The following is a 125,926-nucleotide window of genomic DNA, read 5'->3' on the forward strand; positions in this document are numbered from 1 at the left end:
TAAACTCCTTTATGGATTTTGCCATCACCACTTCCTCCGGTAGAGAGTTCCATAATCTAACTGCTCTTACAGTAAAGAACCCTTTTCTGTGTTGGTGATGAAACCTGCTTTCCTCTAGACGTAGCAGATGCCCTCTCATTACCGTCGCAGTCCTGGGTATAAACAGATCATGGGAGAGATCCTTGTATCGTCCCCTCATGTATTTATACATAGTTATTTGATCACCCCTTAGCTATCTTTTTTCCAGGGTAAATAATCCCAATTGTGTTAGCCTCTCTGGGTATTCCAGTCCCTTCATTCCATGTATTAGTTTAGTTGCTCTTCTTTGAACCCCCTCCAGTACTGTAACATCTTTCCTGAGCACCGGTGACCAGAACTGTGCGCAGTATTCCATGTGAGGCCTGACGGCAGGAGACAGGATAGTAGCAGGCAATCCCAGTATAGAAGTCAAATCTATGTGAGAGATTTTACCTTATTTTACACGTCTGCATAATTCCAGTAATTAGAATACTGAATACATGTCACAGAACACGCATTGTTCAAGCTACAGAAGTGGAGATCTACAAAGGATTCCGAACATGTTCTAGGAATCATTCAAGAGAATATTTATACTCAAGTCTGGATTTTGGAGGGTTAATTAACCACTGCAAAATGATAGAGAACAAAGATCTGAAACTACATAGGGCTCATTCAGTCCTAGCTGTTACCAAAGGCCTTGCAGTAGTCATAATATATCCAGTGGGAAGGATCAGCCATAATAAAGTTCCTAACGAAGACAAACAGCATCTAACTCATAGGTGATGTTCATTTATTCAGGTTTCTCTTAGAACAGCTATTTCAGTGATAATGAAAATATAAGTACCCTAAAATGGAGAAAAAGTAAAAAAAACTTCTAAAAAGGAAAATGACACCATAGAGCTACAACAAGAAAAAAATAATACAGCCAGTAGAGTACAAAGAGGCAAAAACAAGATTTTGTTCTTAAAGGGAACTTGTCACATTCTATAAGCAATATAAACTAAGCTATGGTGCGTATGAGACATATAATTCGGGGGTGTACTTTTTATACTTACCAGCAGGGGTGCTATAAATCTTCATGCTTCCTGAGGTGAAATGTGAAATAGCTTCCCACGCAAAATTTACAGGCATTGAAAGCACCAATACACAAGATACCCAACACATATTTGAACCATTGAAACTTGTCTGAAGTTACAGGGTAATAGTGCCCCCAGTAGTAGCCTCAATAGTAATATTAACACCCTTAATGGCCCCTATAGTAATAGTGGCCCCCTTAATGGCCCCAGTAGTAAACGTGGCCCCTGTTAGTGGCCCCAGTAGTAATAGTGATCCCCATTAGTGTCTATAGTAATAATAGTGTGACCCATAGTTGCTCCATTAGTAATAGTGGAAATCCAGCAGGCAGTAACTCAACACAAGCATTTAACTCCGTTCTTAGCTCCGGTCCAGAGGTGGCCACTGCGGATATAGTCAGTCTGTGACCTCTGGTCTTTCTCCACCCCGTGTCTGCATGCAGGAATGCAGATGTTGGGGGGAGAAGTCAGGGGTCACCGACTGCCTATAGCAGTAACAGCCACCTCTGGACATGAGCATAGACCAAGTGAGTGAAATGCCTTTTGGGTTGCTGCCCGGACAGCTCACAGCTTGCAATTATTTTACCTGCCAATGTGACCACTAAGGAATAAATACCCAGCCTTAATTACTGCCTGGGTGGCAATCCGCCATGCTCCTCTAAAGTCGTACAGACTGAGCCTGATGGCTCAGGTTGCCTCATGTAAGGGGAACCCCTGCTTCCCGGCTCCATATTCCTGTACTGTCATGTCTGTAAATTAGCACTTGGTTTATGAGTGTGACTCTTTTCTCTAGTCAATGTGTGTCCACACACACTGTTCTCTGTGGGAATACGCGCTCTGACTGTACAAAAAAGTCACACTCATAGACCCATTACTGATTAACAGGAATGACAGCATGGGGATGGGGAGCCTGAAAAGTATAGGAAATCCACCCTGGACTACATGTTCCCTGACTAATAAGCACCATAAGCTGAGTATAGGACATGACAAGTTCCCTTTAAATGGGTTTTCCATTTTACAACAAGCCTCTGTAAGCTAGAATGGAAAGAACCTGAGGTAGCCATACAGTTTAGATAACTGTCAACCAATAGCTATTCCTAAACCTCTGTCAGACATTGCTGACGATGGCTTATCTCCCATGAGACACAGGACTGGGCATGTTGAAATACAATATGCCTGAGCCTTCTTTTCTCCAAGAGCCAGCATTGGGGAAGAGTCAGGATACGGTGATGCACTTTTGATCGACAGGTTCATCCTATTCTCATTTTATGTGTATGGACACCTTAAAGGGGTTGTCTCGCGAAAGCAAGTGTTGTTCAGCACTTCTGTATGGCCATATTAATGCACTTTGTAATATACATCGTGCATTAAATATGAGCCATACAGAAGTTATTCACTTACCTTCCCTGCGCTGGCGTCCCCGTCTCCATGGCTCCGTCTAACTTCAGCGTCTAATCGCCCGATTAGACGCGCTTGCGCAGAAGGGTCTTCTGCCTTCGGCTCAGTCCGGCAGCAGCGGCGTTCTGGCTCCGCCCCCTTCTACGCGTCATCACGTAGCTCTGCCCCATGACGTGTGCCGATTCCAGATTCCTGATTGGCTGGAATCGGCACACGTGACGGGGCGGAGCTACGCGATGACACGTAGAAGGGGGCGGAGCCAGAACGCCGCTGCTGCCGAACCGAGCCGAAGGCAGAAGACCCTTCTGCGCAAGCGCGTCTAATCGGGCGATTAGACGCTAAAGTTAGACGGAGCCATGGAGACGGGGACGCCAGCGCAGGGAAGGTAAGTGAATAACTTCTGTATGGCTCATATTTAATGCACGATGTATATTACAAAGTGCATTAATATGGCCATACAGAAGTGTATAACCCCACTTGCTGCCGCGAGACAACCCCTTTAACAAACAGTGGTATTCAACATGGCTGACTTGGGCTATCCATGCAGTAGTGGACTCTACAAGGGAAATGATTAAAGGGGTTGTCCCGCGGCAGCAAGTGGGTCTATACACTTCTGTTTGGCCATATTAATGCACTTTGTAATGTACATTGTGCATTAATTATGAGCCATACAGAAGTTATCAAAAGTTTTATACTTACCTGCTCCGTTGCTGGCGTCCTCATCTCCATGGTGCCGACTAATTTTCGGCCTCCGATGGCCAAATTAGCCGCGCTTGCGCAGTCCGGGTCTTCTGCTGTCTTCAATGGGGCCGCTCGTGCAGAATGCCGGCTCCGTGTAGCTCCGCCCCGTCACGTGCCGATTCCAGCCAATCAGGAGGCTGGAATCGGCAATGGACCGCACAGAAGAGCTGCGGTCCACGGAGGGAGCAGACCCCGGCGGCCATCTTCAGCAGGTGAGTATGAAGACGCCGGACCGCCGGGATTCAGGTAAGCACTCTCCGGTTTGTTTTTTTAACCCCTGCATCGGGGTTGTCTCGCGCCGAACGGGGGGGGGGGGGGGGGGTGTGAAAAAACAAAAAAAAAACCGTTTCGGCGCGGGACAACCCCTTTAAGTGATGGCAAGTTGCTTCAGCAAAATAATTACTACCCTGTTTCCCAGAAAATAAAACATACCCTAAAAATAAGACCTAGCATGATTTTTAAATGGGGTCTAGGCAGATATACATGTAAAAAATAAATATTTTGAAGCAAAAATTAATATAAGACCCTGTCTTATTTTGGGGGAAACACGGTACCTGGTAATTGAAGCTCGGTATGGTGGTGGTAAACTCAGGCTAAACTTTACATCATAGAAATTTCTCTCAATACTTTTCTTCTATCTTTTGTGTTTGAACACATCCATCATGTTAATTTATATCCGCATATTTAGAAAACTATAACCGTCTTGTTACTACAATATTATACATTTTAACAACACAAAAAGCTTGAAAAATGAAATACATCTACATAAGTCATCATATCTTCTTCCCCCCCCCCCTCACACGTATGTGGGTGCTCTGCAAACGGCCTCCCCCACATTACAGAATAAGTTTAGGTTTCCATAGTAACAATACTACTACTAGCTGGGGAGTTTAGTCTCTCTTTCTTAAAATATCAAGAACATAATTTCATCAGAATGTATATATTCAAGTTACATTAGACGTATAGTAAAATAAAACCCTGTCTTATATTAATTTTTGCTCCAAAAGAGGTGCTAGGTCTTATTTTTAGGGGATGTCTTATTATACTTACGTAGCAGGTCCCTCCCGCTGCACTCTGAATGCTCCGACGCGCTTCTTTCAGTCCTCGGCTGCCCGCAGAAGATCACTTCCTGGTTATGGATTTCATAAATCCTGCCTTCAAAACGCAATGGCTCTGATTGGTTCTTGGGCGCTGCTCAGCCAGCAATGCAGCGCTCGATGAACCAATCACAGCCATCGCATTGGTTCATCGAGCGCTGCGCTGCTTGGCTGAGCAGGGCTCGAGAACCAATCACAGCTATCGCTTCCTGGAGGTGGGATTTATGAATCCTGTAACCAGGAAGTGATCTTCTGTGGGCGGCAGGGGACTGCAAGAAGCGTGTCGGAGCTCTTGAGAGCAGCAAAAGGAACCTAGATTGAGTCTGCTAGGTAATGTATTCTTTTTTTTATGTGATGCAGCTAGGGCTTATCTTGGGGGTAGGGCTTATATTTCAAGCCTCCCCAAAAATTCCAAAAAATCAGGGTAGGGCTAATTTTAAGGTTAGGTATTATTTTAAAATCCCCGCCTGCTGAATGGCCGAGCGCTGCCTGTGATTGGCCGAGCGCTGCCTGTGATTGGCTGAGCGCTGTGACGAATCACAGGCAGAGCTCAACTGTCATTCAATGCCGGCAGCAGCATCCCTGACAGCTGTGGCAGGGGATTCTTTACTCCCCTGAGGGAAGTCCCCCTGTCACTGAACACTGTGACAGTGCTGTCACAGTGTTCAGTGACAAGGGGACAACCGCAGGGAATATTCCCGCATATGCAGTACCAGTAACTGCTGCATTTCCCACCCTAGGATTATAGTCGAGTCACTAAGTTTTCCCATTTTTTTGTGCCTCGGCTTATATTCGGGTCGAGTATATACGGGTAATTTAAAACAGTTTGGGGCAAACCGGCATGCAAAAACTGCACCAAAATGCACTGAGAACACAGTTGTAAGTCCATACCACCCAGTGCCCAGAAAGCACAAATGGCAAACTTTTCTTATAATAAAAGCACAAGATGTACTAAGGTGAACTACCTTATGACTATCATGATTTTAGATTTTGTGATTGCAGATTGTTACAAGCATATATTCTACTTACTACCTTCTTTTGAGTAAGTATGATACGAAATAAGGCATACTTGCCATTCAACCTGAGGTCATCAGGAGAGTTCCGAAAAAAGAGGACATCGCCAAAGCTCCAAGCAAAATATGTAATTCTCTGGCAAAGCCAGGAGCCTGTTGGGCTACAGTGATTAGATTCCAGCTCCTTCACCAAATGAATCAGATCAGCGCCAGGTAAGTGGCTACTTATCTACTGCTCACCCGTCATTTCCAAGGCAGTTTGCAGGGGCAGTGGTGCACCGAGGGGTGTAACTATATATATTTTTTTAAATTGAAAATCGGGCTGAAATAGACCCCATTCAATCGACTGGCTGTATGCACATGGGCTGTTATTCCGACACATAGAGTAAAAAAAATTGCAGCATGCCCTATTCTGGTACGATTTGGTGTCCCGCGCATCAGACAGCACACGGGTGGGCTGTCCATGTGCAGTCCCATGCAAGATGCGTCAGAGATTTGGTGCAACTTTTAAATTGTTTGTGTGCGTGTAACTTTATGCAACTGTGTTTTAATACTGTCACTTAACCGGCTTCATATACAGTGGTTATACCTATTATACATGTGTGGGTGGCCTATCCAGTAGTGGGTGCAAGTAGCTGCTGACAGTCTACTAGCAAGTGTAGGTACCCCTCTCACCACGGACCCCACATCTATTGCACTTACCGCACAGAAACACCAGAACAAAGCGAACAGTTTTCAGAAATGTCTTATTTTTGGGGAAACACAGTAAATGTGGTGATTTTTTTCATTTTCAAGTGTTTTAAGTCTGAAACAGGTCAAGATATAGCTGAATATTGGCCATACAACCAGCGGCACAACTACAAGCTGTTGGGCGCCAATGGCGAAATCTGTAACAGGGCCCGCTATCGCGTACCATTTATAAAACTTGTGCCTTCCATTGGACCCTGTAGCAAGTGCTACCTCAGTATGTAGTCCCCTCAGCCTCTGTCCTGGTCAGGTTTACAGTAAGTCCCTGGCACTGGGATGCTAACAACAGCCATAAAACCTGTCTACTACAAGTCTAGCCCTGAAGCTGGATACACACAAGAAGCCTGGCCTCCCTCCCACACATTACAAGTCCCAGGTTGAGAAGGAGGAAGTGAGTGTACAGTAGTGTGTAGCCGCCGCCGCACCGCACTGCTCTCCCTCACATCTATGACAATCACACTTCTCTGTAGCACGCTGTCCTCGATCCCCCCTCCACCCCCGCAAAGCAACGTTTTGGATGATTCCCACAGAAGTAACGAGCGGCACCGGAATGAACCATAATGGGGGTCCAGGGGAGCCCCCTATCTCTCCAAGTCTAGGCAGCGGTCGGAAGCGATTTAGCGTAGGGGAGCTGCGACTGTACTTTGAAGCTCGCTGCGCGGCGGAGCGGGACGGCCACAGGGAGCCCCGGCGCAGGAGAAGGATGGGCAGCGGGAGCTGGCATCGGAGCAACGGGGAGGTATCCGAGGAGCCGAGGAGAGGGAGCTGGGAGGCTGCGCGGAAGAAGCACGTTATCATCCCGCAGCTGCTGGTGACCAGTAGCGAGGAGCCGCAGCCTCCCCCCAGCCCGGCGGCGGTGCTCCTAGATGTGCCGGGCTGGGACGGCATGAGGACCGACGGCTTGTTAAAGCTCCACAACCGGCGGCTGTCGGTGTCCAGCACGTCCCTGTCCTCCACCGGCTCGTCGTCCGCGCTAGAGGACTCGGAGGATGATCTGCTCAGCGACTCCGAGAGCAAGAGCCAAGGGAACGTGGACCTGGAGCACAGCGAGGAGCAGAGCCTGGTAAGGGCACAGGTGCCACCTGCCCACCCCACGGGGTGCCAGCACTTACTGCACAGAAGTGACAAGGAGTTTCAGGCAGTGCCAGAAAAAAGCTTGGCACGGAGGTGCATGGCAGTTTTCATTGGCATAGTGATACGGGATGCCCATGAAACATGAATAGGTGCCACAGATTGTTGCTGGCACAGGGTGCAAGGGATTCTCTGACTGGCTTAATTAGTAGTTGAATAAAACCTGGAGCCCAACAGGTGGTACAGAAGGTGCCCAGTGGTGTGTGATTGGCGCAGGGTGCAGCATAGTAGCTAAATGGCAGGGCAGTGTGAAGGTGGCATAAGGGAGAATATGCTGCAGGGTGTCAAACAGTGGCAGAATGACACATGTATAGTTGGCACAGGTGGTAGATCATGTCTGACTAGGAAACAGGGCTGACTTGTTGCTGAAAAGTATAGGGTGAGTGGCAGCATGGAGTTTTACCAATGGCCTGCATGCAAAGGCTGGTTGGTATAGGGCGCAAAACATTGCCTACTACCATAGTAAAAAAGTATGCCCAACAACGGTTAAATGGAGGCCCATAGCTGTAGAAGGGGCACACAGTGTTAGAGCATGTTTGACTGGCATAGGGTGCTGAACTATGGAATCTGGCATAACGCTACAGGTTGCTCATCAGTCAGAAGGTGTTTAAGGAGCACACTGCTAGATAAAGGATAAATGACAGGACAGTGTTTGTTGGCATAGTGGCATAGGATGCCCGTCAGTTAGAAGGTGTTTAAGGAGCACACCAGAAGATAAAGGATAAATAGCACAGTGCAGGACAGCGTCTGCTGGCATTGTGGTATAGGATGCCCATCAGTCAGAAGGTTTTTAGCACAATGAAGGATAATGATTGAGTGAAAGAGGGCACAGGGAAGTGTCTGCTGGCATAATGGGACAGGATGTCCATGAGTCAAAAGGTATCTGATTAGCCCAAGTGGCATAGGGTGCCGGACAGTAGTCAGACTGGCACAGGGCTCTGATATAGGTTGCACCCATGGGTTTGAGTTGAGGTAACTGCATGGCATATTCAAACTGGTACACTTTGGATTGCATAGGGTGTATTGTTGTGACCTGCATGGTAATTGTAATATAGAGTTGTAAGGAAGCAAAGTGGTTTATAGTAACGATATGGGGTCATTGATGGTGGTTGTAGATGTCAGATGTGAGTGGCATGTAATAAATAACTCCCATTGCAGAGACTAGTGATGAGAAAAGTACTGTTTGTGCTGGATACCTGTTCCTATTGGAATTCTTTGTGCAGCCATGTGTATGTGTGGTCTAGTGCCAGTGGGTGATTGCTGTGGGATTATTTACATGGCTCAAGTGTCCCCTTGACTAGTTTTGTATCTGTAAGTCCATATCTGCTCACTCATATCCTCAGTTCTTTGCTTAGGTATGTTGCAGGATAAGTTGGCGATAGGCCAGGTACATCCCCAGAAATGCTTTGTATTGCTAAGTTGTGAGGTGTTGTTTTCCCCTATGTGATAGGATACATAGGCATATTTGAGCTAACTAACACAGATCCTGCATTATATGATATTATTGCGCACTTGCCGATTCATTTGTTTCCAGGTTATAACTTCTCATCCCAAAATGCTGATATGAACCCTACGCCTTACAGCAGCTGTATAGTGCAGGAACATCTTCGCTAAAGCTAATGGGAACTTACATCCTACTGTATATTAGAAGATTACATATTCAACAAGTCAAATCAACCTCTCTCTGCTTTCCCTGTAAACCTCCTACAGACTCCGACTCCCACATTGGCCACTAGAGGCCAGCACAACAAGCTGCACCCCAGATTGGTTTAATAAAGTATGTCATTTTACAGCCTACAGTGAAGTAGAACACTGTCACCTTACTGCAAGTAAGAAGTGTTAAAGGGGTTTTCTTTTTTTCGAACACTGTTTATGACCTTAAGGATATTGTATATCTTCAATAGCAGATTGTTGGGAATCTGCAACCCTATTGATCAGCTGAGGAGAAGCTTGTTTCAGTTGGCCAGAAAACTCATACCGCTGTTCTTTCAGCAGTGGCCCAGTTTGGTATTGCAGCTCTATTCCATTCACTACCATGAATGGGAATGTCCTGCAAATTGATGACTTTATCCTAAGGATTAGATAAGTTTTAGATAAATGAAGTTTGTTCAGTGTAGTTTTGTAATTTATTAATATACTTTTTAACCTTTTTTATTATTTTTATGTGAAACCTGTATTATTTATTTATTGTACTGCTCTCTGCTGAGAAATGGATACAATTGTATCCAGTATAGAACGATATGTGCTTCCTGGACCAATATATCTTTTACATGAGATCTGAGTTTAGGGCAAAGCAAAATTGAAGGTTATAAAGGAACCGTTTATGCCTCTGCTCTTAATGGGAGTTTAAAGGGATCAACTAGCTTAAAAAGTGCATTTTCATAACCCTATTATTGAATTCTGAGTTGCGGGACTGTAATACCAGGACGGCAAAAGGTTCGCCAGCGGAGGAGCCACTGCCACTGACTAGCTCTCCATTCTGGGGTATAGAGGGGGTCCTGAGCGTGAGACCCCACCTTAAGACATTCATATGTCCTAATAGGGCAAATCAACAGGGCTTGTACTACTTTCACAACAGGGGTTGTCCCGCGAAACAAAGTGGGGTTATACACTTCTGTATGGCCATATTAATGCACTTTGTAATATACATCGTGCATTAAATATGAGCCATACAGAAGTTATTCACTTACCTGCTCCGTTGCTAGCGTCCTCGTCTCCATGGTGCTGTCTAATCTTCAGCGTCTAATCGCCCGATTAGACGCGCTTGCGCAGTCCGGTCTTCTCCCTTCTGAATGGGGCCGCTCGTGCCAGAGAGCGGCTCCTCGTAGCTCTGCCCCGTCACGTGTGCCGATTCCAGCCAATCAGGAGGCTGGAATCGGCAATGGACCGCACAGAAGACCTGCGGTCCACCGAGGGTGAAGATCCCGGCGGCCATCTTCACAAGGTAAGTAAGAAGTCACCGGAGCGCGGGGATTCGGGTAAGTACTACCCGGTTTTTTTTTTTATCCCTGCATCGGGTTTGTCTCGCGCCGAACGGGGGGGCTATTGAAAAAAAAAACAACCCGTTTTGGCGCGGGACAACCCCTAATGATGGAAGAAAAGTTACTGAAGTGTATAACCATGGTGAAAACCAAATAAAATAGTGCCAAGTTGCATGCTTGCAAATGTCTACTTTGTAACATTAGATATTGTTACTATTTGTCATATAGAATCTTCCTGCAATATGATACTTTATTAGAGTATTTTATAAAGGGGTTCCCCATCTTGGCCTGACACGGTCAAATGGAAAGACCACTCTGTGCAAGGTGGCCGACAGCACAGAAACAGCGGACCTTGGCAGAGCTACAGTGTCCATTAATTCCCGTAGAAGTGAATGTAGGAGCTTTGGAAACAGCGTAGTTCACTGTGCTGTGTTGTTTCTGTAAATCCCATTCACTTCTACGGTAGATACACTAAACAGCGTACTGCAGCACACTTGGCTGTTTCTGTAATTCCTGACCACATACTGCCAGGCCAGGGGCAGCAGGGGGCAACAACTGGAAATAGGTATGGGTCCTAGAAGTGATACTTGCTACCTATTAAACTTTTAAGGCATATCCTGTGGATATGCCATAACAGTCAGTTTGGGAATACCCATTTAAGTGTATTTTAAATGGTGCTACCCTGAACAATGGTTTCTTATAGCTGTGATGCCATAAACCACTGATATGCCTTATTCTGTTATTTATAATCTGAAAGGAGAATTACCAGAAATGTTATTTAAAAGTTCCTTTAATGTTCAGGAATAAGCTTTCTAAATAGTGTACTACTTATCCGTGTCCAAATGTACTGACCTGTAGCCTGCAGCTTCTCTTTTGTTATGTACCAAGAACAGTACTTCCTTTATACAATCTGGTGGTTTAGCCTTAGGGGGGGTTTCCCACTTATGGCTATTGAGGACCTATCCTAAGGATAGGTCATTAGTAGAAGATCAACAGGGGTCCACCGCCCTGGACACAAGACGATTAGCTTCTCCCTGGGCTGGTGCCTGTGTGTATGGAGCTGTTTTTGTGGAAATTAGACAGCTCTGTACATTGTGTAGTGGCCCCACCTGGTATTACATGTTGAGTCACATTGAAGTGAAGCCGATCTGCTATTTATTAGTTAGTCTGACGATGGGTCATCAATAGCTAGGAGTGGGAGAAACCCTTTAACATAGTGGGATTGTGTGAAATTGTGCACACTCCACTGCTACCATACACATTAGAAAACGGACACTGATGTGGATTTAGAGCCACGTAGCATCCCGATGACAGGGCTGAATAAAGCCACAGGTTCTTAATGTGTGCCTCCAGTTATAAATTAATTTTTCATAAATCAATCGAACAAATGAAGAAACTTTGTGTTATATTTGAGTACAGAAAAATGCCTAGTTCTCTGCTTATCAAACTTATCTCCTTCTCTCTGTTAACTGATACAATCTGTCTTCAGTGAGCCAAACATAATATGGATTATCGGCTCCACTGAGGGATCAGGTTACATCTATTGCCCATAGATGTCTATGGAGAGGGAGAACAAAGCAGGAGACATTGCTATAAAAAAATAACCGCGGCATGCTAAATATTGCTGCGATTTGCAATGTTTTGTAGTCCATGTTTCCCTATGGAGCCTTTCTTGGTGTTGTATCGCATGAAAACGTGGTTTTCGTGCGGTTCAATGCAACTTTTACAGTAGGAAGTCCTACTGTTTGTCCATAAACTAAGCCCTATCACCATTAAAAAAAAATAAACAAACACAGTACATCACCTAACAGGCGCTGTCACCTCTGCCGCACTTCTCTTCCGCAGATCCCTGGTACTTGTTTGAAGTCTTCAGGCAATGCTACCTGGATTGGAGGTTCAAAAACCCTGCCCCCAGGAAGCGCTGGCTCTGATTGGTTCTCGAGCGCCATGGCTCAGCCAATCACTACAACGCTCGATGAACCAATTACAGCCATCATATTGAATGGCTGTGATTGGTTCATCGAACGCCAGCTCTGATTGGCTGAGCCGTGGCGCTAAAGATCCAATTAGAGCCAGCACTACCTGGGGCCGGGTTTTTGAACCTCCAATCCAGTGGAAAAAAAACAAAATAGTGATGGAAAATTGAGAAACGGAGTGAAAGTGAAGGTCTTGAGTTTCAGTGCATTTCTATGGACAGAAACTCATATTCTGGCACCTCGGCTTGTGGGGTGCTCCAGGCTCCCGGTATTAGTGTATCTTGACGCCACCAGAAGTGTGGGTGGTGACAAGATACTAGGTGCTTGACAGGGGGGTGATGCCCCCTGTTCCTGATAGGCTCCTATTTCTCACCCTCACAGCAGGTCCTGCAACTCAGCAATCCACAGCAGTCTTGTCAAGTGAGTATAGCGCCGCTGCAGCAGCAGCCTCCTGGCAGCAGCTTTCCCCCCGGCGTGGGCTTCTACCTATCACTGTTACTGCAGTTACTGTCCCCGCCGGCATCTGCGGTGGCAGCCTCCCGGCAGAAGCGCTTCACTGACCGTGCCCTTCTCTTACCGGAGCCCCTATGACTGTCCCTGCCGGCTGCAGTGTAGAAATTTTCGGCTCCGCTCCCTTGTAGTGGAGGCGGAGGAGGTAGCGGAGAGCCATTGGTGCAAACATTTCAAGAGCGCCAGTAAGGGCGACTGAAATGTGCTTGCGTCCCGCACTCTAAGTCCCCCCACAGCAATAAGCAGCGTGTTCTCCCTCATAGCAGTGCCGTGATTTTTGCCTTGGCAGGAGGCTTAGGGATGTTATGGGGTAGGCTTTCAGCAAATAATGTAAGCCTAACAGCTACACTAATACTTAGCCGTCCAGCCACGGCAAAAAGCACTACACACTCTTTAGCTAGGACCTTTGAAAAGTCACCAATCAGAAGCTAGGGGTGTGACAGGGGTGTGCCTGCATCCAAGGCCTGTCAAACCCCTAGCTTCCTGGTGGTGTCAAGGTACACTAATACCCAGGCTCCCCTTTGTTCCTTCGCAGCCCTGACAAGATTGAAAGCTAAAGAGCACAAGAAGATTAAAAGAACCAGTTATTCCCAAATCTGCTCTTTAGGCAGCAACATTTGTAGCTTTTGTTTGTCCAGTTCTTGTGCTAAGTGCACTCTGATACGGGCTGCTCCCGCACAGCTCTAATACTGTGCTACAGGCGCTACTGTTCAAATATTTGTCACCTGACAGCGCTGAATGTCAGGGAACTCCTCGCTGAGACGCGGATTTCCATCTTATTTGTATACAGTGAGTCTTTAAGTGTGCATTTAAGAATCTGTTGCCTTCATACCGGTGCCAATTCTCGAGGGATTAGAACACCTCATATTAGCGTAGGGAAATTCGATGAGCAGTCTAATAGAGCCAGGCAGCTGCCTTCAGGGCACATTGAGAAGTGCTGTGATCTACGGTAACCTATATATTACCATGCATACTAGTTTTCTTACTAAACGCATTATAGCAGACTGCCCATCCCCTTGTAATGTTTGCATGTACTTGTTTAGTTTATGCGTGTTGCGTGTCTGTGATTCAATGCTAATTAAGTATCACACACTTGGATTTGAATTGCGGATTCCGCAATTGGCGTCCGTGCGGACGAGCCATGGTAAAACGCGGGATATTGAAAGGCATGCCATTTTAAATTTTCCTATAGATACGAATTGCGTATTCTGCAAGCGGGGAAAAAAATCGCAGCAAGCTCTATCTTACTGCGTAATCCGCAACCATTAAGTCCATTGTGATCTAAGGTCGCGGATATGCCCACAGCCCATATGCAATCACATTGCATATGGGCTGCGGGTGCAGAAAATCCAAAAAAAAAAGCTGTACTGCGCATGGCCGCCTGAGAGCAGTCATACACAATACAATTACTTGCTGTATGCAGGGTCACTGGCTTGTTTCACCTTACCCGGTCGTATGAGTTCGGCCTTAGGCCGTTCTCACACGTGCAGTCATGCATTTTTGAATGCATGTTACTGCGTTTGACAGTGTTTTTTAACGCACCCCATCATTGTGATGAGGGGCATTAAAAAGCGCTAAAACGTGCAAAAATAGAGCAGCCAGCGCTCTAATGGCGGTGTTCGAAACTCCAAGTTTGAGTGTAGGTTTGCAAAGCCCCATTGAAATCGTTGTATCACAATTAGCACAATGGTTTAAACACCGCGCTAATCGCGGTAAAAAGCGGTCTTTGTGAGAGCAGCATTAGAAGTATATAGATGTCGGCTACAGGGACTGTTCCAAGCGTGCATACATATGTGTCTGCCATGATGGAAGTGCAGGTCTTCTTATGACTAGGTCACTGCTATGTTGCGTTCCCCTCAGCAACAAACTGGGTCGGCACAGCAGGACTAAGAATCCACATCAGGCATTTCAGACAGTGTATTGTGAGAGCAGCTATTACGGCATATAACAAGGGGTTGTAAATTGCAGGAAACCCTTAATGTGAAAGTTCATCTTAAAGGGGTTGTCCCGCGGCAGCAAGTGGGTCTATACACTTCTGTATGGCCATATTAATGCACTTTGTAATGTACATTGTGCATTAATTATGAGCCATACAGAAGTTATAAAAAGTTTTATACTTACCTGCTCCGTTGCTGGCGTCCTCGTCTCCATGGTGCCGACTAATTTTCGCCCTCCGATGGCCAAATTAGCCGCGCTTGCGCAGTCCGGGTCTTCTCCTGTCTTCTATGGAGCCGCTCGTGCAGAATGCAGGCTCCGTGTAGCTCCGCCCCGTCACGTGCCGATTCCAGCCAATCAGGAGGCTGGAATCGGCAATGGACCGCACAGAAGAGCTGCGGTCCACGGAGACAGAGGATCCCGGCGGCCATCTTCAGCGGTAAGTATTGAAGTCACCGGAGCGCGGGGATTAAGGTAAGCGCTCCGGTAAGCTTTCTTTACCTCCCTGCATCGGGGTTGTCTCGCGCCGACCGGGGGGGGGGTTGAAAAAAAAAAAAACCCGTTTCGGCGCGGGACAACCCCTTTAAAGCGACCCTCCAAATTGGATTGGAGGGGGAGTGTTATGTGACCTGCCATTCGTCTTCTGTGCCATGAAACCTCTGATCTGCTCTAATCACAATTTTCTAACTACCTAATGCACACTTTGTGCTGTTCTCAGGTTGGCCAGTGCTGATCTCATGATCAGCACTGGCCAATCAGAGAGTAGGTATAGTGCATCGGTAGTCTAACACTACAAAAGGATTGTGTAGATTAGGTAGATGGAAGATTGTGTCTGCCATCTTGGACGACTAAAAATGAAGCCCATAACCAGCAGATCGGAGAAACCATAGTACAGAAGAGCGAGAGAATTTGCTATGGAACTGCTTAAAGGGGTTTTCCAGGCAGTGCCCACTTGCAGTACCAGATATATCGGGGTCGGAGCAGATGCCCCTTTAATTCTTATAATGATCTGTGAATATATAGTATACCATATTAATCTGTAATAAGCAAATACTTGCAAAATAATTGGTTTCGGGTGCATTCACACAGAATGGTTTGGATGTAGTGTAAATTACGTGCGCTTTTTTGCCTTGATTTTCCCACATTTACAGTAAAAAGTCGCAAAATGTGGCAAAAATGTGCTTAGTTTTTCCAATCTGCCTCTTTTTTACTGTATCAAATTGACCTTCCTTATGTGAATGCACCCTTCATAAGTCAGTCGGGGGACTTGTGTAGTATGTAGGATATGATTTTAAATTGTGGTTGGAAACGTACAGTATTTTTAACTAGTTTTATGTAAAATGATATACAGTGCATATTGCCTACATATATTAAAGGAAATCGGTCGTGACTACAAACCCATTTATGTTAGAGCAAGTAGAAAAGTAGGCAGGTGCAAAATGGGCGAAGATAGAGCAGGACCTATCTTTTCGCGGGCGTAGAAAATAAAGGTCCAAGAAAATTAGGGTAGGTCCTATCTTTTCACGTATATAGGATTTTCTTATGAGAAATTCGCTTGTTAAAACGAAGCCATTGAAATCAATGGCTTTGCTTTGTCGCGCTATATTGGCGGGATTTTCACGTCCGCAAATGCTTCCGAAAATACGTTTGTCTGTTTAAGCCCGTAGTACTGTAGCTCGGGGATAAACTGGCTGTTGCATTTACCACCGTTGATTTACAGCTATTTGTAAGGCTGCTGCGTGCTAACCTCTGTGTCTTTGGTATGAAGATGGGCATAGAGGATAATAGCTTTGCAACCACGTAATGCAGGTGTCTAGACGGCTTAATGTAAATGCACCCACACATTACGTAATAAACGCTCCTGCCGCTTGCTGATTGGGTGCATCTTGCTATGGATATATCTCCCTGGGTTACATCCTCTGTACAGTACTGTGCAAAAGTGTGGAAAAAAGCTGCAAAGTAAGGCCACTCTCACATACGCACTTTTTACCACAATTACCGCAGAGCTTTGAATGTTGCGCTAATTGTGGTAGAACGCTCTCATTGATTTCAATGGGGCCTCGCAGAACTGCGCTAAATTGCAGCGATTTTCGAGCGCTGTCTGTCCTGTTTTGTTGCATTTTTGCGCTTATTAACGCACCTCATCACCCCTCATAATGATGGGATGAATTAAAAAACGCGATTGGACGCATTAACCTGCGTCCAAAACGGCTGTAAAATTGCGGTAGAATGCTGCAATCAAAATTGCACTTTGCCGACCCTGTCTGTGAGAGTGGACGGAAAATTATTTCAAAAGTAGAAGTGTTAATAGTCTTTCTGTGGATGTAGGCTTGCCAAAATCCTTCTGTCTCTTTATGTAATCCAGACAGATTGGATGATGTTGAGATCAGGGCTCTGTGGGGCCATATCTTCACTTCCAGGACTCCTTGTTCTTCTTTACACTGAAGGTAGTTCTTAGTGACATTGGCTGGATGTTTGGGGTTGCCCTGCTGCAGAAAAAATTTGGAGCTAATCAGACTCCTCCCTGATTATTGCATAATGGATAAGTATCTGCTTGTATTTCTCAGCATTGAGGACACCATTAATGCTGACCAAATCCCCAACTAGTACATTTGCTTAAATGCAGCCCCAAACTTGCAAGGATCCTCCATCATGCTTCAGTGCTGCCTGTAGACACTCATTATTGTACCGCTCTCCACCATGCTTCACTGCTGACTGCAGACATTCATTACTGTACCGCTCTCCCCATGCTTCACTGCAGACACTCATTACTGTACCACTCTCCAGCTCTTCGGTGAACAAACTGCTTTCTGTTACAGCCAAATATTTATTTTTGATATAGTAGTTCAGAGCACCCGCTGCTATTTTTCTGCACCCCAGTTCCTATATTTTTGTGCATAGTTGAGTCACTTGGTCTTGTTTTTTCGTTGAAGGTATGTCTTGCATTTTGACCACAATTCTTCCATGAAGACCTCTTCAGTACTGTTGTACCTTGATGCCACCGAAGCATAGGGGCTGACCGGGCTTTGGTGGAGTGAAGACCCCCTGTCTGACCCTTAGCTTATAATTGGCTAGTACTACGGCAGAGAGGAAACTGACAGGCGAGGTGTTCTGCCTACAGCAGGGAACATTGACAGCAGGGCCAGCTTGTGTCCCCCTCTGGCTCCGCTCCCGTGCAGCCCTGCAGGCGCTGCTGCCGTAACTGGTGTCACTTACCACCCCGCTGCTCTTTCCAGCAGCCTGACAGGAGGGGATGTGGGGCCAGCTCGTGTCCCCCTCTGGCTCCGCTCCCGTGCAGCCCTGTGGGCGCTGCAGCCGTGACCGCTGTCACTCACCTCCCCGCTGCTCTCCCCAGTGGCCTGACAGGAGGGGAAATGGGAAGAGTGAAGTTTCACCGCACCTACATTGTGAGCCGCGGAACCGGCAGCCGACCCAGAACACTGGGATGTGTGAGAGAAGGCCGGAGGAGTCGGTGACTACCACTGCTTCTTCCAGCTTCCATAGTGGCCACAGAATATGCAGTGCTGGACAAGGAGCCGCCGGGATTGGCGAGTGGCAAGGTCCTAGCAGTGTGCAATGACTTTTGGCTGAGATGGATAGTTAGGGTTAGGGTTAGTTTAACTGTTTAACTGGCTTACATTAATAGGAGTAAATGCTTCCATGTTAATGCTGGCCGGCACTCACATGCAAGCATTTACAGCTAATAATGTAAGCCTAACTGTTAAACTAACCCTAACCCTCCATCCCAGCACAAACTCCTTCCACGCTGCTCTAAACTTCTGAACTGTGTTGGGTCGCCAGCCAATCGGGAGCTAGAGGCGTGGCAGGGGCGTTCCTCCATCTAAACTCTGTCAAACGACTAGCTTCCAGTGGCGTCAAGGTGCAATAGTACAGACTTTCCTGAATATTTATTGTTCATTCATTTAGCATTTTGCTAATTGACAAAAATAAACTATTAACACTTTTCTTTTTTTGAAAGCATTCTTACTTTGCAGCATTTTTTCCACACCTGCCTAATACTTTTGCACAGTACTGTGGGTACGGTATAACTGCTTTTACATCTGAAATACTGCTGTTATCCTGCACTGTTGCTTAATATTATATACCTGCTTGTAAGAAAAGGGTTAACTGCATACATTTTGTAAACTTATACAAGTCCATAGAGCACAGCTACATGCTACTAAGGATCATGCAATGGCAGTCGCATTGTACCATGAGCTTTAGAGAATGTTTGCAGACAGGAGTAGTGGCCCTTTTACACGGGCCGAGAATCTCTCGTATCTTGTTTGCCCAAGCGAACGAGCTGATGACGTCATCACCAGCTCGTTCGCGATCATGCAGCCTGCAGCACTTTTCGTGCACTAGTTGTTTAGTGTCTTACATTTCTATGTGGAAGATTGAATGATCCGTGTTTAAACTGCACAATAAGTGAAGTTCTGACTGCTGACCGCCCCCCCGATCTTGAGATTTCAGCTCTGAAGAGTGAACCGCTTTTAACCGTGCATGTGCACCTCCGCTCCATTTAGCTTAGTGGGACTGTAGACATAGCCGAACGCTTGAACTCTGCTATCCCCAGTGGTCTCACTGAAGTAAATGTTGCGCAAGTGGGCATGCCCACACTTTGGGACCTGCTGAAATCTTAGGATCCGTGGGGATCCTAGCAGTCAGCAAGTTATCCTTTATTGCTGCGATGGAATAACCCTTTAAAGTCAGTGGATGTGCTGAAGAGTACGTTTAAATACCTTTTTTGATATTCAATTGTATCCTCTGGGTGGAGAGGATTAATGTGGTATGAACACAGCCTACAACAAAACAGTTAAAGCTCCCACATTTCCTTTTATGGATTTACAGTTTCTGGAAAACTCAATCTGACTCATTGTGTCCTTGAGCGTTTGTATCTTCAGACCTGTGAATTGTTTCATTATCCTACCATAAACCCATTGAGAACGCAAATCCCTGGTCTGTTTAAATGGGACAGGAGTCAGGACTTGGTGACTCATATTTAATTTGTGTAATTCATTATCTACCTGTTGTTCTTGCGAATGTGAGCAATTACTTTTTACTACTTTTCTGCACAAGTTTTCATTTTTTTCAAAACCAGCTTTAATTTATCACCAATACACTTACGGATGTAGCGGCTGAGTAGGCGGATTATTTACAGAGCCTTCATGATCATAAGTTCCGTGATAAACCATCAGAGCTTGATAAGGTATCGAAAACCGCTCCCCACTTCCCTGCAATTGTCACATACAATATATATTTATATGGACAACCCCTAATGTCCTATTAGAGCCCATGGATGTGAGAGAAGTTTTATTATTGTCAGTCGCATCTATTAAGAAAGCATTGTTAAACATGAAAATGGATCATTTTCATGTTTAACAATGCTTTATGAGGCCGGGCAGACCGGATTCTGCATTTGGATTCCGTCTGTGAGCAGTTCAGTTTTTTTTTTTAATTGTATTTCTCGCATTTTCACTTAGGGATGATGCATGTAACCGCGGCCCATGTTAATTGCGTATGGGCTGCGGGTCGGATGGCTTCCATTGACTTCACTGAAGGCCGTCTGTGCGGAATCCACGACAAAATAGAGCATGTTACAATTTTTCCTCTGCTCGCGGAATACACAGTTTGTATCTGAGTGTAAGCAGAAATGCGAATTAGATTCTTTTCAGTGGCCACATTTACAACAGATGCTCCGTGTGGACGCCGATCGCAGATTCTGCATTAGGAATCCACCCATGTGAGCCTAGTTTAAATAGGAGTGACTCATGAAAGAACCTTCTATCACAATCCATGTGCTCTAATAGGACATTTGGACAGGGGCTGTCCATGTGAAACCTTTTAAATTTAAAGGGGTTTTCTAGGACTAAGATATTGATGACCTATCACTGATAGGTTATCAGTAAAAGATAGGTGGGCATCAGTCGCTCAGGATCCCGGCCAATACGCAGCACTTAGGTGAGCACCACAGCCACTTTACTGCATTCCAAGGCACAGCGCCGTACATATAGCAACTCAATCAATTCATTTGAATGGGACCGAGTTGTCAAGAGCAGCTCGGCGGGGGCCTACCGTATCCAATGTGTTAGCCTGCAGCGCCGCTCTGCAATGGGAACACACAGCTCTGTACATTGTGCAGCAGCTAGAAATGCTACTAAAGGCACAGTTCCCATTCACATACCTTTCCAGGTCGCTACACAATCAGAGAAAGGAGATGTCTGCATACAGCGGACGGGGAGAGACCAGCACATCCCGCCCCCGTGACTAGGACCTCACCTCCGAGTCAAACTCTCTTCATACATACCCCGCTGCTCTATGATGTACTGGTACGTCATGGAGCAGGAAGGGGTTTTAAGCTTACCATACATATTAGATAAATGTAGGCTGAACTCACTGGTTTTCGGAGACAGAACGATCAGGTTTATAGGATTCCTAAATGGTTAATCCTTTGCTCCTGCCGTAGACCTATTGGGCAGAAGTTTATTCTCCAACCACCATTGAAAGTAAATGCATTTACACCAGTATCGGGAGAGAGACTGCTACTTTATGTGTATGGCCAATTTTAATCCTTATATACTCTTACGGAATGGCAAACATAGTTAAATTCTGACGTGTAGTCAATGTCGATTTAAATACAAGGCGAACGCCGCATCTCATCTCCTGGCAGCAGCATCAATTTCAACTGTATCTGCATCTTCAGGACATGGATACAGTTGAAGACTATTGTAGAGCTTAAAAAGAAATAAAAGTAGATAAACTCCCCTCTTTAAGAGCATTGCCACTCCAATCTTGTGGTCTCCACTCACTTCCGGGTCCAGCGGTCATGTGTCCTTTTAAGCACATAACTGCTGTGGCCAATCACCGCGCTCAGTAACATTAAGGGCAGTTAATTGGCTACAATGGTCACATGACAGGCATATGACCCCTGGAACAGTATGTAAGTGGAGACCATGGGGAAGCTGCATGGGGGAATGCTGTTTGCTGGATTAGTTGAGTATAACTTTTTAGCACTTTGTTTATCTATAAAGCTATTTGGCGATGGAGTGGGGAAGGGCAATGGCGGTGGGGGCCTTTTTTATACCCATGCACTAGGGGTATTAAAGTGTGCAATACTAATATGTAATGATCCAATGTGTAAGGATCCCTTTTAGTAATCACTAGTATTGCTGTTTGTATATTTCCATAAGTGATGCAGTGATTGGAAATACGATGTTCGGGTATCCCGTACTGCTGCCCCCTGTGATGAAATCGCAGGGTGCTGTGCTATTGTCATGGCAGCCAGGGGCCGTCTGAAAGATTGCCAGTGGCATGGCTTGATAGATACCTGTCAGATTGCGTGATAATATAATGCCATGGTATAACATCACACTGCAGGAGCGATCAAACCATCGTAAATTCTTGCCCCCTGTGGAGACTAAAAAAAAGTTTCAATATTAGTTTTAAAAAGTATTATTAATTATTATAAAAAATAAAAGGTAATCAAAGTTAAAAAAAACTATTTTTTGCCATATTTATAATAAAAGAATCTGTTAAAACCCGATCTATCAAAGTAACACATTATTTACCCCACACATTGAACTTCGTCAGAAAAATAAATAATGCCAGAGAGAAGCGGAGAGCCGCTGAGTGGGAGGGACAGCTTATATCAGCCAGGTGTGAAAACCCAGCCAATATATGCAGGTCTGAATAAGCCCTCAGATGGCGGAATTTAGTTTTTTTCCATTTCACTCCACTTAGAATTTTTTAAAAGTTTTTCAGTACATTATATGGTACATTAAATAGTACCACTGAAAAATACAACTCGTCCCGCAAAAAAACAAGCACTCATACAGCTATGTGGATGGATAAATAAAACAGTTAAGATTTTTTAAAAAGGGTGGAAGAAAAACTAAAAATGGGAAAAAAAGGGCCATGTCCTTAAGGGGTTAAAGAGTTTATCTCATCACATACAATCCCTTTTAACATGGGAATGCAGTCACCGTGACCCAGTTAAGACCCTCAAGGAACAGCTAATTCTCCTGCATGCATCATTAGAATAATACCTGAACATTCTGGCCTTTTGCGTATAGAGGGATGCCTTGGGGATGCCCAACTATAGATGTATGTAGTTTTTACTTCTTTTAGCCCAAATGTGAACCATTATGGTGCTGTCGGACCTCACATGTTGTGAGCAGCAGTTGGAAAACATGAAGAAACGTTGCAGACATGCAAGCTTCCCAGTGCTGCTGCCGTCATCCTCTTGACAATGTCTTGCACAGATGTTGCTGCCATAACGACTCACTTTTATTATCTGGGACCTTGCTGGAACTCGTGTCATTTCCCATTTATTGTCTTTTTCATTTACATAATTGTTCACATCCTGCAATGTAAAGTAACATTTATTTTGGTTCAGCTTGTATATCCCAAAGTAGACGCTCCTCACATTGCGGCCTTGTAATGTACAATTATTCAGCTTTTGTGGAAGGATGTTCTTTATCTTTTTTGGATCAGCAGTACCGCAAATAAAAAAATGACTTACTTATACATTTTAACAATGCCTTTTTCCAAGAAGTGCTCCTGACAATAAACTGCCACCAGCTGTAAACTGCAAGGCCGGCTGCACATGAACGGATTTCTGCTGCGAAGTCCGCGGTCGACGGAGGAACTGCAGCAAATACCGTTCAAAGCGTGCTATGTGAAATTACTTTCTCCTTCACACTCGCAGAAACAAATTGCGATTTCTGCGAGTGGAGGAAAAATCACAGCATGCGCAATTTTGCTGCGGACTGCTATCATTGAGACGTAAAAATCTCATTTGCATGGTAAATGCTGCAGGTTTTTCTATGCGGACAGTTCGCACAAAAAACTGCCGTGTGGACATAACCTAAAGGGGTTGGCCCCTATTTTTAATTTTCTAAATATGGTGGAAATGATACTACATGCTACTTACCAATGTGTTATTAGCAGTTCCATGCAGATGTTGTCTTCTGTAAAGCACCCCCCCTTCCTAGTTTGTACCGTCTCCACTGTCTGCCTAGCACATTCATCAGAAACATGGCTGCTGATGAAGGGTCATGTGACCCAACGTGTCAATCAGCCTTCTCACACTACACAGGTGTTAGTTTCCCATGAGCACTTTTTTTTTAGTGGAGGCTTATTATGGACATGCCGCTGCCAGATACTTATGGCAGTGGTTTATCTCCTGGGAGAGCAAAAGATCGATCAGTTGAAATTGGATGTTCCTGATCGTTCTTTCCCCAAACATCTGCTGTCGGGGTAAGGTCAGAATGCTACCATATATATTCGTTCAAGCACTTGGCTATCTCCAGTGGTCCCACTGAAGTGAATGTATGCACGCTGTCCTCACTTTTGGACATGCCAAAGCCCCATTCTCAGGATCGGCGGTGCACATGTATGACCACCACTGTATGCACTTCAGGACACACTGGAGTCCCTTTGTTGGGATCAGTGAGGGACCTGGTGGTCAGACTCCCACCAATCTAAAAGTTATTTCCTACCCTATGAATAGGGGGTAACTTTCAATCATGGCATGACCCCTTTAAAAAGCAGTGCAGACATGAGTTAGTACAATCACCAAGGGGGACATTTATTAACAAGCGCCAGCCTTAAAGGGGTTGTCCCGCGAAAGCAAGTGGGGTTATACACATCTGTATGGCCATATTAATGCACTTTGTAATGTACATCGTGCATTAAATATGAGCCATACAGAAGTTATTCACTTACCTGTTCCGTTGCTAGCGTCCTCGTCTCCATGGTGCCGTCTAATTTTCAGCGTCTAATCGCCGGATTAGACGCGCTTGTGCAGTCCGGTCTTCTTCTTTTCTGAATGGGGCCGCTCGTGCCGGAGAGCGGCTCCGTGTAGCTCCGCCCCGTCACGTGCCGATTCCAGCCAATCAGGAGGCTGGAATCGGCAATGGACCGCACAGAAGCCCTGCGGTCCACCGAGGGAGAAGATCTCGGCGGCCATCTTCACCAGGTAAGTAAGAAGTCACCGGAGCGCGGGGATTCAGGTAAGCACTATCCGGTTTTCTTTTTTAACCAGTGCATCGGGTTTGTCTCGCGCCGAACGGGGGGGGGGGGGGGGGCTGTTGAAAAAAACCAAAACCCGTTTCGGCGCGGGACAACCCCTTTAATAAGATTCCTGCTGGTGCATCTACAGGGCATCTCTGCACCTAAAAAGAAATCTACCCCAGCTGGAGATCTCTCAAATGTATGCCAGTTTCTGGTGTGAATTATACATAACTTGGTTGGCACTTGGCCACGCCCCCTTTCATCAAGCCACACCCCTTTTAAAACACCAAAATAAGTGTACATTTGAAAAAGGTGTAATTTTTTGTGCAAGCTAGCCCAGCTAGCATCAGAATTTGCAATTTCTTCCTGCCAGTTTGCACATGATAAATGTCCCCCTGTGTTTAAAGTGAGATTTAAGCTTTTGCAGTGTGGTGAAGCTTTCCTGTCTAGTTTGGCTTCATGCACTGGTGCACTTATATGATCTATTGTGGGTGACTGGTGGCATTTGGGTAATGAGTATGGAGAGTTGAGCAGCAAAGGTTGTGTTTTCAGTTGTCTGCACATCACTACAGGCATTTTCCTGGATCCAAGCTTGTTACTGTGCGCTGATCCATGACACATCATGTTTGATGATATTTTTTTCCATACTTGAACAGTTTGTGTACATTGAAAATAGGCCATTTGCTACATGTCTGCAAATAAATGCCGAGCTCCAACGCTTGAAACAGCTGAAAACTTTAAAAACAGTATCTTCAGTCACTGGCAAAATGACATTTTCTGCATTCAATTAAAAATAATACTTAAGGCCTTAGTCACACGGGCGTAAATACGCGCGTATATACGCGCGTAAAAAAAACGCGTGACCATGTCCATTGCCACCAATATGTTCTATCTTTTGTAGGTGCGTTTTTACGCGCGTATTTACGCCCGTGGGTTTTTACGCGCGTATATACGCGCGTATTTACGCCCGTGTGACTAAGGCCTAAATGGGTGATCTGGTTTAGAAAGTCCATTTTCAGAGAACCTGTTTCGGGAATTACAAGTAATTCAAAGTACAGTTACAAAGAACGCCGCTCTTTTTGGAGGACCCGGCTCATCTCTGTGTTATACTCCTATTGATTTGAATAGGCACCATGCAATACTTAATTTCCCCTGTGGAGGCACTGCAGGGGAATTGATGAATTCTGCCAGTTTCCTTCAAGTTTATAGCAGATTATACCTGTGATCAGTTTATTTTCAGTGAGTACTTCTAACAAAAAGGGATCATCAGATCTGTCACTAAGTCATGCTAGCCTCTTTGGTGATCCTACAGTTACATTTTAGGAAACTACAGTACACTAATGGTAAGCATCTCCTTAAAATCAGGAGAAATGGTATTAAGTTTGCAGGGTTGTAAGGTGTAAGATACTTCTCTCTTGTGTAGGTGATAAATGTATGATCTTTGGGTGCCCCTTTAAATCGAGCGGTAGCCACGCATGCACGCTATCTCTCCATTTACTAGTCAAGTCTAACTGACCAAGATAGCTGAGCGCTATGAATAAGGAGGACAACCTTGTTAGTGGATCTCTAGAACAGAACCACCATGCCAGGGATGAGGGAGGTTGAAAGGACTTATCTCCTCTTATCAGCTTGGTCAGCTACATAGATTTCTAGCTGCACTCCCACTGACTCTATTACACCTCTTCTTCAGGCCTCTTTCACATAGGAAATGTGTTCCTTTTTTCAGCCGGCCACATCAGGTCCAAATAAAACGCATGAACGAGAATAAGCCGCGACCAAGTTGTGGCTAAAACTCGCGTTTTTTCGTCCATTCACAAGGCCAAGAGCTACATATAGACGCCGAAGCCAGGAATTCATTCGGCCGGCATAAATCATCTAAAATACATTCAATAGAGCCAGCTCCCCCTCTGTTTGCCGGCAGCTCCCATAGAGATCTATACAAGACACCAGCTGATCGCGGGCGAAAGATAGGGCAAGAATTGTCTTTTCCTGCCGTGTCAAAACATTGACTGACGTATTCGGCTGTTGATGTCCTATTATCGTGGCTGCGATGTTTTAACGCAGCTAAAAAGCGACCTTCTGAATTGGAATCCACTGCTTCAGATGGTGTCAAATTTCGGACGACGTTTTATAGCAGCAAAATAGCTGCGATAAAATGTTTGTGTGAATGAGGCCTTACATTGTATACAGTCCATTCCCCCGTACAAACCTCTGTTGGTTACAGCTCCCAGCACTTGTAGTTATTCAGAGGGGTGGTCTCCTCTCCTCACTTTTCAGTGGGGGACATCACTGGGCGGAGGAAACCTGGCATCATCATTTGACAGTGAATGGAGAAGACCGCCCATTTGACTAATTAGAAGCAATAGAGCCACTGGAACTATGACTATAAAGTCATGCAGTCATCCCACTGAAGAGAGAACATCCGCTTAAAGGCAATCCCTGTAACATCACAGTCAACTGATCTGCATAGGTCTGGTAACCAAACAACCAATTTTGCTAGAAAGGTTCACACAAAAGTGGCAAACTTGGTCAGCAGTACAGTCAGTCTCCCCAGCAGGAGGATTCTCTTATCTAAAGTCCCTGTGATCCAGTGACAGCATTTTAGGTGCAAAAATATAAAATTACCTTTATTCCTCCATTACATGGAATGTTTTGACTCAATAGGTCTTTGTCAAGCTGGGAAGGTTGTCATCAGCTGCTCATTTTGACCACTGCAGTGGAAATATAGTATTACATGGCCATCGTATAAATACTCTGTCTTGAAGAACAAGTTCATAACTCTCCTGTGTGGTAGTGTTTCCACCAAGTACTTTGTTACATCCACGCTCAGGGGTCGCTTTGTCCTGCTCCATTTGGGGAGCATGACAACGGCATCCTCCTGGATGAACATTTCCGTCTTATGATGGAATCGAACGGTGCAGAACTGACCCCCTTGACTATAATTGGGTCCATTCAGTTTCGGGATGCAGCTGTGCTATTTTGTCCTGTTTGTAAACGGAATTCAGCGATGGAGGCTCTAAATGGAGCTTCCAGTGCTCATGTGAATGAGCCTTAGGCTGGGCTCACATGAGCGGATTTGAATTGCAGATCCCGCTATCGGCGTCCGCACGGACGATCCGCGGCAAAAGGCATGCATTTTAAAAATTTTCCTTCACACTCGTGGATATGAATTGCGTATTCCACGAGCAGAAGAAAAATTGCAGTATGCTCTATTTTACTGTGGAATCTGCGCAGTCGGCCTCCATCATTGATATCAATGGAGGAGTCCAACCTGCAGCCCATACGCAATCAACATTATGTATGGGCTGCGGGTACCCGTGTCATTGCTAAGCGATGGCGCAGGGAAATACAAACAAACAACAAAACTGTACTGCGCATGACCGCCTGTGAGCCTCCACGGTCATCAGTAATACAGGTTAGTGTCGTATGCAGCGTCAGCGGCTGGGCTCACAGCCAGAATCCGCTGCAGGCCTCCCTCATGCAGAATATGACTGGCCTTAGGCCTCCTTCCCACGAGCGTGACGGGCTCCGCAGCGTAATATTACGCTGTGAAGCCCGTCACGGCGCCCCCCAGAGCCCCTATACTTACCTGCGGGAGATAGCGTGAAATCGCTTCCCCGCCCACCGCCGCGCGTCACCGCCCGTCACCGCCCACCACCGCCGCGTCACCGAGCGTGTCACGTGCACGGCCGGCCGTGTCACGTGACGCGGCCGGACCGCGTCATTTGGCGTCATATGACGCTCGGCGGTGGGCGGGAAAGCGTTTTTTCACGCTATCTCCCGCTGGTTACAGCGGGAGATAGCGTGAATGGACGGCTTCCATTGACTGCAATGGAAGCCGTCAGTGTGTACAGCCCGTCCTCACCCGCAGAAAATAGAGCATGCTGCGGGTGAGGACGGGAGAAATCGCGGTGCGTAATTCCGCGGTGGAATTACGCATCGTGAGCATTGTGCTATTAGGTTCAATAGAACCTAATAGCTGCGGGCAACGCAGCGGATTTTCGCCGCGAATTACGCGGCGGAAATCCGTTCGTGGGAAGGAGGCCTTAAGCTTTCCTGCACCTGATGAGTCATATCTGCACTACTTGTCTTCTTCTTCACAATTCTCACAGTAAGTTGATTTACATGAGTTTGAATATTTGCAAATCAACATTTATCATAAGTGGTGTAATAACATTTCACAATTTACATTACTGATCGTCAGTATTTCCCCATTGTACTTCTGTTTACTAGTGTTCTAACTCTGAGACACAATGAGTAGGGTGGTGGGGTATTCTACGGCCCCAGAATACATTACTAAACAGGTTTTATTCAGTAGACATCCTCTTATGTCTTGGGTACTAACCACAAGTCAGTCATGGACACATATCTTACAGACATTGTCTACGGTTTTGACAAGCTGAATATCTGGATTGCATGCACCTTGTAACATAATCTCACAATCTACGGGCTTTTCCTGGTGTTATATGCCATTTTATTTTGCCCATATTGCTTAGGTTTGTGTATTACTACAATAGCAATACCAGTTATGTGCTGATACTTAGGCAACTCTCACACGTATAGTTGGCAAATTGCTGCAATTTTACCCCCCTTTGCAACAACGGTTTTTAACACACCCCATCATTGTGATGGGTTATGAGGTGCGTTGAAAAGCGCGAAAACACGGCACAATAGAGCAGACAGCGCTCGAAAATCACAGCGTTAGAGCGCATTTCTGTGAGGCCCCATTGAAATAAGTGGGAGCGTTCTACCTCGATTACAGTAATTGTGGTAAAAAGCACATGTGTGAGAGTGGTCATACTGCCCGAGTTAGGGTTTATGGAAATTCTATCAACCAGAAAAGAAAGCTGTTTTGGTGGATGACGCCCATCTGTGCATTTTATCGTCAGCCCTGATCTAAATAACAAGCAGGTGATACGACATTTTTTCTGTATGGCCAAATACTTTTTTCCACAGTAGACAATAGCAGAACACCATTATTAACCCTTTCCAATCCAATTTGTATCCTGTTTTTTCTAGGGGGCTTACTCTTTTTCTGTCGTTATACAATGGCGCTATATGCTGGTTAAAGCCAGTACTGCATGAGGTGACAAGTTGGATAGGCTCCGACAGCAGAGAGGCTGGCAGTATTCAGTAAGAGAACCCCGACGGACGTCTTCCAACATTGGAGCTGTACAGCCTTAAATCATAATGTCTTCAGAGGCCAGACAGTGGATTAGAAAGGGTTAAAGGGGTTGTCCCGCGAAAGCAAGTGGGGGTATACACTTCTGTATGGCCATATTAATGCACTTTGTAATATACATCGTGCATTAAATATGAGCCAAGCAGAAGTTATTCACTTACCTGTTCCGTTGCTGGCGTCCTCGTCTCCATGGAGCCGTCTAATTTTAGCGTCTAATCTCCCGATTAGACATGCTTGCGCAGTCCGGTCTTCTCCCTTCTGAATGGGGCCGCTCGTGCTGGAGAGCTGCTCCTCGTAGCTCCGCCCCGTCACGTGTGCCGATTCCAGCCAATCAGGAGGCTGGAATCGGCAATGGAACGCACAGAGCCCACGGTGCACCATGGGAGAAGACCTGCGGTCCACCGTGGGTGAAGATCCCGGCGGCCATCTTCGCAAGGTAAGTAAGAAGTCACCGGAGCGCGGGGATTCGGGTAAGTACTATCCGTTTTTTTTTAAACCCCTGCATCGGGTTTGTCTCGCGCCGAACGGGGGGGCTATTGAAAAAAAAAACAACCCGTTTCGGTGCGGGACAACCCCTTTAAAGCATCCAGACCCACAGCAATGATTGCCTACTGGTTTTTATTCTAAGAAAGGGTTGTCTTCATGAGATTACCCCTATGCATATATATACAGTATATGTATTTTTGTCAATGCAAATGGGAGGATGGAACAATACTTCCACAGTAATAATAATAATAATAATAATCTTTATTTGTATAGCGCCAACTTATTCCGCAGCGCTTTCAGGCATGGATAAATGCAAAACAATACAACAATTACAATATAAGGTACATTGGGTTAGACACAAATGGGTTGAGGGTGGTACAGGAGGTGCAGGGGGTGGGGAACACAGGCAATAGGAAATTTTATGTACAGATCATTTATCAGAAGGCAAACAGGGTGGAGCACCATAGGGAGGGGCGAGGGACTAGGTCAGGAGATTTGGTATGCTTCCCTGAAGAGGTGCGTTTTTAAGGCACGTCTGAAATTTCGTGCATCGGGAATTGTCCGGATGCCTTGAGGTAGAGTGTTCCAGAGGATGGGTGCTGCTCTGGTGAAGTCCTGTAGGCGAGCATGAGAGGTTCGTATTACAGGGGTGTTTAGTCTGAGTGTGTTAGCCGATCGGAGTGAGCACCCATCTATTGAAAGGCAGTATTCCTACAAGTCAATGTCAGACTTTTTAACAAGCCTATAGTTAAACAAATCACCGGCAGCACAGAAAAAAATCCCTTTAAGGGCAGAATTCAGTCAGTAATGCATCAGCCACTGGGATCAAGACCAAATCCCTCACAGCAGATAAAATAAAGATTGGGGTGTTCTCCGGGGTTTGTGCAGTCAGGATGGGCTCAGGATAGATGGGGTTTCCACGGAGATCGGACTTCATGCGTCCGCTTAGCATGGCTGCAGGACACGCCCCCGTCTGTTCCGGCTTTTTAAGACTCTCCATTGTCCTCTATGAAAAGTGGAAAATACTCAAGAGGGAAAACATGCAGCAAAGCAATTACTGTGCTTGATGCAATCCTTTGTAGAGCGACTGGATTGGATTGTACGGACAATGTAGCTCTAGAGAGGTTCTCCACTGAAATGTATTCAGTCTCACTAATAATGCAGCTTTAGATGGGAAATGATTGTAGTAAAAGCATTGCAGAGTAATTCTATATAATGGCCATTGTAGAGCAGCTCATTATTTATCACAGATAAAGGCCAGGACAGATTCACAATGTTCTCTATTGAGAAGTCTGATTGATACTGATGCTCAGATGCAAAGTCAAGGCAAAGTTGCAGTGCTGCCAAACAAAATGTGCATACTTCTAAGAGTCCAGTCATTTACATCTGCAGATGCATGCTACACTCAATATGTACAAGTAGATAAAATATTCATGTGTTCCAATTAAAGAAATCCTAATAGATGGTCTAATGGCACATCCTTCATTACCCCAGTGGTGCAAGTCAGCGATAGTTTAACTGTATGTGAAATCCCAGGACTCTTGTGCAGGAAGCCCTTGTAAATTTGGCTTAGAAGGCTTATAGTAGTCCTTTACTGTTTTCCGATTTTAATGAAGAAACATGATTGTATTTCTCTACATTCTGTACTTATCTTTGAATCCATTGAATAGGTCTAGAATTTTCAGGGCAAAGACGGGTGTAAAAACTGAACAATTGGATTTTTGAATACATTATCGTAAATTTTGAGGTGCATATTCAGACAGCATAAGCAGCACTCACATAAGCCATAGAAAAATTGTGAGTTTATTGCAACCTGATTGTTACCCTGTAGGAAAACTAATGGTGTGTATAAGCTTGCAAACTTTCCAAAAAGTCAGAGATAAGGCACTAGCTTTTCACACTTGAGTCATCAATCAGGAGTCACGGAGAGGGGTTGTGGATCACCTAATGATGAAATCTCAAGACCACTCATCAGACATTTCTAACCTAATTTACATACGGCATGTGGCAGAATCAAGCACCGATTTTTGATGTTACTGTCTGAGTGATTGTGAGGTATGTTTAGCGTGTCCTCCATGTCAGCGTTCTTGCCGAACTGCTGGTTTGGTAGCCTCAGATACACTTACAGATCTCCTTTAAAAGGGCTTTTCCACTAAATATCATTGATAGGCGATAAATATGTGATCACTGAGTCCCTCCTGTGAATGGACAGGTAGTGAGCATGCTTGAACATTGCTTCATTTACTATCTATAGAGATGGTTGATGGTCACACATGCACACCACCGCCACTCCATTCACTAGGGGGACTCAGGCACGGTCCCAGTGGTTGGACCCCCAGCAATCATACAGTTATTACTTATCCTGTCTTAGAAAGATGTGGAGTTAGATAGAAGGGGGAAGAACTCTGAATTGTTCTGTAAAGTTATGGCTGAGTTGAAGAAATCGGAGGAAGAGCAGTATGTGGATTTTAAAGTCTGTCTACAAAAACTGAGAAGTCCCTTCTGGGAAACCATTACTACCAAGCATTGTGTATCAGATATTTAATTTACAGCGTATTCTGCTACTTCTTAATCTGTTCTTGGGAAAGCCATGAGACAAGCAATAGGACTTCTATTAGACCACTCTAAGGGTTTTGTCTCCCATCTTGCTCGGACTCCTATTGGAGCTGTGATAGCATTCATGGTAGTTGTTGGCTAGGTTTCCATTAAAAATATTTGTGGCTAGGATAAGGCTGAAATAACTTTTAACATCTTGACCATGAAAAATGTTTACTACTAATTTGGTAATGGTTTCTGGAAATGGGCTCTATATGGTCATGCACGGTCTATGGTGCTATACATTTACTGCTTGTGTAAAGTAAAGACAAATGGAGCGTCATATGAGACGCCGTGAAAGTGTGATAGATACTGGGTTTTCTTATACACGTCTTTAGCTGAATATAGTTTTATCCTTAAGATGGCTTTAGTTACTCAAGAGGGTGATTACAGAAGGATGTGGCATTTTCCTAAGGTAAATAGAACGCCCCATGCAGATAACAATGTCATAAGCTCTATTGACATTACCTACCTCCCGAAAAGGCTGGGTCTACACAGAACTTGGCAGGAAACCTTGTAACTGCCTTAAAAACCTTGATATGGTGTTGTAGGAATCAGAGGTGGGGGTGGACTTTGTACTGTATGAATGAATTAACAAGAACTATTCTGCTTTTCCTTTGTATCTATAACCAGATGTAAAAGGCAATATAGTACTTGTTATCTGATTCTGTACAACCTAAAATTTCTATACTATGTGCCATAAGTAATTTTGTAGTCACTGGAAATTCCCCTTCGCTTGCTCTAAAATTGTTTGGCAGGGTTCAGTATTAATTGGTTAATTAGATTTTAATAATGTCCCTCAAGTGGCCCCTGCAATATAAGCTGTCTATTATCACTCATGTAGTGGGCTAAAGTATCCTTGTCATAAGAACCAGCTGCATTAATTTCATGCTAAGTTAAATTTAACTGCTAAGCTTGCTATAAACATACACTATCCTACCAAAGGTTATTGGATACCTGAGCAAGAATCAAAAGCTGTATTTAGTTGCTTATGTTAATACTTAGTGGGGCCTACTTTAAACCTAATGACATTGGATACTCTCCATGGCATACTTTCGACTAACATCTGATACACTTCAGCTGGTATTTCCCTCCATCCATCCTGCAAACATCTGGCGAGTTTTCCCAAAGAACACGGATGCTGTTCATATTTCCTGACCCAATGTTCCAGTTCATGCCAGAGATGTTCAGTAGGGTTGAGGTCAGGACTTTGTGTAGGCCAATCCAATCGTGGAACATACCTAGCCTCAAACCAACATAAAATAACCTTAGATATGGGACAAGGCGCGCTGCCTTGTTGGAAGTATGGCTGACCATTCCCAGTGTATTGCCACATTGTCAGCAGCACATTACTGTCTAGAATGGTTTTCATATCACCCATTGTTTTCAAGAGATAGAGTAGCTGCAAAAAAACCCCCAATATGTACAACAGTCCTGGTTCATTTATCGTTCTACATCCGTGATACTGTTTATCTGCTGAGAATGTAATGCCTAGGCTTTGGGTCTTGGCATTTAGAGAGTCCTCGGCTTGGAGAGTAAACACAAGCCAGGACACAATTATCTGGCTTACCTCTGTTACTTTATAACACCAGCTGCAATTGTGGTACAAACAGGATGTAAAGAAAGGATACACCTGTTTTTCTTAAATTTTTTCTTCTCTGTGAAGAAGAGTAGTACACACCCCAGGCTGTCTCCGTGAGCTGCCATGTGATATAAAGGTCACAAGTCAATAAATCCTTTATTGCTTAGAGCCACCTTTCCAGTGAAACACTATGATAAAATACATTATCCTGTTTCTTATTCCATACCCCATACTTGCAGGTTACAAGCCTTGACTTAGCTCAGGGAAAGGTGAGGAGGGACATTTTAATGTATTTTATTCAACCAGTATGAAATCTTCGTTTTCTTACACTCCCAAAAGAAAAGCTGTCTGGTTATACACTGAATGATCAGCATTAAGAACACCTACTTGAAGGGGATCCTTTAATAATGGGTTGGTCTAGCTTTTTGGGGCAATCACAACTTTCTAACATCAGGGAACAGATTCCACAAGGCAGTGAACATCCTCTATACTCAACTCGACCCATGCCCGCTCCTGCAGCTTCAACAGTTGGGGCACATTTTGTGGATAAGTGGGAGCAGATCTCACAGCCCTTTTCGGCATATCCCAAACATGTTCAATCAGGTTCCAGTCCGGTGAGTGTAGGGGCCAAGGCAAGGTGGAAAATTCATTGCTGTGTTGTATCAGCGAATCCCTAATGATTCGAGCTTGTGGCCAGGAGCATTGCCCTGTTGAAAGATAGCACTATAGTTGGGAAAGACTTCCTGAAGATATGGGTGCAGATGGTCCGCTATCAGGTCCATGTAGTGTCCATCATTCAAGGATTGTGGTCTGATGACCAACGGACCTATGCCGTGACAGGAAACTACTCCCAAGACCATGACACCACCACTGGCCTGGTAAACCCCAACAGTACACCCATGAGATCTGGCTTCATACTGTTTACACCAGATGTAGACCTGGCCATCCATATGGTTAAGCAGGAAATGGGATTCATCACTCCAGATGGCCTTCTCCCATGTGTCCAATGTCTTTCCTGGGTCCACGTGATGATGTAGGATTATTGAGTGTACCCATATCAGTCTTTAGCTATTGAACCCCAGTCAGTGCAAGGCACCCTGCATGGTCATTGTGGAAATTTGTCCAACTTCCCCACTGTTGTACTGCTGGGTCAGTTGGTCCAGTGTAGCATGTCCTTGAGATATCAGATGTACCACCCGACGCTCGCCTCCAGGATTAACCACATGTGGCCTGCCACTGTGTAACCTTCTGTCATATCTCTGTCCATGGTTCAACCAGTCTTGGTATGCTCTTGGTACCATGGTTCAGGAACAGCAAACAAGTCAGACTGTTTCAGACATACTGGCACCAACAATCTGTCAGTGGTCAAAATCTCTCAAGCCACCACGTTTACCCATGACTGTCGAATGTTGCTTTCTGCTGCACAGAGGAGAGGTCAGCACATTATCTGAGAGCTGATCATGACACGGCCATCACATAGCACCGCATTACTGATTACAAGATGTCACATGCCAGCTCTTGCTAATACAGCGATTATTCAGTGTTTATCCCCGAATAGAGTATAAAGAAAATCTGAAAACAGAACACAGATGCTTATTAAAGGGGTTATGCAGGCAGCGTCCGCCGGGATTGGAGCAGAAACACTGCTCCAAACCCCTGTGTAGTGTCCAGCGTTCGTAATTGCAAGTGCAGCTCTCATTGAAATCAGTGTGAGCTGGACCTGAAATTACAAGCGTAGCTCCCATTGATTTCAATGAAAGTTGTGCTTACAATTTTGAACGCCGGCCACTACAAAGGGGTCGAAGCAGTGCTTCTGCTCCGACTCTACTGTATCCCAGCAGCCCCTGCCTGGATAACCCCTTTAATGCTGTTGGAATTTAAAAAAAAATTTCAATCTGTCTCAATTCACCTTTAGCAGAAGAGTAGTATGACAGCATGCAAAATCTGTGTGAATTAAATTATTCTTTTATTCCGCCATCATGAAAGACATGCAACGTTTCAGATTCTGCCACAACGTTTTAGTACCATGATAGCGAATGGCAGTTAAAACCTCATTCGCACATAGTACATTTTTTGCTACAGATTTGAGGCATGCTGTAGAAGTCCGTAGAATGCCAGTTAGGTTTGCTGCAGATTTTTGCAGCGAAATCCATGCAAATTTGCATCAAAATCCGCATGTTAAACAAGTTTGGTAGTTAAACCTTGCAAGGTTTGGTAGTATGACCATAATGGGGAAGCTAAAATGCACTTGATTTTGTGTGCAGTTTAATTCCAACCATATACAATATTTGCTGTGGTAATGCACTATTACACCGGGATCAGCGCAGATAGCAGCACTGCTGAGTGAATGCCGGCAGGGGAGCCGCAGCCCCTGCTGGTATTCACTAACGTGGTGAGCGGCCGACAGCGGTGCGTGCCAGCAGGGAGGACTCTGCGTGCCACCTATGGCACTCGTGCCATCGGTTTGCCACCACTGCACTATGGTGATTACCAGACATAAAAAGCTGTTTAACCCATTCCCGCTGCAGGGCGTAAGTTTACGTCCTGGGAGCGGGGTACTTCCCGCAACAGGGCGTAAACTTACGTCCTGGAGATAGCGCGGGATCACATATGATCCAGCGCTATCCCGCAGCGGGAGCCGGCTGTCAGTCACAGCCGGCGTCTCGCTGCAGCAGCGGGGGGACATCGGAGATGCGCCCGCCACTTTTAACCCCTTCCCTGCCGCGATCTAAGTAGATTGCGGCAGGGGAAGAGTTCACAGCGGGAGCGCGGCTCCCTCTGTGTCTCCGGCCGGAACTCGCGATGTCATCGCGAGAGCCCGGCCTGTCACCATGGCAACAGGACGCCAGACACTGGCGTCCTGTATTGCCTATGCCTGAGATCGCTGTATGAGTGATAAGGCATGGGAGAGCAGTAGCTCTGCCATGCCTTATGACAGCGATCATCAGGGCAGTGATTAAAGTCCCTCAGAGGGACACAAATAGTGTAAAAAAAAGAAAGATTTAAAAAATGAATTAAAAAAAATGTTAAAAAAAGAGTAAAAAAAACATTTTTTAGGCTTTTTCTCAGATTAGCATAAAAAAAGGTAAAAAAAAAATAAAACCCCACATATTTGGTATTGTCGCGTCCGTAACGATGCGTACAATAAGTTGCACATGCTTTTGACTGTGCACCGAAAAAAACGCTAAAAAAAAAAGCTAAAAAACTGAGGCAAAATGCTCATTTTTAGCATTTTGCCTCACTAAAAACGCAATAAAAAGTGATCAAAAAAGTCGTAGGTACGCCAAAATGGTACCAATAAAATCTACAGCTCGTCTCGCAAAAAACAAGCCCTCATAGAGCTCTGTACATCAAAAAATAAAAAAGTTACGTGACTTTGAATGCAGCAATTTAGAATAGAAAAAAGATTTCCAAAAAAAAGGGTTTTTATTGCAGAAAAGTGGGAAAAACCTAAAAAAAATGTTAGAATTTTGGTATCGTTGTAACCGTACCGGTCTGCAGAAAAAATGGAAAGTCTCATTTATGCTGCATGATTAACGGTGTAAAAAAAAAATAAAAAAATCTATGGCAGAATTGATGCGTTTTCTCTCTCTGCTATCATTAAAAAAAAATAAAAAAATTTACAATATAGTCTATGTACCCAAAATTGGCATCGATAAAAACTACAGTTCGCCACGCAAAAAACAAGCCCTCATACGGCCGCGTCCACGGAAAAATAAAAAAGTTATGGCTTTTGAAAAATGGAGATGGAAAAATACCAAAAAATCGCTTGGTCCTCAACGCCAAAATAGGCCATGTCATGAAGGGGTTAATCCCTTATCTTAGTAATGACTGGCCTCCCTGTATAAAGGCCCATATACACGCAAAGACAATCTTTCAAATGATTGAAAGTTTGACAGTTTTACCAATTGTTTTGCATAAACTGCTAATGGACACTAATGCCCATAGCAATTTATTACCTTCATTTGCATGTTAATGAGCCACCAGCAGCTGTTTCCAAATCCCAGCATGTGGTCTGGACTTTGCACTCAGCTACATTGTCTTCACAAGGGCTGCTGCAATCTGTCAGCTGAATACAATGTAATCAGCTGTTCTTGTGGAGAACACGGTTAAACGAAGGATTTATGCTCACCTAAAAATCATTGTTCAGCCTAAGGGTGCGTTCACACGAACGTATATCGGCTCGGTTTTCACGCCGAGCCGATATACGTTGTCCTCATGTGCAGGGGGGGGGGGGAGGCTGGAAGAGCCCAGGAGCAGAAACTCAGCTCCCACCCCCTCTCTGCCTCCTCTCCGCCCCTCTGCACTATTTGCAATGAGAGGAGGTGAAACGGGGGCGGGGCTAAGTTCCGGTAATTAGCCCCGCCCCCGTTCCGCCTCTCCCCATTGCAAATAGTGCAGAGGGGAGGAGAGGAGGCAGAGAGGGGGCGGGAGCTCAGTTTCTGCTCCTGGGCTCTTCCAGCCTCCCCCCCCTGCACATGAGGACAACGTATATCGGCTCGGCGTGAAAACCGAGCCGATATACGTTTGTGTGAACGCACCCTAAGAGTGAAAGACGGAAGTGTTTACATGCAACAATTATCGCTCAAAAGCCATCGTTTGAACAAATTTTGAGTAATAATCGTTGCGTGTAAGTGGTGCTTTAGACTGTGGTCAATGTTATAAAGGAATATGTCACTTCCAGTCCAAACATTGCTGCATACAATCGCTTGTACAATTCTTTTCATTCATCATTCATAATCAGATCACAAAATTGTTCTGTGTAAAAACAGCCAGAATGGCAAACACTATGGCCGCCTGCAGACGGCCGGGTTGGATCCGGCAGCGAGAATTCTCGCCGCGGGACCCAACCCGAGCGCCTGCAGAGAGCAGAGCGTACTCACCCACGCCCCCCCAGCTCCGGATCTTTCATGTGTCAGCTGCCAGGCAACCGTCGCATGCGCAGAGCGGAGCCGGCGGCCGGTGAGTGACGTTTCTGTGCGGGGCTCTGCAAGCCCCGCACAGAAATAGAACGTGCTGCGGTTTGTTTGCCGCGTGAGATTTTGCGCTGACAAACCTCAGCCGTCTGCATAGGATTGCATTTGCTAACGCAATACAAGGCAGCTTCATATTCCGCCGCGGGGGAGCAGGTGTTAGAAATGACAGGTCTCTGCGGTGGGCCTATCTGATAGCATGCCGCGATTTGAATCCCGTGAGTGGAGAATGGTTATGATTCTCTGCTCGTGGACATCGGGCTGCGCTTTCCATAGTTAAGTCTATGGAAAACGTTCACTGCGTTATAATCCGGCCGTGGATAATGCTGTGACAAATCGCCTGTGGAAAGGAGGCCTAAAGCTGGGTTTCCACAGGACGGAAATCTCGCAGCTTGGCCGCACTGAAAAGCCGCGGGAGAGCCACAGCTTCAAAACCCGTGGCATTTCGCCGCGGGTTTTGGAGCGGTTCGGCCACTGGCATTTCGTTGCGGCTTTCTCTCCCCATTGAGAGAATTTAGGCCTCAACGCAAAAAAAAAAAAGGATTGACATGCTGAGGCTGTCAGTTACGCGCTGGCTAATCCCGGGATTAGGAGCCGCGGGCGAATTTACCGCACAAAAATGCAGCGGCAAATCCGTCCTGTGTGAACCCAGCCTAAACACCCCTCAAGCCCTGAGCAACCCTATATTTTGGGTTGACGTTGTTTGTATTGAAGGATATTCACTGAATGGCCATTTTACTATAGACATCTGAACTTTCCCAACTGTAGCTTCCTGGCATGGAAATTAGACAATTAGACCCCTGAGTGAAGCATAAAGCCAAGTGAGAGATTTTTCTGTGGATCAGTTTCAATGAGAATCAACATTAGAACTGGAAAATCCAGCCATCTGAGCATTTTCATCAGTGCTAGTGTAGGCCAGGTCCAGGTTTTCACTGCTGGGTTTCTCGTGCAATGGTGTTGAGTATGTAGAGAATGGGGTTATTGAGGAAAAACATCCAGCGAAAGTGGATCCTATGGATGTAAACAACTTGTTGACGAAATAGATCAGAGGAAGATATCAAGAATCATTCTGACCAAGTAGTCAAGCCAACCGTAGCCAAATACAACACCAGTGCTCCAAGTGTCAGAACGCCACTCTTTTGGGCGATAACTGGACTATAACGGCAGACAACCAGTGCCATTGCGGTCTACGGGCTGGTTGCTCCAACTCCAACTATGCTGTTGATCCAGGTTTTGTTAAACTGTTACCAACAGTTTTTTATCTTAAGATTTGCAAAACCAAGTTCACTTGATCCGCAATCGAAGGTTTAACCTAGAAGAAATGTAGTCAGGTCATCTTCCCAGCATTCTTAGCAATAGTAGAAACATGGCCGCTACCAGCATCAAACGTTGGTGTCATTTCACCACCCAAGAAAAGCCTTATCAGGCTATCAGCAGAGTCACACTAGTTTCATCCACCAAAATTAGGGGATCAAATTGAACCTAGACCGTGCTGGTGCAATGTTAGTCTACTTAATCTTAGATCAACTCTCAAAACTTTGGCCGGCATCACAGGAGTGCGTGCATATTTGTGCATTCATGAGTGTGGCGTTTTATGCAGAATGAACTATGCTTTTTTGCGCACGCATCGGCATTTTTTACCGCTTTCCTGCATAGTCACGCATTGTTTCAAGCATTTCCTTACATATTTTGCATGCACTTGCACATCCACACCGACTACTATGGGGACTTTTGCGCATGAAAATGCAGCAAATCTGTTGCCTTTTTTGCACAATCGAAATGCGCAGAATACACGCATGTGAACAAACCCATTGAAATCAATGGGTTCCACTCTGTGCGTATTGTACATGCAAATTTTGCGTTTGCAATTATTCTCATGTGAATCTGACCTAAGAGAAGCAGAAAGACTCCAGTGCGCAAAAGAGCACATAAAATTTGATCACTGAGCAGCGGAAAAGCATCTCCTTGTCAGATGAATCCAGATTTCTGTTGCAGCGTGCTGATGGGAGGGTAAGAATTTAGCGTAAGAGTCAATGACCCCTTCCTGTCTGCTGTTCTGAGCATGACAGTCCCTCTGTCTAGTTTGCAACAACTACAAGAAGCTTCCTGACCACATGGGCCAATATTCCTGCAGAACGATTTTAGCACAGTGACCTTCTGCCGTTCTGAAGGCCAAAGGAGGTCTAACGTGCTACTAGATGAACGTTGATTGGACAAAATGCTTAGTGCGGGTATGAAACACATAATCCATAATTTGTGTCCTATCCAAATGAACGTGGCCTTATACTTCCCTCCTGTGACATCCTTTCTGGGGTCAGCACCTTTCAGTGTTCTCTCCTCCAACGGACCCGATCTCCAGCATTGTCCCCAGGACCCTCCCGCCGTACAAGCGAGCATTGTACCTTGCCGAGCGCAAAACTGTAAAAACCTTTTTTTCAGTCTACCATTGGTAATACACACGTAGAGCTTCCTTTTTCATGTCTCTAGTAAAGTGGATATTCAGAGAATACGATGTCTGAAGAGTACAACGGGGTCTTTTCCAGGTTTTTATATTATGGCCGTTATGAAAAACACACTCATTTTATGAAAATTTCTCATGTACGTGAATTACACAAGTCCTGCTATGGAGCTAGAACAGTGAATTCCAAGGACAGCGCTCAGATTACGAAAGGTCGTATCTGTCGTCTTACTGCATTTGCATCATCAGATTTCGAGGAGTACTTGTCCTTTCTTTAGCATCCGATGATGATTAACCATTCAGTCATTGGCAACTCTGGGTCACCCTATGGATCAACTCTCTCCACTTTCGTCTATCAAGTACAACTTCTTTTAACTGGCAAATAGCCATGCTAATGTCTGCCATGACTGTGTCTAACCAGTAAGTTCTTAGACCACCTCGTCTTCGTGAACCACTGACAGATCCCGGCATAATATCATTCTCAAGTCCATTTGCTCACATGATGTGTCCAAAATAGGATGGCTTTTGTTTTGAAATCTTCGCCTCTAGGGACGTTTTTGCGTCTACTCATCGCTAAATATCCACAGCATAAGCTGTTTTTTCTAATAGAGCACCAAAGTACATTTTTGTGCCCCCTTAGCTTATAAAAGTTAAGTTTTTACATAATTCTGTATGTTCCTCGAAATAGAGATATGTCAGATAAGATAATTTTGGAGAGCAGATATGGTTCTGGGCTGCTTGTAAATAATGCAATTAAGGGCTCACTCAAGACAGGCATATATGCCCCGTATATTATACACGTATTTTTCATGTTTGTAGTGTGCTAAAAGCCCTTTGATTTCTTCTGGACCACTTAACGAGCGGAAACAAATGCTAATTTGCTGTGTATTGTGTATTTTACATATGGGAAAATATGTGCTTAATATGCTTGCCACACACGCCCATATGAGTGAGCCCTTAGAAAGAACTCTGGCCTCTGACCTCTCCCAGTAGTGCATGTACTCATCAAGATATTGTTGCTGTAGCTCTTGGATGGTAGAAGATTTTACTTTGTAAGAACTCCTAGAGCATGAAGATCTTCCTGTCACCCCCAGGTGAACTACATTGCTACGCAACAGTCCAAACATACACTCCTTGAAATTGCAACACCAAAAAGGACAAGCCATCATGTTATGCAAATCGAGGAAGTAGAAGGTATCAATAAGGCTGGTATCACATCTGCATCGGAACCCCCGGCCGGAGGTTCCGTCACAGATCCAGCTCAAAATTACAGAAGATAAAGCGCTGCATGCAGTGCTTTTTCTTTCTCCAAAAGTTAGTCAGCTAGGCGGAAAGCGGGTGGACCCCATTATAGTCAATAGGGTCCGTCTGGCACTGTCCGGTTCCATCCATAGACAGAGCTGTTCGGCCACGGGAGGATTCCCCTTGGAATCCCCAACGCAGGTGTGAAACCATCCCAAGATTTGCAGATGTTCACGTTTTCAAGCACGTAGCTTCAATTTTTAGGATGTAGGAGGGGCTCCAATAGTATCAAAGCCAGATCGAAAAAAAATTTTCAGCCACGTGAAAACCCAAAAACTGGATAAAGTCTTGTGGTATGACTGTTCGTCAGCGTGCCAGTTATCTCCACTTGTTGCAAACTGAGAGGGATAGAATCCTTGAACTTAAGAGACCTTGGTTTACCACTCCAGCAGATCAATGCACTCATAGGCAAGATGTCATCACTGGTCAATTCTGTGTGTCCCATTGGTTGGGAGAGCAGTGATGTACTGGAATGACAGCAAGAGGTGGACAGAGGTGAACCTCTGCATGGACGGATCGTCAGATTAGAAGGATGACACATAGTGATCAATTCTGTACTCTGAGTGAAATTGGACGTCACATCCCAAGCTTAGGGCATCAAGTAGGGTCTACACGAACCATCAAATGTTGCATGCTTGACACTGGATGGTGAGCCAGACGTCTAGCAACAGGTGTTCTATTAACCTCACTCCACTGCTTTCGAAGACTATTATGGTGTAGAACAAAATGGCAATGGAAGGTGGAATAGAGGTCTACCCTCTTCAGCAGTGAACCAGTGTGACGGCCATTTCTACGAAGTGTCCCAGGAATCGTTTCTCAACACGACATTCCAGGCCGTTTGTGGCTCTTGCAACTGTGAGCAGCCTGCATGGGCTAAATGTGCTAACATGGCCTGCAGTGTCTCTGGACCTGTCTCCTATAAAATATATCTGGGATATCTTTGGTCAGCAGTTGCAAAGGAAGTGGCCAGCAGCCAGTGGCCAGCTCTTGATGATCTACATGCCCAATTTGTCAAGGGACTGGGGTCCAGGTAGGGAAAGTCCCTAGGAGAACTGCCCGCAACCCCTGTCCCTACCTACTTGCCCCCTGGGCTAACCCCCAGGGCGACGGTCCCTACACTCCTCTAGGGATGCGGGGCAGGAGTCAGGTTACAAACAAACACAGAGACAAACAATACAAAAGCTGGTCAAAAAATCTGGGTCGGCAAAAGCAGGGTATGCAGTACAAGGGGTCAGGCAAAGGCAAGGTCAGGGTACATGCAGTAGTCAATCATGAAGTCAGTCAAAAACAAGAACCGCGAGTGCTGCAGAAGAACAAACCAACACTGGCAAAAACAGGAGGTAACAGAAGCGTTTAAATGCTGCAAGAACTCCCGCCTCAGCAGCTGATTGGGGCGGAGAGTCCTGACAGCCACAGGAACAAATCCTGGGGCGCCAAGTAATTATTCTGACAGTGTACTCTTGAACATGCTTGTTATGTCACTAGTGAGTGCATTGTCACAATCTTTAGCGATGTTTGCACTGATTTCACAATTCTAGTATTATTTCTGTACTATTAGGCTTTTTTATTCACATGATCGTGTCCAATTTCCTTGTGTAAATAACGGAACATTTCTAATGTGTATGTCTATATAATATCAGTATGCATTGCATGTCCATTTTTTACGTCCATGTCTGATCTTTGTGTCATCCGTTTTTTTTCTTGTGCGCAAAGAAAACTGAAAAAAAGACATTTTTTTCTAGAATTGCTTATCAATTCAGTGAAAAGCGGAGCACTCATGGATGTCCACCTTTTTTGCTATTTTTTTTGCACATCCATTACCATGTATGGGTGTCTGCCTTTCAAAAAGTTTGACCAGAGTAGGACGTTACAATTTTTCTTACAGTTTGTGTAAGAAGGTATGTCTACATAACCCTATTGCTTGTGGTGGGTCAGTGTGCAGTCTGTTGCAAATATAGACTCGTGTGATTGTCTTCTGTTCAGTGATGGTTGGGTGTTTCTGTGCCACAAACCAGGGATTACCTTTCTTTAAAATCAGAGAGTTGCCTAACCACATCCTGTTTGTTTTCGGTAGGCTTTATGGTTGTCTTTCTTCGGCTTGTTATCAGAAATATCATATAGTCAGTTAAACACATAATAATCTATGAGAAATCTAGTCCATCTCCAGCCCACGACTTTACTCCCACAGAAAGTCATGCTGTGACACCCCATCATGCTTCGGCAGATATCCCATGCACAGGAAAGACCCGTTCACACTTTTTGATGTTTTTGGGCGAGGTTTACTGAGGGGGTTCCTCCTCCACAGAAAGACAGATATACAATAAATTGTGCCAAAAACTGTTGTAAACCATACCACAAATCTATGCCTGCTGATAGTAGGTGTAGATCTCGTTTTATATATATTAAAAAGAACGCACCTCTTAATAAATTCTCCACGTCTTATTTTAGCACACATGGTTTTAAAGGGGTATTCTGGGCTTTTTTAAGGCCTCTTTCACGTGAACGGCATTTTGATGCAAAGTAGGCGCATCAGCATATCGCACCTATTGAAACCAAAGGTTTCCTATGGGTTCCTTCAGACAAACGATTTTTTGACGCAACTAAAAAAATTGCACGTCGAAGGATAGAACATAGGCGTGTTAATTTAATGCTGATATTTCTATTGCGTCAAAAGATAGGTCTTGTCCTATCTTTTGACGGCAAAACGCTGGAGGCTCCATTGACTCCTATGGGAGTCTATGGGAGCTGTCCGGCAAATGAAGAGGAAGGGAGTTTAGCAGTGGCTAGCGCCGTTAAACAATGACAGGTGCCTCTAGTGAGGCATTTAAAGTCATTTTAGTAGGTCAGCCTGCCGAGGCAATTCGGGGCTGTGGCTTCAGTTCACTGCAAGACGCCGCAGCCAGCCGTGAAGAATCGCGACTAATAGCCACAACTCGATCGCAGCTGTTCTTCACTCATGCGATTTTATAGCGCGGCTATCGGAGTGTTAAAATGAAGTCTGTGTTAAAAAAGCCTAACTGATGACCTATCTCCTTATTCACATGAGCGCTGCGCTACTTTTACACTTCCTGCTCAGGAAAGGACATGATGGAAGAGAAGCTGACCCGCCAACTTCCTCCTCTGACCACTGATAACAACGTCCTGCCAGGCTGCACTGGCAGTGGACCAAATAATCAGCTGATGGATAGGGATCCTGAGTGTTGACTGATAGGTCATCAGTAATTGATGGACGAGAGTCTGCCACTCGGGATACCCATCCATCAGCTGATCGATTGGCCCACTGCCAGTACACGGTTAGAGGAGGAAATATATAAATGTATAAATGCAGAGCCAGAGCAAACCTCAGTACATAAATGCCGTAACAGAACAGCTTTGTACATATGTACAGCACCAGAACCAAGCTCCTAACATAAATGCCTGCATCCAAAGCCCCACAAATACTTATAGATATTCTATAAGACAACCTTTATAATGTGGCAGGCTTAGATACAGCAAATCTGCTTTAATATACCTATAAATAATACAGCTGCCATATCATGTACTCAAATACGTCTCTGAACAGTGATAGTGATTACAGTGCAGTTACCTTCCAAAGATCACAGGCGAATTTGTCTCTTTTTGCAGTTGTACATACTCAGTTTCTTTACTCTGCGTCCAGACTGTCATTGTGACATCTTCCAACCGTGACTCACCTCTACATTCCTCCCATCCTTCTGCTGCAACCCTTAATCAACTTTCCAGTGCTCCCCATAGTAATAATGTGCCTGCTGTGGTCCTACTTATTAATAGTGACTCCCTAGGCAAACAAAACACAGAATCTCAAGAGGCAAGGAAATAGACTAGTATTTCCCAACTCAAGGCACCCCAGCAGGTCATGTTTTCTGGATTTCCTCAGTATTGCATAGGTGATGTAATCATTGTCAGTGCCTCAGGTGTTGTTACTATAGGATATCCTGAAAACATGACCCTTTGGGGTGCCTTGAGGACTGGAGTTGGGAAACCCTGAACTACACAATAGGTTCAGCAGAAGAGCTGTCCGGCATCACAAGTAGCTCAGTGAGAAGAGCTACTGCCTGGGACAAAGCAGTCTCTGGGGGTGAATGCTGAGACTTGTGAACGTCTTATTATCTAACGTTCAGAATCGACAAGAAAAGCTGCAACAAAATCTGGATGGTTTGGCTTTGCTGCTGTAGAATTCACAGCAAATACGTCCTAGGTGCATTTATCATAATGCATGAACGAGGCCTTTTCTCCAAGATAGGGTAAAACACTGAATTGTTTGCCAGCGGAGATAGCTCTGAACAATTAGTACAAGTAGACTTTGATGTCTTGCAGTGTCTTCTCTTTGGCCCAGTGTGTTTGAGATAAAAGGCTGATAAGTGCTGGTTTGCTGTCACCCACCTGACCTTTCTACTAGATTGCATTTCTTTAGGTTACTCATGAATGCCCACCCAATAGCTCTATGGACAAATACACCTTACATAGGAGGGCGCCAATATCTTAGGATTCCAAAAACGGATAGTACTGAAAATTATATAATTTGTCCTTTCAGTCTTTAACAGGTTGTCCAGTTGTAAACCATTAATGGCCTATTCTCAGGATAGGTCATTTTTAATAGATTGGTTGGAGTTCATCACCCAGGATTCCTGGTGATCAGGTGTTCTCTGGGCTGATACACTCATGCCCTGAAGTGATTTCTGCAGGAAGCAGACAGCTCCATTCTCTCTGCAGTGGCCAGGCTTGGTATTGCATGTAAAATTCCCATTAAAATAGAAACGCTGTCCACATGTGTACATCCACATGGAAAACTGCTTGCATACGCGACCATATGCGATTTGTTTCCGCGATCAGTCTTCCGCTGTGGATATTCACATGCGGAATCCGACCTGCTCATGTAAGCCCGGCTTTATAGAGAGTCTGCAGTCATATTACTCCTGAAAACAATGACAATTTGTCAAAACATAGGGTAACAATCTAGCATGTTACTTTATAGTATGATGGCACAATAATGGTAATAATGTTTCTCTTTGTACAAAGGTTGGTCCTCTTACATTTTGCACCATGTATATAGTGAGTGTCATGCATACATACATAGGCCGGGCTCACACAACCGTGTTGGTACAGCATATTCCGCGCACGGGTCTTGTGCGCGTAATACTCTGTTCCTGTCTGCCATATGCGGTCATGTTGCCGCTCACACGACTTGCGCAAGAAAAATCATTTTCAGGCACAAACTGCATTGCACATGATAGGGGTCAATCATTATTAATCAATAATCTAACATAAGAAAGATAAGGAAACAGTGTAATAAATGTGACATTAGTTATTTGGTTATATAATGTTATGTATTATATGTAAAACATTCCGGAAGTTGCTAGTAGAATTTGGATATAGAATCATATGTAAAAAGGTATATTCAAGCGTTTATTTGAATATTGATTTTAGAATACTAAATGTATGATTAATTAGATTTTATTCAGCTATCTTACTGAATACCAACTTATCAACTTTATGCTGACTCCCAGTAGGTGGCTGGACCAGTTTTGTCTATGTGAAAAGTAGAAACAATGTCCCCTCTTTTGATGTGCAAATTGTTGATGGATCTTTAAGATTACATTCTGACTAAGTAGGTACTCAGACAGCCAGGAGACAATCTTTATTATCACATGTAATTGTTTTATGTATAGTTCAAACAGCTTTGTTGATACCTTTTGTTTAAAAGGCTTTTGATTTACAGCCCTATTGTAATCTGTTGGAATGAGGGTTTGGTCAGCAAAAGTAGAATGAAACTAGGTATTGGAAACGCCTTCTTTACAACTTGCATATAAACTAGCAATGTACAACAATAAACAGAATTCATACTGATATCACTAGACGGTCTGTGTAGTGGCTTATTATGGTTCTCTATGAGTACTCTATATAATATTTCCTCTTAATTTGGATACAGGCAACATTCGCATTACGGTCTGCGTTCCAGACCCCCCACAGTTTATTTGGCGCCCGACAAGTGGGGCAGAAGCTAACTCCTTACCTGCAGCCGATACCTGACTACACTACCTGCCGACCAGCCGGACGAGAGGCCACGGGACCCCAGATCTACAAAACACCGGTATACGGTAAGCTCTTGACTTGCCACTCAAGCTCTGGGCTCTCCTGACTTCATTCAGTCCTCGTGTCGACAGGGGGTGAGTTGCTGTATGTTATATAGGACGCTTCTGCCTGTTATTTACGGTGTTCTTAGTGACCGTGCTAGACGGAAGAACCCTTGTGTGTATATTGCCATGTTGCCTGTAGTAATTGTTGAAATCTGTACGTTGATAGTCTGTGTCGTGTTAGCCATAATTTGCTTTTACTGAGTCTGTTATAATATCACCAGAAGTTCCCTTAGAAGAGAGGTCTGGTCTCCCCTAAACCCCCCCCTTAAGGAGTCCGTAAAATTATTCCAGGACCAGGGGTCCTTAGTGTACTGTGTGAAATAGAAGCCTGTGTGACCTATAGAAGCCTGTGTGACCTATAGAAGCCTGTGTGACCTATAGAAGCCTGTGTGACCTATAGAAACCTGTGTGACCTATAGAAACCTGTGTGACAAATAGAAACCTGTGTGACAAATAGAAACCTGTGTGACAAATAGAAACCTGTGTGACAAATAAGGTTCTGTGTGCCATAAGCTGTGTGAGAAAGGGAAGGGGGAGACGATTGCAGACAAGTGTATAAAATATAGAAAGATAGGACTTAGAAAAACGGGAACCTTTAACTATGAGTTCTGGTAACAGTACGGGAAAAAGCATGAAAGATATCAGAAACGCCGGTTTAGATAAAGGAACAGACAATATGAGAAACGTACAGGGCAAGCAGTATGCCTATATGGAAATCAGCCAGAGAAATAGTAAAAGACAAAGAAGGCACGTTAGCTGTGGGAAGAAGAATGTAGTAAGGTGTTTAGAATTTTGGGAGTCTTAGACCAGCAAGTTTGGGGAAAAGATTCAGAGATAGTCAAAAGGTTGTATAAAAATATGTTAGACAGATGGATTAAGGCAAGTATAGATACGGCAGTAAGGGGTTATCAGAGAAAGGGAATCCTCTTATAGTTTGTGTCCCTCTGGGACATAAAGTAAGTTCATGCAAAATCTGTGGACAATTATGTGACAAATAACCACTATTGTTTGTCTTGTAAGTCTTGTTGTTATGTAAACTAATCTTTGTTGTACGTCTTAGTGTTCTTGTAATGTCTAATTTCTAAGTGTAAGAAAGTTATACCCCACTCACATCTGTGGGGGTTCAAAAGAACAATGAAGTATATATAGACTGGGTGGTTTTTTTGTTTTTTTCCTGAGTGTAAAGTTGATGTAAGCAATTTTAGCTGAAGGTTATAGAAAAAAGAAAAAAAAAAAAAAGCAAGTCAATGAGTTAAGGAAAGGTAGAAGGTTTAACAATGCACGGTAATAATAGTTGCTATCTGGAGTGGTGAATATAAGTATGTGGGTAGAAATGGGCATAAGTTGTATTGTGTTTGTCATTGGGTAGCCTATTCTGAGCGAATCGTGTAAAAACCGCGGTACTAAGAGTTTTTCTTATCTATACATAATTCGCTCATTATTGGAAGTCTGGTGTACAGTAAATACAATCCCAATTTCTACTTCACATATTATCAGTCCGTATAGGAATGAATAAAACCCCCCTTACTGAGTGTGAATTTGCAGTTTTTGTAAGGTGGGGGCAAGTGTATTACATTCTGGGTTAATCTTAAATAGACAGCCCAGGAAGATAGTCACAGGCAGTGGAACCAGTTATACAGCTTTGCTATCTGTCTGGACAAGTTTCTGTGTTCTATAGAAGATAAGATAAATTTCAAAGGGTGGGGAGTACTGGGCTTTAGAAGACCTACTTGTCTTTGCAAAGAAATCTGAATTAAGAATTGGTTATATTTGGCTGCACAAGAAAAAGCCCCTATGTTGTATTATATTAAATATATATATATATATACTTTGTTCAATATGGGAAGTTCTATGAACAGTAAATACAATCCCAGTTTCTACTTCACATGAGATACTTGTGTTATATGGTATATACTGTCCGGTGGCTAGAAACTAAATGAGGCAAGAAAGACCAAACGCTGAGCCAGACCACAGGGGGTGGAGCTAGGTGATGTAAGGAGATGGGAGGGAAGAACAATAGGAAGAGGTGTTCCTCCACCCTCAACACAGACCAGCCTAGGAGAGAAGTATACGTCTAGTAATTACTAATAATTAATGCTGTTTAAAGTCTGAATGTTTTAGTTGCTTATTAATATCTTAGCTATTGTTCTGTTTCATAGAGATAAAATTCAGTGTCATAGAAAGGAAGACAGACGCTGATGAAATAAGAAATTTGTAATGAATTATGTGAATTACACGGTCTTAAAAATAGAGAACATATAGGGATTTTTAAGATATATTTTAGTTTTTTTTTTGCTTTTTGTGTAAATGTCAGTTCTGTAATTGGTTGGACGTCTATATCACTGCTAAATGCTGTTAGTACTGCACTGTCTCTGAAAGAATGTTCTGTAGGAGAGACATGCAAACGACCAGCATCGAAGGGGTGGAGCTAGATAATGTAAAAGTAGGTAATGTTTCATCCTTCTTTTGTCTACAAAAGGAGGGGGTGAGGAGCTTGGGCAGTTAGGAAATTTTTTTTTTTCCCTTCTCAAATTTGATGAGACATTGCAGGCAGGATCAGATTAATAATGAATTTGCTTAAAGAATATCATATTCCAATATGAATACATGTTTGTGGATTATTCTGCCTTGTTGTAATTCATGTCTGTTATTTGTACTAATATCTTACAAGCCTTATCTGCATCCATCAAATTTTCACCGGATGGATCGGTACGGGTTGAGACCTCAAATGACAGTTCAGAAGAGGTTTTGTAAACTAACTGCTCTCTTGGTAGATCCGGCTCATGTATTTGTCTTGATAGCTACTGCAGAAACTCAGCTTTCCGCAGGTCCTGACAAATAGTAAGCCACCTCCAAGACAAACTCCAATTCCTGAGTCATTGCTTAGCCCAAGGAACTGGATATCTGACATAGGTGATCCAGGTATTGCAGGTCAGCAATTTCTAAATTTTTAATTTTTAATTTTGCTACAAGGTTCTGATCTATTTTAAATAGAATACCAGCCTGATTGTCTAGCAGTAATTGGTGCAAGGGGTTTCAGGAGTGCCGATTCAGCTGGCAGAAACTGAACCACTAGAGGTAATGTTTAAAGGGTCACGATGCCTCATGCGCTTCCTTGTGCTGGAAAGTCCTGAAAGCATATTGGGAACCGAAATGATGGGATCCTTGGGATCTTGTATCGAATTTCACCCGTCCGGTGAGGCTCGTATACACCCCAGGTCTGAAAGTCACCCGACCTTCGGTCGGATGGCAGCAGACCTAGCGACACCTCTCCCTGTCTTCACTCTTACGCACGCAGAGAAACAAGTTCTTAGTGTCGTTCCTTTGAGCCTTTGGGCTACCAGTCAGACGGACCTCGACAGACTGTCTGTATTTGTTTGTATTTAATTTCAGAGGAAAGCAGTACTGTTGGATAGTGCTGCCACAAGGGGCACAGTATAGCCCAATACCAGTTCACCAGATTCATGAAACTGGTATTAGACGCCTGGCCAATTCGCGAGGGCACCGCCCTCTTGTAATATGTTGATGATTTGTTTTTATTTTCTTTTATGTACTGCTGACACAAATAGTTACCTCAATGCATCACTAAGCCTTTTGTGTTTCCTCCATCAGAGTAGAATGGCTGCAAAGCCAGCAAAGAGAAACTTCTTAGATCACACCATGGTGATCTACACCCCACATGACATACATGGTATCCTGACACAGGTAAGCCATAGACATCTGTCCCGTGCTAGACAGATCAAAAATGGAACTTGCAGTACACTCTTCATCCAATGTCTCATTTCAACGTTGCACCACTTTGAATCCGGCCACCTTATTGCCATTAGGTGACACTGATTCAAATGGGGGAGTAAGTACAGAGGACCAGCTTTTTGCAAATTCTCTGACTAATGATGAAGAGGAGGCCTTTGACGCAGAACACCAGCATGATTGTGACAGCTGGGTTCGCACATGTCACTGACAAACCCCTCCTAAACCCCCACCTTGAAATGTTTGTGGATGGATCTAGATACCTGAATGACAAAGGAAGGCTTGTAACAGGTTTTGAAGTAGTCACACTGAATGAGATACTTGTACAAAAGCCACTGCCGCCATACATGTCAGCGCAGGAACTGAGGCCTGTACGATTGCGAAAAGTACCACTGCCAGCATCTACACTGATTCCAGGTACGCCTTTGGTACTGCACACGATTATGGACCCATCTGGCGGTCCAGGAGCTTTCTCACGGCACAAGGCAAGCCCATTAAGCTATCATGTTGCCAGGACAGGTGGCCATAATAAAGGTTAAAGCACACATGCAGGGGCAGTCACCAGAGAACAAGGGGATAGGGCAGCCAAGGCTGCAGCTCTCCTAGGACAGGACGCAAGACCCCTTGTGCTGTAAGTTGGATCTTGGTCCCACCGCTCTTGTTGATTTGGGATTTGGCGTCCTACGGGACGTAGATGATGTACCAGCGGCTGCCTACACCCACCTCGCCGTCCTAGCTCACGGGAAAGTGCATGCCTCTCGGAATGCCATGGTTTCTGTTATGGACAAGGTATGGTATGCTCCAGGGTTGGACAGGTTGGCGAAGGCATATGTGAAGGCATGTGAAGTGACCACTGTATCCTATTCAGAGATTACAAATCGATTACATCCAGTTTCCCAAATCAGGCAGGTATGAGTACGTCCTTGTGTGCGTGGACCTGTTCAAAGCCACCGCACAATGTACAGTGACTAAACTTGTGTCAGAACTTGTATGTAGATTTGGGGTACTAGAGACAATTGAGAGTGACAGAGGTACACAATTTACAGGTTAAGTGATGCGAAAGGTGATGTCAGCCTTGGGGTGGAACAAGCGTTTTACACTCCATACCACCCGCAGAGTTTAACAGAGTTGAAAGAACTGAAATGATATGCTTAAGTTAAAAGAAGTGTTTGGCTCTATGCCAAGATTAGGCCTGTACCATCCACAGGCCCTGCAGCAGGGGTGTGATAAGGTTATTGAATATGTACAAGAATTATGTCGTAAACTGAAAATAACACCCGATCTAGTGTTTTCCCCAATTCCAGACCCTGACAATCTAGAGGGGACTCATTTCTTGCAGCCTGGAGACTGGGTGGTCGCAAAAAAAAGACACGTAATAAAGGCCTTGGACCCAAGGTTTGACGACCATACCAAGTTCTGTTGTCAACGCCTACTTCTGTAAAAGTGGATACATGCCTCCCACTGCAAGAAAGTTCCCGAGCCAGAGGAAAAGTGATGGGTGGGATCCCGGCGTTGTTTGGGTGGGGGAGGTAATGGACATTTTGATTTTGACTTTTGCATTTGTCTTATTGGACTATCTTCTTATTGGGAAACACCACTACGAACGATCCACATGGAGAAGCGATGGACTGGATGTGCAAATATTTCCCACACGTGTATGCCCAACCTCAGGAGTGGAGAGGACATTTTGCGGACTTGTCTATTATCTGTCCCCACTCCTGTAGAGACTCTTCGAGACATACCCAAAAATACACCCCTTTAAGTGTCTAATATGACAATGACGATATTGATGTTGATAAATCTAAGATTACTGTATTGTAAACTTGATTGACTTGCAATATTTGATATTATGTCTTCATATCTTGATGGACATAGAGTGCACCATTCCTACCTGGGAACCCGACACCTATGGGTGACAGAACCAGGAGATAATGGTGGCTCTGATGTCCAAATGAGGGAATGATAGGGGTCAATCATTATTAATCAATAATCTAACATAAGAAAGATAAGGAAACAGTGTAATAAATGTGACATTAGTTATTTGGTTATATAATGTTATGTATTATATGTAAAACATTCCGGAAGTTGCTAGTAGAATTTGGATATAGAATCATATGTAAAAAGGTATATTCAAGCGTTTATTTGAATATTGATTTTAGAATACTAAATGTATGATTAATTAGATTTTATTCAGCTATCTTACTGAATACCAACTTATCAACTTTATGCTGACTCCCAGTAGGTGGCTGGACCAGTTTTGTCTATGTGAAAAGTAGAAACAATGTCCCCTCTTTTGATGTGCAAATTGTTGATGGATCTTTAAGATTACATTCTGACTAAGTAGGTACTCAGACAGCCAGGAGACAATCTTTATTATCACATGTAATTGTTTTATGTATAGTTCAAACAGCTTTGTTGATACCTTTTGTTTAAAAGGCTTTTGATTTACAGCCCTATTGTAATCTGTTGGAATGAGGGTTTGGTCAGCAAAAGTAGAATGAAACTAGGTATTGGAAACGCCTTCTTTACAACTTGCATATAAACTAGCAATGTACAACAATAAACAGAATTCATACTGATATCACTAGACGGTCTGTGTAGTGGCTTATTATGGTTCTCTATGAGTACTCTATATAATATTTCCTCTTAATTTGGATACAGGCAACATTCGCATTACGGTCTGCGTTCCAGACCCCCCACACACAGAACACGGAAACCGCTCCCGTGTTGTGTGTGATTTGTGAGACACCGCACGCACATTTACATGTACTATTACCGTGTGAGATTTGCATGAAGACAGGACCTGCTACGATTTTTCTGACCAGGTAAAGAGGTCCATTGCAAATAATGGGTTTTATTTTCGTGCGAGTTTTGTGTGTTTCGCAATGTGCAAAACTCTTGCGATAAAATCAGACGTGTAAATACAGCCTAATGCTGATGTAAAACAGTGTTTTGTCCCGTGGAAAGCAATCAGATTTAACGTGATCTCATTTTTTAGTATTAACATACTGGATGATCTGGTTGCACTGGTGTTCATACGATATTCCCGATAATCATATTATGTTATTGGAATAACTTGTTTTATGAGTGAGAAGAATATCGATAATAGAGTAGTGCAGAGAGGGAGAATTAAAATCACCTAAGGATATCCAAATGTTTTGTAAGGAAGGACCTATTAGCTTTTAGGAACCGGGCCTCTACATGCATTTTATGGTCCACCATTCATTTACAGGGCAAATTAATGTCCAGATGTACAACCCACGTTGATCAGCGGGCTGCCTACTGTCCTTGTAGACAACACATTCCATTTTTTTCAGAAGAATAAATGATAGATGCTAAATTTTGGGAAAAACACATGAAATAAAAAGTTATAAAATAATAGGATTTCACTGTGACCTAGGCCCCTAGACTGCCGAAATCCTATTACAGCATAGATATATATCACATGGAATAAAACTGTGAACAACGGTCAGAAGCAAGAAGCTCTGGCTTATTCAGCTTAGAGAAAAGACACCTTAGAGGGGATCTTATTAACCCCTTCCCGCTCCTGGACGTACCTGGTACGTCATGGCAGCCTGGTACTTCCCGCAACATGACGTACCTGGTACGTCCTGGAGATAGCGCGGGATCACATAAGATCCCGCGCTATCCCGCAGCGGGAGCCGGCTGTCAGTCACAGCCGGCGTCCCGCTCCAACAGCGGGGGGGCATCGGAGATGCGCCCGCCGCTGTTAACCCCTTCCCTGCCGCGATCTAAGTAGATCGCGGCAGGGAAAGAGTTCACAGAGGGATCGCGATCCCTGTGTGTCTCCGGCCGGAACTCGCGATGTTATCGCGAGAGCCCGGCCTGTCACCATGGCAACAGGACGCCAGACACCGGCGTCCTGTATTGCCTGTGCCTATAATCGCTGTACAAGCGATAAGGCATGGCAGAGCAGTAGCTTTGCCATGCCTTATGACAGCGATCATAGGCATAGTGCTGCAAGTCCCTCAGAGGGACTCAAATAGTGTAAAAAAAAGAAAAGAAAAGTGTAAAAAAAAGAAAAATGTAAAAAAAAAATGTAAAAAACCCCTTTTTTTATGCTTTTTCTAATATTAGCATAAAAAAAGGGAAAAAAAAACTAAAACCCCACATATTTGGTATTGACGCGTCCGTAACGACGTGTACAAAAAGTTGAACACGCTTTCTATTTTGTACGACAAAAAGCGTAAAAAAAAACGCTAAAAAACAGAGGCAAAATGCTAATTTTTAGCATTTTGCCTCACAAAAAATGCAATAAAAGTGATCAAAAAAGCCGTACATTTCCCAAAATGGTACCAATAAAAACTACAGCTCGTCTCGCAAAAAATAAGCCCTCATAGAGCTCCGTACATAGAAAAATAAAAAAGTTACATGACTTTGAATGCAGCTATAGAGAAAAAAAAAAGATTTCCAAAAAAAGGGGGTTTTATTGCAAAAAAGTGTAAAAACCTAAAAAAAATATAACAATTTTGGTATCGTTGTTACCGTACCGACCCGCAGAAAAAATTTAGTGTGTCATTTATGCTGCATGATTAACGCTGTAAAAAAAAAAAAAAAAAATCTATGGCAGAATTGATGCGTTTTCTCTCCCTGTTATCATTAAAAAAAAAAATAAAAAATTTACGATATTGTCTATATACCCAAAAGTGGCACCGATAAAAACTACAGATCGCCACGCAAAAAACGAGCCCTTATACGGCCGCGTCGACGGAAAAATAAAAAAGTTATGGCTTTTGAAAAATGGAGATGGAAAAATACCAAAAAATCGCTTGGTCCTCAACGCCAAAATAGGCCATGTCATTAAGGGGTTAAAGGAATTTCTAGGTGTGAGCATTTTTTTAAAACTTGGGTACAAATGTATTAAAACAATAAAAGCTCACCCATTCGTACCCATGATGATCCAGCGCTGCAGCTTCCTTGGTCTTCCCGGTCTCTGTTTATGAATGGTTACCACCTGATTGCTGCTGCCAATCAGAGGTCACAGTGGTCACGTACCGCTCACCTGGTATCACAGCGGAGATCATGGGAGCCAGGAGAACGGCTCGGGAGCGCTCTGGTGGTCAGGTCGTAGCTGTCCGTAAACAAAGACCAAGCGAACCACTGGAGCTGCTGCGCTCGATCACTGTGGGAACAAACGTGTCAGTGACTGCTTTTATTGCTTTAGCACATTTGCACCCGAGTTTCTAAAACCTGGACAACTGCTTTAACCTGTCTAGATTTATTTGTGGTTTTTACAAAGTATTGGCACATGATTTGTTCATTCCAAGAAGTTTGCAAAGAACAAAGAAGAATCTGTAGAGGAAAGGCGATTCAAACATCATTGTAGGAAAGAGTTCTTTACAGTTAAAATAGTCAAACTATGGAATGCCCAACCCCAAGAGGTATGACATATACAGATGCAGCAAATGTTGCCTTGATAGCATGGCACAGAAAGTTATCATATCTTAACCTATTAAAAAGCCTGTTCTCTTATCTTAACACAACAAAACCCATTGTAAAGTCATTCAAAGTGTAAATAAACTACCCTGATAGCACAACACATCGTGATATCACATTAAAGGCTGGTTTAGACACAATTATCGCTCAAAAAATCTTTTGAGCGATTTTCAAGCGATAATCGTGTTCTTTTTGCCTTGCGCTCCGAGCGGAGGATGCAAAAGACAAGTGGGGTGTCCCCACTTGTCTTCTGCATCCAGCTGTTCTCTGCTTGGAGCGCCCAGCTGTTATACAGCCGAGCACTCCAAGTGGGGTATGAAGGACAGAGCTGGACTGCTCTGTTCCTCATACCCAGCCTGTCATCAGGGAGCAGGATACAGCTGAATCAATAGTATCAGCTGTATCCCGCTGTGAATTCCTGATAACTGATCACTGATCTCTCAGCATGCTGAAAGACCAGTGACAGCTTAACGAAAACTGCACGATGTCAGTGCAGTTAGACACAATGATTATCACTCAAAAGATGGCTTTCAGCGATTTTTGAGCAAACATCGTTGTGTCTAAAAGGGCCATAAGAGTCAAGATAAAGAGAAATCTATCTTCAAAAGAGAGCCAGATGCTTTTCTAATAAAAAATGTCATTGAAGGTAATAAGAACTTTTATCCCTTTTATACTGAACAATTATTGTTCAGATTCTCGCTGAATCATTGGAATTAGAATTGTTCAGTGTAAATGCCTGCAAGATACGAACCACGAGCAATAATGTGTTCATCGATCAGATCATGCAGGCATAAGAATCAAATTACGATTGGCCCTTGAAAACCAGCAGTTATTCATCTATGAGTGATTGCCTGTTTACTTTGAACAGGCGCCGTCCGGAGCGCTCCACCTCCATTCACTGAGTTGTAAAAGGATCCTTAGAAAGTTGAAATTGATGGACGTTTGTCTTTTTTTAACCTATAGAACTATGTAATTTACTTTAAGATCATCAGCTGCATATTAATATATTTTAAAAGTGAACCTATACTTTTTATGCAAATCAAGATCGTTTCCTATATGTTTGGTCTAAAATTCCTTGTCAGTACCAGAAATATTCCATCTTATTTCATGTTGCCTGGCACAGATTTTATAACGTTCCAGTTTCCTGCACTTTGGGGAACTGCACTAATTTAAGTGATTTCTATTACTATATTAAAGCTGGCATTGGAGACATATAATTAGAAAGCTTGATTAACAGATATTGGCTTGGCAGTAGCTCATTTAGGCTAAAAACTCTGGGGAAAAGTTATATATTGAAGGATCGCAGCTCCTTCTCCTGGAAACTGACAGGAGATGGTGTGAAGAGAGCAATGCGGTTTGCATACTTTGTCTTTAGTTGCTGAAGGTTTAATAATGGAGACTGATCATGAAGTGGAATCGGTAGATCCCGATGTAATGAATATCAATGTAATACAAAGTCTGGACAGTAAGGTAAGTTGTACTTTGTTCTGCTTCAAAAGGTTGGCTGGTTTGGAAAACCCATCTTCAACTACCCATTAGGGAACTCTTGCTTTAAAGCAGTGTTTCTCAACCCCAATAGTCAAGTACCCTCGGCAGGTCATATATATTTAGGATTTCCTTAGTGATGTAGTTATTGTCCGTGCCTCGGAACTTGCCAGAGGTGTTCCCCCTCTAAGGATATCTTCACATCATAACCTGTTAAAGGGAACTTGAAAGACTGGACTTCAAAAACTGTGTCCTAGAAGACCCATCACTTGTGTACATTAGTCAGCTGATATCAGTAAGGAACATCTAATGCTTCACTTCCTCTTTGGTGGCGCTCTGGAGAAAATTAATACTTTATGCTAGTTCTCTTAATGATCACAGCTGATCCTTCGAGGTCTAAGCAATAGAGCACCCCAGTATTAGAAAAAATTTACCTTTTGCAAAGTATGTTGTAAAGGTGATTTATTTTTTACTTTTTTTTTAGTCTTGTGACTCTTAGGTTTTTGAATTCATGTTGCTTTCTTGTTATTTCAAATTGGAGTGGATATAAGTTAATTTTGTAGTTTTTTTTTTTTTAGAGAAAATGGTCAGAAATAAGAAAAAAAAAAATTCCAAATTTTTCCTTGCTGGCCTGGCGATTGATCTGAAGCTGGATCCATGGTAATTGACTAATCGTCACTCCAGCATCTACTTTAAATGGCGTTATCTTGATCACCCAAACTAATTAGTTTGGGCTTAACCTAAAACGTTTTTGTAGAATTGGATATTGTGAAATGAAATTGACCTATTTAGAGGTGGTTGGTTGAGAAATTGCTTTAAAGAAGACCAATGGTGGGTTGGGGGGGGGGGGTTCTTGCACCGACACAACGTATCACCTATGTGCAGGGTAGGTGATAAGTGTCTCTGATTGGTGAGCTCCAATTGCTGGGCCTCTCACTATCACACGGTCCCCCCTCATGAATAGAGCATAATCTGAGCATGCACACTGCCGCTTTATTCGGCATCATCCGCCACAACAATCAGTGGGATCACAGCAAGTTGCAGCACTAAATCCCAGCAGACGCGGAAGGGTAAGTATATGTCAATTTGTTATTTTAATGAAGGCAACGCTGTAACCAGACAACCCTTTTAACAAAATATTCTTTAAGGGAAAGTCAAACTGCCCTCATACTTAGGGCTCCTTCACACTACCATGTTTGTACAGCGTATTCCATGCACGGGTTTTGCGCATAAAAATAGGCTGTACCAATCTGCCATAGACTCCCATGCTGCTTGACTACACATTTTGCGCGAAATACGCACACAATAAAGATTACAGCATGTCGGTACATATTACGCGTGCATGCATGGTAAGATAGTGTATGGCAATCAGTGCCCGCAGCAAGTACCATTGCGTTCCTGCTGAGTTCCTGCACGACTGTCACATACGGTCGGCATGCAGCAAATTACTTTCATTTGCAGCCAGCTTGATCAGATTATCATTCAATCCTTTTGCAATTCACCAATAAATGTATCATGTTTATGACGGGCTATGTGTAACACAATGCATCTGCAGACTTGCTTATACAAACTGAATATTGGTGCTTGAAGATGGCCATTTATTTCTTAGGACACTGGTCACTATACATGCCTTACAAGATACCGGCAAAGATGGATAATATTTCCTCAGGGGATGTCGGTCATGTAAGACTGTGATTATTCCATTCTCAGGGTCATGACTAGGCTGCACCACATGGCATCAAAGAGGAAGACATGTGAGAAATCTTACATAAAATTAGGTTGCACTTACAAGAATACCAGGGCTTCAGCCACTACAAATACCCGAATGCAGAAGTACACTGTGTACATTCACATGCTTCATGTGTTAAGGGGTTAAGAGATGGGAAGAGGAATTACTGGTATCAGTATTAGCGGAGTTCCTACTTTATATAATAGCGGGGATGTTGCAAACAACTCTAACCTTGCCGAAGAACGTGACTCACAGCTGGGAGCGCACATTACGTGCGCCTTCTAATGTGTAATGACTATTTCATGTTTGTGCTACAGTATCATGCCTGTTTATTCAGGACCTGCAGGACGTGGCTCTATTAGGTTATGCAGACGTCTAGTCTATTCGACAGCAGAATTACAGCGAACCTAGTCCGTTTGTGTTGCAGCAGGCTGAAGGGTGCGGCTGGGTGTATGGCAGACGTGTTTTTATTCAGTTTTATACGGTTCTACAAAAAGTAGTCGGACACCTGAGCAAGAATCAAAACTAGTATTTACTTAATAACACTGGATACATCTTCTGTATGCAAGCTTGTGCACAGAAAGCTGTCCTGGCTCACATTAAAGGGGTGGTCTCGCGAAACCAAGTGGGGTTATACACTTCCGTATGGCCATATTAATGCACTTTGTAATGTACATTGTGCATTAAATATGAGCCATACAGAAGTTATTCCACTTACCTGCTCCGTTGCTAGCGTCCTCGTCTCCATGGTTCCGTCTAAATTCGCTGGCAGCTTGCTTTTTTAGACGCGCTTGCGCAGTCCGGTCTTCTCCATTCAGCACGAGCCGCTTCAGTGTGCTCCCCGCTACAGCTCTTCTGCGCATGCGCAGACGAGCTGTCACTGCTCGGGAGCGCGCTGCAGCGGCCATTCTGTACCTTCCTCTGTTAGAGGAAGGTGCAGAAACTGGAGCTGCCCAGCGGAGAAGCCCAGCCCAGCCCAGCCCAGCCCAGCCTCCCAGGTAAGTGATTTGTGGGGGGGCTGCCGCTGCGCCGGGCTGCGCCGGGGGGGGGGGGGGGCTGTCGCTGCGCCGGGGGGGGCTGCCGCTGCGCCGGGCTGCCGCTGCGCCGGGGGGGCTGTCGCTGCCGCTGTGATGGGGGAACTAGCGCTAGGCCGGGGGGGCTGTCTCTGCGATGGGGGGGCTGTCGCTAGGCCGGGGGGGGGCTGCCGCTGCGATGGGGGGGCTGTCGCTAGGCCGGGGGGGGGCTGTCGCTGCGATGGGGGGGCTGTCGCTAGGCCGGGGGGGGGCTGTCGCTGCGATGGGGGGGCTGTCGCTAGGCCGGGGGGGGCTGCCGCTAGGCCGGGGGAACTAGCGCTGGGCTCCGGAACCTAGCGCTGGGCTCCGGGGCCTTCACCTGGGCTGAGGGTCTAGCGCTGGGGAGCCGGGGGCTGTCGTCTGGTCGGCGGCTGCGGGGCGTCTGGTCGGCGGCTGCGATGCGTCCGGTTGCCATGGAGACACAGCTGGCGGCGTCTCGGGAGCGCGCACGTCGGGCTGCAGCGAGCGACGGGGAAAGAGCCGGCGGCCATCTTGAGGAAACTTTTATAAGTTGCTGAAACGCTGGAACGGTAAGTACGAACCAGCTAGAAATGTCATTTACAGGGGGGCTTAGTAATGTGTACTTAATGGGGGGGACTGGGCAAAAAAAAAATTTAACTGCTTCCTCGAGACATCTCCTTTAAGTAAAAAAAAAAAGCTAAAAAAGTTTATTTTCAAAATTAGTATATTTACGTAATGGGGTTCCTCATTTTGTTTTGGACATATTGATATATGATTTGTATAGTCTTGGATTACAGGGCGCATATGGAAATTGTTTTGGTTGTCGTTGGCGGTGAGTCATTTTCTTTTTCATGTATATATATATATTTTTTACTTATTTCTGTAACTATTTTTTTAACATCTATGACCTTCATCGTGTCATATAGGACCTCTGGGGGACATTCGCATGGTCTTTTATTTTTTTATTCATACTTTTCCACTGTTGCAAGGGGCATCCATTTAAAAAAACAGAATAAACACAAACCCCCTTTGCCCAACTCAACCCTCTTCGCCCAAGTCTCCCCCATGCATCAGTCTCATATAAAGTCCATACGGGTTACTACTTCTCTTGCAGCTTGCATGTCACCCAGAACGCCAGTAGTTTTTGCGTTACAGAAGTTGTATATGAAAACAACTTCCTGTTCATCTCCTACTTATACATATGTACCAATTCTATACTACAATATAGCATGTTGTGACTAAGGTACTGGCAACAATCATGTATCAGACCAAAAAGATTGAAACAATTTGTAATTAATGCTTAGTACTTATATCGCTGTCACATTTATTCCAACAAGCAAGGCCTCTCTTTTGTATCAGTCCATCCACAGTTACATCCGATTGACCCAATTTTAATGATTAGCCCATTGGGATATTACTGATCAGGTTCAATGACACTAGCCCCGGAGTACTCAGCCATATCGAGCACGTGCTATACCAGTAGTACTTGTAGCTGTTTTATGTTTAGAATATATCCTTTTTCCCAGGGTAGTAACTTGTTGACGTTGTTTCTGAATTCTCCCAGTGTAGGGGGCTCATCTAGCCAGCGTTGTGCTATTAGTTTCCTTGCGATATTTAAGAGTCTCACCACTACAATCTGCTCTTGCTTCTCTAATGGCAGATCACTTACAAATCTGAGGACACATACTAGTGCTGTAAAATCCAGATTAACTTTGTGAATGTCCCCCAGAGGTTTTATATGACATCATGGAGGTCATAGATGTTAAAAAAATAGTTACAGAAATATGTTAAAAAATGTATACACTACCAATCAGAGAATACACCTCAGACCAATATCTGTTTAGCTTTGGACACATCATGTGTATCAGACCTGCGACTTGGGTTTTACAACATATACATACACGGTTATCCTTATCCTTATTTCGTGCAGGAAAGCAGGGATGTGATACACCCTATGTAACAGGTATATCTGTGATCTATGAGATTCAATCACATCATTTAGGGATCATCTGTAAAATTTCAACCCATTGCGAATCTTCTATAGGTCCAATATCTGCCTCCTACTTGCCCTTGCACGTATCGGGGGTCTGTAAATTTAAATGGCCCTGCAAATGAGAATATATCAGCAATATTTTTTCAGCTGATGATGACTATGTGCCTATAATATTAGCCAATGCAAAATTAGTTATCTTCACATCTGCGGAGACGAGACCTATTCTGTTTGATAGGCATGCCATAGCTGTAGGTATCTATAAAACTGTGCATGTGGCAGAGCATGATTAATTTACATCTGATCAAATGACTTCATTATTTCGCCAGACAACATTTGTGAGACATGTCTTATGCCTCTTTGTTTTCCACTGGTCAAAATCTTTTAAACTCATTTGCTCCCATTAATCAGGGAGCGCGGGCCCGTTTCAGACACAAGGGGAGGGGCACACAGTGTTGGCTGGCCACGATGAGACCACCGACTCTCATCCTCACCTCCATACTGGATAGAGGCAGTCAGGACTGGGGAGGAGAATAGCCGCTGCAGACCGCCTGCTGGATCGGGAATGACTAGTGAGTCAGACAGTCACAGAGCTACAAGTTCCACCCATTCCTGCCTCATCATCTGTATGAGCCTGTCTGTAAGCGGAAGCTCCCAATCTGCTGCTTCCAGGTACTGCCTGTGACCTCGCCTCCTCCATTCAGTCTACACATGCCCCCCTCCAGGCCTGGTTGTGGTTGCACACGCTGTGACCGCGATCGTTATGCTCCTGCCCTTATTAATCAAATAAGAATGCTTACCTGCCTGACCGGGTCACCACAAGCACATGCAATGTCTGAAGGTATAAAAAAATCTTATAATGTTTAGGCAAGATTACAATTTTGCGTTGGGTCGTATTCATAGCCATCCTTGGCCGGAGGTTGCACACCCCTGACTTAAACAGACTGTATGGAACCAAAATAACCACAAGCATAATTCTGTCTCTAGCATTGGCTCTCCCTACATCCCCCCTTAATCTCAACTACCCTAAGCTGTCCCTGTGATTGACTCTTTGTAATACTATTTCTGAGAACTTGATGGCACTAGAACTCAGACAAGAGGCTAAAAAAGCAAATGCTGGAATAACCTATCGCAGACAGAAACAAATAAGGAAAGAGTAGACAAGCCACAAACAGACTGGACCAGAAAACAAAGGCTTGATCTAGGTAATTAGAACAGAATGAGGAATGCTGGATAGAACACATGTTGCCACAGCTATCAACTGCACCACACTGCAGAAACCAGAACTATTTAAAGAGAGACTAACCAATCAGACACTCCTTTCTGTAAACAAGTGGGTCAGCTGATCCCTTCCAAAAGTTGAGCTGTGGGAAAAGTTGCATTTACCGCCGAGCCAACAGCAGCTTAAAAAGCAGGAGATAACAATGCAGCAGGAGACCTTCTGCTGATTGGAACAAGAACATGACCACCGAGGCTAATGATTGGCAGCCGCAGTCACGTGAGGGTTGAATGGCACGTGGCCGCTGATAATTACATTTCTTTTTGTAGATGAGTGTACTTTTCTCTAACTATTGTATCACATTATTTCTTTGTCTTCTATTATATAACATACATTCTCCCTCTTGCTTGCAGAACAAATCTTGGCAGAAGATCAGAACTATTGTGAACATTCCTGTTATTAGCCCTTTCAAGAGACGCTGGGTGCAGCTTGCTGGCCATACAGGTGAGTGTGCTGGAGATATAGTTCAACTTAGTAACACTATATTTCAGATTTACATCATGGATGAGAAGACGTTAGTGCGAAATGCTGTACATTTAGAGCACAGTGAACACTTGAACTCTGCTATTTCCGACGGTCCCATTGAAGCAGTCAGACCCCCATGTGCCACTTCAGGAAGTTCCATGAGGGTTGTGCTCCTCTCTGAAGCGCCTTACCGGTACACAGCTACATCTCTCATCATGGCAGCAAACCACAGCTCACTCTGATGCGTTTGGTATTGGAAATGCATCAGTAGAGTATCTGTGCCGTCATTTGCTGCCATAATAATTGTACCAGTATCTAATAAAGTTCTACGTTTTTAATTCTTCACAAATACTGGATGAGCTGGACCTTTTTTAGTGGTGCATATTCTACATTTGGTCGAATGTGGCTCGTGGTTTGTTCTTCTTGTGGCTGTGAGCTGTTTTTTTCCTCCCTTTTTTTCTACCTTATGATTTTAAGACATCAAGTCGTCAAGTTTATCCTGTTTCAGACCTTCCTGTTTAATTTACAGGAAGGCCCAGAGGAAGGTGAAACAAAGCCTCTTTTAGGCAGATGTCAAAAGGCAAGTTAACAATGCCTCACAGGGGACCAATTTCTTTCTCGCCCCAAAAAGATAGTCTGATAATTTCCCTGAATTAATTTAACATTATTCCCACTTTTCGTACCATTTTTGCGATTGCAATGCTTTCTGAGGGGGTTTTGACCATTCTTACTGTTAAAAATCCTTGTCAATGTTGATGACTTACCCCCGACATAAATGGATGTGAAGCCAAAAGTATACCACGAATTTCAGTTGAAACCTTACAAGTGATTTGGTTTGTGGAATTTTCTATTCAGGTCACAGTTTTTTACCTCTTGTTATGTACTCTAAACACGTTTGTTTTTGCAGCTGCTGCTTGGCATTGAGTGCTGTTTTGCTGCATTCTTTCACACTTATCAAAGTTCAATCTCCTCTACCATTTACCTTTCCTGGCTGTCACTGTGTCAGTTTCTTTCTGTAAAATATAGACATTTCATTTTTTTTTTTTTTACCAGGAGATGCACGTTTTGTCACTTAGTAAAACTAGATTAAACAGTATCTGAAACACTGTTTTTACTCCGGGGATTTCCTTCCATAAACAGCACTGTGTACAGTATATGTGGCTGCAGATGATAAGAGAGGTAGCGCGGTACGAGCTGGAGTATTCTGTCTGCTGAGATGTCACCCGCACCATTCTGTTACATTTCTCAGGTGAAAAAGTGTAATATGTCATTGCACTGATAAGATTAGCAAAAAGCCGTGTTAGGCTGGGTTCCCACAGGGCGGAATCCTGCTGGAAATCTCGCGTTTTGACTGCAGTGAAAAAATGCAACATTTCCGTCGGGAAAGCGTTGCTTCAAAACCCGCGGCACTTAGCCGCGTGGTTTTCCGTTTCGGCCGGCGCTCCCATAGAGGACAGTGAGGCTGCAACGGAAAAAAAAATGGACATGCTGTGGCCGGGGAGTCCACGCCGCAGCGCCAGCTTTGCCACGATGGATTGGCTGTCCCATGTGGACCAGATTCTTTACAAAAATTAGCGGCCGCAGGCAGATTTGCTGCAGCGAAATTTCGGACGGAATTTCCGCTGCAGACCCGCTCTGTGTGAACCCAGCCTAAGGGTAGTTTCACATTAGCGGTGGGGATTCCATTTTCCTGCTGCGGTTAGGGAGCAATAAAGGGGGAATCCCCTGGCCAAACTGGTCCGTGTTATGACAGAACCAAACAACGCAGAAAGGACCCCATTGACTATAACGGGGCTTGTCGTTTTCCGCCCTGCTGCTGAACATTTTACTGGAAAAAAGCGCTCCATGCAGCGTTTTTTTTCCAATATTTTGTACCAGATCTGCAACGGAACCTCCAACCCGAGGTTCAACACAAGTGTGAATCCACCCTTAGGGCTTAGTCACAAGGGGCGTTTTTACGCACGTAAAAACGTTTGCACTGCGTGCGTTAAAAGAAACCCGTGACCACGACCATTAGCACCCATATGTTCTATATTTGGTGCTCACGCGTTTTTTTAACGCACACGGTGCAAACGTTTTTACGTGCGAATAAACACATGTAATTGTTCTCAGCAAGAGAAACGACGTAATCTTGTAGATATGATACCGGAACTGAAACATCTTCTGAAGAAGTTGGCACAACTGGACAGCGACATTTTCTTTCTAACCAGATGCAAGAAGGAACATCTAATTCCCAAAGGACTCTGCCTAAAGAACCCAACTCTGCATGCTCTACTGGCTAACACGGTACCAGATCTTTGTTTTCATTAAACACATGTAAAAACGCCCGTGTGACTGAGCTCTTAAAGGGACCGTCACCTATATTTTTTGTACCTATTAGAACAGATACTGATAAATTTTCTTTATCTATTCTGTGTTTTATTTTCCGATGGTAGATTTTGAAATTGTATTTTCTGTACATGAGTATGGGGACAACTATCTTGCCTGGGCTACTGTTATTGGCATTTACAGATATGCTTTATAGCATTCAAATGGATGTAGGAACTTATAGCCTGGAGATGGTCATTGACTTCTATGCGAGAATGTTGTGGCCACGCTCCGTGAGAGGTCATTGTACAGGAAGGGGGGTACCATTCACTTCTGCGCCTAGCCTCCAATGTAATTTCTGTTGTTTGGCTCTATCCTTGAAACTGATCAAGGGAAATATCAAAACTGATGGGTCTGGCACATGGAAAGAAGCAGAGTAGATAAAGCGCTATTAACTTCTGTACCTAGCATTCTGGGTCATTCTGCAACCAGCATCCGGTGTTCATCGACTTCTATAGGAGAATATTGTAGGCATGCTATGTGATTGGTGCAGAGGTCATTGTGCAGGAAGGGGAAATATATAAAGCATCATTCACTTTTGGGCCTAGCCTCCAGTGTCATTTCTGTTGTTTGGCTCTATGCTTGGAGCCAATTAAGGATAATATCAGAACTGCCGGATGTGGCACATGCATGGGCAGCCCTAAGTGGACCCCATTGACTACAATGGGGTCTGTCCAGGTTTTGGCATGCCAGATGAAATTTTTACCAAACAAAATGTTATGTTTCCTAGGATTTCCTGCCAGATCTGTGCATTATGACTGCCTTCCAGCTTCGATGTTTGCAGAGTGTAGCCCATAAAGGAAGTGACATGTTATATGCTTACTTGGTGGGTATATAAGGTGTGCAATAGACTGTCTGCTCACATATCAGTCGTTGTTGTCTTGGGTAAAAGGGACGATTTATCAGAGCTGATTATTGGCTTTCAGGCCAAGTGTGGCAGTGTTCCTCAAACAGTGCAGTATGTGAACTGTTCACAAGCTGTTGTGGTGAAGGTGCATTGTGGGTGGACAATAACCAATGTGGAAACTGCAGAGCACTATGTGCCAATGATGTGAGAGGTGAACATCGGCTACAAAGGTGCATAAGGGGTGATCAATATGCTGCAGTGGAGCAGCTCACCATGAAAATAAACCAAGGGGCTACCAGACGGGTGTCTAAAACAACAGTTCAGCGACTCCGACTGCGTATGGGGTTCCAAAACATTGTTACTGCACCTATGCTAACAAAGGTACATTGAAGGAAAAGCCTTCAGTTTGCAAGTCAGTATCAGAATTGGACTACCACTGATTGGCAAAGGATTGCCTTCTCCGATGAGTCACGTTTTCTGCTTCATCCAACGGATGAATGATGGTGTGTCAGGTGAGAAACATCAGAGAACAAACACTCTGAAACCATTGCAGGAAGAACACAAGCTGGTGGCAGTAGTGTTATGGTCTGGGGTGTATTTGTGGGCATTCTCTGGGGTCATACATCCACGTGGAAGGCACTCTGAGCCCATTTGGTTATGAATCCATCCTTGCAGCTCACGTACACCCATATATACCGCTTGTCTTCCCTGGGGCAAATGGGATCTTCCAGCAAGATTATGTGATATGTCACTTGGCTAGGAATATCTGACAGAGGTTGGAAGAACATGACTGAGACTTCCAAGTACCTCCTTAGCTCCCTAATTCCCCAGACTTGAACCCAAGTGAGTCTCTGTGTAATCCCCTTGATCGTTGTGTTCGCTCTGTGGATCCTCCCCCCTGTCCCCTGCAACAACTATGGAACACACTGCAGTCTGCATGGCTCTAGATACCTGAGAAGATCTGATAGCACCTTATGGAGTCACTCCCAGGCTGTCTAGCTGCTGTCTGTGTGGCCCATGGCGGTTACTCTGGGGGATATTACCCGGTGGTCATAATAATGTGACTTGACTCAGTAGATGTCAGCTTTCATTGTTATCCTCCCTGTGATGATCATGAGATGACTGCTGAAAAGTTTTCTCTATTGATCAGGAAGTGTCAGACTGTTATTAGTCTGAGGGTGCATTCACACAAACATATATCGGCTCGGTTTTCACGCCGAGCCGATATACATCGTCCTCATCTGCAGGGGGGTGGGTGGAAGAGCCAGGAGCATTAACTGAGCTCCCGCCCCCTCTCTGCCTTCTCTCCACCCCTTTGCCCTATTTGCAATGAGGAGAGGCGGGACAGGGGTGGGGCTAATTTGCAGGAACTTAGCCCCACCAAGGTCCCACCTCCTTTCATTGCAAATAGTGCAGAGGGGCGGAGAGGAGGCAGAGAGGGCGGGAGCTCAGTTCCTGCTTCTGGCTCTTCCACCTCCCCCCCCCCTGCAGATGAGGACAACGAATATCGGCTAGGCGTGAAAACCGAGCCAATATACGTTCGTGTGAATCCAGCCTTAGTGGTCAATGTGAAAATTGCAGGATTTTAGGAATTTTTCAAAATATATAGACATTTGAAAAATGTATAAAGCAACAAAAAAACCTTGAAAAGCTGTTTTTAACAACATGTCTTTTTCTGATGTCACTTTCCTGCTTGACTATGTAGCAACCTTACAGCCTTCAATAACACTTCTCACCTGAGACATCCACCTGTGTTGTCGCTACCATTGTGTTAATCCTTTTTATGCTGAGCTCTTACTGTTTCTTACAGATTAAGATTAAAAGCATTGGGGAGCACCTGCAATTTCATGGCTCTAACCTTGGCAGCTGGTTAATGATTTACTCTCATACAAGTCGTACTTAGGAAACCAAGGCAGTTAATCTACAATAAAGAATAAAAACATCAGAAGCCAATCATTAGATTAAAAAGTGCGACATTAAAAATAACTATATCCTTGACCCTGCTCAAGGATGGAACAGGCTTTTTCATAGCCTTATTCTACCCCAAACTTGAAAATTCAAGTGTCACTGCAGTCGACCCCAATATCCCACTGTATACCATGTCACACTCGGAGGGGCCGGGAAGGTCAGATACGGGGAGCTGTTTAATGGGGTCTGCTGTACCTATCCCTGTGACTATCACATGGAGCGACAGTGTGGTCACCAGCCTGTTTGCTTCTTTAGTAAGAAAGCATTGACACTGCACTTAGGAATGAAAAGTGGATTTTGTTTGCCCCTCCAGTCTTAGTCCAGGCCCACAACAGCGGGTCAGATTCCGCATGCGGAGATTTCGGCTGTGAGCTTGGCGGGTGACCCTGCGTATCTCCTACCGCGGCGGCTCGCAGGCGGTCATGCGCAGTACAATTTTGTTTGTTCAGTTGTATTTCCTGCACCATCGCTTAGCGATGACACAGGTACCTGCAGCTCATACGAAATGTTAATTGTGCGTTGGCTGCGGGTCGGATATCTTCATTGACATCAATGGGGGGCATCCGCGTGGATTCCTTGGCAAAATAGAGCATGCGGCGATTTTTCTTCCGCTCGTGGAATACACAATGTGTACATAAAATGTACATGTCTACCTTAAAGACAGACTGTTAACACTGCAAGTTCTTTAAAGGGGTTGTCTTGTTACCATATGATTTTTTAATGACAGGTATACAAGTGTTAAAATAACAAAACCAACAGTACTTAATGGTCCTCAGCTCCGGCAATCCAGTGCTGAAGCCCCATGGTCTTCTTGGTCTTTGTGTTCGAACGGCTACCATCTGACCTCTGTAGCCAATCATAAGCCACAGAGCCCAAGTGCAGTTCTCCTGGCATATCTGCTCAGATGCTGTGAGCGGATAGGCCAGGATAATGGCTTCTGACTGCTACGGTCTCTGATTGGCTGCAGTCGTCAGGTGGCAGCCGTTCCAAAACAAAGACTGGGAGGACAGTGGGGATGCAATGTTGGATCTCCAAGGCTAAGGTCCAGGAAATATTGCTGGTTTTGTTCTAACACTTGTGTACCTGTCCTTAAAAAATCATTAATAACAGCTGCATGCAGTGTGAAACTGATACGTACAAGCTCCAAGCTCCACTACTTAAAGGGGACTAAAAGAAAATTATAGGCAGGGAGTGGACTAAAATAATAACAAGCACTACTCACCCATTAAATGCTTCTCCTCGGGTCCAGAACAGCCTTACCCTGGTCCTGGAAGCTCCTGCCATTCATTGCTCATGTGATTACAGCAGCTAATCTATCTCTTTTACCTATGTACTTTATTGGGACTCAGCATGCAGTACCATTTAGGGCCACTGCACAATGTATGGAGCTGTCTGCTTCTGGGAAAAAAGAAACTCCATACATATAGACACTGGCCTAGGGGAAAAGCTGAGCACGGGAGTCCTGCCGATCCGCTATTGGTGACCTATCCTGAAGATAGGTCATTAATAGCCAGAAGTGGGAGAATCCTTTTAATAGAGAAAGATACTAAAGAATCAGGCACTAGAGGTGAACTAGAACTGTTATTTTTTGCTTTTAGATATAAAGCTGTGAGCTAAGCTCAATTAAGCAGTCATGCAATGTGCCACCAGCCAGAATAAGCTTCATATCAGATGTGCTTTATCTCGTATCAAGGCCACCTGCGCGATGTAGACGTGTGTTTGAGAATAGCTGAAGTGTCTGCCTAATAGATTTTAATGTTAAATCATTTCACCCATATCAACCAATTATACACTTCAGTTAAAAAAAAGAATTTTAGCTGTTAGTACGCTGAAGCAGAAAAACTACATCAACAATCACAGATTACAGGAACACTGAAGATGGAAAATTCACAAAATAGATAAAAAATTCCCAGCAATGCCTTCCTTAACTTCTCCTTTTTGTTGATCTTATTTTGTCATACATTACAATTAAATATCAGCCATCTCTCCCCTCCCTTTTCTTCAAAATCCTGTGTTTATTTGTGAAACAACTGGCTGCAGCAGGAGCCTCTCCCCTCTTAGTACTAAACCTCATTCCATTGTTAAGCCATGCCCCTTGGTTGTTACACAGGAGGGTAACCCCCCCTCTGTTCTCTGCACTGATTGTTTCAGGGACATTGAGGAAACGCTGCAGATTTGCAAATACTTCAGTAATTTCCTGTTTACATTTATCTTTTCTAGGGTTAATGTGCTCTTAAAGGGGTATTCTGGCCTTTTTTTTAACTGATTACTAGAGATGAGCGAACGTACTCGGTAAAGCACTACTCGTCCGAGTAATGTGCTTTATCCGAGTACCTCCCCGCTCGTCCTGAAAGATTCGGGGAGCGCCGCGGAGCGGCGAGCTGCAGGGGAGAGCGGGGAAGGAACGGAGGGGAGATCTCTCTCTCCTTCTCTCCCGCCCGCTCTCCCCTGCTCCCCGCCGTAACTCACCTGTCAGCAGCGGCGCTCCCCGAATCTTTCAGGACGAGCGGGGAGGTACTCGGATAAAGCACATTACTCGGACGAGTAGTGCTTTACCGAGTACGTTCGCTCATCTCTACTGATTACCTATCCTCTGCATAGGTTATCAGTAGTTGTTGGAGGGAGATCTGACATACAGAATCCCTGGGTTCATCAGGTGATTGCCTGTCCCACTGTCAGTGCAGTGGGGCCGGACGTCGTGGACTGGGAAGGAACTGAGTTCTGGCGTCACTCCCCTTGAAATCAGTGGGAGCGCCGCGCTTCTAGTACATTTCCGCTCCTGTTACGGACAGGTATAGGGGTTTGTGAGACAGTAATATTTCTTTTCATGCAGCCCTTCAGCAGATGCATGATATTTTACTCTAGTTTGTTGTGTGGAGCTCAGTGGGTGGGTAATGAGGAAATGAGATTCAGTCACTCAGCAGCATATTATTGGCAGCGTATTTTTTTGCCGATACGCAGCAGCCACCCGTGTGGATGGCAGGAATTAATGTGACTGCGAATTATGATCGGGACTTGGCAAATCTTCATTCATGCAGTTATATGGGTGAACATACAAACGCATACAGTCGTGTGACTGAAGCCTAAGGGCGCCTACCCACTGGCGTTGCCGATTTTCGTGCGTGAAAAACGCAGCGTTTTTCGCGGCGTTTTTCGTTAATTTCCATTGACAATCATGGGTGCATTAAGAGAAAAATAAGGAGACATATGCAACTGACAGTTCCTATGTGAAAAATTGCAACGAAACGAAAAAAAACCCCAAATGGACAAGAACACATTCTATGCTAATTGCTTTTCAGAAAAAACGCAAAACGCAATTTAGCATCGCAGGAAAAAAAATCGCCAGTGGGTAGGCACCCTAAGGGCAGTGTTTTTTAATAATAATGTTATATAAGGAAATTGCTAATTACATAATTCCCTAATTCAGGATCATTACAAAGAGGCTTGTACAAGTCACACACCTGTATTCGGCGGGCAAAAATCACAAACTCTATACAAAAAAAGTTATTAAAAAGTGGTGCATTTTCGGTTACACTTTTAGCGCCAACCCCCACTAATCTTTTGTTGATTGTTGCATTAGTGAACAGAGCTGCTCTGTGCCGGAAGTACACAACTCTGTACTCTATGAACTGACCCTAAATTGTACTGCAGGCTCTCTCGCTTTCACTTAAATTAATGGATCATCAGAAAAACAAATTCCAGAAAACCCTTTAATGTTTAATCAGTGAGGGTTCAAGCACTCAGGACCACTGACGATCAGCACAATGAAGGGGTCGCAGCGCATGTTATGCACACAGTGTAGTAATGCAGTACCTGAGATAGCCATTAGGGGGTTTATGGGCAGATTGCATGCAGAAATATCTGGTAGAGAAAGGGTTGGTTCTGCCAGTTAACCAGCAGACACCTGTGTGGGTGTGCGCGCGCAGGTCAGAAGAACTCTAGACTTGCTGTCTATTAGGGGCTATTTACTGGACCTCTGTGGTGAGAGAGAGCGCCATGAGTCTGACAGGGTAACAGGCCCCCTATTCTGACACCCTGGATGGGTATGAGTTATATGTGTTTGATATTGTTGTGTTCCAGTGGTTGTATCAGAATTTGAAGCTATTCCTTATCCACAGCATATGGGATAACTTGCAGATCGGTGGGGGTCTCACCACTGAAATCCCTACTGATCTCAAAAATGGAGTTCCTGTGCCCCCTGCCGTCCTCACTGTGTGGTTACTGCACCCCTTGCAGTGAGGAGGAGACTGACTAGAGTGCTGGTCATGCTAGCTCACTAGCGCTGGGCGGCAGCCGGCACATCGCAGTGCAGGGGGAGAAGACTCCAGATGGGTGGGTATAAAGTCAATACTGGGGCACGGGTCGCATCCCGCTGTGAGAATTCTCACAGCGGGATCCGACATGGCCGTGTGCAGGTGACCAGAGCCTTGTAAAAGGGTGCAGCATGGCCTTAGAAGTTCCGAAGAACGTGATGTTGCAAATGTTTTGCAGGGTGTGTCTTTTGCAAAGGCATGTGCTGGAAATGACCCAGTATACAGAAATGCTATAATGGTCATGCAAGGTCATGTGATGTGCATAGTATGTCTCTTTTGCAGGAATATGCAGGACATTCTGCTTAGTTTTTGGAGCTAGATTACCTGTTGGGAGTAGATCAAATGGGGGCCTAGAGGCCATGTTAACTAGCAACAATGACATTATGCTGTGTGATGCACTGGATGTTACTTGGGGCCCTTTTACACAGACCCATAAATCATTGAGATTCCAGCAAGAATCTGATATATCGTTCGGTGTAAATACACGTCCCGACTGAACGATGAGCAAAAATTTGTTCTTTTCTTGTTTGTTGTTCATTTTTTTAATACATAAAACTGAACAATGTATCAACCTGTGTAAGCAATCAGGTATTCATCAATGAACGGCTGCCTGTTTATGGTGAATGGAGGTGGGCGGAACATCCTCCGCCTCCATTCCCTGAGCGCTGCTTGTTCCTGTATAAAAGCACAGGAATGATCATCGCTGGAACGGCCTGTCAGCCATCTGCACCTGACAGCTCGTCCCGTGTCATAGGGCCCTTTCTTTAACCCAACAGACGTTCCTGCAGTGAATGTCTTGGATAGAAGTGTTGGGGTTACTAATAGCCACCAGTAGGTCCTTCACCTAGAAGAGATAGAGGTGTCTGCTGTAACTACCTTAGTAAATGTGCGTTTAGACGGAAGGATTATTGTTCCAAAAATCGTTCAAACAAAAGTAAACAATAATTGTTCAGTTTAAATGCAAGCCACTGAGAGTCGTGCGCTTTACGTTTTGTCGTTCAGTTTCAGCCGGCATAAACGTTATCATTGGCTCCTTGGCTCCTCGATGCGTTTTAAAAACTTGGAATGTGGAAAGACTGAATGATAAGTTCACGATTCCCAACAATGATTTGACTGTCTAAACAGACTGCCCAAGTGCAAACGAGCTGGTGATGACGTTACAAGCTTGTTCGATCGGGCAATCGAGAATCCTGAGGTTCCCAGTAAGGAGCATTACTGAACCCTGCGAGCTGGTGATTGAACAGGACGTCGAGTCTGCTGCGGTACACACTGAGGGCTTATTCAGACGACGATATATCGGCCGCGTATTCACGACGGCTGATATACGTCGTCTCTCTCTCTGCAGGGGGAGGAGGCTGGAAGAGCCAGGAGCAGTGCTCTGAGCTCTGTCCCCCTCTCTGCCTCCTCTCCACCCCCTCTCCACTCCTCTGCACTATTTACAATGAAGATAGGCGGGGTGGAGGCGGAGCTAATTCATCAAAACTTAGCCCCAGCACTGCTCCTGGCTCTTCCAGCCTCCTCCCCCTGCAGAGAGAGACGCCGTATATCGGCTGGGAGTGAATACCCGGCCGATATACGGTCGTCTGAATAAGCCCTGAGGTTGTCAATTGAGGTTGTTTTCATCTCGCATGCAAAGTGAACTCTGACGTAGCTGAAGTCTATTATGAGATATTGTTGCTAGCTGACCAGACTAGGCATACAGCTGCTGAGATTTGTGCAGCTGAGCTAAACTGCCACATTGAAACGAGTTTAGGTTTTGAAAACACCTGTGTGGGTAAGTCTGCAGGGCACAAAAACTTTAGACCTGCTGTCCACCAAGGGCCATTTGCTGGTCTACTGTGGTGAGAGAGAGCCACAAGTCTGATAGGGGAAGATGCCCCCTAGATTGACACCCTAGATGGGTTTTAGTTATGGATGCTTGATATTGCTGTGTTAAGTCACTGGGCCTTGTTAGCTAAGGTACAGGATCCAGTATAGTTAATGGCCAGACGGCCAGGTATTGTTTTCATGCCATGTACACTGATGCCAATAACAACAGTGTGAAGATTCTTGTGTTGTGATGCAAATAAACACTGAAAGTCATTTCTTACTAAAATTCTGGTCTTGATGTGATTTCCTCATGTGCTGTCAGCTATCTGGTTGAGGAAAGATAGCGGTCCCATGAGCTAATAACCCCAAGTTATCACAACACGTGCAGTGGATCATCCTTGCTGCCAACATCGACTGGTACTGCAGCTCATTCATTGGTTATTTCAACAAACCTGGCATTCCTCTGATTGACATGGATCCTTATTAATCAAGTATTGACACCCTATCCTAAGAATAGACCGTGGACATTTGACTCCTGGAAAACCATTTTAAAGTCATGGTGTCCATCAGTTAAAGGAGAATCTACACTATTATTTCATTAGATTTACATAAATGGCAATTTGCTAATGTATTATTATAGTTACTTTCCCCCCTACCATGTAAGAGAGAAAAGCAGATAGTGGTTAGGGGGTAGCTTGGACGCAACTGTATAGATGTGGCCCCTTCCAATAGATTAGACAGTGAATTGATGTCCATGTCAATTGTATAAGATGTTAATGAATTGATTGAATTAACCCCTTCAGTGGCAGGTTTATAATTACCATGTCAGCGCAACAAGCCCCAGAGATTTTCCTGAGGTAATTCGAAGTGGCAAACGTGTACAGTGGCACAATAACTGTGTGTCCTGGCCAGCATTTCAGCACTAGAGCTGTCCACGGAAATCTTTCGTGGTTTAACTGCATGGTCAGTGCAGCAAGCCACGGAGATTTTCCGAGCGTGCCACTAAAGGGGTTAAAACATTCCTCATATTTCTTTAACTAGAAGCATCTGCTAATACTTTTTTTTTTCTTGTATGCACTCACACGGCACTTTTTAATGGTAACGCCTGAAATCTGTGCTTTGCAGGAAGTTTCAAAGCAGCCGCTGGGGGGACGATTCTAAAACGTTACTCTGAAAATGAGAAGAATTGCTTTGAGCTGCTGATGAGAGACCCTCTTGCCTCCTGCGTTCCCACTTTCCATGGGGTGACAGAAAGAGACGGGGAAAGTTATATCCAACTGGACGACCTTCTCAACAACTTTGATGAGCCTTGTGTAATGGACTGTAAGATGGGTGTCAGGTGGGTGTCATTAAATATAGATTTTTTTGTAGTGTATATTTTATTAACTCGTAAATGTCAAGTTCTTCTTTTCGGTATCCTTTTCCTGCCCACACAATGACATTTTAAAGACTTGCAACAGTTATTGAATAATGTGAATCAAGGCCATATATTATCTGCTATAGACAGGATCACCATAGTAACTGGATTAAGGGTAGAAGGGCAAGTAATGGTTCAGTTTTACTTCTTTTTTTGGCTGCTGTAGATATTTAGCATTTTTCTTGTCAAAAGCATAAAAAACAATATCTTGAGCTTTTTCTATTGACTGTAGAGATGAGCAAACGTACTCGTTTCGAGTAATTACTCGATCGAGCACCGCGATTTTCGAGTAGCTGGCTATTCGGGTGCAAAGATTCCGGGGCCGCCGGGGAGCGGGGGATGGCGGGGGGTAGCAGTGGGGAACAGGGGGGAGCTCTCTCTCTCTAACACGGCGCCCCCCCTCGAATCTTTTCACCCGAGTAGAGAAGTACTCGAAAATCGCGGTGCTCGAGTGAAAAAGGGGCGTGGCCGAGTACGTTCTCTCATCTCTAATTGACTGCGCACATTATAATACTTGTGGATTTTTGGTGCTACACTCCATTAGCCCGGACTAATCCCACCAAACCATTTTAATATGTTGTAACATGCTTGATCTTTGAAGGGTTGTCTGCTTTGAAATTCAATTCTGTTACAAGGGTTCCCAATCCATAGGATGATCCCAGGGTGACCTATGGCAGAGATCTCCAGGATTCCACTGTAATCCATTGAGGCAGGGTGTAATAAGATGACAGGCAAGGCACAATACCCTGAAATACATAAATATTGTAGAAGAGACCCCATGTTCAAGTCCAACTAGGAACTATAAAGAAATAAACATTAGAAGTTGAAAAAACAATCCTTTCCCAATTTTTTCCATTAAAAACTGAAGAAAAAATAAATGGAATTGCAATTCTTGTAGGTGAAAAGGTCTGAATGAATAAAATATATTGTTAGGTATCCCACATGGTAAACACCATGAAAAGAAAATGCACAATGCCAAATTTTCGTATTTTTGGTTATCTCTGATCCACAGAATAATAGAATAATCGAGGCCTAAAAAAGAACGGTCATGTAGACTCAAACAGCTGTTCCGGGACCTAGAATCCCGCGAAACAGCCAATAAAGCACAGAGGTCAGAAGCCCTACTAACAGGCATCATAAATATCAGGCACGAGATCTTGGCCATACTCGATCAGAACACCCTGAACGCAAGGGACAGATTTCGGGCGGGGCAATACGAGTATGGCAACAAGAATGGGAGGTGGTTGGCTAGGGCATTGCGTCCCCAGACCCCCCAAACAAACATCATGTCCATCCGTAGCCCCTCAGGGACCGAGGTTTGCGCTCCTAGTGAGATCCTAGAAACCTTCAGGGTTTACTACTCCAAGCTTTACAACATATCCCACCAGGGGGAGACGGATGGACATACTCAAAATGAGCCTACAGCGCAGTACCTGAATCTTCATGCACACACCACTATCTCAAGTGCTGACTCTGAAGCACTTGAGAGTAACTTATTGCCCTCAGAACTCTCTCAGGTTCTGCGCGACCTGAAATTGGGGAAGAGTCCAGGCCCGGACGGGTTCACACCAAGGTTCTATAAACTACTGGGAGGACAGCTATCGGAACTTATGTTGTCCGCCTTTAACGCTGTCACTTAGGGTTGCCCATTTCCTCCTCAGGCCCTGCAAGCCAACATAGCTGTGATCCTGAAGCCTGGAGGGGACCCTCTCTCATGTAAGAGCTATAGACCCATCTCCCTCATCAACAGTGACCTTAAAATATTCTCAAAAATGCTGGCCAATAGGTTAAATCCTCTTATCCCATCCCTTATTCAAATTGATCAAGTTGGATTTGTCCTGGGAAGGGAGGCCAGAGAGAACACGATAAAAACACTATCACTGATCAATAAAGCTCGGAGCTCCCATACCCCACTGTGCCTTCTCGCAGTAGATGCCGAGAAGGCCTTCGACAGGGTGAGATGGTCTTTCCTGGAGCAGGTGTTGAGGGAGGTGGGTCTGGGCTCGAGGGTCCTTTCCTGGATCATGGCCCTATACAGCAACCCCTCTGCGCGTATCAAAGTGAATGGTCTTCTGTCTGAGCCCTTCCAGATCCGGAATGGGACCAGACAGGGTTGCCCCCTTTCCCCACTCCTATACATCCTAGCAATGGAACCGCTGGCAGCAGCCCTAAGGAGTAACCCTGATATCCGGGGGATGCCAGGCGGAGGCGGAGAACAAAAAACTCCATTCTTGCAGACGACCTGCTTCTTTACGTTAGGAGCCCAATACGTCCCTGCACGCAATTTTAGAGGAATTAACAAGTTATGGGAAAATTAGTAATTTTAAGATAAACCCTCAAAAATCCGAAATACTCAACATATCTATACCATCAACGGAGGCCAACCTGTTAAGCGAGACATTTCCATTTATATGGAGAAAGGACTCCTTAAAATACTTAGGCATAAACATCCCAGCAAATCCGTCGGACACCTTTGAGCTTAACTACAAACCCCTACTCTCCATATTTGAATCAGAAACGACGGGTTGGTCCAAATTACACCTTTCTTGGTTCGGCAGGATTAACTCACTTAAAATGAATACCCTGCCCAGAATCCTTTACGTCTTCCAGACTATGCCATACGACATACCCAGGAGCTTCTTCACACTGTTACAGAAGGCAACAACAAGATATGTGTGGGGAAACCTTCCACCGCGAATTAGTTACAAGATTCTCACCCGACCACGGGCAGCAGGGGGGGCAGGCCTGCCAGACCTAGAACTCTACCACAAGGCAGCAATAGGGAAATGTATCCTAGACATACTCCATTACCCAGACATAAAAACATGGGTGACTTTAGAGACGGAAGAGAACAACCTAAACCTAGAGGGCGCATTCTGGATCCCGGGAAGAGTAGACTGGAGAGGACAGGGGGCCTCCCCCCTTGCCGTAACTCTCCTGGGGGCTTGGAACCGAATAATCAGGAGCAGGAAGATAATGAACATACCGGGTCCACTAACCCCCCTTTCTGGCAATCCCCAAATCTCCGCCACCCTAACAGTAACCGAATTGTCAATCATACCAGGCGCACCGAAGCCACTAGACAGAGAGGTCTGGGGACCAGGCGGTATGCGCCCACTGGGTGAATTAGTCGGGACACATAGACAAAAACCAGGTGCCTGGATGCAATACTTCCAGGTGAGGGACTACTTAGAATCGCTTGGGAATCCTGGGTCACTGAGCTCGGAGCTCACCCCATTCGAAAAGCTATGTGTGGGTCCTGACGCACCCCCTCACGCAATATCTCTGCTGTACGGGTTGTTGGTCGACGCGAAAATGGGAGAGACACGACCGCCATGGGATACGAGATGGGAGGAGGCATTGAACAGACGGTTCTCCGGAGAGCTCTGGAGCAAGACATATCAGATGACCCACAAGATGTCCATCTCTACCAAGGCACAGGAGCTCAATTACAAAATTGTCACACAATGGTATAGAATCCCGGAAAGGCTCCACAGAATTTTCCCAGAAGTTTCAAACACATGCTGGAGATGCTGCTCCGAAGTAGGAGACATGCTACACATCTGGTGGGCCTGCCCGTTGATTGCGCCCCTTTGGGGAGACGTTGCCAGGGTCTATGAGAAGGTCAGCAGATCCCCTATGGCTCTGACCCCCGAGATCGCTCTCCTCTCCATGCTTCCCGGCCCTGTTTCTAGGACCAAAAAAAGTCTTCTAGGCCACTTCATCATGGCCATGCGCCACATTATCTCCCAACACTGGAGACGTGGAGGAGCGATCCCGAGGACCACATGGGTGGAGGAGGTGGAACATATTAAATATATGGAGGACCTCCGGAACACCGAAACTGTGCAAAACCAATCAGCAGCTGGGTCTCGAGCTGTCTGGGTGGCCTGGATAGATTTCAAAGGCTCCCCATCATTCCTCAAATGGCTGGCTGACGGATCTCTACTCACCCTCCTGTTTCCTCTAATTTCTCTCTTCCCAGCATCAACATACGCTCAGCGAATTTATGAGACAGCCAAACCCTCTACCTTCTTCCCCCTCTCTCCCCCTCCCCTCCCCCCCTTTCTTCTTTCTTTTTCTCTTTTCTTCCCCCAACACTGTTTGGGGTATATCAATGTATCTGTTCGTCTGGTTCTGTTTCGTACATAATGTTACTTAAAATCTGCTTGCAATGTACATTGCTAAATTTAGAAGCGACGGTCCCTGAGTGGCGGGCATTGCGGGTGACTTCCTCAGAAGCTCATCAGTTGATACCGATAACTAAAAGTAAAGGTCATTAAGAGGAAATTGGGAAGCTCGGACCCCGAGGCCCACATAACGACACTATGGCCTAGGCGGGTACACCCTTACCCAATAAATACCTTGAATATTAAGCTCCCGATATATAAAAGGAAAAAAGTGGAGAGGCACGAACCCGCATTGGCCTGCGATCCAAACCGCACCACAAGAAAAGAGAACAACACCCTGTATGTTCAATTAGTATCCATTTTATTGAAATGTTGTATTGTTGGCATAGAAAATCAATAAACACATTTTGAAAGAATAATAGAATAAAACTAATCAAAAAGGTGAATATACTCCATAATAATACCAATAAAAACTACAGCTCGGCACTCAAAAAACAGGCCCTCACACAACTTTCCATCAACGGAAAAATGAAAAAGTTACGGGTGTCGGAATGCAGCGACAAAAAACTTTTTTTTTTCAGCGTTTTACTTTTTAAAAGGCAGTAAATTATAATAAACACCATACAAAAGGGTATTGCTGTTAGGCCCCCTGCCCACGGGCGAGGCAGAAAATCGCTAGCGATATTCCACCGCTGGGGAGCAGGGGAAAGAACTGTCAGTTCTCTGCAGTGAGCCCATCTGACAGATAGGCTTACCGTGGCAAATCACAGCATGCCGCAATTTGTGTCCCGCGAGTGGAGAATTGCTATGATTCTCCGCTTGTGGACAGCAACACTATGGAAAGCGTGCACTGCATTACTCGCGGGCGGATTATTATCCGTGGACAGGAGCCCATATTGTAGTGACCCACAGAATAAACTGAGCATCTTATTTTTGCATCAAAGTGAATGCCTAAAAAGCAATACCCAAAAAAGTCATAACTGCATATTTTCCCCCCATTTGTATAGTGCATTAAAAGAATATTCCTGTAAAATGAACAGGATAGGAGATAACCAGCTGACTGGGGCGTGTCCAACCACGGGGAATCCTCTGTGATCACTTGAAAAGGGGGGCTCGTGTTCCCCTGAGGCATTGCCATTAACTTCAGTCGGATTGCCAAAAACAATCGAGTTCAAGTGCTCGTCAATCTCCAATGCTTTCATTGAAAAGAATGTGAAAGGTGAAAATAGCTTGAATTCAGATGTTTCGACACTCCCATTGACGCAAATGGAGCAGTGACTAAAAGTGCATAGTGCAGCTCCATTAATTTTGACAGTTTTTCAGGGAAATACAGGACCCCCTGTCGCATATTATTATATTCCACAACACTTCTGCTTGATTCGCAACCTGATTGGTTGTTTGGGTTGGCTGATTCACAGTGATTAGTTGTTTAAGTTGGCTGATTCACAGTGATTGGTTGTTTGGGTTGGCTGATTCACAGTGATTGGTTGTTTAGGTTGGGTCGAGCAGAATTTTGGAATATAAAAATATGCCCCCTGGAGATCGTAGAGTTCCAGCAGTCAGAGCCCCACTAATCAGCTAGTCATATCCTATTCTGTGGGTAGGGGGTAACTTTATCTTACAGAAATATCCCTTTAGGGCTTTTACCCACTAGCGTTTTTTTTTTTTTTTTTTTTTAACGCTGCGTTTTTTTTCCCAATTGGACATTCTAATGCTAAAATCGCATCACACAAAAATCACAAAAGCACAAACTTGCAATCTTAACATTAGAAAGTCCCATTGCAAAAAAACGCAGCGAGAACACAGTGAGATGGAGATCGCAACGTTAAATAAAAACGCTAGTGGATAAAAGTCCTTAAATGGTTTTGTTTAAAAAAAAACAAACCAGTAACTCCTCCTGAAAAAAACAAGCTGTCATATACTAATGTGAACAGAAAAAAAAAAATGTATGGTCTTTCTAAGACAAGGATAAAAGAACTGAGAAATGGCTATGTGCTAAAGGAGTTAAAAATGCAGGCCCTTTAGGACTGTTTGCTTTCTGCTGTCTTCAGGGAATTTGTACTTCAGCAACAGGTGATATGGTACAATACCTATGAGAAGGTACCTGGTCATAGGCTGGTTTGGGGAGTATCCTTGTGCCTACTGCTATAGAACCATGGGTTAGCTGGGGATGACAGATTCATGCCAGTAAAATAAGCATATTACCTTTTAACCTCAAATTTCCAAGCATGAAATAGTTAAAGAACAAGTCTAATATCATATGAAAAACATCCCAGAGACATTACTTATATACATGAGCCAAAATATTTATGGTGAGATCTGAGAAAAAACAACCACACTCTTCAAGGTTCACTTCTGTATGATACCTTTGCCTTCTCTTTCCACTGTCAGAAATGGGAGGTATGATGGTATTTGGTGAGAAAACTTCAATTTCAGTTTAGTTTTCGACTGGGCCGTGTTCTTTTACTAGTGTAATAAAAAAAAATATTTCCCCCAAATCTTTGTCCAGATGGGTGTAAGACCTCATGCACATAGAATGGAGCTGCAGGGACTCTGTGTACTGCCACATGGTGCTCACTTGGTTACAGTATGTAAGGAGATATTCCCCCTTAAAAACACTGCTGCTCGGGGAGAATAGCTCTGCAACATGATGTCTGATGGGTCCTGTCATAGTTATATTTTCACTGGCTCGCTATGGAATTCTGCAAGAACAAAAAAAATCTGGAAAATCTTTTAAATAAAGGGGTGCTTTGCTTCAGGCAATCCTTACTAGGTTAGTAGGGTCCCTAGACAAGAAGTAGATAAAAAAGTGTCTGTCTGCTGGGAGCCACAGAAAACAGCTATTATCTGTGGGAGAACTGTGCATTTAATTTTCCTACAGCACCACAATAGGTGAAATAAGGTATTACACAATGTCCATTCACATTAATGGGTTGTCTGTGTAACTTGAGACAGGACAGGTTCTGCAGAAAATGATGCTTTTTGTAACCATCTTCACACTGGCCAAGAGATGAGGGTCCTGAACAGTGGACCACCCTCTGTTAACCCAGAATTCCCTTACATGCTTCTTAGTAACTCTGAAAATTGATACCTGTTTTATGGCATAACTATGGTTTTTAATCTACAGCATTAAATTGTTCAAACCTCTGTATAGGTGATGGTAATGAAGTGCTAGGATTAAGCTTTGTATAGGTTTCATTAGTGGAAGGTTTCTCTTCTACCCAGAAACCTAGCTAAAAGGCTCTATGGCCTGAGAGCAAAAGTTCAGGTTGGGGTCCCCACCTCCCCTTACCCCACTTGTTGATTGCTGACCATGGTCTGCTCAGAGCTTTTTGCAGCATCACTGGGTCTCTTAGGAGGCCCACCCATGAGACACTAGCAACCAGGGATGTTGCTTAAAGGGGTTGTCCCGCGCCGAAACGGGGTTTTTTTTTTTTTTAAACCCCCCCCCCCCCCCCCCGTTCGGCGCGAGACAACCCCGCTGCAGGGGTTAAAAAAACAACCCCCACAGCGCTTACCTGAATCCCGGCGGTCCGGCGTCTTCATACTCACCTGCTGAAGATGGCCGCCGGGATCCTCTGTCTTCATGGACCGCAGGGCTTCTGTGCGGTCCATTGCCGATTCCAGCCTCCTGATTGGCTGGAATCGGCACGTGACGGGGCGGAGCTACACGGAGCTACACGGAGCCCCATAGAGAAGAGGAGAAGACCCGGACTGCGCAAGCGCGGCTAATTTGGCCATCGGAGGGCGAAAATTAGTCGGCACCATGGAGACGAGGACGCCAGCAACGGAGCAGGTAAGTATAAAACTTTTTATAACTTCTGTATGGCTCATAATTAATGCACAATGTACATTACAAAGTGCATTATTATGGCCATACAGAAGTGTATAGACCCACTTGCTGCCTCGGGACAACCCCTTTAAGTCTGAAAAGATTAGGGGCATGAGCTCCAAAATTCCTCCTAGGATAGCTCAAATATGAATAACTGCATGTTTACACTAGTCACCTGCAGCGGTACGCAAAGCGTACAGCCTGCGGTCACCTGCACTGGTACCGCTACCTAAAACATGCAGTGTACAGAACAAGTTTACATACGTGATCTAACTCATTGGCACAAGCTTTCAAAACAACTCAATTCCTGGACTGCATGAAAATGTGTTTATAGCCCATAGTAGTAAGGTTTTTTTTTTCAAAAACTACATGCGTTTTTAAGAAACTGCAAAATCTATTTAAAAATGCATGGGGATTTAAACAATGCTTGCTGCTTTTTGGAAAACTAATTTTTGATGCTTTTTTTAAATTGCGTGTCAAGTGTACAGTCATATACAGAAGATACCTAGGTTATACCAACCTGGTCTATATCACTATACACAGGAAGATGTATAACGTATACCAGCTGTACGTATATAATTATGTGGGTGCTGTGCTACAGTGGCAGGGGGGGGGGCTTCTGGGCCCCCTGGCTTAGGGACCTGGTTACAACTATGACCACTATAGCTATGCCACTACTGCTACTTGTATTTGGCTTTTAGTTTTTCGATGAATATGGAACAGTATGAAATAATAGATTAGGTAAAGGTTCACTGCAGATAGAATCATGAGCTAAACTAAGTACACTGTTTTTGAATTAGATTGTTTTACATATCAGTACATAATCAATGATATCTGGTCTTTAGAAAGTGTTTTACATGTGGTATTATTCATCTGATGTGTATTCACCTAATTTAATTACTGTGGCGTTATTTAACATAAACTAAGCCAAAATGCAGAATCAGTGTTTGAAAAATTAAAGGGGTTCTGACATGAATAATTTTTTTATGCTTTAGCAGCCATTGTTCCCTGGTCTGCCTAATGGACCCAGGGAACCCATGGGTTAATGGCTGCTAAAGCATAAAAATCTTATACTTACCTGTTCTCCTGTTGTTGTTGACATCGGGGGGTCATCTCCTGGCAGCATATTAGCACTTTCTGCTTAGGTTAAGCAGCCTGACTAGAGCCACCTGATTGGTGCACGCTGTGCAGTCACGTGGTGCCGAAGAGCCAATCAGGTGGCTCTAATCAGCAGCGCTGCTTATCCTAAGCAGAAAGTGCTAGTATGCCTCCCGGCAGGCAGTCTTCTTCCTCCAGCAGCCGCGCCGCTCCGGGATCGCGCGCATGCGCAGTGGAGAGGTGCCCTCTGACAGGAGTCAGGACGGGCTGCGTCTCCATTGCGCATGCGCAGCACTCCGGAGTTCAGCCGGACGGACGGGCCGCCCACAGCAAGCACTGCTTGTGACGTGCTTGCTGTGGCGGTCCGTCCGTTGACCTCGGAAGTGCCTGACGGACGGACCAGAGCAGGAAGCGGTCTTTTTGACCGCTCCTGCTCTGCTTTAAAGGCACAGAAGAAGATGCCGGCTGGAGGGGACATGCCTGGCAAGGTGAGTACAAATTTTTTTTTTTTCATGTCAGAACCCCTTTAAGTACACCGTTATTGTTTCCATAGGTATTATTAGGGTAAGTAGCAGCTACACGCTACTCATCAAATGCCCCTGAATCATTGATCATCAGCACCTCTATAAAAACAGAAGTTTTGGCAGTATCCTGGTCTGAAGCATTCAGGCGAATGTTAATAGAGTGCTAAGGAGGAAAGACCTCAGCAATAATCCTAGAGAAGCACTTGTTGCTGCCCATCAATATGGGAAGGATTATTCGAAACAACTTGGATTTTATCATTCTACAGCGAGAAAGACTGTTCACAATTGTCAACAGTCTTAAATGTTTTCCAATCTTCCCAGGAGTGGAAGTCCCAGCAAAGTCACCCCAAGGACAGACTGTGAAATGCTGAGACATTACTAAAACTAAAAGCTACATCTCAGATTCTAAAGGCCACAGTCAGCATGTTACATGTTCAATTTCATGACAGTACAGTTTGAAAAGACTGAACAAGTATGACTTGTTTGGAAGGGTTGCCAGGAGAAAGCTGCTTCTCTAGAAAAAGAACATGGCAGCGTGGCTAGAGTTTGTAAAGTTGCATTTGAACTAAGCACAAGACTTCTGGAACATTGTCCGTTGAACAGATGAAACCAAAGTGGAGATGTTTAGCCATAATGCCTACTTCACATTTGGTGAAAACCAAGCACAGCATATCGGCATAAATGCCTCATACCAACAGTCAAGCACAGTTGTGGAGGGGGAATGATTTGGGCGTGTTATGCATCCACAGGACCTAGGCCTTGCAGGCATTTAGTCGACCATGGAGTCCTCCGTTTCTCTGTATACCAAAATATTCTAGAGTCAAATGTAAGGCCATCTATGCAAAAGCTAAAGCTTTGCCAAAACTGGGTCATGCAAGAGGACAATGATTCTGAGCATATCACCAAATCTACATCAGAACGGCTGAAAGAGAGTAGAATCAAGGTATTCCAATGGCCAAAAGTCCAGACCTCAGCCCAATTGAAATGCTGCGATGGGACCTTAAGAAAGCTGTGCATAAATGAATATCCACAAACCTCAATGACCTGAAGAAACTTTGTAAAGAAGAGTCAGCAAAAATTCCTCCAGAACAACGTGAATAACTTAAAGTCACACAGAAAAATATTACTTCAAGCTGTTGCTGCCAAAGGTGGATCTACAAGCTACTGATTCATGGGGATACCTAATTTTTCACACACTGCTTCTGCATTTTGGCCTAGTTATTAAATAAATAGTAATACGGTACAATTTGTCATGTGCCATTGTTCATCTGAGGTTGCATTTACCTAATTTTAAGACCTTCCAAGGATCAGATGTTTTTTCTTATGTCCATAAAACCACAGTATTCATAGAGGGTGTACTTAGTTGTTCTCATGACTGTAACTATTGAACCAGTGCCAGATCTGTTTGTTCGAGGACCTTTGATTTCAAAGAAATAATTGCAGGTGGTCCATCGTGCATAGAGACCCAGTATTTATGGCTTCTACATAGTTCCAAGTGATAAGCGGGCTCCCTTCTGGGAGTGCCAGTTGGTAGATAGTCGCCTGACCATATTTGACCACTGATTAATCAGCTGAGCCAATAGGAACATGATTAATTAGGGAGTCTGGTGACTAGCTGTTGATAGACTGGGTGTAGAAGGATCACACCTAGAATTGATCGGTAATAATTTATTTTATGGCTTTGAAATAAGAAGATAAAAATAAATTACTTTCTTTTGTTAGGACTTGCAATAACACATTAGCTTTAATTGCTGCAGTGAAGCATATAAGCGGATTGTTGACATGGCCTTTATTAGCTGGCATATGGCAGATTACTTAATTTGACCTATATTATTTCATAAGGGCCTATTAAAATTATCTTCTGCTGAGAAAAGTATGGGTTCTATGTTACATGAATGAAAGACATCTATTTAAATTAGTAATTTTGTGCTGCCAGAGTGTTGGGTATAGCAAGATTTTTCCTTCTGTTTTGCACCAGTGCTCATCATGTATAAAACCTAGTTTAGGCAACATCTATAGTGACCAGTCAGATCACATCTCATTGACTAGGTCAGTAGTCTTAAACCTGTGGCTCGGAAACCATATGGCTCGCGACCCCATGGTGTGAGGCTCTCCATGTGAATCCTGGGTTATAACCATAAACATTGGCAAATCACATTATTACAGACATAGCCTAGCCATCAAACAATTTGGGTAGCCTAATACATGGGACATATTTTGAGAAACAGATGTGTGCAGTAAGGCAGAAGAGCCACTGTAGTGGCGTGATTTCAAGAAAGTGGCCAGCAGGTGAAGGGTTTTTCCTGGGTCCTGGGCTGTTAAAAGGAATCTGTCACTAGGTTCATGCTGCCCAAGTACACTGCGTCCATATATGTTGTATTCTGAAACACTGTGGCATTTCAGAATAAACATACGGTCACTCCCTTAAAGGGGTTGTCCGAGTTAAGGAAACCCCTGTCAATAGCTTCCCCATGGATTAAAATAACAAATCACCAATTACTCACCTCTCTGCTACTCCGGTCTTCCAGTACCGGTGGCTTTGGTCTTTCTGTGATGCCACTTTGCACACTGAGCCCATCTACAAACAAGCTGCCCCAGCCAATGACATCGCCTAGCAATCATGGCTGAGAGCTGTCATTGGCTGCTACAACAGGTTTACGAGACGTCACAGCTGCCTGTAAGTGAGGGAGATGAAAGAGGTATTGTTCCATCTTCCATATTTGCATATATTTCCCAGAGGAGCATGGATGGCCTTATAAGTCTCCTCACTCATCTGCTTTCCTTAGGCCGTTTTGTAAACTGCCGAGAAAATCGTGCAAGATTTGTGTGTTGCAAGACACACACATCTTGCATGAATATGAACCCCATTCTTCTGAATGGGGTCAATATACATGAGCATTTTGTTCTTCTCCAGCATCGCATCGCAGTGTGGGGAGAAAAAAAAATCACAGCATCTACTTTGGAACGCCTCACCTATTGTTTTCAATTGGGCTGGGAAACGCATCGCAGAGCGAAAGCCCCCTTCTGCCATAACAGCCAAACAGTACCTCACAATCTAAGCGGCATTTAAATGGCTTATACCGTATTTCCCCCAAAATAAGACCTTCCCTGATAAGCCCTACCCTGATTTTCGACAGGCACTTGAAATACAAGTCCTACTTCAAAATAGCTACACTACATGAAAAAAAAACAAAAAAACTCACCTAGCAGGCGCCATCTAAGTCCCTCCCGCTGGGCTGCGGTGCTCCGACAGGCTTCCGTGTAGCCCTGAATGCCAATGGAGCAGCTCTTGCTGGTGCTGGGGCTTAAATATCCCGCCTCCAGCAAGCGATTGCTCTGACTGTCTGAGGCAGTGCTCCTGAACCAATCATAGCCATTTATTGAATGACATCATTGAATGGCTGTGATTAGTTAATTGAGTTCTGGCTTTGATTGGCCGAAGCAGCACTCCTAAACCAAACAGAGCAATCGATTGCTTGAGGCGGGGTATTCAAGTCCCGTTGCCAGCAAGAGATGCTCTGTTGGCATTGAGGACTACACGGAAGTCTACCGAAGTGCCGCAGCCCAGCGGGAGGGACCCAAGCCGCAACTGCTATGGGAGTATAAGGCACTCCCCCAAAAAATAAGACCCTTGTGCCTCTTTTGCGGCAAAAATTAATATAAGACAGTGTCTTATTTTGGGGAAACACTGTAGCTGTGATCATTGTGAGTGCTGAATGCAGCTGTGGTGGGCGGTTCTCAGCTGTCAAAGACAGCTGGCACCCGCTGTGTGTGGAGCAGGATCGACTAACAATGCCGCTCCATACAAACCGTGCACTCAGAGAGTGTACATGTATACTGTTTTAGGCTTAGCATGTTAAGTTTGATTTGGAATGCCGCTGTGAGTCACGGCGGTGGTCCATGCAAGCCTTTCCAGCTACAGCGTTTGATTTAGAATGGCGCTCTGAGTCAAGAGAGTGGGCCACACTACAGTGTTTCAGAATAAGACATACACGGGTGCGGGGTACATAACTCTCCCCAATTCATGCTGCCTGTGGTTTGGCCAGCATGAACCTAGTGACCGGTTCCCTTTTAATGAGATGATTAAGAACCAGGTGAGTGGGCTGAATAAGAGATGGCCACATTCTTCCCAAAATGACGCTCATTCTAGAGTCTCAAAGTTGTGTCTCACAGGGTACAAAATGTTGGGGACAACTAGAAGCAGATCCATGTTTATAAACCTCTCATTTTATTTGATCGTTTACTAGTTTTCCCTGTAATTGAATTAGCATATTAAAATTGCCGGAGGCAGCTCAGTAGTTAAATGTAAGTATATAGTTCTATTTATGAACCCATAAAAGCGGAGGCTAACTGCTTGTGACCTAGGGTTTCAGTCATTCCACTGGCTGCTGTCAGATGGAGCCAGAAAGGACAAGTTATAAAAGTTGGCTATATAAAAGTCTTTCAAATATAATTCGCAGCTACATTTGGAAGCTTTCACTGGTTTTCAATATAAAAAATATTACCGAATGTGCATATTTTATGATGGAGATCGCTGTTGGGAGAATGAATTGCTTAGTCCGCAGCAATCTTATGTGTACGACTGCACTCTTATCTGCCATCGCAGGCTGGGGGTGAGGTAACCGAAGCCCCAGAAATGTCATGTACTGCATATTAACGGTCAACTAGCACACAACAAGTTTTCAAAAAGTACCAAAAAAGCGATAGATGGGAAGAACCTCATTGTTTTATCTGGTGATTGTACATGTCGTCAATTAAAACTGACATTGTCAATAAAGATTTTTGTAGCAGCAAATTTCATGCATTGACGCTGGCCATTTATCATTATAGAAACGGGTAAATCATGACCATAATTGACAGTATAGCAGGGAAGTTAACGGTAAAGAATAGAAAAACGATGTTTCCCTAATAGAAGTGTATTAGACAGAAGCTCATGATGCTAACACGCAGGTGCTGCTGCACAGCCTCTTTAAATTTTATAGGTTTTGTACTCCGTTTATTATTCTTAAATTGGCAGGTAAATTGAAATTCAGCATTTTTTTTTTTTGCTTTAGAAATATAAAAGTGGAGTTAGGACACAAATGCAGCATATGTTATCTGTATTACTTTAACCCTTTCCAATCCAATTTCCCTGCCGCCCGCACACTGCCCAGCTCTTATTTATTTTGGGTGGGGAAGCGAGTTGTGAATTCCTTGGAATTAGTCGACAGAAACACAAAAAAAAAAAGAACTCAAATGATGATTTTATTAGCAAATAATTGAAATGAGGCATTTGAAAATGAGGCGTGTCAATATGAATATTACATATATGTGTATACTGTGATATACATATGCAGAAGAGAACTCCAATGACAGACTTCTATTTTGCATAGTTTGCTAGAAAGGAAAAATCCCTGCGCTCCAGAATACAAAGGGATCAGTTGTAAGCCCGTCGGCCCATATAATCTGTTTATTGTGCAATGCGTTTCGGCAATCCACTATTGCCATTTTCAAGCATACAATACATAAAATACATAAAACACACCTAATATATTATATATATATATATATATATATATTAGTTTCATTCATAAAAGCAGCTCTTACTACAGCAGAGCATGCGCTTAGATGGCTGCCCACGTCACTTTCTATTGGAGTGCATGTGTTTTCTATCACTGAGCCAGTTACTTACCCACTTACACACAGACCAAGAATTCTCATTTTATATACCAACCTTCTGTGCGGCACAATTAAAGAGACCAATAGTATTTCCTGGACATATTTATTACTTGTCCTACCTCATAGTCACAACAATGTTTGCTGAAGAATTTCTTTCATGATGTGTAAAACCAGGTCTTGTGAAAAGATGTGAACGGGACATGTTCCATCTGACACAATGACAGGGCATCGGAAGGACCGCATCCATGTATTTACAGTCCACACAAAGGAAGGAAAGATACAAACTAGTATCCGAAAGGACGTGGTAGAGTAGCAGACGTGTCGGCGTGACTGGACACAATAATATATGAACTGGTGTTGCAATTTGTAGAACCCTACGTTGGCGATAAAAAGGATATAAATATGCATGTTTTGATATATTTGGTCAGTTCGTTGTGCCTAACTGTTTTCATATCTTCTTCATGTTACAGGACGTATTTGGAAGAGGAGTTGATAAAGGCTCGTGGAAAGCCCAAGCTCAGGAAGGACATGTATAAGAAGATGATTGAGGTGGATCCTCGTGCGCCTACAGAGGAGGAAAGCGCTCAGCAAGGAGTCACCAAACCCCGATACATGCAATGGAGAGAGACTATTAGCTCAACGTCAACTTTGGGCTTTAGGATTGAGGGCATTAGGGTCAGTGTGCTACTGTGCAAATCCTAAACTGTAAATCAGAATTTCTGGTGGTTAAAGGGGTTCTGCTGCCACACAAAAATATATTTTAAATAAAGTTTACAGTGCGGCTACGATGCTGATGCTTCCTGGGTCCCCTGCTGGACTGCAGTGATAACATGTCAACATGTGACCACTGCAACCAGTCAGTGGCCCAAAAGCTGACTTGTTCACACCATTGAGGTCATCCTTGCAGCCAGTGATTGGCTGCAGCGGGCACACATCGTGTCAACATGTATTGCTGGAACTGGGTAAACAGAGACTGGAATGGGAGTGGAGTGGCAGGTGATTGGCAAGATAATTATTAATGACTGTGTGTATAAAAACATAATGGTGCGTTCAAGCATGGCAGATTTCATTCCAAATCCACTGCATATTTTCCGTTGTGGATTTTGGTGCAGAGCTGTGTCAAAATACGTACTATTCTTTCTGGATTTTGACATGAATCTACAGCAGATTTTACCCTTTCAATTGAAGGGATGAAGTTTGATACAGATTCGTATCAAAATCCGCACCAAATGGTGTGGATTTTACTGCAGATTTTTCCGCAGCAGCAAATCTGCCCCTTATGAATGCACCCTAAAGTGCAGATAGATAGGATGTCTTACCTTACACATTGGTTTTCACAGTCTGTGCAGACAGCTCCACCAAGTAGATCCTCTAATTGGTGGTCAACCCAACATATTATGGCTGCCGGAAATGTGTCCTTTGATGCCGTGTCAAGGGGTTGGCAGACTAAGACATGACTTTCTACATAGATCTATTTGTGACTGGCATTTTTCCCATATATTTTATAAAGCTAAGGCCAAATACACATGGGCGGAAATTCTGCAATGGGATTTTGTGCGGAATTTCCCCCGTTGAACGCTGCCATAGGATTGCATTGGTTTACGCAAACCAATGCAGAAAGCTGCGATTTTAATCATGAAAAACTTGCACGTAAAAAAAATCACCGCATGTCTTATTTCACTGCCAGCCTAATATGGCCGTGTCATTGCTGACGTGCCGTCTCTGCACTGTACATGTGTGGCTGCGCACCAGCCGGCACATCGGCAGAGCGGAGATGCCGGGCAGGTAAACCGGAGGTCACTGCAGGGGCACGGGTCGCATCCCACTGCAAGGATCTCACAGTCGGAATCCGGCCCGGCCGTCTGCACTCGGCCTAAAGCAGATGTCTCAAGATCTGTTCCTGTTTTTGACAAAGTAAACATGGAGTCAACACAGGCATATAAAAAAAGGTCCATATAGATGCACGTACAATACATAAACATGACACAACTTGTGGAGATGGGAAATCTACCACAATCCCCCCAGGAGAAAACTGAGGATCTCTTCTTTTTTTTTGTTCATGGTTGGGCAGCGCACTTTGTTTTCATATCTGATCACAATCCTGGAGAGAAGGCATCTTCCCTTGAAGGCCTCACATCAGGCACATGAAGGCCGCCGGTAGTCATCACTGCTTAAATAGTTATGTTAGTTTGCTCTTAGTAGCACTAGTTGGTATCTATTATCTCAATTTTCTTGGCAGAGTTTAATATTCTGAGAAGACTAAATCCATCCTTTCTTACTTCTCCAGAAAGGTGATGGGACGTGCAATACCAACTTCAAGACAACAAAAACTCGGGACCAAGTTCACAAAGCTTTTCTTGGATTTATTGATGGCAATATGATCATTTTGGTAAGGTGGAATACATTTTGGAGTTAACAACTCTTCATAGTGGAGGACTAACCATTAGGGTCCACCACCAATCGCCAAAATGGAGTACTACAGTCCTCCATGCTCCTCACAGCACATGTTGTGGTCAAGTATGCTCACTGCTGTTTCATACAACTCTATGGAAGGTACCTGCACAGCTGAATGACCATTGATGTCTGAGCAGTTAGACCTCTTAACGTCTGTCTATCCTGTGGATATGGGATAGATGTTTTCGCCTGCAATGCCACTTTCATATGCAGAGATGTTCATTGTGAAATAAGTTTAGCATTGTCTACTAATGAAGGTGTGATAGGCTACTGATTTTACAATAATGTTTCATCATCTTCTGCAGAAGAGATATCTGACTAGACTACAGGAAATCAGAAGTGTTGTGGAGTCTTCAGACTTCTTCAGACATCATGAGGTGAGTTGATTATCTACAGCCCTTGTAAAGATTACCCTTGGGCTATAAAAGTTGCTACTCTTATACATTCCTGTGTGTAGTCTAAAGTCTAAATATTACTGTCTTTGCTTGGCTTTGCCATTTGTGCAATTAGTTTTAGAGGCAGTGCATGCCTATGAATAAGGGAGATTAGTGGAAGTTAACAGCATTTAGAGATATGCTTTACAGCAGCCTCATGGGCCTTATACAAAAGGGACAATAGGGGAAATTGACTTCTATCGGAAACTGTTCTAGGCATGCTCTGTGACAAGTGCAGAAATCATTGCACGGGAGGGGGGGGGGCGAGGTGAGTTGTGTCAATCAATTAGGGTAAAGCGTGACTCCTAGGTTATCTATTTATAGGTGTTACCTGTCATTGTAATCCTGTTTGTAATAAGGATGAGATAACTGCTGAATACTCTTTTCTATGGAGCAGGAAATGTCAGACTATTATCAGGCTTAGTGGTCAATGTGAAAACTGCAGGATTTTAGTGTTTCTTTTCTTTTTTTTTTTTTTTATCTAGATTGTGACATTGAAAAGAGATCATAAAAAATTCTTTAAAAACGTTAAACATGAAAACTTAATTTATACAGCACAACATTTTCTGATGACACATTACGTTTGTCATAGAGATTAGAGAAATTTCCTGATACCTTCCAATTGTTTATTTAACCCTTTGCAATCCAATTTTGGATTCAGGGTTTCCTAGGGGGCTTTCTCTTTCTGCCATTATACAGTGGCGCCATCTGCTGGCTAGAGCCAGTACTGCTGTATGGGACATGCTGGAGAGACCCCCAACAACAGAGCAGACAGTAATATACAGTATGAATACCCTGTCGGATGCCTTCCGACATCGGAGCTGTACAACCTTCAATTAGAATGTCTTCAGACGTCAGACAGTGGATTGGAAAGGGTTAATCTATATGTGGGGCTGCGCAAACAGCCGATGTGAAGGGAAAGAGGGGTCGGATAAGTTAGATTTCAGCATGCACAATCTTTTCTTCCTGCAGTAGGCATGTCGCTGGCAGTGGCTTGTTTTATTTGCTTATTGAAGTGAGCATGCCTTCTTACAGGCGCTGAGCATACGTGATTTGGCATCAGAAGGGATAACTCGTTTGGCTAACACTTTAAATTTACAGTAAACCTCTCTGAACGATTACCTGTTTACACAGGTCATTTCATTTGTCTGCACCCCCTGAAATTGGCCCAAGCTTTCGCTTCTCAACTGCAGTAATTTGGACATGATGATCCCTGGGGGTGCACCAAGCTTTATGGAGCCCTTTGCCCTATCATTGTGAAAGTGGAAAATGGTTAGGGGGTCTGGTGCAACTGGATCCCTTTTGGCTGCAGACTATAAGATGCTAGAACTTTTTAGCAATATTTGCATTTGCTAAAAAGTGTGCAAAAAATCTGTTAAGCTACCGTATATTCTGCAGTTTTATTTTACTACTCGCCCAAGTCTTTTCTACTTTCCCATTTCCTTCATTGAATCTAGGCATTCAAGCAAGTATCAGCATGTAGCATTTGTAGTTACCCAGCAATAACTGCATTTCTATAATGCTCTCTTGCCTCCCGCTATAATCTATTGTATTGTTCCACGTGTGAAAACAATTCCATGGAAAGAAAACAGAATGTACCAGAATTCCTCTTTATGTAGTCTTTTCTCCTTTTTTTGGATACATAAATCTATGTTCGCATTTACTATTGCATACTTTCCCCACCGCCACAATCAGCGCTGCATAGTTCTCTCGTATTCACAAACTATCTGTTTATAATAGCACAAGTAAGTCTTTGCTTTCTGCTAGGTAATTGGAAGCTCCTTGCTGTTTGTACATGACAAGAAAAGCAAGTGTAACATATGGCTTATAGATTTTGGGAAAACAACACCGCTGCCAGAGGGACAAACTCTAAACCACCGTATTCCCTGGCAAGAGGGGAACCGAGAAGACGGCTATCTTTATGGATTTGACAATCTAATTGAAATCTTATCCAGTATTGCATCTTGATAAGGATTCCTCAGCGAGTCACCTGACCACTACATTAGGATTATACACTTATTTTAATGCCGTTTTACTATTTGAAATGGATTTTATCTACTGGTGATGGAACTGAAGAAGCTTTTAACGTAGGAATCACATTGCTTGTAATATACAGCGCCTCTATATGGTTTGGTATGGATTATTTATGCCTAAATTGCAACTTCACAACTTCTGGGTACTCTCTACCGTAAACCATCACCTTCCAGAACTCTACAACACTGAATCTTCTGTGATCTTATCAGAGTTTACACCTTTTCCTAAATGTAACGCAATGCATAACATTATGAGCCCTCTTGCTATACTGCTTGCCAGGCAATTGAGTCTGTTCCACACATAGCTGAACCCGTGTAGTAATGGTATCATTGTGCTTGTGATTTACACTAATGATTATGTAGGGTTCGCTAGGTCGGCTGCACGGAAGGCAAATCTATAAAATCTTTCCAGTTATTTAAAACTCAATGTAATATTTAATCATTTTAATAATGTGATGTTTGAAGTAGCTGAGAAAAGATCTTCATTTGCCCATATGCATGGGCAGGTTTCACCGGGATTTGCCACCAATTTAAGATGTATAGGCATCTGCACAATGTTAGCAAAAATGAAAATTGCCCATGTTGGATTTCTTTGGACAGCCCTATACTTTTTGATCCCGCTAATCTTCAGATAACCTACATTTTCATTTTTCAACTGAGTGACTGTTAGGATGCATTCAGATGGCTGTAGTATGGCCCTTGTATGGGAGCTTTATATTTAGAGCCAAAAGCATGATTGGATCAGGTCATTTGTAATCTGGAAAGCATTGGCAAAAAGGCTTTCAGGAAGTTTTCAGAAAACTTAGAGGTTATCCAGGTAGCGCCCATCAGAATTGGAGAAGGCAGGCTGCTCTGACCCCAGGGTAGTGGTCAGCATTCGTAATTGCAAGCGCAGCGCTCATTGAAATCAATGAGAAATGTGCTTGTTATTGCAGGCTGTGGTCCCAATTATATTAATGAGAGCTGCGCATGCAATTATGAGCTCCGGTCATTACACAGCGGTTGGAGCAGTGCTTTCGCTCCGATGCTGGTGTATCCCGGTGTGGGCTTCCTGGATAACCCCTTTAAGACTAGAGCTTTTCAAGTTTTTGCCTCCAAATATACAGCTCCTGTGTGCATCCATGATACAGTCATCTGACTTTATCCTAAGGGTGCCCACCCACTAGCGTTTTTTTACTGCGAAATTCGCAGCAGTTTTTTTTCCTGCAGGGGTCTTTGGGCTATGGGACATGCAAAGCTAAAATCGCGATCGCGCAAAATCGCGATATCGCGGTAAATCGCGATTTTGCGCGATCGCGATTTTTACATTACAAGTCCCATAGACCCCCTGCAGAAAAAAAAAACCTGCGAATTTCGCAGTGAAAAAAAACGCCAGTGGGTGGGCGCCCTAAGGGTGATTTCAGGCAGCTCTAAATGGCTAATTATATTATCTGTATTATGGCAACAGAACTCCTGATTTTGAACTTTGTTTTTGCTATTGAACTGAATTTACTCTAGATGAGCATAGTTAACCCTATTATCGCTCTATGTTCAGTTAAGCAATGCTACGGAAGTCTGGGTTTTCCGTGCGGGCTTTCTGCACAGAAATCTTGCTGGCAATTTTTATCCCAGTCCACTGCAGCCAAGCCGCGGCATGTAAATTATCACCATTTTCGCAATGGGCCCTCTCTAATAAGCCGCTTGAAAACCCACGGGACTTCAAGCTGTGAAAATCTTGCGGAATTTCTGTTCGGTCGCGCTGCGGTATTTCCACCCTGTGCGAATCCAGCCCTAACGTGTTCAACAACTCCAGTCCTCAGGGACCGCCAACAGGTCACGTTCTCAGGATTTCCCCAGTGTTGCATAGATGATATTATTGTCAGTACCTCAGACATTGCCACAGGTGTTCTTACCATAGGATATCCTGAAAACATGACCTGTTGGTGATCCCTGAGGACTGGAGTTGGGGGCCTTTGTTTTAAAGGGATCTGTTTTAGCCTTCTAAGCTGTTCAGGTAGCGCAGTATAGTGAGACACATTGATTTCAGCGGTCTGTCACACCGATCGGTTTAGTGGTTTTAGAAAACTTACTTTTGAAACTTTGCAGGTCTGCAGATGAGTTAACTGCAGCTAATGTCTATCCATATATGTACAATTCCTCCACCTCTCCTACCTACAGATGACAGATCTCTCTGTGTGCACAGTAAGACAGGAGGACCTGTCAATCAGCATCTGGAGGAGGAAGATGGGGAGAATGTGCATATATGGATATCCATGAGCTTCACTGAACTCCTGTCTAGTCCAGTCCTGCAAAGTTTCAAAAGTCAGATTTGCAAAACCACTAAACCGAGCAGTATAAGTGACAGAGCGCTGGAATCAGTGTGTCTATCAAGATACTCTGCTGCTCGCAGCTTACGTGACTTGACAGGTTCCTTTTAAAGAATTAAAGACCCAAGTACGTGTATTATACATCAACAACTTGGTTACATTCCTAACTCATATGGACTATCTGTAGGATTTGTAAGGACAAGCTCTTGGTCTATAACACAACTGTCTCTCTTTATTTCTTTTTTTTAATTTGTTTTTAACACTGGATTTTTAGATTTACAAGCTACAGCCTATTCAATACTATAGAAATTGAGATGTCTGCATAAATGTGGAGGACTACATTACCCTCCTGAATTTTAGAAATGCCCCTTAAAAATGTAAATTTGAGAAGAAATTGTCAAATGTCTCATTACTTTGAGATGTACGTGTTTATTGGACTAACCGAAACTGCTCAATCTTCTGCCTGGAATAAGGAAATAACTTCACATTTTCAACTGTTTGAAGTATCCCCTCTTTCCTTTATGATAGCTTTGCATACGATCAGCATTCTGTGGGTCAGCTTTTAAAGGGGTTGTCTTCATTAGGGCTCTATGGGGTAAAATAAGAAACTGCATTACTCTCCCACCTGCAGCTGCTGGGTTCGAAGGAAGTCAGGTGCCGGCTGCAACCAATCAGAGGCTGCAGCATCAGTGCTCATTCTCCTGGCATCAGCGCTCACTTCCTGAGCGCCAGAAGTTCAGGAACGTGATTCTGCAGCGGTTACCTGACTTCCTGTGATGGCTGCTGTTGCAAGAAACACCGGAAGGCTTATGATTTTAACCCAGGCAGCCATATTAAACGGGGTTGTCTGGCAACCGAACAATCCCTTTAAGTTTTTTGATCAAAACTTGGCGTGTTTCCAGACGTTTGAAGGGTACTGTACAGGGTTATTACAAATGATCTTCCTGATTTGAAACACTCATAACTCACGTTTAATGACCCTCCGATACAAAAAAAAATGCTATCAATGGAAACAAATTCAAACGTTTTTCTTGCACAACATCAAAAATTCTTTCCACATCAAAGGGGTTAAATGTGAGCCCCCTTTGCCACTCAAAATCCATAAAATATACAGAAAGTGCCTCAGGGGGTACTTCGGGCTTATCAACAATAATTAACACCAAAATTGCCCGAAGGGCAAGAAACACCCTGGTTACAGCCCCTCATTAAAATCTAGCGTTTATTGAACCTAATTTAAATACTAAGAGACATAGGAATTAAAAATACAAATGGCTGCCTAGCAAACCTGAGAGCGCAAAGCCAACTATACTATATAGCATTCAATGCTGCTGCAATATGCTGTATACTGTGCTTTATAGAGCTCTCCTAAATAGCTAGTAGCTATATAACACATCAAGCGTGTTTTGAGTTAAAAGAAGCGTAGTAGTAGCGTCCGCAGGGGGCTGGGGTTACTAGAGGCGCACCCACGTAATTGACATCTGTTACATAACATGTGGGAGGGATTCTCCCATTAGACTGACCAGTGAGAGACCCTGCATGCTAAGCGGCCAATGGAGAGATAGCTAACGATGTCAGTCAGGTCCTTAGGCCAATCGTGCAGAGAGCCTCCCTTTGTCAATGTACCCATTCCCCAAAAGAAACACTAATACATTGCATTATGGTTAAAGAGGGTATCTGGTTGTCAGATGTGTTTTTGTTTTTTTTTAATTATAGGTACAAATATATTTAAATAAAATCAGAGGTACTTACCCATCCTTCACCTCGGATTGACTGCCAGCTTTTGAGCGGTGATGCCAAGAGAACGGCACCTGCCTGCAGCACCCTATGATTGTCAGTGGCAGTCCACTGGTAGCTGTTCCAAAACATAGACCAGGGGGACTGACCGCTAGATCACCAGGGCTGAGGATGGGTAAGGACCTCTGTTTATTTTAACACATTTGCATCTATAATTAAAAAATCGTTGGACAACCCTTTTAGCACACAGCCTGAGGACAATACAAGGCATGGGATTTTTACATTTTTTTTGTCATGCACTGGCCCCTCAGACCCCACACTTGACATAATATATAGGTTTCATCTGGAATGTCCCTTTACTTGCTGTACATTAGCATTATTTGCTGCATTTTATATTTTTATACTGACATACTTGCAATTAGCACAGAGAATACTGTTGTAGTAATCAGTTACTCTTCTACATATACTCGCATATAGTGATGCCTATCAGTCGTAGGTCACCATTCTAACGATTATATTACCGATTACAAATGCTTGTAACAATCAGAATCTGTATAAGTTTTACTGACTTTTATTTATGTATAAGTACATAGATCTACCCCCCTTCCCCCCACACACAGCCTCCAATAATTGTCAATTCCAACCTTTTAGATTGAGTAGCACAGTGACTTCTGTTGATACATAGGCAATATCATATCCTATGATGGCACATAATACATTGCCTTGTACTTCTTAGCTAACTGCGTGGCACATGATAGGGTAGAATAGTCAGGCGGTTATAATGCTTGTAAAGAGATGAGCGTGTTCTTGCTCGAATAGACAAGTATAAGCTGTATTTAAGATGACATTGACATTTACTGTAATGATGTTTTCATTGGATGCAGCCTGTGGACATTCTTGTAACGTATCTCCATGATCTGTCCTTGTGGAGGTCATAGACTTACCATAAAGTTATTCATTTGCCTTGTATTAAAGGGGTTGTTTGGATACTAGACAAGATTCCCCCTATACCACCAACTGTTCTATAATAACAAAAGGATCGGCACTTACCCCTCCTGTGCCGCCGTGATACAGCATTGTAGCCCCGCTTTGGTCCTGATGTTTGTTATTGTGGCAGATGTCATCTGCGGAAGTTTACCTGACAGCTGCGGCCAATCATGATGCCAGGAGTTCAGAATAGTGATGCTGCAGCCTCTGATTGGATGTAATGGTCAGGTGATATGCGCTGACATCTGCTGCAACAAACAGCAGGATCAGGGAAACACCACTAGATTGTGGCAGCAGAATAAGGGTAAGATTATTCGTTTGTTATTTTAGCACAGTTGGTGGTATAGAATCTTGCACGGTAACGGGACAACCCTGTTAACTATTTCATAACCAGGAGCAGTCATCAAGCACTAGAAAGGGATTGCATAACAGGGGCCAGTATTGTATAACATACTGTAGTGCGACAATTCTTTTCCATTACAATCCTGCAGATTAGAGCGGGTCTTGGTTTACCAGTTTCTGCCATCTTCTTTCTTGGGTGACTGCTATAATAAATCTTTATTTACATGTTGACATGACAATTCTGTTTCTTCTTTCCAGTTGAAGATCCAATGTTTGATTCTCTGTATCACTGCTTATAGTTTAAGGGGTTTTGTAATTAAAAAAGAATTCTGTACTCTCCTATTTCTCCCCGTCCGTCTCCTTACCACATCTTCTCCTGGCTGATCTTCTCCACTCCCCTGGTCAGCTCACCGCACGCTAGCCGGCTTGTTATGAGGGCTGCACTCCTCGCATTCTCTTTCTGCCGGGTCAGTGAAGGTCACATCCCTGTGCTTTAGTGTTCACTGCCTAGGAAGGAATCGTGATCTATTTCAGAGACAGCTCACATGAGTGATCTCTGAAGTAGATCAGCACTACTCCCTACTGGCCTGTGAACTGTGACATAACGTACATTGACCAGCAGGAAGAAGACTGCCGGCAATGTACGTAACCTCTCAGGAAGCAGAGTAATCGGGCAACTGGAGGTAAAGTGATCCGGACTGCAGGAGACAGGAGAAGATAGTCTACTTACCAGATGTTCACCTCACCTAACGGGGGGGGGGGGGGGGGGGGGATGATAGGTAAGTATGGAATTTCTCTTTAATGACAGAACCACTTTAAGTTACACCAAGCTCTTGCACCAGAGTTTGCTGTCTTGCATTGCTGCTTTTTCCTGGAATGACATTTGGATTTGAATCCAGCCCTGGCGGGGCGTGCATCTAATACAGGGTGAAAAAGGCGAGTGCTGCAGCTTTCCTATTTCTTGTAGCACTACTTTAAGTATCAGACCTGTAAAGTTAAAAACAATAAGTAATATTAATATACTGAAAACTGATTGCCAAAAATACATCTTGATGGCAGCCGCATATGTACAGAAACTGAATGAAGAAGTTCTCTGAATTGAAGTCTGTGGGAGTTATAGAAATTTGTTTCGCTTGCCATTTTAATAATCTGACAAGGGACAGAGGATGACATTGGTGGGAGTCTATGACTAACAAAAGGGATTGCAGTCTCTCAGTTGGGTACTGCGGAATACATTGACAAAGTGTTGAACTACTTCAGCAATGGCACTGAGGAGCAAAAAAAGGGGGTATGCGTCCTATAGAGTTCTGGAAACTTTTTTTTTATTTTCAGAAGGAAATTATAGTCTTGGGAGATTGTAAATTACAATAAATTGTGATTCCTTTAGAATAGAGCACAACATAAACTTACCAAAATGTTAACTATTTCGTACTCACTTGATATCTACTTCAAGCCTATAGCTAGACTGCTAATAAGGTGCCTCACAGAGAATTCATTAGGTTTAATCCATAGTTTTGGAATCATGGATGCAACTTTTATCATCTACATTTCACAATGTTGGGAGTATTTGGATGAACATTTAACTTTCCAGGATACATAAGACGTGTGTATTGTTGTAATACAGAAAATAATTCTTTTAGTATTTTTATTTTTTTAGCTCTGAAGTTTTGGAAGACTGGTGATAATTTCTATTAATACCATATATTTTTATATTGGAGTACATGAGCTCTGTATTATACCATGAACTGCACACTTTAAAGCAAGTGATACTGTGGAATTTTGCTTCATAGTGTTTGGTGTACTTGGCAATATAAGAATATATTTCTCCTACTGGACACTTTGTTTTACATGATCTATTCTGATCTTAGTTGGGATATGAATTCAGATTTTAAGTGTGCAATGAATTATTCTATATACACAGATCCGGCAGTGAGGGATTTCTTAGATGACCATTTTTCAGTGGCTAGTGACTGGCCCACATCATATTTGCCAAGATCCCTGTTCAACCAAGGCATCAGTAACTTAAAGGGTAAAGTCCCGTGGTGCAAGCACCGAGTCATGACTGACTCAAAGGGTGACGTCACACCGTGACGTTTTCTTGGCAGATTGCTTTTGCTAGATGGTTTGCCATAGCCTTCCCCAGTCATCTATACATCCCAGCAAACTGGGTACTCATTTTACCGACCTCGGAAGGATGGAAGGCTGAGTCAACCTTGAGCCGGCTACCTGACCCAAGCGGGGATTGAACTCCCAACCTTCAGGTCACTCAGTAACCTTAAAGCGAGGCATTATTTCATCCAAACAACTACAAAACATGTGTTGAGGGTTTGGAATGCACTGTGATAAATAACTTGTAAAATGTTATGTAATATATTATCTATTTTTTCAGTGAACAGATGGGAAAACAATTTTGCTAAATAATTTTCTGCAAAAATGACGACTGAGATGCAAAAAAAAAAAATAACTTGTAATGCTGATAAATTATATAAAAAAAATTATTTTAATAAAAAGGTTTGTTGGTAAAACAAAATTGATACTGCAAGACAATTCACCTATTTATATGTGCACATTATAGAATCCTTGCTACATTTATTACATAGATAACCTCCTATTATTCATTGTATATGGGTTCAAAACACTAAACTGCGGCACCTGTATTATGAATTGTAGTAACTCCAGTAACATATATTGTATATTGTACACATGTAGAAATAAATTGCCAACAGAATAAATCGCCTCACAGTTTCTGATATGTCTGTGTATTTCTTGAACTGGCCTCCATTTTATTGAATTACAGATGGCAGGAAGTTATATCAAAGCCAAACAATCTGGGGTAGACTGACTAAGAAGGTACTTTGTACTACATGCTTACAGTGTGTGTTCAGCTTTGCAAACCATTATATAGTTTTAAAAAAAGGTAAAAAGGGTTGTATCGCTACAAAAAAAAAATATATATATAATAAATATATATATATATATATATATATATATATATATATATATTATAATTTTTTTTTTTTTTAATGGCTGGGCATGGTATGAAACAAACAAAAAAAACTGCATACTCATCTGTCTTCAGCATCCCCCCCCCCCACACACACACACAGCTGAGCAGCTCAGGCAGGATTCGGCATGTACATCCGCCTGAAGTCAGGTGATCATTGCAGCCAACCTGCCCTTGTATTTTGTATCAGCATATCAATAAGTATTTTAACTGTGCAGCATCAAATAAACGGACGCTAAGGCCAGTGTCATACGGGCGTATTTGCGCACAGAAATTTAGCACGTGTGCTATACGCAGAAAATTCAATTCAGTGGGTTAGTGGACAAGTTTGTATTTTGCATGAACAACTGCGTCATGCAAAAAGAACACATCTTGAGCTCAAACTAATTAACCATTTCAATGGCTGTGAGCATTGGCATGTTTTTTTGCGCGTGCAAAAATTACAGTAAGGCTGGGTTCCCGTGGGATGGAAATCTCGTGACTTGCTCGCACCGGAAAACCAGAGAGATTTCCATGAAAAACCGCAGCTTCAAAACCCATGGCATTTGTTGGCGGGTTTTGGAGCGGTTCGGCCACCGGAATTCTGTTGCGGCGTTCTCTCCCCATAATGAGGAGTGAGGCCGCAACGGAAAAAAAAAATTGGCATGCTGCGGCTGTCAATTACGCGCCGCATCGCCCGTTCCGCCTGGCTTTGCCGCAGTGGATTGGCCGCCCCAATTTTGCAAAAATCTTGTCCACATGGCTGGCTAATCCTGGGATTAGGAGCTGCAGGCAGCTTTGCTGCACAGAAATTCTGCACGGAATTTCTGCGGCTAATCTGTCCCGTGCCTTTAAAAAAAAACCAAAAACTGTTACTCACAAATATGCAACGCCTTCTGCTGCACAAAAACGCATACACTCATGTGACACAAGCCCCAATGAAAATCAATGGGCTTTCAGTGAGATTCACACATCTGGTCAGCTAGAACCAATGTTGAAGGAGTTGTCTCACACTAACCATCTCTTTTAAAGGAATTTTCCATGGCAAAACCATTTGTGACCTATCCTAGTGATTAGCTAATCGTATGTACGTTCGGGTGCTTGTTCTGAGCCCTGTGTTATTACCCAAGCGGACAGAAAGCATGATCAGTAAAGCCAAAGGTTGGTAACGGTAGGTATATTTCACAGTACAAAGGAGCAGGCAGGTTCTGTAGTCAAAGAAATGCCAGAAGTTGGTAACAGTAGGTATCAGTTCAGTTGCAGAGGAGTAGGCAGGAGGTGGAGCTTAACTATGGGGTCTGAGGCACAATAATTACGCAATGGTGCAATGGAAGGGCCAGGCTTAAATAGGAGGTCCAATCAGGAGAGGGTAGAACCAAGATAGGAAGGCAGGGAATTGGATTCAAACGGAGCAAGGACTAGGCTACTATTTAGCAGGGGAACTGTGCAACAATCTGAACAGCTCAAGAGGTTGAGCTGCCGCCTGGAGCAGAGAAGTTTCCAGATTCAAGTCCTGATATCTGGTCCCATTGATGCAGACACACACCAATAAAGCTATTGATGACATGTCATTAATAGCTCACCTATGGAAAATTCCTTTAAATTGAAGGCAACCCTTGGTAATCAGCTGTTATGGCCAGGGAAAGCTGTGGCTGCCAACACATTTACCTCGTAGGGAAAATGTGCTGGCAAGTCATATAAATCGCCAAGCAAAGCTTTTTCAGCAGCTCTCTACTCTCTCTACTTTGTGACAACTCCAGGGGGCTTCATATTAGTAGGGAGTTATGTGTGAGCATATGCAGAGTACTTCAATATAAAAGAGGAAAATAGAGCTCTATGACTTATAAAGGCACAAACCTTCAGCAAACCTCTCCTGCTTGCCCCCAGCTGTGCCCTCAAAAAAAACAAAAAACTATTGTTGCGTTCCAGAAGAAAATTAAGAGCACTACGAAAGCCTGCACTAAGCTGCATAAAATTCTGAACGATGATCGTTCAGTGTAAACAGCAGCCATTCAGCACTAAACGGCCACTGTGTTAAAGGGGTTGTCCCGAGGCAGCAAGTGGGTCTATACACTTCTGCATGGCCATAATAATGCACTTTGTAATGTACATTGTGCATTAATTATGAGCCATACAGAAGTTATAAAAAGTTTTATACTTACCTGCTCCGTTGCTGGCGTCATCGTCTCCATGGTGCCGACTAATTTTCGCCCTCCGATGGCCAAATTAGCCGCGCTTGCGCAGTCCGGGTCTTCTTCTTTTATGAATGGGATCGCTCGTGCAGGATGCCGGCTCCGTGTAGCTCCGCCCCGTCACGTGCCGATTCCAGCCAATCAGGAGGCTGGAATCGGCAATGGACCGCACAGAAGCCCTGCGGTCCATGAAGACAGAGGATCCCGGCGGCCATCTTCAGCAGGTGAGTATGAAGACGCCGGACCGCCGGGATTCAGGTAAGCGCTGTGCGGGTGGTTTTTTTAACCCCTGCATCGGGGTTGTCTCGCGCCGAACGGGGGGGGTTTAAAAAAAAAAAAACCCGTTTCGGCGCGGGACAACCCCTTTAATTGAATGGAGAGGGGTGGGAGAGAGCGAAGAGTGAAATCTCCCCCAGCTGCCCCACCCCCTGCTGAGCGAGCCAGTGATGCTGGCTCCTGTGCATACCTGTAGTGACCAATGGGGCTTACCTTAAACATCTTGTACATGAATATGCCCTGATGTGATTTCCTGAGAAGCCCAGACCCATAGTTGTGTGGTTGAGCATTGAAAAACTATCGTAGACATGGAATTTTTCGCTAATGAACACCCAAACCAAAGCACTGTGTGAGGTCAAAAAAGACACAGGTAACCTTCTATTGTTTTGTTATAAAGCCTGGATGTGATGGATAAAGACCTCATCTACTTCCCATAACATCTAGTGTAGGAGTTCTTTATCCTAACAACTTGTAATATTTTGTATAAGCCCCAAGGTTTATATATAAATAACCCTGACCACACTACTTCCTATTGTTTTTATTGTGTTTTATGCCCTATGGGTAATATTACAAAACACATTTTTCCATGTTGTTTGCCAACACATCAAAATCTGCCAAGTTCCTAATCGAATCACGTATTATGCACCTAAAGGTTCCTTCAGGTAATGGGTCTGATTACAATGCTTATAGGGGTTGTCCCACGTAAAATATATAGTTAAATACATCTGACAATTATAAACATTTTTGTATCTACACTTAAAGGGACATTAAGAAACATTTTTATAGTCTTAACCCCTTAGTGACCAAGCCTGGTCACTTTAAGGAGCAGGCCAAAGTTTGGAAATCTGACATGTCACTTTAACATAGAATCACTCCATAAAGGTTTTGCATATCCAAGTGATTCTGACATTGTTTTTTCGCCATATACTGTACTTCATTAAGGTGGTGAAAATAGTCAGATTGAATTTGAGTATATTAAAAATGCCAATATTGGGAAAATTTTGAAAATATCATTTTTTCACATTTTCAATTGTAATACCAAATGTGCAAACATACTGTACATATTTTTGTTGATATATATTTCCATCTGTTTACTTTATTCTGAGTGCACATTTGAAAAACTTTTTTTTTTTTAACCATTTAGGGGACATACAATTCACAGGGGCAGAAAAGTATATATATAGTAATTAAAATAGCCCTTCACAGGTATAGACTAAAAATGAAAATTTTATTAACATCCTTTAAAACACACCTATGGGCCAACAAACAAGACAACACAACAGACAGGGGTCATGCAGATGAGATTAGCTTTAGCTCATCAAAATATACTGCATATAGCATCTAGTCTGCGTCTATCCAGATATGATGAAATAATTAGGACGCAAGTATCAAGAGACTAGAAAGGTCTGAGCCCTCTTAAACAGGGCTCTAGATATTAAATTAACCTGTAAAATGATGCTCACAGTACCTCAGTAAGACCTTTTACTAGATATAAGGTCATCACACTTCCAAAAAAGGAAGAAAAACAGCTCAACGCGTTTCTCTGCTTTAATTCTGAGCAGTTCATCAGGAGCTGATATTGTGAGCTGGACGATACCAGTTATTTCTACCAAAACATGCTGCGTTCGTAAAGTGTACCAGTAATCACCCTTGCCATAATAGAACTATGTAGTTTGGTGTAGACTTAAAACGACGCATAGAGTTTACTATCACTGCGTTTGTGTATATCATCACCGTACAATATTGTATCTGTAATGGAGTGATACGGAGAAGATATATCTTGGAAGGATAAAATGCCGGTGGTTTAGGCATTAGAGAGATGGTTGGTAATGAAACTGTTTGTTTTGCAGAGGCATATACTACAGCACTGAATTAAAGTTGGCAAGAAGTAATTTAGATGCTCTTCTGCCTATTGGTAATAAATGTGATAGTGCTGTAATTTAGTTGCCTTCAAGTTCCAAAACCTAATTTCAGGCTCTAGGAGGATTCCAGTTATGCATTATCTCATGCAGCAGTTAGCTGCAAGAATATGCCCCTACTTTGCTATCTCAAATTTTAGGCTGCAAAAGTCCAAGATGCATTGATTGTGAGTATTAAATTGGGAGCCTCTCTGTTGTAAAAAACAACTGATTGCTTGTAGACCCCATGATGAGGGATGGAACTGTATAAAGATTCGATATCCAATGCCGCTATGAATGTGTCGGGGCCAACAGTAATCCCCTCGAGTAAACATAGGACATCCATGGTGTCACGGACAGAGGATCTTAGGGTTGAGACAAATGGACGCAGCAATTTATCGATATAGATACTGAGGTTTTGTGTGAGATGCCTGATACTATCGGTCTACCCATAATTGGATTTGTGCCCTTATGCACCTTAGGTAGTGCGTAGAACGTTGCTACTGTCGGATTTGTGGGAAGTATATATTGATATTCTTTATCATTAATACATCCAAGATCTTGATTTCTCAGCAACAATTTTTTAAGATCCGATAAAAAAATGTTGGTGGGATCATGTGACAATATTCCATATGTAGAGGAGTCACAAAGTATCTGGTGGCACGTCTCAACATATTGCTGCCTATTTAACCCCACTGTTTCCGCCTTTATCGGCCGGTTTAATGACTACTGCCGTATTGGTCTCTAGATACTTGAGTGATTGTAGCTCTCCTTGTGTCAAGTTAGGGCAAAATTTATGAGGGATCTTGAGTGATTTTAAATCTTGTTTCACAAGCTTCTCAAAAATGTCTATCTCAGGACAACTCAATGAAGGAGGGTTAGTTTTATTAGGAGGCTTTAAGTCTGTAAAAGGCCCCATACCAAGGAGTCTCAAGCCTTCTTCCAGCCCTTGTAGGGTCTGTAAACCCTAGTGGTGCTGGTCATATGACGGTTCACATGATCATTGGACATCTGACACTTCCCCCTGTAATATTTATGAATGAATGCCAACATAAATACGTCATGTGACTAACATCACGTCCCGCGAGACGCACACATGCGCAATTCCGGCATAATATGAAGGAAGGCCGACGGAGACACGTCACGTGTCTAACGCTGTGACGTCAGTACGTCCCCGGAGACGCACACAAGCGGAACTCTAATATAACAACAATAATAATCTGGCATGTATTATATTGGCAGCAGGGCAATCGGCGCCTCCCTACAGGGATCGTGGGTATCTGTCATCTTCCTGATTGAGTCTAGACAACTATTCAATATCGCAATGGCACTTAAGTAGTACAATGGAGCAGTATGATCTAATATAGGTAGGTAATTGATTAACCCTTCCCCTATTTATCTTTTGGACTCCATGCATTGGTTGGAGATATGATGTTCCTTCCCAGAGGAGGTCCTACATTGGGTTTATCTTGGACAGCGGCTGGGTCTACATTCAGAAGCCTATCTCTTTAATCTAAAATTATACTTTGGTGTTATCTGATACTTAGGGAAGGAGATCTAAAATAATGCAACTGAGAGAATAGGAGTACTAGTTGGAGATTCTATCCGCATTAGTGCCTACAAACATTAGACAGATACACTTTAGTCTACTGCTTTATCAGGCCATATACGCCCTATTAGGTTTGCAGCCTAAAATTTGAGCTTGCAACGTAGGGGCATATTCTTGCAGCTTAAGTGCTGCATGAGATAATGCATAACTGAAATCCTCCTAGAGCCTGAAATTAGCTTTTGCAACTTGAAGGCAACTAAATTACAGCACTATCACATTTATTACTAATAGGCAGAAGAGCATCTAAATTACTTCTTGCCAACTTTAATTCAGTGCTGTAGTATATGCCTCTGCAAAACGAACAGTTTCATTACCAACCATCTCTCTAATGCCTAAACCACCGGCATTTTATCCTTCCAAGATATAATATCTTCTCCGTATCACTCCATTACCGATACAATATTGTACGGTGATGATATACACAAACGCAGTGATAGTAAACTCTATGCGTCGTTTTAAGTCTACACCAAACTACATAGTTCTATTATGGCAAGGGTGATTACTGGTACACTTTACGAACTCAGTATGTTTTGGTAGAAATAACTGGTGTCGTCCAGCTCACAATATCAGCTCCTGATGAACTGCTCAGAATTAAAGCAGAGAAACGCATTGAGCTGTTTTTCTTCCTTTTTTGGAAGTGTGATGACCTTATATCTAGTAAAAGGTCTTACTGAGGTACTGTGAGCATCATTTTACAGGTTAATTTAATATCTAGAGCCCTGTTTAAGAGGGCTCAGACCTTTCTAGTCTCTAGCTACTTGCGTCCTAATTATTTCATCATATCTGGATAGACGCAGACTAGATGCTTTATGCAGTATATTTTGATGAGCTAAAGCTAATCTCATCTGCATGACCCCTGTCTGTTGTGTTGTCTTGTTTGTTGGCCAATAGGTGTGTTTTAAAGGATGTTAATAAAATGTTCATTTTTAGTCTATACCTGTGAAGGGCTATTTAGGGGACATACAAATTTAACATTACTTTTCAGCATTTTGAGGAACACTTTGTTTTCCTACACCAAGCCAAGATTGCAAAGGCTCATAGGTGTCAGAATAATAGATACAAATGACCCTATTTAAAAAAGTACACCCCTTAATGTATTCACTGAGGGGTGTCATGAGTATTTTGACCCCACAGTTTTTTTTCAGGAATTAATTAAATTTAGAGGAAAAGTAAAATTTCAAATTTTGCAAATATGTAATTTTAAAGAGACATTTTTTTGATTCCAATAGTGCACATGAAAATGAGGATTAACACCCCAAAATGGATACCCGTTTATCCCGTGTTCAGAGACATACCCATTGTGGCCCTAGTCTTATATCTGGATGCACAACGGGGGCCCAAAATGAAAGAAGTAGTCAGTGGCTTTCAGAAAAGACATTTTGCTTGAAGTCCTTTTAGGCCCCATTGCCCACTTGTAGAGCTCTTGAGCGGCCAAAACCATAGAGAACCCCCACAAGTGACCCCATTTTGAAAACTAGACTCCTTAACGAATTTATTTAGGGGTGTACTGCATATTTTGATCTCACGGTTTTTGAATGAATTCAAGCAAAGCAATAGGAAAGAAATGTTATTTTCGTTTTTTTGGCAATTCTGTCATTTTAAAAACAGCTTTTTTTGTACAGCAAACATATGAAGACTTGCACCCCAAAATGGATACCCGTTTGTCCTATTTTCAGAAATATACCCATTGTGGCCCTAATATTATGTCCGCATGCACAACGGGGCCCAAAATGAAAAGAGTAAATCGGTGGCTTTCAGAACATGGATTTTACTTGAAGACCTTTTAGGCCCCATAGCACACATGTAGAGTTCTTGAGCGTCCAAAACAATAGAGAACCCCCACAAATGACTCCATTTTGAAAACTAGACCCCTTAACGAATTCCTCTAGGGGTGTACTGCATATTTTGACCCCACAGTATTTGAATGAATCTAAGCAAAGCAGAAGGAAAAATTTACGATTTTAATTTTTTTGGCAATTGTGTTTTTTTGGACAGTGTACATAGGAATGAAGACGTTCACCCCAAAATGAATACCCCTGTTTGTCCCGTGTTCAGAAACATACCCATTGTGGCCTTAATCTACTTACAGGACACATGGCAAGGCCTATAATGGAGGGAACACCCATTGGATTTCAGGGTACAACTGAATAAATTCCAGGCTCCCTTGCTCACTTGTACAGAATAAAAATTGACTCCCTAAAATTATCCCCCCCCCCTCTTTCCCCCTGCGCGCCCTTTTTGGCGTTCCCCAAATCTTAGATAAAAGTAATAATGTGAACTGTGTGGTATTTCCGAAAACAGGTAATTACGGGGCCTGGTTGGGATGGGTACATGGGGTACCAGGTATCCTCCCCTCTCATGCTTTTTGGGGGGTATTTTTTGACCTCAGTGGCAGGGATGGGGTGTAAAAAGTGGCGCTCTGTGAGGCTCCGTAAGCTTGCAGAGGTGCTGCGGACTCACACAAAAGGTGCTCAACAAGCTGCTCCTGGAATTGCAGGAAGGCGACCATTCCCGGGGCTTCTTGTAAATTACATGTTACAGCTAGCGATCTAAATAAAGCCGGGCTCACAGGGCCGGATGTGGAATCAGCTTGCAGAGGCCTGCATTGTGTCCCAGCTGTGAGCCCGGCTGTGGACCTGCGTACGGCCGTGTAATGTACTGCGCATAACTGCGTACTCGCACAGGCAGTCATGCGCAGTACACCTTTTTTTGTTTGTATTTCCCGCACCGTCGCTTAGCGATGACGCGTGTACCCACAGCCCGTACACACAATGTAGTTGCATATGGGCTATGGGTATATCCGCGACAATGGAGCACAATGGGCTCTATGTTGCAAATATCTGTGGTAAAATAGAACTCTTTTCTGCGAGTGATTACATAATTCTGACCCGCTAATGTGAGTGGAATTGTGTAATCCAATGCATTTAATTGATCCACGCATTACCGCGGATCAGACGTATGCAGCTTTTTCCAGTAAGCTAGCGATTAGGTATGAAATACAGTTCTTAATAAATCTGCTCCCATGTGTTTAGTGCCAAGAAGTGTTTTTTTCCCACTGTTTCTTATTTATTTATAGTGATAAGAGATTATTTGACTAAACAGGTTGTGACTGATCGTTCCAATTTTCCAAAAATAATTGGGACAACCGTATCCAGATTCGTCAAAAATCTGGTTGGGCTGACCCGATCCGATTCTGCAAAAATCTGTCTGATTTTATCGCCCAGCCAATCATGATAAGCAACCCTATTTATTTAAAGCGACTGTCCAATCAGGAGCTAGAATGTTATATGTAAATTAGTACATAGAGTTCATACGCATCATGGAATACCTGGAAATGTCATGGAATTTTCTGATTTGTCATGGATTTTTGTTATCGAATTTTTTCTGAGTAATAATAATAATTTCTGAGATTCTTGCGTGTTTCAGTTGTGTTTGTCCAAAACTATTTCTTTATTCCATTACGATCCAGTGTTGTGTTTAGCACTACAGGCCAAAGGAATAAAGAAATTGTTTTGGATAAACAGAACTAAAAACACAAGAATCTCAATATTCAGTCTTAAAAATACAAAAAATATTTCAGATTTTAAAGTGCATTGAAGTTTTTGTTCTCAACCGGCCTCTCATGGTTGGGGATTTTTTAAATAAAAAATATATATATTTAACTGGAAATAGCTTGACTTAGCGGGGGTGTGTCTTTTATTATTTTTGTATATTAAAAAAAAAAAAAAACAATAAAGGGTGCCTTCACACTTGGGAGGGAAAAAAAAAAAAATAGCACATTTTTTGAGTGACAGTGCAGAATTATGAAACCAATGATTTTTAATGGTTTCCTTCACTCATGCGATGTTGCGAGAAAAAGAAAATCATGGCATGCCCTATCTTTCTGAATTTTGCGTGTTTTGTTTTTTTTTTTGTTTCCCTATGGAGCCTCTTTTTTTATTGCATCGCAAAGCAGGAACTTGAGATTTTCGTACAATGCATTTTTATCATTAAGGGCTCCCACCCACGCGTTTTTTTTTTCACTGCAAAATTCGCACGTTTTTTTTTTCTACAGGGTGTCTATGGGACTTGTAAAGCTAAAATCGCGATCGCGCAAAATCGCGATTTACCGCGAAATCGCGATTTTGCGCAATCGCGATTTTAGCTTTACAACTCCCATAGCCCAAAGACCAGGCTGCAGAAAAAAAAAAACGCTGCGAATTTCGCAGTAAAAAAACGCTAGTGGGTGGGAGCCCTAAGTCTTATTAACTTTCGCACCAAAACAGTGCGGCAAAAATCACTCGAGAAAATCACAAGTGGCAGCCATATTTTTGCGAGAAAAAGCAGTTCTGACACTCAAAAATCGTGGTAAAAAAGGAGCGATTTTGCTGTGATCGCCAGTAGGAAGAAGCCCTTTGATTGGATGTATTTCAAGTACCACGAGTGTCATTGAAAATCAAGATTTTGTCATTGAAAAGTCATGGAAAAATTTTTATGAAAACCTGTATGAACCCCGGTACAGTAACTTTAGGTATTTTTCAGTGTATCATAGGATCACCAGGTAGCCATGCATGGAGAATTGATTTCCAGTACCAATCAGCAAGAACAGAAGGATTATAAGGCACAGTGAAAATATATCAGGTGATTGCACACAAACCTAGGCAAATGAGTCCTGCTTTTCTTTCACATGACAAACTTCTTACTGCATGTGAATTTATAAAGCTCCCATTAAAGTCAATAGCAGCTGTACAAATACGTATGTGTTCAGTTCCCTCTAGTGGCAGCTGCCTGCAAAAACACAGTAAAAAAGAACTGAAGGGGATTTAAACTCCATCATATTCCTTCCTTGCGTGCACTTTAGTTTCATATTCTTAGCAGGCAAGGGTCGCACCCAGAGTGGTCTTCTGCTGCTGTAGCCCATCCACAGGGTCAGTGTCCCATATGTCCAGAGATACTGTATCATATAATACCCATGACCTCTCTCATTAATGACGTATTCTCAGCCTGAGAATTGACACTCGCTTGATGGTGCAGCTGAAAATAAAGATTATAGCAGCTTTTGAGATATTCAGACCACCCTATTGTTTCAAGGTCACATATGGATAGATAGGTAATGTGAGGTTTATAGAATTAAGGGGGCCCATACTGTACGTCTTGAATATCACAAATTGTAGCGTGAAGCATCATATTCTAAGGTGACCAGACATGCCGATTCAGGCTGGACAGTCTCGCTTTGGGACCCTGTGTCCCGCTTACCCCAGGGTCCCAAGCGGGACGGACATTAGTCTGTGTCGCTTTGAGACGTGAGGTCACCATTAAAGTGATTACCAGCTGAGGTGCTGCGGCTTCCCGGCTGGTAATCACTCTGCGGCGCTGCTGCCAGATACACACACTGACGGCAGTGTGTGTTTATCTGTGATCTCTCTCCCTTGACTTCTCCTCCTTGTTTCCACAAGAGGAGAGGAGAAGGGAGGAGTCGCTGCTGCGGGCGCACACACTTCCACCTGCAGCAGCGCCGAAAAAAGGAGTAGCAGCACTCTGAAGACCAGGAGGGGAGGGTAATTATATGGGTTTCATGGGGGCTCTATTACTACTGGGGTCGATATGGGGGACACTATTAGTAATATCTCCCCCAGAGACGTAACTTAAAGCTTCTGGGCCATAATGCAAAACCTGTAACAGGACCCCTGACTATAATGATTTATTTATAGTACTGGACTCCCTATATGGAGAGGAGAGGCCTTATGGGCCCCCTAAGAGTTCTGGGCCTGGTGCAACTGCATCCCCTGTAGTTATGCCCCTGGACTGTCCCCTATATCAGCCCCAGTAGTAATAGTATTACAACTGAGATGACTGTGGTCACTATTACTACTAAGGCCACTGTGGGGGTCACTGTTACTACTGGGGCTAATATAGGGGTCACTATTACTACTGAGACTGATATAGGGGTCATTAATACTACTAGGGGACACTATTACTACTGAGGCCACTGTGGGGGTCACTGTTACTACTGGGGCTAATATAGGGGTCACTGTTACTACTGGAGCTAATATAGGGGTCACTTTTACTGAGACTGATATAATGCTCATTATTACTACTAGGGGACACTATTACTACTGAGGATGATATAGGGGACACTAATACTACTGGGGCCACTCTGCACATGGCAGCATACCTCAAGCTGACTTAGGGTATGTTTACACGTGGCAGAAATGCTGCGGAATGTTCACAGTGAAAATTTCCGCATCTTTTCAGAATTCAAAAATAGTCAAAATCCATATAATTGATGCAGATTTTGACTGGAAATTAGCCACGTATCCGCAGCTGATTTCACCTCCTCTGAAGGCTTCCCGCTGTCAGCGTCCCCCGGCTTCTGGTTCCCAGAGGCCTGTAGGGACCTCACCTGACCAGCGACACTGCACCTGACCAGGCCGCTGGCAACCGGAAGCTGGGGAGCGCTGACTGCAAGAAGCCCTCAGAGGAGATGAGGTGGAGCGCCGCATAGTATGAAATCAGCTGCAGATACGTGGCTGATTTCGAGTCAAAATCTGCACCGATGATACAGATTTTGACTTTGTTATAATGACTGAGGTAAAATCATCCATTGTGATAAGCCCCTCCTCTGACCACACCCATTTGCCCTGCTTTGACCCTGGGAAAATCTGGTCACCTTATATATACACTGTATAATGGATGTACTCTTCTCTAGAAGTGTTTCTAAAAAGAAAAACTATGATGCCTTTCAGAAACACCATATGGCGTACCTATGAGTTTCTTATACCAAACCACTGAGACTGTGTGTCACCATACAGACTCTATGTACATGACGTTGCTAAGTGCATATGAGTCCTTACAGATGATTGTTATATTTTTACAGGCCTTTACCTTTCCAAATAGTCTTTTTAATGCTGTGAAACACTGAACATATTCCGGCTGATCGTTGTTCGGTTTTTACATGTGCATAAACTGAATGATGAACGATAACTGAAAAAATTACCATTGGCTACATGCATTTACAAAGGAGTTCACCTTTTCTGAAACATCCTGTAACATATAAAGCTTGTCATGGCGCCTGTTAATGCAATATTACTAGGCACAGGAATAATGTACTAAGATATACGGTACTGGTACAAGATACATAGATGTAAACAAATGCAAAATGAAATACAAAAAAAACTAAGTAATAGTACATTATGGTAAATAACACATATCATACCCTTTCCTGTCCATGCCATGCATATAAATTGACGCAAATTCTACATCTGGTATCACATTTTATACTAATGCAAAAGTTATACGGGGACATTAATATAAAAGGTAAAACTTAGTGGCATTAGTTTGTGAAAAAATATTTATCAACCCTTCAGCATATACACTATCCTACCAAAAGTAACTAGACTCCCGAACAAGAATCAAAAGTAGTATTTATTTACCTAGGTTGATACTTAATGTGGTCTTCTTTGGCCCTTATAATATCAGATACTCTCTGTGGCATAGTTTCGACTAACATCTTCAGCTGGTATTTCCCTCTATTCATCCTGCAAACATCTAGCGAGTTCTCACAAAGACCTATATTTCCCGATTTGACGTTCCAGTTCAGATCAGGCCTCTGTGCCAGCCAGTCCAATCATGGAACATCCATATCTTAAAGCCAACATAAAACAACGTTGGACGTGTAACAAGGCTCCTTGTCTTGTTGGAAGTATTACTGACCATTCCCAGAGTATTGTGAGCAGCACATTATTGTTTAGAATGTCAGGGTACACCTCTATGTTCATAGTTCTTGCCACAAGAAGCAACGGGCCAAACCCATGCCACATAAAACATCTCCAGATCATCACGGACCTCCAGCCGTAGTTAACTGTTGGCACAAACCACTTGAGCATTCCCCAGGCCTCCTCCACACACACAGATGTCCATCTGATTTAAAGATGAAGTAGTGTGATTTGTCACTCCACAGAATGTTATTCCATTGCTTAATTGTCCAATGACAACTCTCCTTGCACTATTGCAGACAGACCAGTGCATCTTCTTTGAGAGAACTCAACAGGTGTTTGCAGAAGTAATGGAGGGAAATACCAGCTGAAGTGTATCCGAAGTTGGTAGAAGTTGGTGGCGCTGCGAGCTGTACTGTGTGTGGCCAGGCTGTGGAGCAGAGGAGTTTGGGGTCCCCATCTGTATCTGTTCCCCCTCAAAAATAACAAAACGGAAGTTATTCCAGAGGATAGCATATTACTATCTGATTGCTAAGGGTCTGACCACCGGGACCTGCACAGATCATGAGAATGGGTATCCCAAAGCTTCCCAAATATGGTGGCGATGAAGTATGCGCATCGCCTCGCCACTAATTTCATATTTAAGAGATCGACCATCTCCAGGCAGTCCCATTGACATGTATTAAGCAGCAGTGCCTACTTTTAGCCACTTCTTCATTCCGTGACCTTCAGGACGCCCTGTTCCTGTGATCATTGGTGATCTCATGATTGGATTTTCACTGATCAGAGGGCTATTCAATAGGTGAGGGTGCCCTATCCATCTGATCAGTGAGGGTCTGACTCCTGGGACTCCCACCAATCTTAAGAACAGGAATCCCAAAGGTCCCTGCATGCAACGGTGGTTGGGAACGGACTCCACCACTTAATTCATGAATAGGATAGAACTTCATTTAAAGGCCCAGTATTTAAAAAAAAACAAAAACTTTTCTAACTCCTTAACGCTCCATAATGTTTCATCATGAAGGGTATTGGTCTGTATGGAGCAGGAACATCGGTTGATACCCCGCTATACAATGTGGGTGTCAGTGGTCTTTAAAGCTGATTGCAGCTGTTAACCCTTTATTGCCACTATCAATTCAAATCAGCAGCATTTAAATTACCCCTTCCGTGATGGGACTGAGGGGTGCCGTTTGGTTGCGATGGCAGCCGGCGGCCTTCTGAAGGCTCCCAAGGCTGCCATTGCAAATGGCCTATGATGCAATGCCTGTGAAGTGGCTTAATAGACTGCCTGTCAGATAGCAGTATAATGTAATACTTCATGAGTGATCAAATGATTGCATGGTATCACAGCAGCAGGGGAATCACTTTTTTTTAATAATGTTTTCACTGATTTGACTCCTAATTAAAATATAACTTTTAATGCTAACTTATAAAAAATATATAATCCCACAGAGAGAAAACAAATGTACATTAGGTTAAAACACCATAATCTCTCAATTTCTTAAATGGCTTGCGGGTGACACTGGAGGAGCAATTGCACAATTCTGGTCGGTATAGATATGCCGTGTATTTTATGTTTGTGCTCTTAGAACACCGAAGGGGCCAAAACTAAGAAATTGAAACAGATAAATTTCCGCCCAAAATCAACTCGGCTTGTCGACTATTATAGCGGTACAGGTAAAGTGCAGCCAAGCAATTGGTTCAGTATACTTTGACGATCACAAAAGCAAGAGGTAATCCTTTTAATCCTTTATTATTACCCATAAAGAAATACCTCAGCTTTGATCTATGTTAGTTAGCTCAAATAAAGTAAGGTGTTAAATTCACTTGATGTTATAAATGGCTCAACGCGTTTCTGTCGCAATATGCTACTTCATCAGGAGCCCCAACAGGAGAGGGACCAGAAAGTTTTGTCCCACAGACGAATATTTAAGCATTCAAAACAATGTCTCAATCGTAGGGAAATGGTTCGGCTATAAAACACTGGTAACAATCCCCTGTACTAGAACCATAAATGTACTGGTTCTATAGCCTCCTTGACCAATGAAGGAAATGAACCAAAATAATCTCTAAATATTAGTCGCATGGACAATACATAATAAGATATCCAGCGCACAATTCCTACAAATCAAACAAAGCACTTTCTTTCTGTAGAGACAAACTAATGAACTGAACTAGAGAAGCCCCGACCAATGATTTTGACGCGTTAATTGCGTAGATACAGCAAACTCCTTCATTGTCCGACATACAAAAAACAATTAGACACAAATTCAATAAAAAAGGTAAATATAAGCTTTTCTCACAATGGAAAGGGATTACCAATGACACGGATCTAGAAAGCAAAATACTGAAGGGCTGGAACAGGATCTGTAAACATGTTCAAAGTGAGGCATGGAGGGAAGCTTTTTTCAAGGTGATGCACTACACCATATATAGCTTCAACATACCTGTAGTACCACATATACCTAATCAATTGGTCGAATGCCCAAAGTGTGGCACACGCACTACCGGCTTTGAACATGGCATATGGTTGTGCACATATGTAAGCACGGTCTGGACTAGCATAGCACAACATATGTTGAATAAATGGAAGATAAAAATATCGGTAGACGTACAATCCATGCTACTTCATGCTGAACCACAACAGACAATGGATACACCAGACCAACAGACATTACCGCCTTTCCTACATCTTTTCCTCTTGACGGCCAAACGGGCATTACTTAAACACTGGTTAGAACAAACAATGCCAGATGTAATGGAGGTAGAAGCACAACTCACATGTAATGACGCTAGAAAGAAAAGAAGTGGAACGCAACAAGGAGAAAGGGGCAAAACACCATTTTTTTAAAAATGGAAACATTTTCTAGTATCGCATTTCTCAGATTCTGAGATTTCGGCTATAGTTGCTCCTTTCAAATACACAAAATGGTACCTAATAGAGGAATTGAGAGGAACATTAGGAAGACTAGCAAGGCGAGAGAGAAGCACCTGTTCCCAAAGAGAACTGACACGTCTGCAAAAAAATCGCAAGAATCTGACAAACCATGACACAATGGAGGCAAACTGATCTAAAAGATCATCTTCATTATCTACCCCCCCCCCCAACCCATATTTTCCCCAATCAACTATGCTCCTCCCCCATAAAGGAGAAAAGGGTATTCTAAATCTTGACCAAAGGGATCTAATCTAACATTTACTTAGGAAAACATTAGGAGTACAACTGTTTGGATAACAGGAATAATATAGTTTCAGGAAGAAAACCCCCCCCTTTTTTTTGTTTTTGAATATCATTAGTTATATGAATATGTACAGCATGGGTATGCTCCAACTATGTATCTTTTTTTTTTGTTTAATACAAACAGCTGATTTAGAATTCATACGTTCATACACATGGTTTATGCTATGTAAAGCAACAAGTGTGATATAAATGTCTTTGTACCTATTTTTATTGAAGAAATATGCAAAATCAATAAAGAGAAGTTTGGGGGAAAATAAAAGAAAGAAAAAACTTGTCCTTAGAGAGCTACATTGATGAATGAATAAAGGAGTTATGCTTTTTTAAATGTGGGGAGGAAAAAGCGAATATGAGAGAGAAAATGAGGGTCGCATCCTTAAGGGGTTAACTTGTCAGGAAAAACATTTAAAACAGACTAAAAAGCCCCTTGTGGTATAATTACTGCTGATGTTCGCCACCTTTGCAGGTACCACAAGGCCGCCTGCACATGGTAGAGCCGGCTTACGCATGTGGAATACCGCAAAGGAATCCAGCCCTGACTGGGACCCTGTGTACCTGTCAATCATCGTCTTTATCTGTAGTGCGGTTAGTTGCAGTTGGACATACGCAGTACTGATTTTCCCGCCCCGTCGCTAGGCGATAACACTGGTCCCACAACCTTTCCGCAATGTTAGTTTTAAAAGATTTTATTAGAGAAGCATAATCTATGAACATAGGAACATCCATCATCTATGCAAGAATAATCCTCACGCAGGGGGCTTCAAAGTCAAATTTGCATTCATTAAAGCAACCACAATTCTACTTGCAATTCAATTATACCTTCCCTTTAGTTTTTTCACCTTAAATTTGAAATATATGCTACATTTCCTATGTTAAGAAAATTGTAGATCAATGTATCAGTTAATTGTTCTTTTATTGGATTGTAGACTAGAAAAATATAGCATGACGCTAGTATAAGTAGTGAAGGGGTTAAACGAAACCTTTCTATACCATGCATGGTACTGGAGAGACAGACAGAAGATAAGAGTCTCCCAGACCCCCCTTGCATTTCTTTTTACTGAATTCATAACGGTTTCATTGTATATAAATAGGTATATTAAAATTGGTACTATAATTTCCTACACAACTCAGCAGTCCTGACAGAACACATTGACCCATCACTACCACAGAGATTCGGTGGGCTGGAGGACCTGTGGTGATGTCACTGCTGTGGGAGGAGCCAAACTG

The 125,926-nt window shown here is 43.6% G+C and overlaps 1 protein-coding gene across 1 annotated transcript; it reads left to right on the plus strand.

Moving 5' to 3' along the window:
* Positions 1-6,505: 6,505 nt before the first annotated feature.
* ITPKA (inositol-trisphosphate 3-kinase A) lies at positions 6,506-100,663 on the plus strand. The gene is made up of 7 exons (XM_066608422.1): positions 6,506-7,150; positions 66,445-66,535; positions 78,986-79,199; positions 94,990-95,194; positions 96,807-96,908; positions 97,279-97,350; positions 99,175-100,663. Exons 1-7 carry the CDS (start codon positions 6,605-6,607, stop codon positions 99,373-99,375), a joined length of 1,431 nt encoding a protein of 476 aa, XP_066464519.1. The 5' UTR covers positions 6,506-6,604; the 3' UTR covers positions 99,376-100,663.
* The last annotated feature ends 25,263 nt before the right edge of the window (positions 100,664-125,926 follow it).

Source organism: Eleutherodactylus coqui, chromosome 6 (assembly GCF_035609145.1).
Source record: "Eleutherodactylus coqui strain aEleCoq1 chromosome 6, aEleCoq1.hap1, whole genome shotgun sequence".
Lineage (NCBI taxonomy): Eukaryota > Metazoa > Chordata > Amphibia > Anura > Eleutherodactylidae > Eleutherodactylus > Eleutherodactylus coqui.

Bases quoted from the DNA above. Each gene is read 5' to 3' on its own strand.
- ITPKA (XM_066608422.1), top strand. From the start codon at position 6,605: ATGATTCCCACAGAAGTAACGAGCGGCACCGGAATGAACCATAATGGG. The intron at 7,151-66,444 runs GTAAGGGCACAG...TCTTGCTTGCAG, and splicing joins ACAGCGAGGAGCAGAGCCTG to AACAAATCTTGGCAGAAGAT. The intron at 79,200-94,989 runs GTGGGTGTCATT...TTCATGTTACAG, and splicing joins GACTGTAAGATGGGTGTCAG to GACGTATTTGGAAGAGGAGT.